General features: G+C 38.3%; 8 protein-coding genes across 21 annotated transcripts; 1 reads left to right on the top strand and 7 right to left on the bottom strand.

The window, feature by feature from the left end:
* Window positions 1–29,054: 29,054 nt before the first annotated feature.
* LOC308696782 (uncharacterized protein) lies at window positions 29,055–34,724 on the bottom strand. Its single transcript, XM_081375683.1, has 6 exons — window positions 34,649–34,724; window positions 34,263–34,386; window positions 32,971–33,079; window positions 30,249–30,382; window positions 29,950–30,025; window positions 29,055–29,180 (listed from the first exon to the last, which is right to left on the bottom strand). Exons 1-6 carry the CDS (start codon window positions 34,690–34,692, stop codon window positions 29,095–29,097), a joined length of 573 nt encoding a protein of 190 aa, XP_081231809.1. The 5' UTR covers window positions 34,693–34,724; the 3' UTR covers window positions 29,055–29,094.
* A 1,941-nt stretch (window positions 34,725–36,665) lies between these two features.
* Window positions 36,666–38,144, bottom strand: LOC308697333 (nuclear GTPase SLIP-GC-like; the record flags this gene model as incomplete). Its single annotated transcript, XM_081376514.1, has 5 exons — window positions 36,666–36,714; window positions 36,853–37,031; window positions 37,176–37,370; window positions 37,532–37,747; window positions 37,875–38,144. The coding sequence occupies 5 exons, from the start codon at window positions 38,142–38,144 to the stop codon at window positions 36,666–36,668; spliced, it is 909 nt and encodes a 302-aa protein (XP_081232640.1).
* Window positions 38,145–66,208: 28,064 nt separating this feature from the next.
* On the bottom strand, window positions 66,209–68,478 carry cks1b (CDC28 protein kinase regulatory subunit 1B). Of its 2 annotated transcripts, none has more exons than XM_081377510.1 (4): window positions 68,417–68,478; window positions 67,988–68,061; window positions 67,573–67,700; window positions 66,209–67,484 (listed from the first exon to the last, which is right to left on the bottom strand). In XM_081377510.1, the coding sequence occupies exons 2-4, from the start codon at window positions 68,044–68,046 to the stop codon at window positions 67,432–67,434; spliced, it is 240 nt and encodes a 79-aa protein (XP_081233636.1). In that variant the 5' UTR covers window positions 68,047–68,061; window positions 68,417–68,478; the 3' UTR covers window positions 66,209–67,431. The 2 variants fall into 2 exon arrangements, with proteins under 2 accessions (XP_081233636.1, XP_081233637.1); XM_081377511.1 differs by having other exon boundaries at window positions 66,244–67,484; window positions 68,320–68,451.
* A 1,475-nt stretch (window positions 68,479–69,953) lies between these two features.
* znf687b (zinc finger protein 687b) lies at window positions 69,954–80,504 on the top strand. 4 transcript variants are annotated; one of them, XM_081377506.1, is made up of 11 exons: window positions 69,954–70,025; window positions 71,331–71,366; window positions 71,464–73,768; window positions 73,859–74,160; window positions 75,068–75,252; window positions 75,387–75,563; window positions 75,692–75,854; window positions 76,197–76,541; window positions 78,389–78,501; window positions 78,592–78,694; window positions 78,766–80,504. In XM_081377506.1, the coding sequence occupies exons 3-11, from the start codon at window positions 71,485–71,487 to the stop codon at window positions 79,351–79,353; spliced, it is 4,260 nt and encodes a 1,419-aa protein (XP_081233632.1). In that variant the 5' UTR covers window positions 69,954–70,025; window positions 71,331–71,366; window positions 71,464–71,484; the 3' UTR covers window positions 79,354–80,504. The 4 variants fall into 4 exon arrangements, with proteins under 4 accessions (XP_081233632.1, XP_081233633.1, XP_081233635.1 ...); XM_081377509.1 differs by having other exon boundaries at window positions 69,969–70,025; window positions 71,444–73,768; XM_081377508.1 differs by lacking the exon at window positions 69,954–70,025 and adding an exon at window positions 70,397–70,503.
* A 625-nt stretch (window positions 80,505–81,129) lies between these two features.
* On the bottom strand, window positions 81,130–87,307 carry aqp10b (aquaporin 10b). The gene is made up of 6 exons (XM_081376618.1): window positions 86,670–87,307; window positions 83,417–83,543; window positions 83,206–83,343; window positions 82,980–83,098; window positions 82,395–82,612; window positions 81,130–81,395 (listed from the first exon to the last, which is right to left on the bottom strand). Exons 1-6 carry the CDS (start codon window positions 86,754–86,756, stop codon window positions 81,152–81,154), a joined length of 933 nt encoding a protein of 310 aa, XP_081232744.1. The 5' UTR covers window positions 86,757–87,307; the 3' UTR covers window positions 81,130–81,151.
* A 1,647-nt stretch (window positions 87,308–88,954) lies between these two features.
* On the bottom strand, window positions 88,955–96,219 carry hax1 (HCLS1 associated protein X-1). The gene is made up of 7 exons (XM_081376435.1): window positions 96,023–96,219; window positions 94,837–95,096; window positions 91,627–91,847; window positions 91,006–91,069; window positions 89,920–90,041; window positions 89,654–89,774; window positions 88,955–89,456 (listed from the first exon to the last, which is right to left on the bottom strand). Exons 1-7 carry the CDS (start codon window positions 96,091–96,093, stop codon window positions 89,392–89,394), a joined length of 924 nt encoding a protein of 307 aa, XP_081232561.1. The 5' UTR covers window positions 96,094–96,219; the 3' UTR covers window positions 88,955–89,391.
* Window positions 96,220–97,295: 1,076 nt separating this feature from the next.
* On the bottom strand, window positions 97,296–123,641 carry ubap2l (ubiquitin associated protein 2-like). 6 transcript variants are annotated; one of them, XM_081377491.1, is made up of 31 exons: window positions 123,606–123,623; window positions 122,886–123,026; window positions 121,718–121,855; window positions 119,597–119,674; window positions 118,328–118,438; window positions 117,759–117,933; window positions 117,026–117,121; window positions 115,799–115,844; window positions 111,990–112,034; window positions 111,544–111,650; window positions 111,333–111,392; window positions 111,193–111,245; window positions 111,027–111,112; window positions 110,100–110,280; window positions 109,610–109,811; window positions 109,193–109,515; window positions 108,821–108,999; window positions 108,599–108,719; window positions 108,469–108,508; window positions 106,342–106,534; window positions 106,199–106,262; window positions 105,585–105,903; window positions 105,149–105,237; window positions 104,993–105,046; window positions 104,812–104,893; window positions 104,463–104,683; window positions 103,924–104,029; window positions 102,581–102,727; window positions 99,838–99,905; window positions 99,540–99,734; window positions 97,296–98,783 (listed from the first exon to the last, which is right to left on the bottom strand). In XM_081377491.1, exons 3-31 carry the CDS (start codon window positions 121,811–121,813, stop codon window positions 98,688–98,690), a joined length of 3,633 nt encoding a protein of 1,210 aa, XP_081233617.1. In that variant the 5' UTR covers window positions 121,814–121,855; window positions 122,886–123,026; window positions 123,606–123,623; the 3' UTR covers window positions 97,296–98,687. The 6 variants fall into 6 exon arrangements, with proteins under 6 accessions (XP_081233617.1, XP_081233618.1, XP_081233616.1 ...); XM_081377492.1 differs by lacking the exon at window positions 122,886–123,026 and having other exon boundaries at window positions 123,606–123,641; XM_081377490.1 differs by lacking the exon at window positions 122,886–123,026 and having other exon boundaries at window positions 123,424–123,623.
* Window positions 123,642–124,826: 1,185 nt separating this feature from the next.
* tuft1b (tuftelin 1b) lies at window positions 124,827–143,963 on the bottom strand. Of its 5 annotated transcripts, none has more exons than XM_081376921.1 (11): window positions 143,872–143,963; window positions 133,384–133,460; window positions 132,272–132,392; window positions 132,130–132,195; window positions 131,835–131,915; window positions 129,336–129,446; window positions 129,016–129,236; window positions 128,558–128,663; window positions 126,916–126,999; window positions 126,739–126,830; window positions 124,827–125,641 (listed from the first exon to the last, which is right to left on the bottom strand). In XM_081376921.1, exons 3-11 carry the CDS (start codon window positions 132,302–132,304, stop codon window positions 125,569–125,571), a joined length of 867 nt encoding a protein of 288 aa, XP_081233047.1. In that variant the 5' UTR covers window positions 132,305–132,392; window positions 133,384–133,460; window positions 143,872–143,963; the 3' UTR covers window positions 124,827–125,568. The 5 variants fall into 5 exon arrangements, with proteins under 5 accessions (XP_081233047.1, XP_081233044.1, XP_081233043.1 ...); XM_081376918.1 differs by having other exon boundaries at window positions 131,826–131,915; window positions 143,872–143,958; XM_081376917.1 differs by lacking the exon at window positions 143,872–143,963 and adding an exon at window positions 142,930–143,128 and having other exon boundaries at window positions 131,826–131,915.
* Between the last annotated feature and the right edge of the window lie 216 nt (window positions 143,964–144,179).

Genomic DNA, 144,179 nt, shown 5'->3' with positions numbered 1-144,179 from the left:
TAAAAATAACGTGTAACATATTTCCAGTAAGTGTTTTCTTTAGTTTTACAACAAATATTTTATTTCACGAGTTCACACTTACATTTAATTAGAGGAGGTAAAGTTTAATGCATATTTGGCGTGCTGTCTGGGGGAGGGCTCCGAGCTTGGAGTTAAGCCCGAACCCAGAGTACTCTCCCATGTAAATGGTTAGGACTAGAAGGGTGGAGAAGGGGTGGTGGAGGGATGCTGCTAGACTGTCAATGAATTGAGATGAGACTGCTGAATATATATATACACCTCTTGTCGTTGATGGCTGAGTGCTCTCCGATCGTGCTAATTATCTGAACGTGCTCCTCCCGAACTTTGTTAATAAAACATAATTTCTTTACTCAAATTATTTTTTTTCTATACGTTTGTTTGGTGGAAAATAGTTAAGTTAAAAACGCGGCGCTCCCATTGAAAACAATTGAAAAAACACGCCAGCCGCGAGTAAAAACGCTTTGGTGGACACACGGCCTAAGTGTGAACATAGCCTAACATAGGCCGTGTGTCCACCAAAGCGTTTTTACTCGCGGCTGGCGTGTTTTTTCAATTGTTTTCAATGGGAGCGCCGCGTTTTTAAAACGCCATGAGCGTAACGAGGCGCTGAGCGTCTTTTTCACGCTGAAGCGCTGAGCGTTCTGCGTTTTTTACTGGTCGCCGAGAGTTGAAGAATGTTCAACTTTTGGTAAAACGCAGCGCTCATCACTGTCACTTTTTACCCAACCGTCCAATCACAGTGGAGGAGGGGCGGGACTAATACCACACCGACCAACCGCGTCCGCCACATGATTCTGCTTGTACAACGTCAACAGATGACAACAACAAGCATAATAACGGAACAAAATCAAGAGCCAGATAAAATACATTACATTGTATTGACATTTTAATATAGAATCAACACAGAAACAAAATATGTGTGAAATGAGATACTACACTCTAAAAAATGCTGGGTTGTTTTTTAACCCAGAATGCTGGGTCAAGTCTGTTGGGTAATTTTGTTGGGTTATTTTATCACATTTTAAACACCTTTGGGTAGTTTTAATTTTCCAGTTTTTGGGTTAAACCTGCTGGGTCGCAACGCTGGGTTGTTTCACGAGCTTCCCGCCTTGGAGATGTTTAAATTCGCTCCCAAGCTGTCATTTTGAGAGGACAAAGGGGCAAAGCAGCTGGGTGCAACTGTTTTAAGGTAAGTTTATATAATGTTTTATTTTATTCTTTATTAATAATTAGATTGAATTAGCACAATTATAACTTTTTTCGCACCAATAATTCTTAAACTTATATAGTCAGACTAAAATTGGTGATGCAACTTGTACGACAAACAGTTATTACCTCAGAATCAGATATTGACTCGCATAGTCATTTTAATGTGAGACGACAGATTAATACAGTTAATGATTCTGTATCACACGGAACTATGAAATATGTGAATATCTGTGAAAACAGAGGAAAGAGTCGTTTCTGTCACTGACAAGCGAATTGAACAAAGTGAGTCGAGTCACTCAAAACAAAACAATTGAGTAATATGACTCGCTGCTCTTAGGTAAAACGCCTGCAATTGTCCTTACCGACATGTAAAAGACATAAAAAGTAGCCTACGTAAATGTCGTGGGACCGCAGGTATAAAAGAAACTACCATCCGGTTCAATAAACCGGTTCACACTTCCAAGTTTGAAACAAAATGATTCCCGGAAATGAATCGACTTATCAGCACCGCGAACACTTTCAAAGTGCGTGCGTGCATCAGTGCCATGGGTTGGACCAGTGAGGTGATTTGGTGTGGTACAAAAAGTATTTTTTACATAGGCTACATAAATTCGTTTTTGGTAAGTGATGTAATTTAAAATTTCGTTTTTTTTCCTAGTTAGAAAACCATATGGATATGAACTCTTCTCTTCGAGTGGCAGTTACCCAGTCTTATCGACAAGTTTAACGGTAAGTTCATGTTTATTATACACTTTTGCTGCTTTTACATCTATAATTGACTGCCTGTGATAATCAACTCAACCTCGCGGAACTTAACGCATATAAATTTGATCCGTGCTTAAATATAGGTTGGCTGCCAACTTCTGAATTTAGCAATTTATACCCAAGCTTGTGGTTCGATTCCGATCTTGATTCAATGTCGATTAATTTGGATAAATATCAGTACATGTTCATTTTTTAATGAACCTACTATTCAAACCTATTATAGTATGGCCCTACTATTCTTTTTATTTTTTTCAACTTTAGTTAGTGTGTTGTGTTGCTGTTTGAGCATAAAAAAGATCTGTAAGGTTACAAAAATCAGTCACTCCAAAGGGAGATAGCCTATTTTATGTAACAGAATTTTAAAGGGGGGGTGAAATGCTCATTTTCACTCAATCTCCTGTTAATCTTGAGTACCTATAGAGTAATATTGCATCCTTCATATCTCCAAAAAGTATTTTGTTTTATTAAATTTTTAACATAAAGATAGGCTGTACCGAGTCTTTCCGGAAAAAAACGAGCGGCTGGGGGCGGGCCGTGTGGGCGAAGCTTAGCTGTGCTAACGCGCCAAGCTAGTGACAACACACAGAGACATTTGTTCAACAAACAGTTTTACTCACTGTCCGGTTGCAACGCACGACCGCGAATTTTTATCATTGTGACTGCTCGATCCTTAAGCATTAGACGATCTGCAAATCCGTAGATCTGGGCTTTGTTTATAAAACAATCATCGTCGAAATGCAGGGAACAACAGTCTTTACACAACTCCGTTTATGCTCAGGAAAACAAACTCCATCCACGGGTTCCTTAACGCTGGGTTCTTTGGGAATCTGTGCAGGGTTGTCTTGCCCTGGCAACCAAAAACACACTTCTTTGGTGACATTGACTTCCCAAAAGCCGGGCAGGGCGCTTTGATGGCGAACTGCTTTCACTCTCTTGCTCTAGTCTACGAGTGCGCGCGCGGCCGCAATCTTACCGGAGAAGTGCCCTTAGGACCCATATAAGGAAATTCCGCCCTATCTTACGTAAGACAGAGCCATACTCGAAAAAAACTTTCCGAAACTTGTGACAAACCGGAAGGAGTATTTTTGGAACAAAAATACTCCTTCAAACGTACAACTTAGTTTTTGAAACTTTGTCCATGTTTAGCATGGGAATCCAACTCTTTACCAGTGTAAAAAACTCAGTATGCATGAAATAGCATTTCACCCCCCCTTTAAGGATTGCAATTAATTTAGAAAAATTGAATCAGTCTTTGGAAAATATTCCACAAGGTGATGTTTGTTGTTTTAAATCAGGTGTCTCCAACCCTGCTCCTGGAGGGCTACAGTCCTGCAGATTTCAGCTCCAACCCCAATCAAACACACCTGGACCAGCTAATCAAGCTGTTCAGGGTTGCTTGATAATTACAGGCAGGTGTGTTGGAACAGGGTTGGACCTAAAGTCTGCAGGACAGTAGCCCTCCAGGAGCAGGGTTGGAGACCCCTGCATTACGCAAGGGGTACATCCAGCCATTGATATGTATATGTATGTGAGTATATGTATGTATGCTGTGCGTCTTGTAGTCTCTGTAAATGATAGAATGTTCTAGTTGTTGACAAATAAGATGGATAAATATTAACATAAGACCATGTTTATAATAGTTTTAAATAAAATCTCTCATCTGTTTTAAAGGTATTTGGCAACAGGCGATTCTTTCCGGTCTATTGCCTTTGGCTTCAGGGTAGGTGCCAGTACCGTGGCTGGAATAGTGAGCCAGGTGTGTGAGGCAATCTGGAACTGTCTACTGTCTGATTGCATGCCTGTGCCTGATGCAGCAGAGTGGAGAGGGATAGCTGCTGAGTTCCAACATCTTTCGGCTTTCCCCAACTGCCTTGGAGCAATGGATGGGAAGCATGTAGTCATCGAAGCCCCTCCATCCAGCGGGTCCCTATACTACAACTACAAAGGGACATTTTCAATAGTTCTCTTTGCAGTTGTTGATGCCAGGTATCGCTTCAGGCTTGTAGACATCAGCGCTTATGGTAGAAACAGTGATGGAGGAACACTGGCTGCCTCTGCCTTTGGATCTGCCCTACGCCAGAGCAGCCTGAGGATACCTGAAGACTCTTCCCTCCCTGGAGCAGAGCATCTTGGAGCCATGCCATATGTATTCCTCGCAGATGAAGCATTCCCGCTGTGCCGTAACATCCTAAGAGTGGCTGTCCATTCGCGAAGTGCTGAAATATAACCTTATATGGAATCGTATTCTGAACGTTTAACCTAATAATTGTCATCTGTTGTGGATTAGCAATCAAGACAAGTATATATAAAGCACCTACAGGCGGAGGCACTGACAAAATGGCTGAGAAAAAAAAAAACACACGAAAAGATACCTTTCAAAAAGATGAAATTAATGTCCTTTTAGAGGAGATAGAGCGAAACAAAGATGTAATTTTTAACAGATTTAAAGGATTTCTTTTATTTATTTATTCATTTAATTTTGATTAAAATTACTAGATTCAATTATTTCTATTTTTCTTGTTTGTTTGTTTGTTTTCTGACCTTTTTAATTATTTAATTTATAAATTAATTTAACCAACAACAAAAAAGAGTAATAAAGTGTACAATAAAGTACAATCAAAACCTTATATTATAATCACATACATTTGAATAAAGTTAAAGGTGTAATCTGCCGGTTGTCCTGCAGGTGTCCTCATAAATCTGTCTTCTTACGATGCACTTGAGGATGTACGATTACTCCAGAGCACTCATAGATCTACGAAGATTTTCAAGTGCTACTTAAGCTACGATGTTTTTGGAAAACAGGCCGTAATATTAAGATCAGTCGTACGATCGTTTTTACGATCAACTTAGTCTTACGATGCTTTTGGGAAACGCAGCCCTGGTCTCATTGTTAATACATAAGTATTAATACGTAATTTTCAAAGGTAGAAAACATACTTTTTGTACGTTTGTATATTATTAAAACTTTATTGCAGACACAGGTCCATATAACACATCATACAAAGTAGATACAAAATATACATAAAAATTCCATATTAGCCTATAGGATATACAGGCTATTGCACCAATGTCGTCTTAACCTAGAAGTGTATCTATAAGAGCTTTTTAGAGGACTGAGTAGGGCTTCAACTATATGGTTCACTGACTTGTCCAGGCGACACATAAAACTAAACATCAATTGTTTTAAGAGTGCCTTCCAGGTTGGCACTCTAGTAGACACAAACAAATGACTGGCACTATGCCACCTAGGGATGAAGCAGCAGCCTCATGGCATCATTGTATGTTACCTTAAGCCTCTGCATACTCTTTTTCTTATAATTAGACCACAATTGAGCAGTATATAGCGATGTGATGTAAGTTCTAAACAGAGAGCACTTCACAGAGTCAGAGCACATAGAAAACCTCCTTATAAGCATATTAGCTTGAGAATAAATTTTACAGTGCTGACGGTATAGGTCTTTGTCATCCGTCCAATCATTGGATATGACATGATCTAAATATTTAAGTTCCTCACACAGAGCAAGAGGGCTATCTGACAAATAAAAGGTCGGAAAAGGTGATTTCCTGTCCTCATCGCTTCTAACTATCATTATGTGGATTTTCTTAGCGTTATACTTTATGTCATAATCAAGGCCATACTGAGCACACCTTCAGCATCTGCTGCAGCCCAGCACTATATGGACAGAGCAGAACCAGGTTGTCTGCATACATAAGATGATTAACAATACTGTTGCCCACAAGACAGCCAGTTTTTAACAGCTGGTTTGATAATTCATCCATATCAACATTAAATAAAATAGGAGACATAATTCCTCCTTGTCACACTCCATTGCTAACATGGAATGGAGCAGATACAACATTGTCCCATTTAACCAGAAACGCTTAATGGGCATACCAAAACACGAAAATTCTCACAAAAAATTTAGGGGCACCTCTGTCTAGCAATTTTACAAACAATCGTTCATGTTTAATTCTATCAAATGCCTTCAATAAAACACAGGAATATAGATGTATTCAGGCTTGTGTACCTGAACACAATCTCTTTAAGAGCATAGATACACAGGTCAGTTCCATGCTTTCTTTTGAACCCAAACTGATTGTCAGTAGTAAGGACATACAATTCTAGCTTTGTTAACAGTATTCTCTCCAGTACTTTAGACAAGATACTGGCTAATGCAGTAGGTCAATAGGTAGTATGCTGAAACGTATGATATGGACATATCTGCAACATTTAAACATAAAATTATTACGATTTTACAGCTACAAAACGTTTTATTTTTTAAAACTATTTACAAATCTTTCATATCATAAAGGTATCTGTATAATTTCCCTTTTACCATTTTATAGATAAATGTACTCCAAAACCTAAATATACCCATTTTATACAGAATATAAAAAGGATAAAATGTAACGGACAGATAAGTGGAAAGAAATGGCAGTTTTATTAACAATATAGCATTACAAGATATTTTGAGCCACTAATCCTACTCCTACCCCTAAACCTACCCAAAACCATTTCTTAAAACTACGTAGGCTACAGTTATGAAGATGGGGGGGGATTGTTCCCATCTTAAAATGAGGGGCCACAATATATATAGGCTAGGGATGTTAATTTTGGGTTTTCCCCCTGAATTATTAGAATTAAATTAGAATGGATAAGTGTCTATGAACCATTAAAAATACCAAAAAAATTTTTTCAGTTTTACATGTGAAAATAGATCATTAAGATTCAAACATCGTCACATCACGCACATGCAACGTTTCAGTTCAAGGAGAAAAACAGAATATCTATGTATACGTATATAAAAGGAATAAATATAAACGAAATATATTTAATTTAAATATAGATTAACAAAACAAAAGAAAAAACTGCAACAAGTAGTAGCCTATGCTTGCTGAGTTTCGGTTCATTTTTGTGACACGCACAACTTCAGGGAAAAGCAAACTGAGACGGCAGACAGCGCATCCTGCTTTTCTTTATTTTACAAAAGCGCAATATTTTGTTTTTATTGTGAGTGTACACAGATAAAAATAGACCCTTTACAGTTTCGAATGATGTCTTACTCTTATCTTAAATTAAAGGTATAGCGGAGGATTTTCTTTTTCCGGGTGGATCATCAAGACTATTGGTCCTCCTAAGTGTCAATCATTCTGGTGATATGTTTATGTAAGGCCGTCGTACGTGCTCGTGCACACGATTCACACGATGGCGTGTGCTCAAGACACAGGTTGGGCTTCCCACTGATGCCTCGGTTGCGAAGTTTCTACTTGACAGGTAAAGTTTGGCATGCTATTTTTAGAAATCCATTTAAAATCACTGCTAGTAAAAGTTAATGTAAGCTATGATTAGCGCGTGCATGCTCTCTCGTGCACACTTTTAATAGGCGTTCCCTCTCGGGAGCAGGTAGAGTGTTGCGCATGTGCATTTTTTCAAAAAGTGGAGAGGGCGGTTCTTCTCTAAAATTCGGGAAAATCCTCCGCTATACCTTTAATACACCAAAACACAACATAAATTCACAAAAGACATCAATTTTATTCGCTTGATGTAATCCAAATCTTTAGAAACCATATGTTTGCACTTTGCAAGAAACAGATCCAAATTCAGCCCTTTATCCAGCGATCTTCATCTGCATTCTCAGCAGTGACCGTAAACATCAAATCCCGCGCTCGTGATGAATTCAAATTCAAAAATTGCGCCCTCAAGAAGTGGTAGGCTACGACTATGACAAGCCGTTTTAAGTCAAGTCAAGTCATCTTCATTTATATAGCGCTTTTAACAATGTAGATTGTTTCAAAGCAGCTTTACAGAGATAAGCGTATAATTTAAGGTAACAGAGATTGTTTTGGCTTTATAGCAGAGTTAAGTTATTTTCCAGCTAAAGTTAGTTTTGATTGATTCGCTTCCGTCACAACGATCATTTGTTATTAAATTAGGGGCCGCTAAGACGACACCATTCTCTCTACACAGACTTTAAACGCGAACCTGTGAGAAACGCTGATGCGCATTTCACATGCGCATTTAGAATGGATTCTATAGTTATGTGCGTTTGAAAATATGCAGGTTTGGAATTCCCTACAAGCCAAGCCTAAACAAAGTACTTGTCTTTCATCAACATCTATTCTGTGTGATAATATTAGATCTAGAGTATGATTACGACGATGAGTAGGTCCTGACACGTGTTGTCTAACTCTAATTGAATTTACAATGTCTTTAAAGGGGCATTCCACCCATTTCAACATTGTTTTTTATTTAAAGTGGGTCATATATGTAGTCGAAATGTAAAATAAATTTTGAATTTGGTGCCTTCGTGACCGAGAAAAGACAAAAAATAACTTCAGGACGCATTTGTATGAAAGACAACAACTCCCACAATGCACCACACTGCACAGCTCCGCAAGCCACTCCCACTAATCCAGAAAGCGCATATCTGCCTATAAGTGAAATCACTCTTCCGTCTACAAGGCTAGCTACCACCAGAGCTTGAAATTCATTTCACACAAAATGTCTAGTTAGTTGGCGAACTCATTAGTGCATTACTCCTCGTTTGTATTTCTTTCGAAAAGGTGAATTATTGCATGGTACCTGGATGTTCAGTCAGAACATATGCGGTGCGAAACTAGGATAGTTCTCAACACAAACGTCCGTGTCCTCGTCTGATTCAGAGATTTCGTCCGGGAGAAATTGTCATCGTTGAAATTCTTTGCCGCAGACGGACTCTATCTCTGTGTTCGTAGCGGTTCGTAGTTGCATAGTGAGATCACTGGCGCCACCAGTCCGCCCTAACTCGAGCCAGTCCGGGCTCCTCGTCCGCGGCAGGCAGGTCTTCTGCCTCGGCTGCTCTTCGCTATAATGCGGCTTGTAAAGGTAGCCACAAACACCTGATTCAAGCATCAGACTTCCGAAATCCTCTTCTTCTAGGCTATATCATATTGAGCACTCTCCTCCGCTATTGTCATAACTGTACATCTGTCTCCACAGCGCCTGTTAGCTTAGCTTCAAACAAGATGGAGGATATTGCTTTCAGTTTCAGAGAGTAAAGTCCCACCCACTGATCTGTAATAGGTCTGTAGCGTGTGCGGTTCCCGCCCCCTGGGAAAGATGAGGAACGAGTGTCTGTAGTCTCAACAGAAATCCCCCCCTCTTACACTTCCTCCTACAATGACGCAAAATGATGATTTTTGCATCATTGTAGGAGGAAGTGTAAGAGGTAAATAACGGATTTCTCCCGTCTCAGGGGAAAATGAGAGAGTGTTGCACGACCATTCAATAGTATGACTGGGTTTCTAACAATGCTAAGCTTAATGCAAATGGGTGAAGTGTCCCTTAAAATGCCAATCCCAATGCATCTTTTTCATTATCGATGTGTATTTATTTAACATTTAATCCTTAAAACCTACTAATATCTATTTTCATGCTACTAGTACTTATTTTTGAGATAGTAGTATCTTTTCCATTAAGTACTACTTATTCATTAGCTACTAGTGCTTATTATTTAGGTGCCTATATTTGTTAGATACTAGTGCTTATTCTTTAGGTACTAGTACCTTTTTAAAGATACTAGTACTTATTCATTAGATGAATTCATTCATTTTTTTTATCAGACACTGTCGTAGAAATTTTAAACTGTATATTAAACTAACCATGTTTCTAACATCTAACCTTATTTAACATCTAACATTTGAACAGGATATACTGTACGAAACCAATGGAAAAACTTGTTACTGAGTGTGTGTGCGTGTGAGTGTATAAATAACATAGTTTGGTAAATGAAACTAGACAGTCTGTTAGAATCTTGTGATTAACAAATGAAGTCATCATTAAAACAAAGTTTGCTTTACCTAGTAACAGAGGGGTTTGCATAGGAAGAACCAATCAAATAGTGGGGAAATTATGTAATGCAGTATGACATTTGTGGCACTGCCACTCTGAGCTCGATTGCTGATGTCTGAGGTAAAACACGCCCCCCTCATTAGCATACAGACAAATAAATGTATAAATAAATAAATGTAGAAATAAATAAATGTGGAAATAAATAAATGTAGAAATAAATAAATGTGAAAATAAATAAATGTAGACATAAAAACATATATACATAAATAAATGTGGAAATAAATAAAAGTGGAAATAAATAAATGTATAAATAAAATAAAATAATAAATGTGTGAAAAAATACAATTATACATAAATAAGGAAATAAAAAACTTTTTTACATTTATTTGTATATTTATTTATGAATTTATTTATGTATTTTTGCCTTTTACACTTCTTTGTATATTTATTTATGTATTTATTTATTTATAATAAAGTCAGCTTTGGCATTCCATAAACTTGAAGTGTGTGCAGTATTGTATTTATGTGCTTCAAATACAATAAAGTAATATTTATACTTAATGGCACAGCTTAAGAATTTTACATTTACTGACATGACATCCCAGTATACCAGTAAATAACTTATCCGGAGACCATCAGTGAGACACTGGGGACAGATTAGTCTACATGTTCATTGAATGTTGGAACTACTATGGACTAGATCTGAACCCAGGTCGCTGTGACACAAGCGCACTTGCTTTACCAGTTGCACCACGCAGATATATATGCCTCATGTAAAACTGGGGTTAACTTACTTTGTGTTCTTTCTTGCTGTTACAAGTAGCCTACTATAAGCAAACAGATTTTTCAATCAATGACAACACATATTATATGGATTTAAAGACTGCGAATCGCCATGAAAACTTGGTCCACTTTTAAGGCATAGAGAGAGAGAGAGAGAGAGAGAGAGAGAGAGAGAGAGAGAGATGTACTGTATCTCCTTGTCAACGCCGCTCCTCAAAAGTTACTCAGCAAAATTTTGGTGGTAGAATTTTTCTGCTGCCTCAGGAGAGTCAAAATAGTGCTCAGTGTTGTTGTAAGACACGCGAAGTCTGGCCGGGTAAATCATGCCAAAACGAACACCGCGTTTATAAAACAGGCCCTTGATGTTGTTGAACGCAGCTCTCCTGTTATCCATCGAAACGCAAAAGTCCTCATAGAACTTGATTCTGTGTCCCTTGAAAGTAATTTCCTTTGACGATTTCGCGAATTTGAGCACAGCCTCCTTCTCCACGTAACGATGAAATCTCACTATAATCGGACGGGGATTTTTTCGATTCCATAAAAACTAGAGGTCAACCGATTCATCGGTTTTGCCGATTAATCGGCACCGATAGTTGATTGGTGGAACTATCGGTATCGGCAAAAAAATACATACCGATAGTTTTTCCTGTATGCGTCCGTTTGCTGGAGCGGCTGAGAAGCGCGTGCTGTCATTCATTACACAGTAAGAGAGAGCTGAGAAGGGTCTGCTGGCATCATGCAGTACAAGAGCGGCCTCTAGAGGTGTAATAAAAACTATCACTGATGCCTCGTGTTGTTTATTTCGACACGTGATGCTGCGTGCTGCACTGTGAGCACACGCTGCGTGGAGAGCGCAGACATCAGACACGCGTTTAAACACCGACAGACAGCTAAAATGTAGGTATACATAACATTTTGTCATATCATTATAAAGTGATTAATTTGTTGACTAAATGCTGCATTAGTAGAGAAAGAACAGCAAAACAGTATGTTTGTTTGCCTTCAAGGCTGAGAGGATGCTAACATTAGTAGTACCTCAAGCAGTTAAAGGGACACTTCACCCATTTGCATTAAGCTTTGTATTGTTAGAAACCCAGTCATATATTATAATAAATGTGGATTTTTCGTTCATTTTTCCCTGAGATGGGAGAAATAAGGATTTAAGTGTTTTACTTCCTGCTTATTATGACGTAAAAATCATCATTTTGCGTCATAATAAGCAGGAAGTCACATTTCATTGAAAAGTGTAGAGACTACAAACACTAGCTCCTCATTATTCCAGGGGGCGGGACCCGCTCACGCTACAGGCCTATTACAGATCAGAGTGAGATATTACAGTTTTGGTGAGACTTCACTTTCTGAAACTAAAAGCAATATCCTCCATCTTGTTTGGAAGCTAAGCTAACAGGCACTGTGGAGCCAGCTGTGAAGATATGACAATAGCGGAGGGTACTCAATATGATGTAGAAGAAGAGGATTTCGGAAGTCTGATGCTCGAATCAGGTGTTTGTGGCCATCTTTACGAGCCGCATAGCGAAAAGCAGCCGAGGCAGAAGACCTGAAGACCTTTCATACAAATGCGTCCTGAAGTTACTTTCTTTCTTTCCTCAGTCAAGAAGGCACCAAATTCAAAATTTATTTTACATTTCGACTACATATATGACCCACTTTCAATAAAGATCAGTGTTCCCATGGGTGAAATGCTCCTTTAAAACACTGACAAAAATAAACGTAAGTCCGACCCGAATGTTTAATGTCACAATTGTTACCATCTATTTGCATTAGTTTATATCCAGCTGGTCACTTTTATGCATTAAATATGCAGAGAAGTTGCATATTTAAAGCTAGAGATGTAAGATAGCAAACTGAAGTTCATACAGCCGAGAGAAACATATAAACAAATCAGAAAAGCATTCGATTTCGGTTATTTTTTCATCATCACTTTACACTTTACACTACAATAACTTTTTGTTATTTTGATTAGATAATCATCAAGTTTATAAAATAGAAGCAAAAGTGTGAGACTATACATGTAATATTTATATCATTTTAATGCTCTGGCGTTGTAGATATTTAAAGTTGGCCATCTTTAAGCATGACTGTTTGGATTTATATGAAATGATAACACTTACAATAAAATTAATAACTGCTGTATAAGGATTGTTCATTGTTTGTTTGTTAATTAACATGTACTATTTTTTAAATTAAGGTTTTTATTTGTTAACCATAGTTAATGCACTATCAAACTAATATGAATGATCAAGGTGCAATTTGTTTTTATCCAGTATCAATTTTAAAAACTATCGGTTGATTAATTGGTTATCGGCAAGTATGGCCCAACCTAATCGTTATCGGTAAATCCACTATCGGTCGACCTCTAATAAAAACTGTTGTATCTGTGTTTTACGGTGGGATTCTCAATGGAATTTGTCTGAGATCCTCCGGTGTAGAAAGTGTTCCCTTTTAGCAGCACATGGACTCTGCCAGTTACCCCTGTCATTCAGTGAGAAATGGACTATTCCAAAACTTTCCACCGGAGTTCGCAAAGTGACGGAGAAGAAAGTTGACGGATGATAATGGGAAAGGAGATCGGCTGAATATTGTATATAGTTTGTAGAGTGGAGTATAGTGTATTAGCCCAAAACGGAGGAGTTTTATAGATTGTGCGTGTGCGTGCATTACAGTAAGTAATCACATAATTACTGAACAGTCTCAACGAACGCTAATCCGACTGTATCTGTGTTCTCATTTAATGTTGTTTACTTAATTATATTCGGCTGCTTTGACATTACTGCCATTCCATGTATATTTATGTCATTCGTTGTGAGTATTAGTTATATTTATTCCTTATAAACCGTAATGCACGTTGTATCTCAGGTCGCGCTCATAGTTGTTTACCTCTCGGTTTGACGGCACATGCAGCGGTAGCCATGCTCGCATGCACAGCTCGTGCACAGCGTTAGCACACTGTATTTTGTTCTGTAAACTCAAGTATTTCATCATAGAAATTGTATTGTGTTATATTTTACCTTTATTCGTCAGTAATTTACCAAATAAGCTTTATTCATAAGTTTTGTTTATATATTCATATCTGTATTTTGTATTCACAGAACCACACATCTATGCACCTTTAATAAAACAACGATTTGGAATATAACCTGAGTGAGACATTGTTCTGACCGGACAACCTGTAGCCTTCAGCCAAACCTGAACTAGCAGCTAGAGTGAATACTCACAAGATTTTTCATGGTCCTTCGAGCCGGATTGGTGAATTGCTACAGAGATGTCTCATCCCGAGAGAGAAACGCCTGTCGTGCGTCCACAAAGACAGATCAACCCACCGACTCATTTAGCGGACTACGAGCTTGGTGAGCCATTGTCACATCGTCAGCCACTCCCAGACTTCAGCCATAGCAGGGTCCAGTCACCAAGTATGGTAGGACGGACCCAATCGACTTCTCCTATCAGTCAAGAGTTAGATTATGATAAGTGGACATTGAGAGATGAATGGCAAAGTGAAAGATCCGATGGGCGAGAAGAAGCAGAGCTTACAGCCATGCTGCAGGTGATGAAACGCGAGAACGCCGACTTGCGGCAACAAACCAGCCAGCTTCCAGAGATTATTTCAGCATTACAGGAGATGCGACAACAGAATGCCATGTTACATCAGGAACTTCAAAGTCTTAAGGCAGAAAGGGGAGCCCCCTCCAGGCCAGTGACTTTACCAGTGCTATCTCCAGGTCCCTTTTCTCCAGTGGTGAGCCCTGAGACTCCACAACGGTTCCGTCCTACTCCAGCCCCACGGACAAACCCACCAACTCCACCTACGGCCATGAGAGAACTGTGCCCAGCTAAAATGGATGAGCATCCTGGATTAGCTGAGGATTTCAGAAACATGGACATTTCCTCCTCAATACATGATAGAGTACCATCACAAGTGCGTTACAGTGACCCACCTCAACCCAGGTACTCTCGTTCCTCCCAACATATTCCAGCTTATCAGTCAGAGTTTGAGACCCCAGCATATGAGCGTATGCCACCTCCGCAACCAGGCTACAGACTCCATCTCCATCCGCCTCCATCAATGCAGGAGAAAATGTACAGAGGCCCTTCTCCAACCATTCCCTTCCTAACATCCCCTGATCCTAGAGAGTTTTCCAGACTGAGAATAGCATTGGAGAACATTTTGCCTGAGGATGCAACAGAGCGATTCAAGTATCAGATCCTCACTGACCATCTTAAGTTGGAAGAAGCCCTACTTGTGGCAGACTCATACAGTAACTCAAGCTTTCCTTTCACAAACACCATGAGAGCCCTCAATAAAATGTATGGCCAGCCCCATCAGCTAGCCTTACAACGCATTGCAGAACTAATGGATGGACCAAACATTCGCAGTGGAGATGTGAAAACTTTTCGCATGTTCGGTCTCCAAGTGCGTTCCTTGGTCAGTATGTTGGAACAGCTGGGTCAGAAAGGCAACGTCGAGTTGGAGTGCGGATCACATGTGTCCAGACTGATGAGCAAACTGCCACATGATCTCAGGTCCGGTTTCAAGAGGTATACACATCCTCTTCATGTCACTATCCCCACATTATTGGACTTTGCGGACTGGCTTGAGTACGAGCTACAAGTTCAGGATGATCACACTGACTATACCAGTCAGTCTAGAGTTTCGACAGTGCAGAGGAGGGAGCTGAGGAGAGACTCTAGACAGCCCCGCAAACCCACTACCATCCTCCTTGGTACAGAGAAACCAAAGGCCAGCTCAGCATCACCAGTTTATCCACCCAAACCAACTGCTGCTAAGAGAGAAGGGGTGAATGTTTACTGTCCATACTGCGACAACAACAGACATTTCCTGAATGGCTGCGAGAACTTTAAGTTACTTGACAAAGAGCAGAAGGTGAATTGGATTAAAGGCCAAAATAGATGCTGGCGCTGTGGGCGTGGTCATCATGCTGCCAATTGCACACTGAAAGCCCTCTGTCCATCTTGTAACAGAAAACACTTGCTGGCCTTACATGATGTAAATGACCAGAGCAGAGCCACAGAAGAAACAGTTCCAGCCAGTGCAGTATTGTATGTGGATCGTCCAACCTGTGACAATAAAATTCTGCTGAAGGTGGCTAAAGTTCTGCTCCGAAATGGCAACAAATCCATGGAGGCATATGCAATTCTCGATGATGGGTCAGAGCGGACCATCATCTTACATGAAGCTGTGCAGAAGTTAAATCTGAAAGGACAGCCAGAGGACTTGGTTCTCCGTACAGTCAGGCAAGATACACAGACCATTAACGGGGCGGCTGTGACCTTCACTGTATCTTCAGTGGCTAACCCTCGTAAGGCTTTCAGCATACGGAACGCATTTACAGCCAGCAGCCTGGGTTTAGCAGAGCATACGCATCCCGTCAAGGTACTCCAGAAGAAGTACAAGCACCTTGCAGGCCTGCCACTAAAGCACCTTCACAAAGTGAAACCAGTAGTTCTTATTGGTTCTGACTGCCCTCATCTCATCACACCCATAGAACCAGTCAGACTGGGTCCACCTGGTGGCCCTGCTGCTGTGAGAACACGCCTAGGATGGACACTACAAGGCCCAGCACAAGAACTAACCAGCAGTCTTTCCCCACAGCAATGTCTTTTCACTAGCTTACAGCCCAGTAACGACCTTTATGCGAATGTGGAGAAACTGTGGAAAATGGACATTCTTCCATATCGAAATGAAAAGGTACTGACAAGGTCTAGACAAGACCAAGAGTCCATCCAACTTCTCCAGGACAAAACCGTGAGAGTGGATGTTAACAGGATCCAGCGCTATGCAACCCCTCTTCTACGTGCCAAAGGTATGCCATGTCTACATGCACCAAAGGAAGCTGTCCTGCCACAATTAAGGGGAATAGAGAATCGTCTGAACAAGAATCCCGAACAAGCAGCAGCCTACCAAGAGGAGATAGTCAGGTTACAGCAAGCTGGATACATCACGAAACTCACTCCTAAGCAGGTGGACTGTTCCAAAGAGAGCTGGTACATTCCACATCATTTGGTGGAGCATAATGGGAAGAAAAGGGTTGTCTTCAACTGTTCGTTTGTTTACCAAGGCCACAATCTGAACAAGTACTTACTCCCTGGTCCAACACTCAGTCCTTCTCTTCTGTCAGTTCTTCTGCGATTCCGCGAACATTCCATCGCTATTAGTAGTGACATTCGTGGGATGTTCCACCAAGTGCGCCTTTTACCGGAGGACAAACCACTACTGAGATTCGTTTGGAGAAATCTTCAAAGTGACAAGGCACCAGACGTGTATGAATGGCAAGTACTTCCATTCGGAACCACGTGCAGTCCTTGCTGCACAACATACGCGTTACAGAAGCACGTTCTGGATCACAGTGAGTCTGAAGACACGCAGTTCTCAGTAGAGAAATCATTTTATGTTGACAACTGCCTTCAGAGCTTCACCTCAAGTGAGAGAGCGAAAGGTCATGTAGACAGACTCCGCAGCCTCTTAAGTTCTGGAGGCTTTGACCTGAGACAGTGGGCAAGCAATGATCCATCAGTCATCAGCCACCTGCCAGCTGATGCTCAATCTCAAAGTAGCATCCAGTGGCTCAGCGAAGGTCATCAAGATGCACAAGAGTCAACTCTTGGGTTACACTGGAATTGCTCATCAGATACTCTCTCCTATAAGCAGCGGCAGACAGACCACCCACTTCCAACTATGCGGAGCATATACCATATCCTCGCTAGACAGTATGACCCCATAGGTTATATTGTGCCATTCACAACCCGGGCCAAGGTGATCGTACAGCAGTTATGGGACAAGAAAAGAGAGTGGGATGATCCCCGTCTGCCTGAGAACCTGTTGAATTTGTGGAAAGCATGGGAGAGTGAGCTGGATGGTTTACAGCACATTGTTTTGCCAAGGTCTTACTGCAGTAAAGAACTGGATCAGCCTACCAGCATGAGGCAGATCCACATTTTCTGCGACGCTTCAGAACGAGCCTACGGTTCTGTGGCCTACTTACGAACTGAAAATCCTGAAGGTAGTGTGGAAGTTTCCTTTGTAACAGGTAGATCTCGGGTAGCACCGAAAAAGCAGCAAACCATTCCACGGCTGGAGTTATGTGCAGCACTCACAGGTGCACAACTCGCAAAAGTTCTGAAGACAGAGCTAACTTTGCCCATCCATAGTGTTACTCTGTGGTCTGACTCCACAACTGTCCTTACCTGGCTGCTGTCACAATCATGTCGTTTTAAAGTTTTCGTAGGCACTAGAGTGGCAGAAATCCAAGAACTCACAGAGTCTGATAACTGGAGATACGTGCCATCAAAGGAGAACCCCGCAGATGACATCACAAAAGGAAAACTGATCTGTGACATAGGCCAGGAAAGCAGATGGAATAAGGGGCCAAAATTCCTCAGACAGACAATTGACCATTGGCCAGAGATGCCACCACTTACGACCATTGATCAGGACAGTGAACTGAGAAAGCCGATTTTCATTGGTCTGTCAATCTCCACTCCACCTCCTCCCGATCCACAGAAATACCATACGCTTTCAGAGCTACTGAAGGCTTACATCCAGTATGTCAACGGGGCGGCCACTGATATCCCAACAGCAGATGACCACAAAGAGGCAGAACTTACAGTACTTCGTCAGAGCCAAACTGACTCATTTCCAGATGAACTGTTCCTCCTAAGAGCAGGTAAATCCTTACCAAAAAATAGTCGCTTGCTGTGCTTAGCTCCAGAATTTGATGAGGACACCCAACTCATACGTGTTGGCGGTCGCCTCCGTCGATTCAGCCAGCTAGAGGAAGATACGATACATCCTATTGTCCTTGACTCCTCTCATCCGACTACCAAACTGGTAATCAAGGACTATGATAATCGACTACATCACCCAGGACCAGATAGGGTGTTTGCTGAACTTCGCCGAAAATACTGGGTGATACGGGGACGGGCTGCAGTCAGAAACCACCAACGACAATGTTCAGAATGTCAGAGATGGCGGGGACAACCACATCCACCAAAAATGGCGGACCTCCCACCTGCCAGATTGAGGATCCATCAACCTGTCTTCTACTCAACAGGTGTGGATTGCTTTGGACCTTACACTATAAAGGTGGGACGCAGGAATGAAAAAAGATGGGGAATCATCTTCAAATGCATGACTTCTCGTGCAGTCCACATTGACATACTCACCAGCATCAACACAGATTCCTTCTTGATGGCTTTACGACGATTCATCTCCAGACGTGGTAAACCCTTTGAGCTTCTGTCAGACCAAGGCACCAATTTTAAGGGAGGAGAAAGGGAACTGAAAGAGTCATTCATTGCCCTTCATCCTGAGCTTCAAGCCCAACTCGCTAGCCAACAAATAAGATTCATCTTTAATCCACCCAGTTCACCCCATTTCGGTGGATGTTGGGGGAGAGAAATCCGTTCTCTAAAGGCTGCACTTCACGTCACCATTGGCAGCCAGACAGTTACAGAAGAAGTGCTGAGAACTGTCTTCATAGAAATAGAAGGAATTCTCAACTCCAAACCCATTGGCTACACCTCTTCGGACATCTCGGATCCAGATCCAGTAACTCCTAACATCTTGCTGATGGGGCGGCGAGATGCCTCATTACCGCAAGTGGTATACCAAGACTCTGAACTCCTGAGCCGAAAGAGATGGAGACATAGCCAGCTCTTGGCTGACCACTTTTGGAAGCACTTTATTCGGCATTACCTACCCAACCTCCAGATCAGACAGAAATGGAAGAATGAAGAAGCTGACATGCAGGTCGGGGACATAGTCATGATCGTGGACCAACAACTGCCCCGCGCTCTTTGGCCTGTTGGGAGAATTGTTCAGGTCTTTCCTGGGTTGGACAAGAGAATCAGATCTGCGGAAATACAGGTTAACGGCAAAACTTACACCCGACCTGTAGCCAAGATTATTTGTCTGCCCTCTCTTCCCGACTAGCTTTAACTTAATGTAGCAAAGACACTTAAAGTCGGCAAATTCACACTGTGAATTTGGGGGCGGCTGTAGAAAGTGTTCCCTTTTAGCAGCACATGGACTCTGCCAGTTACCCCTGTCATTCAGTGAGAAATGGACTATTCCAAAACTTTCCACCGGAGTTCGCAAAGTGACGGAGAAGAAAGTTGACAGATGATAATGGGAAAGGAGATCGGCTGAATATTGTATATAGTTTGTAGAGTGGAGTATAGTGTATTAGCCCAAAACGGAGGAGTTTTATAGATTGTGCGTGTGCGTGCATTACAGTAAGTAATCACATAATTACTGAACAGTCTCAACGAACGCTAATCCGACTGTATCTGTGTTTACATTTAATGTTGTTTACTTAATTATATTCGGCTGCTTTGACATTACTGCCATTCCATGTATATTTATGTCATTCGTTGTGAGTATTAGTTATATTTATTCCTTATAAACCGTAATGCACGTTGTATCTCAGGTCGCGCATATGCGCTCATAGTTGTTTACCTCTCGGTTTGACGGCACATGCAGCGGTAGCCATGCTCGCATGCACAGCTCGTGCACAGCGTTAGCACACTGTATTTTGTTCTGTAAACTCAAGTATTTCATCATAGAAATTGTATTGTGTTATATTTTACCTTTATTCGTCAGTAATTTACCAAATAAGCTTTATTCATATTGTTCTTGAGTTTTGTTTATATATTCATATCTGTATTTTGTATTCACAGAACCACACATCTATGCACCTTTAATAAAACAACGATTTGGAATATAACCTGAGTGAGACATTGTTCTGACCGGACAACCTGTAGCCTTCAGCCAAACCTGAACTAGCAGCTAGAGTGAATACTCACAAGATTTTTCATCCGGGCTTGCTTCTTGGGAGAGATTCCCTGAGAACTGCTCGGGAAGACTGGTTGTTATTAAAGCATTTAAAGGACATTTGCAGGTCTCTTTGTCGATTTTTTCCTGCACAGGAAGCTAGTTTCAGGAAGCAAGTTAGTTAGAAAACTCGGCCAGTTGTCGACTGAAGACGCAAGAGCTAGAGTATAAAGGTATTGGGTGTTGATTTGTAGACGCCCCAGTTTAAGGTATTGGGTGTCAATTGGAGACGCCCCATATAAAAGATTGGTGTCGATTGGAGACGCCACCGATAGTAAGATCAATTGGGTGTCGATTGGAGACGCCCCAGAATAGTTAGGTTTAGGGGAAAATATACCACAGCCAGCGAGACGGACTGGGAAGCACTAGCCAGGCTCCCAGACACCATGCAAGCGCGACCAACGGGACCACAGATGTACCCGGGTTGGGGCAGCCAGGTGGAACACAGGGACTCGGCTCAGGAGGGACTGAGGCAGCCCGAAGCAGAGTCTCAGTGTGTTGTCCCACTCTTACCTGGCTCCAGGGTGGGGCAGAGGGTGCATGGGAAGGCTTGGTGGCATCCCCGAGCTGCACACTGCTGCCCACTGGCAATGGAAGAGGGGGAAAGAATTGGCAAGGCTAGATCGGGGAATAAGCAAAGGGGCTCCACCTCTTTCGAGGTAACGGAGTCTCGACCGTAAAGTGGCGATGGTCATGTTCCCCCAATGAGAACATCGAGTCATACACTGTCAGAATGCTGACGTCATTAGCAGAATGCTAGCGTGTTATGGGCAACAACAACTCAACCTGTAAGAAATCGAAAAGAAATAAGTACTCGTTCATTCAACTTTCGACCTATAACCCATGTTGAACTTGCAAAACCTACTATCAAATCTGAGATTTCTCAACGGCAATCGGGTGAAAGAGACACATTTAGCCATCTAGCCCCATTGACTCCCATTCAGTCTGCACTCGCCCGCGATCACCTCCAGTGGAATTCTAATGGAACTGCAACCAAGATCTATACAATGGGGCTAATAGGAAGTGCCAAGGCTCTCCGTAGACGGGCTCTGGTTCAGATTAACATTTGAGGGCATTGTATTCATAATGTCAAAATAAAACCGACGTAATGTTACTTGAAGGCATTATAGCCTACTATTCCTGCCAAACTATGTGAATGTTTCTCACTAGATCTCGCAGCGATGTTATTACTTCTGTGGCGAATTCAAATGCTTTCTTTACGGGATCTCTTAGTTATTAGCGCTGTGTAGTAACAGTGTCGCTTGATCAAGATCGGCTCGCGCTGCACTGGTCCAAACTGATAAACGGTCCGTCAACCACACAATAACGAGCAGTTTCATTCCGGTTGCATTACGTTTGCCATTTGATGTTGGGCAATGTTGTGGTCGCCCCGGCGTCTCTACATTTTGAGAGACGCTCAACGCTATGGGGCGCCGTTTGTAAAGCGGCTCACGCTGAAAATAACAGCAACATTTTGTCACATTTAGCTTCAAACAATGTTCAAAAAACTGGTATGAATTTTTGACGGTCACTTTTTACCACATTTACAACAATATTTGTCAACTTAGAGATATTTTAAATAGTTAAATCTAAATATTAAATGTTACACCTAAATGTTAAATGTTAAATATAAATGCTAAATATAAATCTAAATGTTAAATCTAAATCTAAACATTAAATCTAAATGTTAAATCTAAATCTAAATGTTAAATCTAAATCTAAATCTAAATGATGTATCTAAATCTAAATTTTGAATCTAAATCTAAATGTTAAACCTAAATCTAAATGTTAAATCTAAATCTAAATGTTAAATCTAAATCTAAATGTTAAATCTAAATGTTTCGGGTGAAACTAAATATTTAACTAATATGCAAATTCAAAATGCCGGTAGCAGGAAGTGCCAAAATAAAAGCTTGAGGTGGTCAGTGTGTGTTTATAGCATGGTTTATAGTGTCAAATAACGAATAAAAACCATCTCATTCGAGGAAATGGACTCTTGGACATGGATTATCGTGATAATAACTACCTAAAATAATAAACACGTTTGGAGAAACTGTATTTGAAGAGTAGGCTAGTGTAACTTTTATGAAAAGTGCGGAACTTATAACCTGTAGCCATAATAGCCAGCCACTAGGGGGCTCACTTTGACTGAATGTCATGTCATTACTCTCATCACGAAACTCTACAGTTTCTCCAAACGTGTTTATTATTTTAGGTAGTTATTATCTTTATATTATAGTTATTATTATGAGATGATTTTTATTCGTTATTTGACACTATAAAGTAAACCATGCTATAAACACAGACTGACCACCTCGAGCTTTTATTTTGGCACTTCCGGTTACCGGCATTTTGAATTTGCATATTAGTTAAATATTTAGTTTCACCCAAAACATTTAGATTCAACATTTAGATTTAGATTTAGATTTAACATTTAGATTTAACATTTAGATTTAGATTTAATATTTAGATTTAACATTTAACATTTAGATTTAGATTTATATTTAACATTTAGGTGTAACATTTAATATTTAGATTTAACTATTTAAAATATCTCTAAGTTGACAAATATTGTTGTAAATGTGGTAAAAAGTGACCGTCAAAAATTCATACCAGTTTTTTAAACATTGTTTAAAGCTAAATGTGACAAAATATTGCTGTTATTTTCAGCGTGAGCTGCTTTACAAACGGCGCCCCATACAACGCGCCTACATTTGAAATGACGAAATTTTGGTCGGCAGGAAAAATGGTCCAACGAACCGTTCGGTTTGAAAACCGTGGTTGGCTGGCTGCTGTCAGCGACTACTGAGGGGGGCCCCTTGAGGGGGATCCCGATAACAGTGTCATTGCACTTTACCTCTCTTACCCCTTTTCCACCAAGGCAGAGATGGTGCTGGTTCGGAGCCAGAGCCTAGTTTCAAATCGGTTCTTTGTTTTTCCACCGCCAAAGCACCAGCTCCGAACCAGTAAAACTGGTTCTTAAGTAGCACCAAATCATTGCAGGGTCTAGAACGGAGCCAAGAAAGAACCGCTTGCGTCTCTTTGCTGGGGGCGGGGTTACCGTGACCAACAAGACGAATAGAAACTTGTGACCGCCATTTTTAAATAGCAGCTAGTCGAGCTAATAGCAGCTCGATTATAATATCCGTCTATGTAAGTTACGGCGAGCTGCACAAACGCGTTGGATTCCGATGTATTTTTGCAAACCCATGAGCATCCATAGTATTGCAACGTCCGTTATTGTTGATGGCTTGTTCGAGATGCATCGGAGCGGCGAGGACCGATCGGAGCTGCGGGAGTGTTTGGAGAGCATACGACTCCTTGTGCTTTTAGATCGCTATCGCAGTGCTTTGATATCATGCGGCGATCGATCTGCGAGAAGCCGATGCATCTCGAGAACAAGCCTGGCGTGTTTGTGTTTGGCGCTACCGCACTAGCGGTTGCTGGGCAACATGAGACGTATACAGTGACGTAAGATCTGGCTCTGTTGTGGCTCTCTAGCCAGTGGAAAGGCAAACCGGTTCTTAGTAAGCTCGTCAGTCGAACCAACTCTGAACCAGCTTTGGCTCTGGCTCTGAACCAGCACCCGGTTCTTGTTGGTGGAAAAGGGGTAATTGACTATCAAAGGGGCGCTCACACAGTTTGTCGTTGCATTTTATTCTTAACTAGTCGTTGTCTTGGGGCCCCAGGTCAGCTCGGGGCCCCAAGCAATTGCTTGGTTTGCTTGCCTTGTCGCGACAGGCCTGGAAGATTGTCATATAAACCTATAGTATGACTTCAGGGTGAATAAATCATGGGCTAATTTTCATTTTTGGGTGAACTAACCCTGAAATGTATTGTCCCAACACAACACTAAATGAAATGGAGAATATCAGGGTGCTTCTCATTTCTTATTTGTGCATCCTCGTTACCTTTCTTCGCTTTTCTCAGCTCCTCCCCCTGTAAGATACGAGGGAAGGCTGCAAGGAAAGAAAATAAGGACAGAGGAATCGAATGAAAGCTTTTTTATACATTGGAAAACTTGATCACTCGAGCGTCACTTCATAGCGTCATCAGCAGCGCTCAAAGCATCTAACCTTATGTTGTTGATGTTTGTTTATTTAAGAAATTCATAATAAAAAATAATAATAAAGGATACCCTGTTGTAATATGTGAGATGTGTGGTTTATATAAACTGCAAAGGTAAAGTATAAATTAAAATGATTGTGATAGGAGGAGAATTATTATGTGTATCACGTTTTAGTCGATAAAACTCTTCCGCATATAGGATACACCGTGTATCCTCTATCATAACTCCTCAGAAAGCCTCCTCACTCCTCGATCCTCGCCTCCTCGTGGTGCAATTAGAGAATTGAGATGTCCTTCAAGATATCTGAGCTCGATCAGTTTCCGGGTCATAGGATGGAGGACATAGGAGACGAGGAGGGATATTGAGAAGCACCCCAGGTTGTGCATGACAGGTCCAAGAAACCAAAAAAATAAAGTGTCCAAAAGTCCTCCTGTTTCCTTCACAAGTTGGTGTGTGTAGTGTAAAATGTATGTATATGTAAGGCCTTTTATTCTACTACCTGGGTAGTATTTAGCATATCTTCTTTTCATAACATTAAGCAAAGATAATCATGTGCATTTGATCTGATATAACTGGAGTACAAGGTTATGAGGTGCATTATGCGAATGCTGCGTTTTCGATCTAGATTTAAATTGGGAATGTTCGTCTGTACAGACTTAGCTTTTGAGTGCGGACTTACGATTAAACAGACTTAAAACATTACGATATCAAATTAAACACTCAGAGAAAATTTGTCTTTAGTGAATTTTGTTTTACTGAATTATTATCTCTTTAATTACTAAATCCTGAGCTTTAGTCTGCCAAGAAAATATGAATAGGGAAAAAGTGAAAGCACATGTCAAGAAGTTTAAGACGCACCTAACACGTGTTAACAAAGAAACACATGAGTTTGCCTATTATTTGCATCTCTCTTTTGCATCTCTTTTGAAGCTCTGTGTTTGAACTTGCATGCAAATCATGACATGAGTCATATCATACGGACTACTTATGGATTACTCATCCAATAGTGTCAAGTGCAGTCAAATCGATAATGCAGAATTACTGAATATCAAGTGTCTTTTTAACCCCAATAAGCAAGCAAAAAGCGACAGTGCCAAGGAACCCAATTTCCATCATGTGACAGAAAAGGAGGAAAAAAACTTGTCGAGAAACCAGGCTCAATCAGGAGGCCAGTTCTCCTTTGGCCAAATTAATGAATATGGTGTGATTTATGATTCCAGGCAGCAACACGTGTCAGATTTTGACTGATTTTCAAGAGTTGTAGTCTGTTCAGCAGTTTGAAACAGGAAGGTGGAACTGTCGTTTAGCCTGTATAGATGAGTGGCTTTTCAATGACTGTAAGCATGATGAAACTATGTTGGATGGCATGGCTCATTCATAGCTGGCCTTAGGGGTCTGTAGAGCACTTGTTTGGTTGTCGAGGTCTTCACTGCAGATCTGTCCATAGGGCTCATCTAATTGTCATGGTTTGAACTGACATTTAATGCCTGTGTTGTGGTGGTTTCTGGGTCCACCATCTGGATATGGACTGGATCCGGCTGACTACGGTAACCTCGGGATAAGGATGAGACAGATAAACTAATAGAAGTAGATGCCATTCCTCTTTTAATGCAACACGCAGTGGGTGTTATGGGAAGTGTTCCTGAATTCCAGTTGACCTAATCAATACAGTCTAACAATCTCTTAAGGGATTTCAAAAAATGTGACAGTATGTTATGCTAGGTTAAGAGAAGGGTCTTTAATCCAGATTTAAATTAACAGAGTGTGTCTGCCTTCCGAACAAGAATATGAAGACTGTTTCAGAGTTTGGGTGCTAAATAGGTAAATTGATTGATCATTAATTATGATGTAATTTAGAGATAATTTAAGATGGAAAAACATTGTTTAATATGGGTTTATCAAAAGTTTATCAAATAGCACACCCAGGTTAACAGAGCATGTGTTGAGTTTTTTGGTCCAATAATTAAAATCTGTTTGTTTTTTCTAAATAAAGTGATAGGAAATAACTAGTCATCCAGTTTTATATATCAACTATGCTATTTGTTTTGTGATTTGGTATGTTTCATCTGGCCTTGAAGAGGAGTATCGTCCGTGTATGTTTTGTTGTTGACTCACAGGATGCAAATATTTTAATCAGGAAATACAAGATTGGAATATTGTTTGCATTTCTCTTTTGCATATTATCTTTAAAAGCTTTGCATTTGTCTTTTGCACATTTAAAAGCTTTGCATTTGTCTTTTGTTTGCATATATATCACAATAATTAAATGCACTTTAATCTTAATGTTTTTCTAATATTAAAAACCAAGCAGAAATTAAAATCTAAAAATATAATTTGTCTGTAAAAGAGAGTATTTTAAAGTCAATTAAATATATAATTTATGCAGAAAATGACATTAGTCATGTCAATTATAAATTGTGTATTATGTTCACAAAAGCTCAATGAATAAAAGATAACAATAAAACTACAATTCAGACATCAATGTTGTATATACGGTCATATTGATTACTTTTATTAATCCATTAGTTTTTTTTTTTTTTTTTTTTTTTTTGATAGATCAGCGTGGGAGTTGGGTTTTAGCTTTCTGTCTGATATTATTGTGGAGTGGTTGTCTCATGGTAATATTTTGACTTTTTATTTAAAACCCCACCCCAACAGTGTCCAGGTGTGCGGTGTTTCCAGTGCATTTGTTATCAGGGCATTTGTTATCCCTTATGTGTATTTATAAAACAGATGGTTACGGTCCTTGATTATGATTTGCCTGGGACGTTGTAAAATACACTTGTGTAAAAACACACCTGTGACCTAATTGTATTGTAGCACAAATTGCGCTGCTTTGTCTGTGTGTTTCTGTATCTGTGTGATACTTGACATTGACAACTATTCTGCTAAACTACTTTGTTTGGTGGAAGGATTATTATTTGTTGTTAATAAAGTAACTTTTTGTTGTTGTGTGTTTATTTTGCCAGCTATATGTGTCACAGTCACCAGTCACCAGCTCAGTGCCCGTCAGCTACATTTCCCAGCATCCCTCCTGGTCCCAACCTGCACTTAGTCAGCCATCACCACACCTGCTGCAGATCATCAGTAGAATCCTGATGCCCTGCACTCCCTCATCAACACACCCTTTATATACCCGTTTCACCCTCATGTCAGGGTCTGTTCTCATCAGTTCCTCATAGAGACTACCTACCTGAGATTGTTACTTCAGTATTCCAGATCCAGTTTACCTGCACAGAACCAAACATCAGTAAGCCACCATTTGCATTTCCCTATTGACATCCACTTGCTGTTGCCTGGTTCCTGCTGTCACCTCCACCCTAAAGGATTAAAACAACATGAGGGTGAGTATATGATGACAGAATTTTCATTTTAAAGTGGAGTATCCTTTTAACAGTTTAACCATTTGACAATGAATGTTTAAAGAGATCAGTGACAGTTGTGAGGACCAATGATATTTATATATCATTAATGGCAAAGCTTGTGCTTGAATGTTATGGGTGGATGGATCAAAGCCAATATCACTGTAATAATGATTCATGTACAATATTATATTTAAGTACATTTTGTGCTTTCTGAGAACAACATTAAAGACATTTTACATTTATATTTGTAAGCAATCATTATAAATAAACAGTATATGTTTTTATTATTTATTGATAATTAAATCAAAATAGAAATTTCAATTAGATATTTTTTTAATGATTTAATACAAGAAGATTATAGTCCAAAACACTTAAAGATTACACCGACTGAACATTCCTAACCTAAAAAGCATCAGTAGGTTTTAATTTATACAGCACTTTGCATCCCTTGTTTATATATTTAACAACACATTTGCAATTTTACAAGTTACAAAAAAGAAAAAAAAGCCACATTTATTTATTCAAATGAAATAACTCCAGCGGATGTTTCTTTTTCTGTTGTTACCTGGTCACCACAGCTCTTTCTGTTTGAATTGAGTGCTGTGAATGAGGCGAGCTCTGTCTGTGAATGCTGTTTCAGCATTTCTTCTCATGCTCAGGTCAGTGGAAGGCGAAATGGCTGACAGTTGTTCATCACAAATGCTAACAGATTTAGTATTAAAAATGAAATGAATTTACTTTCATGCTAAATAAGATGAAGAAATTTCAAAGATGTACATGATATAAAAATAAAACTAAATTATTTACACTAACAATAGGCATATAAAAAAACAGAGCAGTTTTGTACTATTGCAAAAAAAAAAAAAAAAAAAAAAAAACCTTGTTTCATTCCCATCTCAACAAATCACCCATAAATTTTCTAGAAAATTGGACAGCTGCACCAAGCTTTTAAGTGGGATTTCCATTTCTTGCTGTAAACTGTCACAATAAAAAAAAATCAATAACTCAATACATGGTTTGTGTATCGTGCAGTTTTCACCCTAAAATAAAACACAATTATGATAAAAGTAAACCATTTAAAAAACTAATACCAACACATTAATATAAGTAAAGCAATACGATCTAATGTAAAACTAATGAAAACATTTACTGAAATGTGTTACATGTGTTCTTCTGTTCATTCTGCTCCTTGTTGCTCAGTGACCTCAGTTTTTGACAGTTGCTCTGCAAATCTCTCCAGCTGTTCGATCTCTCTTGAGACATCTAAAGACAGATGTTACAGATTAGGGAGTGGTAGTTGAGATTAATTAGTCAAGACTTCACATTACATAGGATTGTTTAAACTCTTGTTTCTGTGGTAAAATAGGATGACATTCTCTCTTACCCATCAATTTGATATTGCTGTTTTTGACATAAGCTGTCAATTCCCAAACTATTTTTTATTTTATTTTATTTTTTATTTAAAGGTGATGTGACAGAAGTAAACATGCCTCTGACACAACTTTTTTGAAGTTTGTTGCAGCCAAAATTAAAAAAAAAAAATATTTACAAAATACAATTTTGTTGGTCAATGAAAACATTGGACATCTTTTTTTTTTTTTTTAGTTCAAAAAAGGTTAAAGAGAATTAACAAATCACAGATTCTTGATTCTTGAACTTTTCTGGAAATTGGGTTGTACAAGCAGATGATTTACCAATATGACACATGTGATACAGAGATATTCAGAGTGTTCCTTATAGTCCTGATCACCCATCCCTGCATGGGCACATTTTGTATGTCTCCCATATTTAAAACACCTGATTCAGATCATCAGTTCATTAACAAAAAGCTCCATGAACTGAACTGAGCATGTTAGACCTAAAAAATGTGCAGACCAGACAATGCCTTAGTGTAGGAGGTCTCTTATTTATGTACTAACCAGGCTCGATCCTGCTTAGCCTCAGTGTGTTATGTAATCCAAAATGAGCTTGGTACATTACTAAATCATTGATTGAATATTTTGTAATGTGATTTAATAAAAAGCTTACTTACCTAACAGAGTGGTTTTGTAATGAAAGGGTTCCATTGATCTTTTCAGCTCAGTATCAAAGGTATCCTTTATGTATAGCTTTACAAAGAAACATGAGAAGTTTGGGGTAAGATATGGCAAGAAACTTATTACTTATTTTATATTTTTATGTTTTTGTAGATTTTCTGTTTTTGTTTTTAAACTGGAAATTGAGCAAAAATTGCTCAATATTTTAGATGTTTTAATTGTAATTAATGTAATTTGTGCATTATGTTGGTTGGTTCAGAAAGCATCTGCAGCAACATAATTGCATAATGAATACCTTTAAAGTTTTGAATATGTCAAGGAACTCAGTTTTGGCATCGTTGAACATCTTGACTTTTAAAGATTCAATTTTGTCTGTCAGAATGTCCTGCATTTTCTCCAAGGCTCCTTTTCCTTTTACTCTTGTGACTTCTGAAATAAGTATTAGTATTCATCTTTAACATGGAGACATGCAAACACTACAGTAAAAAAATCTCTTTGCTATGCAGGTTGTGATATGATTAATAAGCATGGTAACATGTTTTTCCATTATTTAAGCTCATCAAAATAATTTAACGTTAATTTCAACTTGATTAAGTCGGTTTAATATAATTTAAGTTGAAATTACATACAGCCAATTTGATTATACTTAAAAATGTAATGCAGCAACTGATCTATTTTTTACAGTATACTGTTGCAAATAATATGTGAATAGTTACAATGTCTCTCAGTGCCAAGACAATTCATGTTTTTATTAAATTAGATGGTCCCACTTTATATTAAGTGGCGTTAAGTACTATGCACTTACATCAAAAAATAAGTACAATGTACTTATTGTGTTCATGTTGTATTGTAAAACACTTTTGCTGCTATTGAGGTGTGATACGGGTAAGGTTAGGGACAGGTGTGGTGGATTGGGTAGGTTTAAGGTGTAAGGGAAGGGTCAACTGTAATTACAAATGTAATTACATAAATTAATTACAGCTGTAATTACATGCAGGAATTTTTTAAAATGTAAGTACAATGTAAAAACATGTAGTTACACAATAAGTACATTGTATCAAATTATTAATATAAATGTAAGTACATGTAAGTACATAGTACTTAAAGCCACTTAATATAAAGTGGGACCAATTAGATTATTAAATATGAAACAAATCTTTACACAACTCCATTGCAGTGTGAATATTTTTTCCAGTAAGCCCAGATTAAAGCATTTTCTTTCTTTTTTGAAATAATCATTCAGTTTGTGTTGATTATAATAATAATAATGACAATAATAAATATAGCTGCAAGCAGCAATTACCGGGGCCAAGCAGAATAAGACGACAAGACATTTCGACATGTCTGAAAGTGTCAGACCAACTGCAACAATGAGCAATTAAAGACATTTAAAGAGGATTTTAGGCAAAATGCCTGAAAAATCATAGACACAAGAATTAAAAATATGATTTAATGGATTATCACTTTCGACCAATAGGTGGCGCAGTTAACAAAACTGATGTAATGTGGTCAGAGTGAAGTGACAATGACACATACAAAGTTTGGTGTCAATATGTCAAGGCATTGCAGAGATAAAGCCTGAATAAAGCTTTTAGCATCATGCCTCAAATTTGCTGCTGCGCTATATGAAAACGGTTTCGTCAATTGACACGAAATCCATAACTTTTAGTCGGCACAGTCTGGAGATGATACGATTCGATTTTGGTGAAAATCGGACAAACGGTGTGGGAGGAGTTTGAAAAAGTAGATGTTGAATGAAAATAGCATTTTATCTCACAAAACTGTATTGAAGTCAATGGGAATTTCATGTTTTGTTCTATTATAGCGCCACCAAGAGGCTCAGTCCCACAATTTTTTTTACGTGTCCTCAGAGTGAGCCCATACATATGTGTGTCAGTTTTGGTGAAAATATCTCAATTTGCTTTAGAGTTATAGACATTTATATGAAAAAACACGTAAAAAATGACTGACACATGACTTTGATTGAATTTTAATACCCCTAAACATCAATATTTTCGCATTTGGGCATTAGCGTCTAGCTATCGACCTATGTTTCCAAACTTCTGACGGTGGTTTCGTCTCGATCGGACAAACGGTTTCGAAGATATAGCCAAATGTTTTTTAAGCGCTAAATCACAAGCGCAAAATTCAAAATGGCCGACAGTCAAAATGGCCGATATGGTAAAATTGGATATCAATCGACTCGGCATGTCGCCCTGAATCTAACGAGACCAATTTTATGATTTTTGGACAAACTGTTCAGAAGTTATAAGCAAAAATAGCCATTATTCATATCTCCGGACCAGTAGGTGGCGCTGCGACGAAACGCAGCAGGTTGCCTCAGGTCATGCTTGTGAGTGCATATACCAAGTTTGGTCTGAATACGATAAACCGTTGCGGAGATACAGCCTTACGACTGTTTTTGCTAGCGCTATATAAAATTTATTTGTGGGTTTATTGAAAACGGTTTGACGAATCAATTTGAATTCCATAACTTTTTGTCAGCACTACCTGAAGATTATCTGGTTCAATTTTCGTGCAAATCGGACAAACCGTCTAGGACGAGTTCGAAAAAGTAGCTTTTTCAGCATATTCAAAATGTCGGGCATATTTATATGCCGGGAAATGACGTCATAGGGTGCAATCGAATTGGCATGAGCTCAGGAATCAGAGGAAAAAATAATTTTGTTGATTGACCTTACGGTTCAAAAGTTATTAGCAAAATAAAAGTGAAACTTTGGACAGGTGGTGGCGCTAGAGGGAATGACTTAGAAACACCAAAATTGGTGTATTTAATGTTGGGACTGTCCTCTATCAGAATGTCAAACCAAAACAACTTTCCCGCAATCGGTTCTATGGGCTGCCATAGACTCCCAGTCGGAAAAATGAAGAATAATAATAAGAACGGGAACAGATACAATAGGTGCCTCCGCACCTTCGGTGCTTGGCCCCTAATAATGGTCTCTATTTCATACAACATATATTAGGCTTCTGACTGGAAAGAAATGCTGACTTACCTTCATAGCCAGCAGACATTTTTTTCTGAATCATTGCTGAGATTGATGAATACATTTCCTTCTTCTTATCAACCACCTTTCTACTTAATGATGCTTTCAGTTTGTTTTCCTTTTTAAGAGGGTCAGAATAAAAAAAAGAACATTAAATCATTTGTGACAGCTGTAGATATGTTAATATAATGTGTTATGCTCAATTGAGAGGTAACTTTTCCATTAATATCTCTTTACATGGTTTACAACTTTTCTACTAAAACAGCTTTTTGAATTTTCAGCACTATTATCTCATATTTGCGTTTAAAATTGTTTAATTTGCCAATTCTTACACCTTATGTGTATATATATATATATATATATATATACACATAAGGTGTAGTGTATATATATATATATATATATATATACACATAAGGTGTAAGAATTGGCAAATTAAACAATTTTAAACGCAAATATGAGATAATAGTGCTGAAAATTCAAAAAGCTGTTTTAGTAGAAAAGTTGTATATATATATATATATATATATATATATATATATATATATATATATGAAGAGTTCAGATGCAAAAGCCTCTAAATGCCATCTGAGATTTTCTTACAGAATGATCATTTTTATCAAGCTCGTATAATTAAGTTCAGTAATTTCACTTAAATGACAATTAATAGGTCATTTTCATTGACATTTAAGTGAAATTACTGAATTTAAATATACAAGCTTGATAACAATGATCATTCTAGAAGAAAATTTCAGATGGCACTTAGAGGCATATTCTCAAATATTTAAGAAATATTTGCATGTATATACTGTGTATATATATTTATATTATATATTATTTATATTATATATAAATATTTCATATATAAATAACAGATTTTTCTTAAATATATACATGCATGTGTGTGTATTTATATATAGAAAATAATTATACACCGTAAACACATATAATATGTAAAAACAAACTTTTATTTTGGATGCGATTAATCGCGATTAATCGTTTGACAGCCCTAATATATATATATATATATATATATATATATATATATATATATATATATATATATATATATGTATGTATGTATGTATGTATGTATGTATATATAAATATAAATATATGTGTGTGTGTGTGTGTGTGTGTGTGTGTGTGTGTGTGTGTGTGTGTGTGTGTGTGTGTGTGTGTGTGTGTGTGTGTGTGTGTGTGTGTGTGTGTGTTTGTGTGTGTGTGTGTAGACAACACGTTTGATTGTTTTAAATTCATTAAATCTGAAAGCGATTTGCAGAATAACTGAAGGTACGTACCCGTGTTATGATGAAGTTCTGAATGTGATGTAACAAAGAAGATCTGCAGGATGTTTTGTCCCTTTGGATGATACTGACTCCATCAAGGTGTGCTTGCAATGATTTCTCTGTTTTGGCATTGACACTGGACCGACAGAAAAAAGTAGAGAGTAAATAATGGTAAATGTTCATCTTCCATGGATCATTACCAGAATTAGACAAATAAAATAATAATAATAATAATAATAATAATAGATAGATAGATAGATAGATAGATAGATAGATAGATAGATAGATAGATAGATAGATAGATAGATAGATAGATAGATAGATAGATAGATAGATAGATAGATATAGTACAAAGGAAATAATATTAAGCACACTCTCATAGCTTCAGCAAGACTTACGGAGGAAAAATATCATTAAATTTCTCATTCAGGCTTTCCTGCATGTGTGTGGCCAAACACTTGTTGAGATCTTGGATGCCCCTTTTTTTTGACCAATAGCGTCCTCTATTCTTGCATAAAGCTTTAAGTATTTTATAAAATCCTCTGTTATCTCTTGCATCCTGAGTTAAAACACAAAAGCAGTAACTGCAGCAATGACGTCAAAGATATAAATTGAAAAGGAATGTCAAATGTGATTAAAATATAAATGCAATATTTTGACAAAAACTAATTTAAAAGTAATCATACTTACAGGTTTTATCAGTTTTGTCTGTGCAGTAGCAACAGATAATCTCACTGACTTTTCTACACCCTCTGAGAGACACTTGTCCAGACTCTCATGAAATTTGTCAAACAGACAATCAATCTCTTTTAGTGCCTCCGTTAGATTGTTCTTCAGGTCTTCAAGGACTTTTGTGTCAACCTTTAAAAACATCCATAAAAATGAGACAATACTTGCTGACTACTTTCTGTGAAGCATGTGCATTTTAAGTATATAAGCAATTCTTACTCGTACCGTTTCTTGGTTTGTTTTCGGTGAGAAAAACTGGATCAAGGACAGCACTCCCTTTGCAGCATTGACATAATCTCTAGTCTGTTTTCGGTTTATGCTCTTGTTAATATTCTTCAGAACTTCCAGCAGCTTTGGTATTTCTGTATAGACAATTTCCAAAATGTATTTTATTTTCAAAGAATAAAGAATATTGAAAACTCAAAGTATCTTGAACTGCACATTTTGAATGTTTCCTTTTCAAAAGACACACTTTTTCAGGTCTTGGAGTCTCTACTAATAAACTGGTGACCTGATTCAGGTGTGTTTAATCAAGGAGACATACAGTGCTTCTTAAATGGAAGGTTGCATCCTTCCTAGTCCAGTCCTTCTTGACTAGAGTGCTTTTCAGCATTTAACGATATTATGAGACAGTCAGGTAATTCTGCACAGCTATGCCATAAGGGTTTCTGCCACCAAAAATAGCACAACATATTATTATAAATGACTTTAAGAAAATTATGGAAAAATTCTTTATAAAAAAATCTGACTTTCTATTAATGCATAACTGTAAATGTCTCTCAGTGGTTTACATGGACAGTTAACCATTATGTGATTAATTTACAATAAAAAAAAAGAAAACATCATCTCCTTAATCATTTTGTGTATTGCTTTACATAATTAAATTGGACACGCACGTTTGTAAATTGGTATGTGTGCAAATAATTGAGGGTGACTGGAGGACGTGGAGGATATACTTGATGCATTCTTCAAAATACTCTCAATGAAGGATATAATACAAAGGCTGCTTTCCAAAGACCCTTCATATTTAAATGGCCTTTGATGGTGCTTAAAGATGTGGCAGCAGAGAAATGCAACCTTCCATTTGAGAAGCACCCATGCAAAATGTGCAGTGTTGGGGAGGTTCCAGGAACAGGGTTGAGAACCACTGAAATACATTAATGGCAAAGCAACCACACTTCTCACTTTCCTTTGGTTATACATTACCTGTTTCAGTATGATCCGAATTTGGATTTTGTTTGAAAAATGCCTTGGAGCTTACAGTAAAAACATCAGTGCTGAATTTCTCCATCAGTTTCTTTAAAATAATAATAATAATAATGAAAATTGTGAGGATCACAATAAACATAAAATGAGAACAAATAACAGTATCAAAGCTATTACTTTGGTTCCAGGATTCAAACTTTCCAACTTTGTTTTTACTATTTTCTTAGTGGAGACGTTTCTGAGACGTATGCACTCTGGTGTTGGATCCTGAGAAATAATAATAATTAAAAAATTATTTATTTAAAGTGTACAAGAATTATAGTGGTATGCAGAGGCTTTGTCACAACATGTTACATAACATCTTGGTATCATGCCTAGCTATATAGCTGTTATATTCATGGTAACAACTGACAAAATACAAAAACAACAAAAAATTGTGAACTAAACAAGTTTAGCTAAAAAGTATAGTTTCTTTTAAATTTACCAAACCTTGCTTCCTGGAATTTGTTCTTTAGTCAGCCGTGAGGATCTAAAAAATAAATAGATAAATTAAATGTCAAACAAGATAATTGATGCATAAAATTGAAATAACTTATCATTAAATAACAGGATGTATGATCTTGTGTTGTTGTTGTTTTGTTTTTGTTCCATAATTTATAGTTCTAACCTCATATAGGCTCCTGGATTGATATCATCAGTCTTTGTACAGATGAAGTTGATGCTTTCGCATTCTCCTCCTGGTCCCAGGTCCTGAATGCAGTGCTTTAAAATCCCCCAGGGGTCTTTATCAGTGATTGCTCGATTTATATCACTTACAATCCACACAGAAAAGCACGCACTTAGTTTCTATGGGATTAGAAATATAAAATTTCACTACACAAGGATAGCTCATACTAGTAGCATAATAAATTATGTATTTCTATACATTTCAAGAAGCACACATATTCTACTGTTAGGATATTGTTGAATAAGACTGAGTGTATTATTTACAGATTTCCACATGTCATCTCTATTTGTATTGCTGTCTCCAGTCCCAGGAAGATCAATAAGAGCAATGTGCTCCAAAAGTTCACGACAATTAGGAACCTTGATTGTCACACTCTTCACAAGTGGCCAGTACCAGCCGCCAGGACTTGCCACGCTGTATTGTATATAACAAGCAATTTCATTGGCAAAGTCGGAACTCTGTTAAAAGAATAAGTAATGCTGATTTAAATATGCTTCAATTAAATGAAAATTCTGAACATCATGTTTGCAGTTATTTCGCATTAACAAGTAAATATTTTGAAATATTCAGATGTGAGGTGAGTTATTAGAAATATTCAGCCTAAAACATTAAAACATACTTCACTATTTGAGATGGTTTTGTGAGGGTTGGACAAAAAGTTGCTGATTTCAGCAAATTTCTCATCACTTTTGAGTGTTTCTAATGTTTTCTTGTCTGCATCAGCTCCATACAGTGCAGTGATCTTTTCTTTAGCAGTTTCAAACATTTCATCGTCCCTGTCCTCACTTTTATCTGACAAAACAGTGAAAAGATCTTGGAGCATATTGTCCCACTCCTGCAAACACAAAGCATCCAATAAAATTAAATAAAACATTTTGTTCTTAATTCCAATCATTTTGAATGTTTAAGTCTTAAAATAAGATTATAATACTGAAGTACTAGATAATACTGAATACTAAAACCTCTTTAGAGAAGAGTTCCATCTCTGCTTTGTAGTTGGAGTCATCCAGATTGGCTTCCACCTGCGTAACAACCGCTGTACAGGCACCTGAACTTCCAGGTGGCAGTAGATCCTCTTTTCCCAGGACTGCATTTAATAAGGAGCTCTTTCCATTTCCTGATTTTCCAAAAATCCCTATGGTTGCCTTCCTTTTGTCTTTATCTATCTGATCCATTTCTGAAATGGCATCTCTGTGTATTGTACAGATGAAACAGAGGATCTGAGGATTCATGCTTCTCAAAAAAATCAAGTTATATATAATCATATCATAAGACTGTGTCTTAATAAGCACTTACACTATGTAGGACTTTAATTCAGTCATGGGGTGGTCTATGTTCTGTATGGCTTGAATTTTATTTTTTACATTTTCCATCATCTGCTTAGTTTTCACCATGATGTCCATATCTGTGTCCAATGCAATAGCTAATTAGGGGATGATATTTAAAGTAAACTGCATGATACATTTGATAAAAACTGGTTTGTTCTATATTTCACATCTTTTTTAATTATTATTGACTTACCTGTACCTGTTGTCAGTGGTGAGTTTGCAGAGGCAAAGTTTGATTTTGAAAAAAATCAAAAGAGAGAATAAATACTTACTGAATAACAACATGTAAAGCTGTGACACATCAATGAAGTTTTGAATAGAAGAGATTACATACCAGGGCTATCCATTGTGGAATTAATAGTTATAACCTTGAAGAAAGAAAGAACAAATTTCAGGTAAAAGACATGTTTTAGAATTTTGTTTTTTAGCAGTTTTTTTATTTATTTATTTTTAAAAAGGGCACCTGACCGCAAAGCAATTACTCCAGCTATTTTAATTGTATATCCATAAGCTATGCAAGATGTAAAATTGAAAGAATGAATGAAATAAACAATGCTTTTTGGGGCCCTAATGTGCTGGAAAATAACTACTAATTTAAAAAAAATCTAAGGTTTCTTTACATTCTTAGCTTTAAGTGTCAGTTATCACTAATAATTTGTTTTATTTCTATTTTTAAGACACAATTAAGCAAAAACAAACAACACTCAAAAAAATAACTCTTTGAATGAACATAAAAAAATCATGGAAATGATTTCCACATGATTAACTTGCTTCATTTCAGCATTATGCAATTCTGTTATTCCAGTTTAATATACTTATGTTGGGTCAACTTAATTTATTAAGGTTGATTCAACTTATTTACTATGTTTGGACACAGCTTAATTTAATAGTGTCAGCCCAACTAATTTGCAGTGTTTTGGACCAACTCATTTGACTTAATTTGCATTCAACTTATGTGTTTGTTATTTTCATTCATCCATTAATATTTCATTTATTTTAGTAACACATAATTAAATTGATAGACTATAGCTAGCTATTTGCTAGCAGTAGCACATATTAGCATCTTAAATGCTAAGATTTACATGCTCCTTCAACCAAAGCAATTAAAAGTAATTAATTCAGTCCACAGCCAAACAAAATACTCCACACTTCTCCACAATGGTAACCCACTGTAATTTAAATGGTTCTAATAATTCCAATGTAATTGAACATTAAACACAATTACACACTATCAAGTCTTCCCCTTTTCTCATTTTCTCAAAAAAACATAAAATAACACTTAATTTTAACATTTATTCTCTCTTAATTCAACCATATGCAAAGAATGCTGGGAACTAACAAGCACTGCCCAGTTTCAGTTAATGCAACACAAATCATTCATGTAATCCAACACAAACGGATTAAGTAAACTTAAATTTTACATATTAAGCAGATTGAACAAAATCAAATTAAGTTAGGGCAAAATGGCAGTTGGCGTCGCACTATACTGCCACCCTCTGGATGTAAGAATTTTTTACTTAACATAAATGGTTTGTGTTTAGACAACACATTAGGATTTTGTACTGTTAAGTTGAGACATAATTACGTGGACCTTAATAGAAAAAAACATTTCAAGTCAACAAACACAATTATTATAAGTAAACTAAATATAAATATATTATGTAAAGTGCACAACCTTACTAGTTCATTTTTTTGAGTGAAACAAAAAGACAGGTATTTGCCTCATATATATACAATATGTAGGGGAGAGCGGGGCACAACCTAACGCTTTTTGACTTTCTCAGTTTGTGTAAATCTACTTATGGTTCAGAGTATTTATTTTTTCCCACATTAATTTCCCACATGTCTAGTACAATTATGTTTTTGTTTTATTAATACAGTATATACTTTTTTCTTGATATACCCCGAAAGAATGGAAGTGAAATGGGACAACATGCCCCATAGGTGGGGTACATTGTAACATGTGTGGGGCACATTGTAACATGACATATGGCATCTTAAAATGTTATCTGATCTAATAAAAAAATATATACAAAACAAACTAAAATCATTTCTACATAAAATACAATTAAAAAACTTTTTCATATAAAATAATGGCAATTTTTAATAATTAAATAGAAACTCATTTTTGAGTTTTGACTACGAACACATGAAAACACAGCTATACAACATAGTTCAAAACAAATAAATAATTAGTAATTTCGTAACATTGACTCTCAGTCTTTATTCACCTTTTTCTCACGTTTTCTCAATAAAATTAATAAAAGTATAGAATATAATAGCATATTTCTAATAGGGGCACATTGTAACGCAGTGTTACAACATGCCCTCGCCTGCACTACTGGGATTTAAACCCTGCTAGTGTCTTCTGCTAGTTAGCGAAGCATTAAAGAACTATCTCAACTGTTAAATAACATCTTGGAGATTAAAATAATATCAGATTTGTCTTATTTTAAATAAACACAAAAAATAGAGATGAAAAATTAACTTAAGAAATTTACTTTTGCTATGGTTTAATAAATGTCTATAGATATCTTCCACAAAAAAAAAATATTTTGGCGGATTTTTTTTGCAACTAGTAAATAAACAAAGTTCCGTCATCCAAGCATGTGCGGAAGTATTTAAAACAAGCGTGTTACAACTAACCCCGCGTTAGGTTGTGCCCCGCGCTCCCCTATTTGATGAACTCTTAAAGCCTATCTTCGTTAAAAATAAAAAAAAAAAGGTTAAATATTATTATTTTTAATGACATTCATGTGCAATTGGGAGAGTAATATAATAACCACAGCGTGTTTAACACACAAACGATAAGTTCAGTTAAATTAAGTGAAATTAACAGTTTTGTTTTGATAGCTGGTAGCCGTCGAAGTTTATAGGTTTAATCCATCTGCCATGTTTTTTTGTTTGTTTGTGTTTGGTTTTTTTTTTTGCATCTTTTATCCACACTTCACTTTATGTTAATTTATTTAAGTGTAGACGAAGCTTCCATGCAGGAATATGGCAAAGGAAGTGCATTTAAACTCGCTTACGCGTGCATGCGAAGGGGAGTGCGATTTGTCCGGGGAATCGGAACTATTTCAGTTGGCTACAACACCGGCACACCCTGGCACACCTGTGGCTACGCCTACAAGAAAAGATCCTGCAATGCGTCAGGAAATAGAAATTAACACAAAAAGCCTGCCTAGTGCTACCTTACACAACACTGACTTGGACTTGGGCTCGCTCTGGACAAATTCTTTCTACGCACACCGCAAAGGTCACAATATGACATCACACTCTGCGAGTATGTTTTTAAAAAACATAATTTAACATATATCACTTTTTAATAGCCGACTTAAAGTGCTTATTACAAATAATTTATCAAAAATTAATAAATGTAAATGAACAAAAATTTGCGTTGCATTTACGATCCTGTGAAACCACCCCTACTTCCCGCGCTCCAGCTGTTGTTGCAACAATTGTTGCAGTACACAAATAAAACTGATTACTTGTGATTTTAGGTTGCGTTTTTGGTGTAGGACTATTTTCTGGTTCTTTTGTCAGACACAGGCCTATAGTGAGAAAACGCCTATTACATGATATGTAGCTAGCCTAATGGTTAAACAATTGCAAAAAAGTTTTTAATTTTACAATTTCAAAGAATTGTTTAACATTATGTAGCCTATCTAATCCTTCCAAGTTGGCCTATACGCATACACAGAACAGATTGAAATCTTTTCATATTAATAGTAGGCTAGGCCTAAACCGCTTAATAAACGCGATTGGAAAACACACTTTACTTAAAAATACTTACGAATAGCCTACTCCCAAAATCATAAATAGCCTACAGTAGGTTAAACCATAAAGCAAAATTAAACAAAACAGTTCATCATAATCAACCTTGGCTACTTACTGTGCAAAGAAATCACAGGCTCAGTGCTGCTGCCTGCTGACACACGCATTTATATAACATGAAAAGAGGAGGAGACAGTGATGGGCGAGTTCCAAAAACTGTTTTATGAAGTCTCAAAACCTTTACAATTTTTTGTTTCGAATCAGGTTCGGATGAGGACTAATCATTAGATGAGTTAATTTAATTTCATAGATTTTACTTTTCAATAAAACATTTGCAATAGGTTTGTAAAAGGTGTTGTCCGTGAGTTTTGGCTGCATTTAGCCTACGCTTCGAAACAATTTTGCGAAGCAATTGGTTCAATTGATTTCAAGCTTTAAGAAGTTTCTCTCATAACTAGTTGGCACTACCTTGAACAGAACAGGACAGTGTCATGCAGCTTTCTCAATTTATTATTTATTGTAGAGGAAAAAAGCTAAATACACCACTCATTCCATGTCATTTGGGAATTCTGTGGATCAGAATGTACTATCACAGATAAGGTAGGCGTTATCTGTGATAGTAGGCTACATCTTCGTACTCTATATTCGTCTTTGTGTCAAGCGTCAAGTGTAAGGCTTGGATCTGAAGTGCTGCTTTCCTCTTCCTGCTGCTTATTGAGATCTGTGTGCTCTTCTCTCGGATTAAAGAAAGTGACCCAAAGAGCTACAGAATGCTTCCCTGCAGACAGTCAGTGTAAGTGAGATGCCAACATGCACTTGCCCTAATCTTACGCACATATCTGAGTTTTTTTTTTTTTTAATTAATGCCCTTGCTGTTTGCGAAGGTAATTCAATGGTAATACATTATTACTTTTTTAAATTGTATATGCATCTCATTACTAACTCTCTATAATTTAATTTGGCAGTTTCACACACACACACACACACACACACACACACACAATGTGTGTGCTACACAATAACGGTTGAATAAAACTGACAGACTTCTTTTTGGTATTCACAAAACGCAGTTTATTGTCAATAATAGTCCTAAATATTTATAACTTTCCACACACTCCACCTTCACACCTTTAATGAACGTAACTGGGAAGAATGAGCTTCAGTTCTGAAATCAATTGTCATATCTTTGGTCGATACATTCAGCTGCAGAAAATTAAGCATCACCACGCCATTTTACAAAGTCATCAACAACTGGACCATGACAAGTAAATTTTTTTTCGAAGTTGTAAAGACTCTCTGATCCATTTTCTCTTTCCCGGGTATGTTTTTCTGATATGTTGACGCTTGACAGGAACTCCGCTTCCACAACGACAACGTATATTTCTGGTTATTGTGAAAAAGGTCTATTCACGTGGGTCATAATTTTATGGTCGGAAAATATGGAAATCCCTATAAATGCGGGAAAATCACATCCCTTGTCTCTAAAAAATTTTATGACAAACAATAAATTGTCCCAACTGAAACACATTTAAAAACTACAATTATCCACCTGGGACCCAAAAATAGACTTTTGTCCACTGTAGTGGACATTATATTTTATTGAATTTCTCTGATATCATACATGTCACATGACACAACCTGGGTGTCTTGTAAAGAGCACATTCAGGACTTTTCAAAGATGACCAAATGTTTGGAGGTTGCATGAAAACAACTTCTTGGTCTTTAAACATGTCTGACATTAATTTAGTGATCAAATGTAGCACTCTTATGGAAATATGATAATATATTGTAATTATAATTTAAATTGGACTACTTTTCAAATTGTATTTCATAAAACAACATCTCAGGAAAATGTTAAGGGGTTTCAAATAAAAAAATACTCTCTGTTACAGAACAGGGCATTGATTTCAAACGTGTCCATTAGAGGACATCAGGGGCCGGTTGCATAAACCTCTAATAGTCTTACAAGTTAGACATCAATTTATTTTCTATAAGACTGTTCATAACTTTTTTAAATCAGTTACAGAAAAACGTAGATTAGCCTAATTTGATACCGAAAACCAAGACTGACTGCCCCAGACTAACTGCTTCTGGGTCATACTGGAACTTAAGACACTGTCTTAACATAATGGCTATGTTTATGCAACCAGGACTTACATCATGTTTATCAGGCATTTTGTGAGACACAACAAGTGAACATGAAAATAAATAATACATCAATATTCCTATGAAATATTACATATTATTATTAAAATGTTGCCAATTATTACTCCAATTATCACACTTCTTTTTTCATTAAATGTTGCTCCAAGAACACATTAATGTGCAAATTAGATAGTGTATAGATACATTGCATTGAATGGGAATATTAATTTATGGACATTTTACCCACATATTGCATAAAGTAAAATGGTGTATCAATTCATTCCGTTATTTCTTTCATAACATAGTTGAGAATAATCTTTATACACATTTTGGTTGAAAAAATCCTGAAACCCCAAAATTTATTGGTGATTGAAAAAATAAATCCCATTGTTTTTGCCTATACATAATTTCATGTCATTTTATTTTTTAAACAACTTAGTCCTGGTGTCTATGGAGGGCATTTTCTGCCAAATTTAAATAAATAAATTAAATGCTTAAAATGAAAATTAAAACCAGATTAACGATTTCATTACAGAAAACAGTACGCAAAATATGTGACAAAATTGAGAATGAAATTAAATGATTTCATTTTCACAGCATTATCCCTGTCAAATTGAAAAATAAAATGCAATTGGTGATTTCACATTTCACTTTTCACTAAAGTTTCGAGGCAAGACTGCCAATATTAAAATGAAAAGCCAAACGTGAAAAAGAAACTACAAATACAGTTTTTACAATGCTCTTTAGTAATGCTCACGCAATAATAGTGACACAATTCAAACACAAATGTAAATTTTCGTTATCATTTTAATTCCTCTTTTATTTCACAGTTTGCATTTTCGTTTTCATTTTCAAAGACAACCTGTATGCAAATTCTATGTTAATGAGTGGGTGTGGCTTATTCTATTAACGGCGCGACACGCCATCTGTAAAGCGAAGTCGTCGACGGCCCGTGTGCATGAGTTGAATGTGTGAAACGAAATTATTTAAATAATCGAGTCGACGAGATGTGGCGAAATCTGTCAGGGAGCTTTTGCGGGAAGCTGCCGCAGCATTAGAACATGGAAACATCCAGCCTGACCATGTTAGTTATGATGTTAGACTCAGGCTAGACAATCGACGATGAGGTTCATTCATGTATTAGGCTGTTTTGGAAATTCAACTATTTGGGTGTACAGAAGTCTTAGTAACACAATTTCTTCAACAATTATAGCCAGACATTAATACCCACTAGCTTTAACCGAGAACCTCAGCCAATGTTTCATATTCGCGTCGTGCCTAACAACGCCCTTCAGCCGTGACTTATTCAGATACAGCACTAGCCTGTATCTGTCCGCTGTTTAACTGTTAGCCTACGTGTCTTTTGGTTATTTTAAGTTTGTGTACAAAAAGAATCACAATGCTTATTTTCATTTCCAGTAACAACTTCTGGATGAGATCGAGAAGCGAGTGTACCTGCAAGTAGGCTACACTGTAAAAAAAAAATCTGTAAAAAAACGGTATTATTCCGGCAGCTGGGGCGCCAGAAAATTACCGTAAAATAACGGCAAAAAACAATCTCGTTAAAATACAGTAATTTTCCATAATTAAATAACAGATTATATCTTTAATATTACATTAAATCTTATGTAATTATTGGGATTTTTAATGTTTTAGAAAGTCATATACACCTTTAAAACAATTAAATACTGTAAATTTAAGGTTTTATAAAATTATTTTATATAATAATGCTGTCTATCTACAGTAATTTTCTTTTAATATAGTTTTTATGTGTAAAATAACAATGAAATTATGTATAAAAAATGCACACAAGTACATATATTCAAATACAAATGTTTGTAAATTTACAGTTTTATTTTTTATTTGTACAGATCCAATTTCACATCTCTAATTAAGTTCTTAATAATAGCAAATGTACAGTCAATTTCTTTTAAATTAACTAAATGTATGAGTACAAATTACCTGCATATTTACAGTATTAGTAATTGAACAAACACTAAACATCAAGATAAGTGATTGATTGGAAATAGAAGCTTAGTATATAATTTAGAACATGTAAAAATATCCACAATAAAAAGCAATTACCGTATACCTTTACAGTATAACTTATTTTAACATTTACAATTACATTTTATCCAAAGTGACTAACCAATTAAGATAATAATTAAAGATAATAAAAAGCAACAAGTGCAGTGACAAGTCCCAGTTAGTCTAGCACAGTACACATAGAAAGGTGTTTTTTTTTTTTTTTTTTTACAAAGATTTAGTATTATTGGGTGAAGTGTTTATGAAAAAGATGGATCTTTAGCAGTTTCTTGAAAATGTGTTGAGTTGCGCCGGTCATTCCACCACCAGGAAACAGTCCAGGTAAATGTCAGTGAAAGTGATTTTGTGTCTCTTTGGGATGATGGCACAAGGCGCCGTTCACTTGCAGAGCACTGTGAAGCTTCTGGAGGACACGTAGATCTGAAGCAGTGAGTTTAGGCATAGGGCTACCTTTAAAGACAACTCTTGCTGCAGCATCTGGATCAGTTGCAGAGGTTTGACTGACACTGGAAGAGCTGCCAGGAGAGCATTACAATAGCCCAGTCTGGATATAACAAGAGAGTTGTGTAGCTCCGATAGGAAGGGTCTGATCCTCCTAATGATAAGGCAAATCAGCAGGATCACAGCAAGTATGTTTTGGCTGAAAGCTGAACCATAAGCAGTTCTGTCTTGGCAAGGCTGATTTAAAGGTGAAGGTCATTCATCCAGCAAGAATTTTCCATCAGGTAGGCTGAGATGCGAGCAGCAACCGTCAGATCATCTAGCTGGATTAAAAGATATGTGTCATTAAGATAGTAGTGATAGGAAAAGTCATGTTTCTAAATGACAGAGCCCCACTAAGCAAAATGATGTCCGAAAGACTTCCTTTCAATGTCTTTGTTACAAAAATCAGACGTTGAAATGCCGTCCACTGAGGAGCCAGAATGAAAGTTATGACGTCTTTTTTTGACGTGTTCTGCACGTCCGATATAGACGTTCATCGAACCTTCGTACAAGGTTAAAACTAGTTAAAATGTGGCCATTGTGGACATATTTCAACATCATTTATGGTCTCATTTAGACATAATTACTTTGATTATTGCTGTCAGATGATCTTAGTGAGAATTAACAGAGGTTTAGATGTTGATATTCGTTTAATTTGAAGTGTCACCATTGTGGCGATCCGTGTTTGCTTTAGTTGGGCTCTTGGTCCCCGTTCCTTTTACTTTAACTTTTCTTTGGCTGCTGTAACAGTGTGTTTGTGTAACGCAATTGTTGTGGCAGAGAAAGCCTAGAAAAAGTTTGAGGTGTTATCAGTTCAATGTTGATGATGACATAATTATCACAAAAATGGGCCTTTAATATTGTGTTTAAAGTTTTGTGTTTATATTTGCCATTAATAACCAACAACCTTGTGGAACTGCATTATTGGTGCCAAAAACATTAAAATGATCACTTATTTGAAGGTGTATAAAAAGCATGTGCACATGATGTTTTGAGCAAGAGTATCATACAGTCACACACAGACATCAAGATTGTGCATATGATTTCCAACAATGGTGACAATTTAAAAAAAAGCTTCATGCTGCAATGCATGATGGGTAGCTTTCATAGTACAAAACTCATCCTTAATTCCCAAGCTTTTTTTGGTTGTCACCGTTGTTGTGATTCATATCCAAAGTCTTGATGTCTGTGTGTGACTGTATGATACTCTTGCTCAAAACATAATGTGCACATGCTTTTTATACACCTTCAAATAAATACACCTTCACCAATAATGCAGTTCCAAAAGGTTGTTGGTTATTAATGGCAAATATAAACACAAAACTTTAAACACAATATTAAAGGCCCATTTTGTGATAATTATGTCATCATCAACATTGAACTGATAACACCTCATACTTTTTCTAGGCTTTCTCTGCCACAACAATTGTGTTACACAAACACACTGTTACAGCAGCCAAAGAAAAGCTCAAATAAAAGGAACGGGGACCAAGAGCCCAACTAAAGCAAACACGGATCGCCACAATGGTGACACTTCAAATTAAACGAATATCAACATCTAAACCTCTGTTAATTCTCAGTAAGATCATAAGACAGCAATAGTCAAAGTAATTATGTCTAAATGAGACCATAAATGATGTTGAAATATGTCCACAATGGCCACATCTGAACTAGTTTTAACCTTGTACGAAGGTTCGATGAACGTCTATATAGGACGTGCAGAACACGTCAAAAAAAGACGTCATAACTTTCATTCTGGCTCCTCAGTGGACGGCATTTCAACGTCTGATTTTTGTAACAAAGACATTGAAAAGAAGTCTTTCGGACATCATTTTGCTTAGTGGGTAGTTAAAAAATTTAAAAAAAGAAAGAAAGATGGGTGGAATCTAACACAATCGTAATCTTGCTGTAGCAAATCCAAACCTTGTGCATACTTTTAGTGCAATCATATGGAATCAGAAGACTGTTATGAACATATGGAATCAGAACCGTTATGATTTTTATGTTTTAATGAATTCTTCCCATACCTTGTTTGCCATGATCATCTGCTTTCCACGTGACCTGAAATCACACACACACACACACACACACACACACACACACACACACACACACACACACACACACACACACACACACACACACACACACAAGTTATTTTAAAACTCAGTATTAGATTTACACATGTCAGAATATGTTCCATTGGGACAATGCAAAAACTCAAATGACTATGATCTTGAAGCTGAGCTGGAAAGGCTAACAGTAATATTTTGAGCTGCCATGTGATTTTAGCTAAGTTACATTTATAGAAAGTAATGTTAAATGAATATGATTTACTGTGACCAAGCTGCACACCTAGGTCCTAGGGGTTCATCATGTTGTATTCATATTCTAGTATTCCTGTATCATCAACAAGTACGTTAAGTTACAGTATTTCGATTTCTTAACGGTCTTAATAAAGTTAGTCATGTTAACTATTACGAAATAAACAAAAGAAACACGGTAGGCCTATTTTTAGTAAAACTGCACAGCAAAAACTCCAGTGTTAAATTAACACTCCTGGGAGTGTATATGAGTCCACACTCAAGAGTGTAAAGTGTTAAAATATGAGTGTTAAATTAACACTCAAGAGTGTTAAAGTTAATGAGCTAATTAAGTGATTAATTTAGTAATGATTGATCATTATTGAAGACACCTGATGTTAACAAGCAGAATCACTGAAGGAGAAAATCACAAATTGTAAGCCACCGTTATGGTGATGGGTGTTTGCTTTAGTCGGGCTCTTGACCCTTATACATTTACTTTAGATTTTGTTTGGCTGTTGTATTTTATAACTGCCCGATGAACAAAGAGAAAAAGTGATCTGATGGTGTTGGTTATATTATGACAATCATCATTTGAACTTGATCACTGAACTCATTAAGATCCTTATTTCTGACTTAGATTTATGTTGTTGATTACAGCATAACTGTGAATCTGCATAAATATCCAGAATTTTAGATATAATACAAAGGATTTCTTAAAAGTTGTTTTAAAATAAAAAATAAAAAATCTTTCTTTTAGGTACACACAGACGTCAAGATTCAGTCTATGCATCTCAACAATGGTGACGAGCAGAATATTCAATTAGGAAAAGTAAATTACACAGACAATTCAGATCATAATTTATTCATACCGCAATGCATGATGGGAGCCATTAATGAGTTGTGATTGGTGGCAGCGACTGCAACATGCTTTATTATTGTCACCATTGTTGAGATTCACAGGCTGATTATTGATGTCTGTGTTTCTAAATAAATTCATTTGAAAGTCTTTTGATCAGAACAATGGTTATGAAATATTTTTGGATTATATGAAAAATACTGAAAATCATGTGCTGTAGAATCACAGAGCTGCTGTAACTAACAAGTTAAGCCATCTCAATAAGTTTTGTTTTACAGATCACAACATGATTATGTCAAAACATAACCAACACCATCAGATCACATTGTCTCTTTGTTCATCTGACTGTTATAAATCAATAACAGCAGACAAGCAAAATTTAAAGTAAACATATAAGTGTCAAGAGCCCAACTAAAGCAAACACCCATCACCTTAATGGTAACTTACAATTAGTGATTTCCTCCTTCAGTGATTCTGCTTGTTAACATCAGGTGTCTTCAATAATGCTCAATCATCACTAAATTAATCACTTAATTATCTCATTAACTTTAACACTCTTGAGTGTTAATTTAACACTCATATTTTAACACTTTACACTTTTGAGTGTGGACTCATACACTCCCAGGAGTGTTAATTTAACACTGGAGTTTTTGCTGTGTGTGGCTATTAGAATGGTAAAAAAATAAGCTAAAAACGTGTTTACTACAATTTTATTATAATAAAATAAAGTATGTTTTTTAAGAGAAAAGTTTTCAGCTTCCAGACAGTGTTTCAAAATATCCCGCCATTTATTGGTTTAATGTTACTGACTATCAACGAAGATTTTATACACAATTATGGACTTTAATATGAATAACAATTCAACTAAAGATTGTTTTAGGTCTTTAAGTTAACAAGTAGAGATGTGGGTTGGGTTCAACTGATCTTTCTTAACACAGATCGATAATTAAAAAACGCATGCTGCATTTTCAGTGTTTTGCCCTGACCCAGTTATAACTGAACATCATTTAAGAATGCTAACGTTAGCATGGAAATTGTCTAACCACTTAACACAAATGTAATATAAAACATCGTACACACATGTAGTATGGGACTCTTACCTCAGCCGTTGATCGGTCGGGATGAGGTCCGCTGTGACGACGAACCAGGCTCACTGAAAAAGGGCGCATTATTTCTGGACTGACTGACAGACTACAAACAACTAATATGTGTTCAGCGCTCCTGCTCACGGCTGGCTGCTTCTGTCGAATACGATTATAGCTTTGAACCACTGTGATCACAATCCACCGGTACTTCACTCACGAGCGTAGACTGAAACTTCAAATCTCCCGCTTGCCCTTGACACAGATCGACGACAGAGACAGATCTGTAGCTAACTGTTGTGGGCGGGACTAGCAGCAACGAACCGTAATGGCGGATAATTTGAATCTGCGCGCGCGCGCGCGGGCACACACACACACACACACATACAAACGCACACAAAGCCACGCAGATTTGGAAAAACGATTCATAAAAGACATAAAATATAAGCCTAAATGAAATTTTCGGGCAAATAGCCTACAAATGATGATCAAAATGAACATCTATTTGCAAGACAAAATTAAAAGACTATAAATAATTAAATAGGCTTGCCTAATGTGTGTACAAATCTTAAAACTCACTTTAACCCCCACATGCTTAATAATCTTTAAGGAAAACATGTTTAGTGACTGCTGATTTCTGCAGTTATACCTTATTTTCTTTGTTTTCTAATTCCACAGAAATAATCTGTAAAATATTACTTAATTTTTTATGTAAAATTACACATAACCCTATTAAATTACAGAGAATTTCCTTTAAAAAACGTAAAATTAATGTAAAACCAAAATAAAAGCAATTACCTGTAAATTTAATAGTGGACCTTTAAATTACAACAAATATCTGTAAAATAACAGGTATTCACTGTATAATGACAAAACGACAAAATTCTGTTAAAAAATACAGACCGTTTCCTGTAAATTTACAGTTTTTTTTTACAGTGTAGATATAGCATTTTCCTTCAGGTCAGTCCTATATTCATAATAAAAAATCAGTTTGAATGTCCGGTGTGATATCTTGTACTTTTAACAGTTAATTGCACCCGACGTCACTGCGCAGTGTATTCTGGGACGTAAACAATAGGGCGCCGCCATTTTGTGAGGCCACATCGGGCGAGACGTTTATATACTGTCTATGCTTAAAACAACCACTTACTACACGAAAACAATGTTGAAAAGTCGATTAAAAGAACGTCTCGGTTACGTATGGTAACCCTCGTTCCCTGAGTCCAGGGAACGGAGACGCCTCGTCGGGGGAGTTCCCCTGACGAATTGGGATCACACTAGGGAGACCAATTGCCTTCGAGTGAATTAAAACGAGCCAATGAACATTGGCATGCAACATTTGCATTCCGCAGCCCGCCTACCAGCGCGGGTATAAAGCCCGGAAGCAAACATTGCATCATCGCTTTTCGCTGAGGAGCCGAACAGTGTCCAGCCCTCCGCGAAGGTACAGCAACATGGCGACGGGACGAGGCGTCTCCGTTCCCTGGACTCAGGTAACGAGGGTTACCATACGTAACCGAGACGTTCCCTTTCGTCAGCAGGGAACTCCGACGCCTCGTCGGGGGAGTTCCCCTGACGAATTGGGATCCCTACCAAAACGCCATGGTGCTGGCCCCTTCCAGCGCCCAGCTAAGCTACAGCCCTGCAGCAGTTTCCAGAAATTTTGCGGGAGCTAGCTAGGGAATCACACTGCTGTTCCACAAGACCCAATCAGTGGATATTGGATAACACTGGGAAAGCGTGCCCGTCCCCAAGGAAAATAATAATGGGGGGGAACGCTGCGGAAGCTGAGGCAGCCTAGAGGAAGGCCCTCAAATACACACATGTACTAACCACGTAGGGTAGTGAAACATATGGCAGTCCTTGAAGGTAGTCCCAGTCCGGAGGAGTGTGGAGCGTACTCAACAGGGACGACAGAATGAGTCTGTCAAGGGGAAGACACGGCTGAACTGCACGTGGCAATCATGGGTCACCGCAGGGACCACTGGAAAAGCACCCAGTCTACTAGCAACTCCTTACTGAAGGTAGCAGACCTGGTGCCGGGCGGTCCGCAACGCCTGGCACCGGAGGGGTGATGGAGGAACTCACGAGGTTAGCCGTTTGTTGGGTAACCAACGGAGCAAAAAGACGCACGTATCCGCTCACGGAATGGCGTCGCAAGCCGACACACCTATTCCCTCTAATTACTGGCCGTAGCGAGTACTCGGGAGGAAACCGGTTCCACACGTAGGCTATAAAACCTAGCGAACGTGTTCGGTGTCGCCCAGCCCGCAGCTCTACAAATGTCTGTTAGCGAGGCGCCTTGTGCCAGAGCCCAAGAAGCGGCAACACTCCTAGTGGAATGAGCCCGCAACCTGGGAGGGCAGGGCTCACCCTGGGACTCATAAGCCCTGGTGATAGCATCCACTATCCAGTGGGCTAACCTCTGCTTGGAGACAGCCTTCCCCTTCTGCTGGCCTCCGTAACAACAAAGAGCTGATCTGAGGTCCTAAAGCTTTGCGTTCTGTCTATATAAACCCAGAGGGCCCGGACGGGACAGAGAAAAGCTAGGGCTGGGTCTGCCTCCTCCTGGGGCAGCGCTTGCAGGTTCACTACCTGGTCCGCGAAGGGAGTGGTAGGAACCTTGGGCACATATCCGAGCCTGGGTCTCAATATAACCTGAGAAAGGCCAGGCCCGAACTCTAGGCACGATTCGTCGACCGAAAATGCCTGCAGATCCCCCACCCTCTTGAAGGAAGCCAATGCTAACAGGAGTGCTGTCTTAATGGACAGGATTTTAAGCTCGACTGTCAGCAAAGGCTCAAAAGGAGGACTTTGGAGCGCTTTAAGCACTAAAGTTAAGTCCCAAGAGGGTACAGGGTGCAAGTCGCGAGGTGGATTTAGCCTCCTAGCACCCTTGAGGAATCTGATGACCAGGTCGTGCTTCCCCACGGACTTACCTTCAACTACATCGTGATGTGCGGCTATTGCGGCAACATACACTCTGAGGGTAGAGGGAGACAGCCTTCAACCCCTGTTGTTGGAAGGAGAGCACGACTCTGCTCGGGCAAGTTCGTGGGTTCTCCCCGTGGGAAGAACACCAGCCGACGAACAGGTTCCACTTCAGAGCGTAGAGGCGCCTCGTAGAGGGGGCTCTAGCTGAAGAGATGGTATCTACCACTGCCTGTGGCAGGCCATCTAGAACCTCCGCATCCCGTCCAGGGACCAGACATGGAGTTTCCAGAGGTCTGGACACGGGTGCCATAGAGTGCCCCGTCTCTGAGAAAGAAGGTCGTTCCTCAGAGGAATCGGCCAAGGAGGGGCTGTCGCGAGGAGCATGAGTTCTGGGAACCAAGTCCGGGTTGGCCAATACGGGGCTACCAAAAGGACCTGCTCCTCGTCCTCCCTGACCTTGCACAGTGTCTGTGCAAGAAGGCTCACTGGGGGGAACGCATATTTGCGTAAGTCCCGGGGCCAGCTGAGTGCCAGGGCACCCGTGCCGAGAGTTCCTTCGGTCAGGGAGTAATACCACTGGCAATGGGTCGTGTCCGGAGAGGCAAACAGGTCTACCTGTGCGGCTCCGAAGATTCGCCAAATCAGCTGGACCACCTGGGGATGGAGTCGCCATTCTCCCAGAAGGGAAGGCTGACGTGAAAGCTCGTCGGCCACACAATTGAATTCCCCTGGGACATGAACGGCACGAAGCGACCTCAGATGCTTCTGACTCCATTGGAGGAGGTGGGAGGCGAGTCGCGACATACGACGGGAGCGCAGACCACCTTGTCGGTTGATGTACGCAACGGTCGCAGTGCTGTCCGTACGGACCAGTACGTGCTTGTGTCTGAGAAACCCCTTGAGGCGACACAAGGCCAAGCGTACTGCTTGCAACTCTAGGCAGTTGATGTGCCAATGCAGCTGGGGCCCCGTCCACAGACCCGAGACTGCATGCCCTTTGTACGTGGCCCCCCAACCCTTGGCAGAAGCATCTGTGAACACCACAGCATGCCTGGAAATCTTGGACTAGGGGCACTCCGGCCCGTAGAAACCCAGGATCCGACCAAGGGGTGAAGGTTTGGCGACAGTGCGGGGTGACTTTGACCCGGAACGTGCCGCTCTGCCACGCCCACCTCGGGACTCGATCGTGAAGCCAGTGCCGGAGCGGTCTCATATGCAACAAGCCGAGCGGCGTTACTGCGGCTGCGGCTGCCATATGCCCCAGGAGCCTCTGAAACTGTTTCAGTGGGACCGCTGTCCTGCCTCGAAAGGACTTGAGACAGGTGAGCACTGACTGGACGCGCTCCTCTGTGAGGCGCGCAGTCTGAGCGACCGAGTCCAGTTTCACACCGAGATAAGAGATCCTCTGCACGGGGCAGAGTTTGCTCTTCTCCCAGTTGACCTGAAGCCCCAACTGACTGAGGTGACGGAGCACCATGTCCCTGTGATCGCACAACACATCTCGCGAGTGAGCAAGAATGAGCCAGTCGTTGAGATAGTTGAGAATGCGAACGCCTTGTTCTCTCATGGGAACAATGGCCACCTCCGCGACTTTCGTGAAGACACGGGGCGACAGGGCCAGCCCGAAGGGTAGGACCTTGTACTGATATGCTCGACCCTCGAAAGCAAACCAAAGAAATGGTCTGTGTCGAGGAAGAATCGAGACATGAAAGTACGCGTCCTTCAGGTCGATCGCTGCAAACCAATCCCGGGGACGGATGCATTCGAAAATGCGTTTCTGCGTGAGCATCTTGAACGGGAGCTTGTGCAGGGCCCGATTCAATACTCGCAGATCCAGGATTGGCCGTAACCCACCGCCTTTCTTGGGTACAATGAAGTAAGGGCTGTAAAACCCTGACCTCATATCGGCTGGAGGGACCGGCTCGAACACGTCCTTCGCCAGCAGGGCGTCGATCTCTTTCCGCAAGATAGGAGCATCCACTGGACGCACATGGGTAAAGTGGATGCCCTTGAACTTGGGAGGCCGGTGTGCAAACTGAGTTGCATAGCCGAGCCGAAAGGTGTGGATGAGCCAGTGCGAAAGCCTCGGGAGCGCTAGCCAGGCTCCGAGAAACTGCCGCAACGAGCCCACCCGCACCGCCGGCGTACCCGCGGAGGGGCAGCGAGGCGGAAGGCAGAGACACGGCTCCGATGGCATTGTAGCGGCCGAGAGCGGGGTCTGGGTGTGTACTTGGACAACACCTACCTGCCTCCACCGGGGGACAGACGGCAGAGAAGACCCTAGAGTGTTCTGCTGCGGGCTGTCGCCTGGCGAGAGAAGGGGAGGAGACGAGGAGCGAGGCCCAAGGGCGGCTGCTGGTCTCCGTACCTTCCCGCCCAGCAGCAGACAGGAGTGACGTGACCGGGGTGGCGCCACTGCTATCTGAGAGCTGGGGAGAGGGGAACGAGAGCGGCGCAGCTCGGGGGCGGCGCACACTGCCATTCTGACCCTCTCAGACGGAGGAGACTGGTCTTATTTTACTGCCAGTCTCGACCGTGAGGGGAAACGAGGAGCGAGGCCCGGGGGCATCGAGTCCTGGTTTCCGCCTCACCCAGCGAGAGACGAGAGTGACGAGGCCGAAGCCCTCACTGCCATCTGAGCGCTGGGGCCCGTGAGCGACTTAGAGGAAGTGGACTGCTCAAACTTTGGGTACCACTGACTGGATGACCAGCGGTGGAACAGAAACAAAATTCTCCACCCGGCCCTCTCCCGGGGGAAGGAGTGGTGATGACACGCACTCCCGAAGAGCAGAATGTCACATACTCTGGTCGCTTCTCTCAGAGTTATTTCCCTTCCTTTTGCTAGGGGGAAACAACTCTGAGCGGGCTGGTTTTGAGGCGCTCCTGGACCACAAGTGTGGACATCGTCTGACCGAGGGCCAGCGTTAGGACTAATCACGGTCAGTCACTAAGCGCAGCTCCACCCCGAGTCAGAACTACCCACGTGCAGTGAAAGTGCAGGGGTAGTGAAAGAGGAAAAACTTCTGCAGATTTAGGCATGTTTGGCTTGCCATATTGGCACCAAAAAGCTTCCATACTGCCAAAATTTTTCACACACATCCAGGCACTTTAGAATAGCCCAGGAAAGTGTGGCTGTCAAGTCTGAATCTTCAGCATGAGAACACACCATTATAGAAGGAACTCAGCATTATTTTCAGAGTATAACAGCCCTCTCTCCGATGTAGCAATCGACATCTGCCCTCCCCTGGGGCCCCGAATGAAATGCTTGGTCCCTCATGAGAAAGACCAGAATCCCATCCGAAAGCCTCGACGGCACACGGCATGCTGAGCGGCTCAAGCCTTTACGAGAAAGGGGAGACGAACAACGTGCCGACGTGGTTATGCACTCATGAGAGAACATAACCACCCACAAACACAGTCTCAACACACTGATTAGGCATGTGAAACAGTGATCATGGCCGTCAACCAGGCATGCAAGACAGTGAACGTGGCCATCGCCTTGATGACACACGGCACGCTGAGCGCTCAAGCCTGCAGGCAAGGCGAACAACGTGCCGACGTGGTCATGCTCTCATAAGAAAGCATAAACCACCCACGAACACAGTCTCAGCATGTTTGCGATGCGCTAGAGGAGTAGGAAGCTCGTGAGGATCTTTCACCTGGCGAGACATTCCGTACTGTAACCCTCAGACCACCAAATGCTCATTAACCAAAGTAGTCCTCTTTTTAGAAAAGGAACTAAATTGGGGAACAAGCAAATGGGACTCAACCTCGTAGAGGCACACGAGTCTCGGCCGCGCATCTAGAGCGCCGAATGACGCGCGCTGAGTTGCCGTGACAACCCGCGCTGTCAGCCGGCGCTCGACGGCACACGGCACATTGAACGGCTCGATCCTTTAAAAAGGGGAGACGAACAACGTGCCGACGTGGTCATGCACTCATGAGAGAGCATGAACCACCCACGAACGCAGCTTCAACACACCGATTAGGCATGTGAAACAGCGGTCGTGGCCGTCAATGAGGACAGGAAACGATCGCATCCAGAAACACACGAGTGAAACGTCATCCTGAAAAGGACGCGATCTTCACTCGTGTTGCTCTTTCAGGAAGAAAGTACTCTCTTTATTGTGCTGAAGCACACAGGGATCCAACGCGGCGACACAGCGGGGAAACTGCAAGCCCGCTGTGCGCACTCACCGTTTACCAGCTGTGAAAACAGCTTTTGAATTAACAGTGTAGACGCAGCCGGCAGACAGGAATCGCGTGGTCGCTGAAGCGCCGTCTCACCAACACAGAAAGATCCCCTCCTGAAACAGCAGACTCGTAGAGCGTAAGAAAGATACAATCTTAAGCTCATTCACTCAAAGAGGACACAAATGGTCGGCTCCGAAGCAATAAGCGATGATGCAATGTTTGCTTCCGGGCTTTATACCCGCGCTGGTAGGCGGGCTGCGGAATGCAAATGTTGCATGCCAATGTTCATTGGCTCGTTTTAATTCACTCGAAGGCAATTGGTCTCCCTAGCGTGATCCCAATTCGTCAGGGGAACTCCCCCGACGAGGCGTCGGAGTTCCCTGCTGACGAAAGGGAACGAAATGTACTATACAAAGACAAACTTCTACCTGACGCAAGAAAACGGTACATGGAAAAGATGTAATTGATCGGAAATATGGATCCGTATGAGGCCGGCAAGAGAATAACGTTACTCGAGACCCTGACGATTTAACTCAGATGACATTTTCAGATATTTTTTTTTATATTTAGTCTGTGGTGTGAGTGCATATTTCGAGGCTCAGTTTTGTAATTATAAATCTATGGAAGCCCACGTTCAGTTCACAAACGGCTGGGTCCATGACTTGGAAGCCTAAAAACCGCTGAGTTGTGAAAACCCTCGTTCGTACAAAGGTGCGTATCCCTGTATGATGAAAGCATAGATGCCAGTGACCTGTCTGCTGTCCTGCGACAGGCACATGAATGCTGTAAGTGTGACTGACGAGCAGGCAGCAGCTGTAGAAGAATACACCAGGCAACAACATCTGTCATCTGCGTGGTATGATTATAGAAGCGGAAGAATTACAGCGTCAAAATCCCAAAATGCATGCTGTATATAAAATTTGTAACATGAAATTCAGTGTAGTTCAACACAAGATGCACAAGAAACTTGAAATGTTTTATTAAAGTTTTTAATTATCAAATTGTCATCTATTTTCATCTTAAGTATTTAATGTACAAATAGTATACCATGTTCATTCTAAGGAATGTACACACACACACACAAAACAAACATGTTCAATCTCAGGAAGGTACCACACATTTCACACACACACCAAATAAAAACCAAAAATTTATTTTTACCATTCAACATGCACACTTTTCTGTTTCATCTGGCCTTACAACCCTTGTATACGTGCTAACTAGAAAACAGCAAACATTGACTATCCTATCAAGAAGGGTAAATTCTTCATCCTTACAGGGAAGCAACAAACTAAATGGTATTGTGTTATGTAATAGTGTGTACTTATTGTGCAAGCTACCTATTACCCTTTCAACATGTATCCTAAGGTGTGCTATAACATGTGTCTTCCACATTTAACACTAAATCGCCAGGCAACAGTTTGTTAAGAAGCATAACAGTAGTAATCATTGACAACAAAATTGCAAAACATGGAAGTCCTGTTTAATATTGAATCTTCTCTGTATTTTCTTTGAAAAACTCTTCATCCATATTCAACTTGTTTAACTCAGACTTAAACAACATATTTTCCTGCAAAAGACAGGTTAGTTCTGCACTGCTTTGCTCACAGAACTGAGCAAAGAAACAGTTTGTCTGTTTCTGTCTGTTCTCTATCTATTCCTCTTCCACGGATCCTGCATCTGCTTGATCCCCATGCTCTTCTTCTGCCTCTGCTTGGACTCCATCTCTTTCATCTTCGTTTATGTTGTTTTGTTCATTTTGGCCTCCTCCCTCAGATTCACTTAAATTATGTCTACGTTGTCTGCGGCCATGCCGATCTGACACTGTGGCTGTTGACTTCAAAGTGACCGATGTGCAGGGTTGGAGCCCAGTCTGGATGAGACTCATCCATCTCATATGCTGGTTTACCTTTGGGGAGACAAAAGTATCCATATTAAAACAAATTATTGCAAGCAACAATGGGAATACTATACACTCATATACTATATTAGCTAGGGAACAATATACAATAACACATACACACGCACATATATATGAAGAGTTCAGATGCATAAGTCTCTAAGTGCCATCTGAAATTTTCTTCTAAAATTATTATTTTTATCAAGCTTGTATAAGTTCAGTAATTTCACGAAATGACAATAGGTCATTTTCATTGCCATTTAAGTGAAATTACTGAACTTAAATATACAAGCTTGACACACACTTTACACTTCAGTTCCAGTTGAACTCATGTGGAAAACATACTTAGTGTTATAAAGAGAATTTCTCGTGCTTCAGTCACAGTGATCAAAAATAACTCTCTAGTTCAGGCTGGGTTACTCCTCGGAATATCTGAGTGGCTCAGCTGAGTGCTTTGTTTTGATCACATTCATTCAGCGCACTTTATTAGCCTAAATTAGCTTGCTCACTGCCGCAAAGTCGACAGAATAGTGCCAAGTTGGAAAATGCAGATTAACATATGTCTACTACTCTCGGGAAAAAACACACACAATCATTTACTAAGTGAAATTTATACACTTACCCGAATGAAATGCCTGGAACACACTTTCAATGATCTTAGGATGTTTGCGAATGTATGTCCGTGCGTCTTATGGCGGATATCCAGGCCATCCATCTCCGCTTCGTCACATCGTACACATGACTCCATTCATTCTGTTTCCAGGCCGCGTCGATCGTGTGACTGTGAACGAACATTACACCCAAAAACAACTAAAACTTCCTCGGCGCCTCGGCGCGCGAGTGGCCTCACAAAATGGCGATTTTCCAATCAGCCACCGCGGCGCTAGAGCCGTGACGTCACGTCGCCAAGCCCCATAGACATAAAAGGCTTGTTCGACTTCATGCAGCTCTGCGCAGACCGATCGGCGGCTGACTTGAAGCAGTGCATGCCGGTTAGAAATTTTGTCCGACTTGATACAGCGCCGACGCCACGTGACTGTGACGTATGCCATCAAAGTACCGCGAGAGCAATTCGAGAGTAGCCGGAGAACTCAGCCAGCGCAGCTTCTCAAGAGCGGCTGCACTGGGCTGCACGTGGGCTGATGACGACACAGCTGTTCCACGATTGGCCGGATTCACCGCATGACAACGATCACGTGTGTTTCGTGTTTATTTCGAACACCTTTAGTTCCTCTAAAGCTCTCAAATCAGTTTATTATAACAGTGAACACTCTTTTCATGTCGTTGTCATGCTATATTGTGTCATGTTTATCAAATTAAAACTGCTTAAAAAACGTAGACTCCACTTCATTGATAGTTACGGTGACCGGGAGGGGACATGTTCGGTTCACTTATTTTTGTTGTGGCCACAACATATAAACTCGTGGGAACGTGATATTAAGTCGTGGGAACGTCATATTAGGCTTGTTTGAGATGCGCCTCGCCTCGCCTGAAATGTAGGCGAGAGTAGGCGGCTGCAGTGAGGGGAGGAGTGAAAAAAGCGCAGGCAAGCCGGACAGATCTCTCTTCTCGCAGTGGATCTGACACCTGTGAGATCAAAGGCGGATATCGCGGGATTCACTGGATTCACGCTCGTTCACAGTGTTGCTAATAAACTGGATCATGGATGGAATTTAAGTTCTGTTGCTTTTATATGAAAATAAATATAATGAACAAGACACCCAAAGTAGCCTACTTATATAATACATGTTTATCAGTCTTTTTTCTTTAATACAGACGTGTTTTTTTTTTTCTTTCTTTTTTTACATAAAAATTACATTGCATAACCCATAGAGATCGCACTGAGATAGTTTGGGAATATTATCACATAACGTATACACATAAAACATGATAGCCTATCAGAGTTTTAAAATCAAACATTTTAAAAGAGAACAATACATCACGGTTGTTTAAACCAATGAACATTAAGCTGTGTCGTCAGCAAGTCGTTTCCCATCATGCTTTTGATCAGCGCAGTCGGTGGAGAGCAACTGCGCCCGACTGCAGAATCCGACACGTGCGCCTTGCGCTCGCGAGAGATTTTTGACATACGTCAGCATGACATCAGAGCAAGGCGGACCGCACTCGGACACATTTCTAACCGGCATGCATCTCGCGCTGATCACCGGTGATCGATTCTGCGCAGATTTTGCTCATCTCAAACAAGCCTATTAAGTCGTGGCCACGAGATCATTTTGTTGAGGTAACGACATCATTATGTCGTGGCCACGCGATGCAAAGTCGTGGCCTCAAGATCATATGTTGAGGGAACGATATATTTTTCTCGTGGCCACGAGATAATTTTGTTGAGGTAACGACATCATTATGTCGTGGCCACGCGTTGAGGGAGCCACAGCGGCCAATACTGTAACCGTACCATAGACTGGGCTACAGCAGAGATGGAGATGACAGAAGAAATAACATTTTACTTTAAATTAGGAATGTCATATAAAGATATAGTGCGGTCTTTGGCATTAAGACATGCGTACGTTATAAGTGAAAGACACATGAAGCGCATTCTTAGACTTTGTCGCACGCATATTTAGGGACCGTCTCAAAATTACATGCGACATTGGCATAAACATTTCTAACTTCAATAGCATTTGAAGACAATGACTTACAGTCATAAAACCAACTGTACACTGTTCACCCAGGTCTCATGTATGATGCACACCTTTTAGATTTTTGATATTTATGACAATAAACTGCTGAATCATATGCAAATATTGTAGGCCTATTTCACTACTGCCACATACCTGACACCTAGATGAACAATGTACAGTTGGTTTTATGACTGTAAGTCATTGTCTTCAAATGCTATTGAGCTTTAAATGTGGTCATATTCTGTATATGATCCCACACAGTAGTGAAATACATATCATTATTTGCATATGATTTAGCAGTTTACTGTCATACATATCAAAAATATTAAAGGTGTGCATCATACATGAGACCTATATGAACAATGTACAGTTGGTTTTATGACTGTAAGTCACTGTCTTCAAATGCTATTGAGCTTTAAATATTGTCATATTCTGTATATGATCCCATACAGTAGTGAAATACATAGCAATATTTGCATATGATTTAGCAGTTTATGTCATAAATATCAAAAATATTAAAGGTGTGCATCATACATGAGACCTATATGAACAATATACAGTTGGTTTTATAAGTCATTGTCTTCAAATGATATTGAGCTTTAAATATTGTCATATTTTGTGTATGATCCCATACAGTAGAGATGTGAAATAGGCCTACAATATTTGCATATGATTCAGCAGTTTATTGTCATAAATATCAAAAATCTAAAAGGTGTGCATCATACATGAGACCTGGGTGAACAATGTACAATTGGTTTTATGACTGTAAGTCATTGTCTTCAAATGCTATTGAAGTTAGAAACGTTTATGCCAATGTCGCATGTAATTTTGAGACGGTCCCTAAATATGCGTGCGACAAAAAAAAAGTCTAAGAATGCGCTTATCTTTATAACGTACCCATGTCTTAATGCCAAAGACCGCACTATATCTTTATATGACATTCCTAATTTAAAGTAAAATGTTATTTATTCTGTCGTCTCCATCTCTGCTGTAGCCCAGTCTATGGTACGGTTACAGTATTGGCCGCTGTGGCTCCCTCAACGCGTGGCCACGACATAATGATGTCGTTACCTCAACAAAATGATCTCGTGGCCACGAGAAAAATATATCGTTCCCTCAACATATGATCTCGAGGCCACGACTTTGCATCGCGTGGCCACGACATAATGATGTCGTTACCTCAACAAAATGATCTCGTGGCCACGACTTAATATGACGTTCCCACGACTTAATATCACGTTCCCACGAGTTTATATGTTGTGGCCACAACAAAAATAAGTGAACCGAACATGTCCCCTCCCGGTCACCGTACACACACACACACACACACAGAGAATAGGCTTGTTTGAGATTAGCAAAATCTGCGCAGAACCGATCACCGGTGATCAGCGCGAGATGCATGCCGGTTAGAAATGTGTCCGAGTGCGGTCCGCCTTGCTCTGATGTCATGCTGACGTATGTCAAAAATCTCTCGCGAGCGCAAGGCACACCTGTCGGATTCTGCAGTCGAGCGCAGTTGCTCTCCACCGACTGCGCTGATCAGAAGCATGATGGGAAACGACTTGCTGACGACACAGCTTAATGTTCATTGGTTTAAACAACCGTGATGTATTGTCCTCTTTTAAAATGTTTGATTTTAAAACTCTGATATCATGTTTTATGTGTATACGTTATGTGTGAATATTCCCAAACTATCTAACAGTGCGATCTCTATGGGTTATGCAATTTAATTTTTATAAAAAATAAATAAATAAAAACACGTATGTCTGTATTAAAGAAAAAAATATTGATAAACATGTATTTGGAATGGAATTAAATAACAAGTACTTTGGGTGTCTTGTTCATTTTATTTATTTTCATATAAAAGCAACATAAATTGAATTACATCCAGTTTATTAGCAACACTGTGCACGAGCGTGAATCCCGCGATATCCATCTTTGATCTCGCAGGTGTCAGATCCACTACGAGAAGAGAGATCTGTCCGGCTTGCCTGCGCTTTTTTCACTCCTCCCCTCACTGCAGCCGCCTACTCTCGACTACATTTCAGGCGAGGCAAGGCGCATCTCAAACAAGCCTAAAGTCAAACACAACCATGGACATGCAAACAATACACCTTTCACTCATACACATGCACACATCATTCACAAATATTAATAAATCACTCACACAGATTAATAATGTACAATAGTCAACCCACCTGATTGACAGGTTTGAGTTTTGTGTCAATTCAATTATTACTGTTTTTTTTCTTGTTATTCTTTTGTTAAAAAGGAAAGATCTAACTTGTTGTTAAGGATGTGTTCATGTTCCATAAAGGGGATGCCAGTTTGAAGAATGCCATTTGGTGGCATAGGAACCATTATACTTGAATTGTGAATTGTTTAATATCTTTTAATGGTCTACTGCAATGTTTAAGGCATATTTATTTTTCATGCTTTAATGTTGGCCTAATTTCAGTTACATTTACATTTTAGGCTATCTAGTTTGAAATTTTATTTCTTTATTAGATTTTTAACCACTCAGCTGTATGTGTAAATGCATATTTAAAAAAATGTTGCAAATAAAACCATAGTCCACAACTTTTGTAGTTTTAACTTATTTTAATATATAAATTCAGTGAAATCATCAAACGTTTGTATGACTTGCCGTGACTTGTGACCCAAGCTACGACTTGACTTGACTTGCTTGACATAAAGCAGTGACTTGACTTTCACAAAATTGACTTGGACTTGCTTGAGACTTGAAGGTTAAGACTTAAGACTTACTTGTGACTTGCACATGTGTGACTTACTCCCACCTCTGGTAGTAGCACTGGCTTTATCTGATGATGGACATCTCATGATATTTATTTTAGCACAACTGGGCTGTATTAGGCTATTGATTCCCGTGATTTTGCTTATAAATTTTGATTCAGCCATTAGCCTACCTTCGTGATCACGCAAAGAGGTCTGCCGTGGCGGTCCGTCCGTACAGAGTTCGCGTAAATATTTTTTATTAAACAATGACAGACAACAAAAATGTGTGCTTGTGTGAGTTTGTGTGAACAAGAAAAACAAAAACCAGGGGCAGGTGATCCATGAAACAGACAGGACTGGTGATCCCATAACAATCCTAGAGGTCCAGCATTGTTCTCACAAGCCGCTTCACTCAAGACAATAACACCTAATGAAAAGTTAGTATATCCCAAAAAATTTAAATAAAAGTTGCTATAAAGGTAGTAGTGATTCATTACCGAACTCTTACTGTCACAACTGATGAAGTCGCACTAGCAGGCTGTGGATGGCTGAAAATTGGTTGAAACAACCAACATAAAATATAAATAATTAAGCTGTGCATTTACAAATGAAGACCAGTATAAGCATCGCAAAGGGCCTCTGATACAATATAGACAGTTGACAATTCAAAAGAGGTCGATATTTCAGCAACTTAACTCTGGAACAACTCGACGCGCAGCAATGTACGTGAATGGTGTCCAACGCCAAAACGACAGTGTTTGGAACTATTCCGATCTTCAAATCCCGGAAGTAGGCGGTTAAAAGCGCCGCCATTATTTACAACGCAGGTCTATGGGAGTGTCGCAACTCTTTCTCTCTATGGCTCTGGCAGCAGGTAATGCTTGTCACAAAACAGAAACAATCTTAAAGGTGAGGCATGTAATTTGCTGTTTTTAATATATTATCAGTCAAATGTTATACATATTGTGAGAGCTTTTTGAATAAATCAAAAATCGGTTCAGCTGCTTTCTAGTGATGTTGAAACAGATATTTGTAGAAACAGTAGTTATTTTTCAGGGAAATTTATTTTAGCTAAGCAGTAACCTTTTCACTATTGATTGACCTTTCAGGGCCACCAATAAATTCATAAAGTAAAGCAGAATCATGACAACATAGGCTTGATAAGTAGTAATAATAAATATGTGCAGTAGGAAATTGTGCACAACTCTCAATTAAAGGAATAGTTCACCCAAAAATGAAAACTGTCATTTACTCAACCTTATAAGACTTTGATCATCTTCGGACACAAATGAAGATATTTTAAAATGAAATCTAAGAGATTTCTGTTCCCCCATTTGCCATCTACATAACTACAACTTTGACGCTTCAAAAAGTTCATAAAGACATCGTAAATCTAATCCATATGAATTGAGAGGTTTAGTCCAAATTTTCTAAAGAGAGACGATAGCTTTAAATAATAGATTATATTTAGGCTTTTATTCACATATAAACATTGATCAGTGAACATATACAGAAGCTCAACCGAACTTGCTTAATGTGCAAGAACAAACTTCATTGGTTCTTGTGGAAGCTCAAACGTGTCTTATTTATTCTCGCACGTCAAGCGAACATGCTTGAGCCTCTGTTTACCATAACTGATGTGAGTTGATGAATGTTTATATGTGAATAAAAGCCTAAATTAAATCTGTTCATCATATAAAGTGATTGTCTCTTCAGAAAATGTGGACTAAACTGCTCAATTCATTTGGATTAGTTTTACGACCTCTTTATAAACTTTTTGAAGTGTCAAAGTAGTAGTTGAGTAGCTGTCAAAGGAGGGACAGAAAGCTCTCAGATTCACCAAAAAGATCTTCATTTGTGTTCCGAAGATGAAAAACAAACATTTACAGTGAGTAAATGATGACAGATAATTCAATTTTTTGTTGAACTGACCCTTTAAGGCAGAGATTAAGCACAGTAATAGTCTGACCCACAGAATAGTGTACAATGAATGCAGAAGCAGCACAAATGATATCGACACCATCTGATCTGGGGTGCATCTCTCAGAGATCTTCAGACTGTGTCCATGCTACAGAATTCCGGTGGTTTTGGGGTCAGTGGGATTGGACAGTGGGCAGAGGACGTCTGAAGAGCAAGATATGTGGTTCTATAAAGAAAAGAAGTCAAAATCATGAACACACAGTGAAACAGTAATATCTGAGCATGTTCTTGACACCTACTACACACACACATACCAGGCTGATGGATCATGTAATGCACCCATCCTTGACTCTGCTGAACCCCCAGGTTCCTCCATTCGGTCTCCGACATGAGATGGGTCTTGGGAACTCTTTTAGCAATATCCTTAGGAAGCATGACATGCCTAAAATGAATGGAAAACAACATATTACACTTTACCCTCATTATGTCTGTAGATGTCATTTTAATAGCTCAGAAAAGTAGTGCTTGCATATCATGTTTATACTTTTACTAAACTTATGAAAACTAATTTTCAACTGTTGTTTAACGTTTAATTTCTTCTATTTTTTGGCTAAGCACTGGAACACTATTGTTATTATTATTATTTGTACATGTAGCCTACATCACTGTGGTCTCTGGAACACTGGAAACATAAAAAACATTATTTGGCGGAAAACAATATTTGCCTACCTGTACTCGAATTTCTCGTCGTCATATTTGTCAGAGTAATAAATCTGCTTGTGGGACATGGCGTGATGTTGTTTCTGGATAATAAACAGATGGAATAACTGACAAGTCGTAAACTTTACATCGTGTATGTGCAGTCAACTAATACTTTTTAAATTTAAAGGACAACAGTAGATACCAGTTTTATTTCTCAATAAATGTAAAGATTTTATTCAAACAGGAATCAGATTTTTCCTACAGTGCGGCACCGCTGCTAGCTGCTCATACCACTCTAGCTAATGAACACAACAGCAAATCCAACATTTATCATGAACTATTATATTCGTAAAACTTACTGTTTCTTCTTTCTTGAAAATGTAATAATTTTGGCGTTTACTTCATCAAATAATACTTTCGTTTGTGCGTGAAAGCTATTTTTTTTTCCAAACTTACGTTTCACTCACTGGCGCTTGAACTTCCCTCTCAGTGAATTCGAATCCCGCCCATAAGCGTTCGAATGTTTACAAGTCATTTCTTATTGGTCAAGATGTAAAGACGTCACTAAGACGTCGGTGAGTGATTACGTTTCGCAAATAAAAGTCTCTATGGTCACTTTCAGTTTTCTGGCTAAATGTATTTGATTTCATTGTTGGAAATGTTGATGAAAATTGTGATGACTAAAGGATGTCTAAATTTCATTAAATTAAAAAATGTTATTAAATTATTTATTTTTATTTATTTTTTTATTTATTTTATGAAGTGAAGCATTATATTTAGTCAATACTGCCCTCGAAGAAACAAAAAGCTATTAGAATTTTGCAAGCATGTACACTCTTTAAGCTAAAGTATTCATATAATACTGTTTATACCTCCCCCTAGCATTTGAAATATATTGTATTATATTTATATACAATACAATATTGTTTGTTTTGATATTTATTCACTACAAATAAAAATAAAAATAATAATAACCCTAAAAAAACTTTCAGTTTTCTGCACGGCTCATCACATGGTTCTGACGTGTTTCTGACCTCTTAATTTAATTATTTTTCCTTATACCATGTTTTGTTGTACATATTTGCTATTTCTTTATACAGTTGCTATAACGACAACCAATATATATATATATATATATATATATATATATATATATATATATATATATATATATATATATATATATATATATATATATATATATATATATATATATTATTCCGAATGCTGGAAGAGGTAATGTGCCAGTGATTGTGCATGCCGCCAATGTTCTCTAGATGGCAGTAAAACCTAGTCTATGAAAACATCAGACGAGATAAATGTAGCTCTGTTTATTGCTGCTTTTCGAGTAATTGCTTTTGCTGTGTATATTTATGCATTTCAATACACTTGGTCCCAAGATTAGGAATAATAAGATTTTAAGATTTTTCATCAAATAACAGGACTGGCGATTTACAAATTAAAGATTTATGTTATTATGTATAATGTACCCATGAATTTGTATCTGTCTATTTACGCAGGAGTCAAACATATTCATAATAACGATTATAATAACAGTTTGACTGTCTTTCATATTGGTTGCCAATCTATTGATTAAATAGTTTATTATTATCTGAGATATGAAATGGCAACAACATTTCTAAAGCATCTAGGAAAAGAAACTGGGCTGTTTTCTATTCAACAATAATATACTATACGATACTATGATAAACATGAAGCCTCTGCGCTTTGGGGGATGAAAAAACGCAATCCTTCTAATAAAGGCCTAAACCAAATCAACCTAAAGACAGTGAAACATGAGATCCTGGAAGGATGTAAATACACATCGTCTATACATCAATAAAATGCGATTATAATGCTCATGATTTTTGAGTTTAATATAAAAAGCTAAATCTCACCAGACCTATTCATGCGAACATAACAATATAACGAAATAAGACCGAAAATCATTTTCCTGTCCATTATTATCACTGTTATCTGCCAAGACCTGACCGTACTCGATCGATGACGGGAAGTTAAGGCGCTTCATCTGGAGCGAGGATAGTCGGGAATCTCAAAAAAACAGGTAAACAAAATCACTGTCCGTGCATGAAAATACACAATACAAAAATAATACACACGTACATAAAAATGCATGATCCTAAAGATATATTGTGGCATCCATGTGAGGTTATTTATAAACAGGTAAATGTTGCAGTGCACATGCAGTGGCCTGCGCTTAAATGACCCTCGCGACGGGGCAGCACGGACCCCGCCGTCATGACAGAACAAACCCCAAAATACACCTCGTATATCTGTTTATCATCCCACGAGCTCTTTATTTATCAATATATCAACAGCAAAACCACAACTAAGGGACAAAATGTGACAAAAGCCCTTTAATCGTACCATTAGCGATTCAATTTCGGTCCACATTTGTAGTTAGCCAGGTCAGATGCAGGGTTTAGCCGTTCTCAGGCAATTGTGTTTGTTTTGTTTATACCAAATCGATCGCTGTAACGTGCTTAATGGTTACTGGATCATTGTCTTTCTTTATTGGCTAAGTATGTATTTATGCAATGTTTTTATTGAATATAATAGGGCTTGTTTGGATTCTCTTGTTGATACCATAGCAGCTGTAGCGTGCTAAACAGCTCTGTTACCTGAACATGATCCATTGTTAAGCAAAGAACAAATGAGTGTTGGATCATATGATATTAAAAAAAGAAAAATATATATATATATTATATTACATAAGTGAATATGTCTTCCAGTTCAGACATCAATGCTTAGTTTATACAGAACCATTACGTGGCTGTTAGCCAAAGCTAACAAAAGCCGTTCGATGTCATTTTGCTGTAGCGCGATGTATTTATATATTTGTTGTTGTTGTAAATAATGGACTATTACTAAAACAGAAGAATGCATGTGGCTAAAATCATTATCAATTTTACCTTAGTGGTGCCTCAACACGAAGCCGTTTCTTACAAATAGCTGGATTACTTTAAATGTTTTAATAAACTATGTTTGAGCACAACAGCCTTTTTATACGAAAATCACCTTATGAAAACAGATGACTTGCTATGAGATATTGTTTAAAATATAACACATTACACTTTGCCTGTATGAAAGACCCCATTAAATCACACTGTGATTTGAACAATATTAAATAATACTGGGTCTTTATTTCCTTTTTAAATAGAAAATAATGTCAACACAGACTTAATGGGATAGTTCACCCCAAAATTAATATTATGTCATAATTTACCCTCATGTCGTTCCAAACATGTATGACCTTCTTCAGTGAAGCACAAAAGAAGATATTTTGCAGAATGTTGGCAACCAAACTGTTTTGGTGACCATTGACTTCCATTATTTATATGTTCCACAGAAGACAGAAAGTCATACAGTTTGGAACAACATGAGGGTGAGTAAATGATGACAGAATTGTAATTTTTGATTAACTATCTCTTTAATGCAATTCTTATTACACACTTTTTTCAGACATTTTATTTGTGTTCTAGGATTGAGTCCACTGACCCGGCATGGGGGACATGAAAACCCCCGATTTCGATGACCTATTGGCAGCATTTGACATTCCTGACATTGATGCCAAAGAGGCTATCCAGTCAGCTCCAGATGAGGTGGAGGGGCATCAAGGAGCAGGCGGAGGATCACTCATAAAGTCTGGGGATGCTTCAGTAGGTGGAAGTTCAGCCATAAGATCACCCAGCCCATCATCAGATTCTCAGAGTGACCCTTCTATTGTTAGCGTGATTGTGAAGAACCGTGTTCGCCCTGAGCCCTTTGATGGTGGTGACAATTCTGTACCAGACCCACTCAACCATAATGGTTTTGTGTCATCCGGTGGGTCAGTACAAATGTCGCAAACCCGTTGCCAGTCGAATGGGGAGCAGTGGCCCATATGCAGCTCAAAGACGATTCCAGAGGCCGCAGGATCTGTCCTTGGATCTTCCGGCAGTTCCAAACAGGGCAGCAACATCTTCAATAAGTTGAAGCCCTTAATGGCACAAGGTGCTGGAGACTCTGTTGGAAGGGCCCGGAAAATGCAGCTTCTGCAACAGCAGCATATGCAGCAGGAGATGAACATAGAAGGTGCAGACAAGGCAAAAGCCCCTGCAATTCCTAGTGGGGCAAGTGGAGCAGCATCTCCTTTCTTTCCCCCACCTAAACCACTTCTTTCCACTCCCTCCACAGCTTCATCCTCCTCACCGTCATCCTCCTCTCCCTCAGTTGGTTCCAGAGTTTCTGGGGCTGTGGCATCTTCTCCCCTCGCTACATCTCTAACAGAGCCGTTTAACGGAACACCACGTCTTAGTTCGTCTGCATTCAGACGCGTAGATTCGGATGAAGAGGACTCGGATCCTGATTCTGGAGGATCTCTAGTCATCCACGAGAGTCCGGACTCACCCACCCCTCCGAAACTGTCACGTAGGCTGAGGTCACCTCCAGAAAATTCACAGTCTCCTTCTCTCCCTCCCTCGACGTCCATATCACCTAGCGCTTACCCCAAACCAGGTGACATCCCCTTGGCTTCACCTGCTTCACCTCGAGCTCAACAAAACTGGCTTTCCACACCAGTCCAAACAGGAACTGGAAAGAGTTTACCCCAAGAGGAGCGAAACCCAGAGCATGTGATTGAAGAACGAGACTCACCAGAGAGCCCTGAGCCTGAGATGCCCAAGTCCTCCATGCCAACGTCTGCAGTTACCAAAAGATCATGCAGCCCAGCGGTGGCATCTTCATCACCATCTTCTGCCCTTCGAGAACCCAAGGAAGAAGAAGAGGAGATGGAAGTAGACAAAGGGTCTACAGAGAATGGAAAAGATGTGGCTAATGTGGATGGTAAGGACAGTGGGAAAAGGGATGGAGAGAAATTGGAGGTAGATACTGCGCAGTCACTCCCAGCGGACACTGGCTCATCACCAAGCACTGGTGGCAAAGCTGTAGCTGGCAGCAATGTTCCCTCCAGACCACTTAAAGTCCGCATAAAGACCATTAAGACATCTACAGGAGGCATCACCCGCACAGTTACCCGAGTAGCCGGTAAGGGAGGTGCTGCCAATGCAGGCAAAGATGGAAGTAAATCCCAAACGGGAAATCGAGCCAGCACTGCGAAAGGCGGCAGAAAAAATGACACCACTGCTGGTCAAGTGGTAAAAAGCTCAACCTTACCAGTATCCACTCTAGAAGCCAGTAGTGCCATGTTAGCAGCTGCCAGCAAGGTCCAAAACAAAATGACAGTGCAATCCGATAAAATGAAAGTTTCTGCCACAGCAGTGAGCATCACGAAAGCCACCACTTTACCAGTCGCTCCAGCTGTCGGTGGAATAAGCGTGCGCCCTACAGTCGCTAAAACCGCCAATGGAGGTACCGTGCCATGTAAACCAGCATCTATCGTCAACAGCACCGGTGCTGTTATATCCCGTAGCCAGTCCAGCCTGGTTGAGGCTTTCAACAAGATCCTGAATAGCAAGAACCTGCTGCCCAGCTACCGCCCGGACCTCTCGACCCCCCCACCCCCTGAATGGGGTCTTCCTTTGCCTGCTGCTGGCTACCGATGCTTGGAGTGCGGAGACTCTTTCGCTTTGGAGCGCAGCCTGGCACGACACTACGACCGGCGCTCTTTGAGAATAGAAGTGACATGTAATCACTGCGCGAAGCGGCTGGCTTTCTTCAATAAGTGCAGTCTGCTGCTACATGCTCGGGAGCACAAGGAACGAGGCCTGGTCATGCAGTGCTCACATTTGGTTATGAGACCAGTTACAGTGGAGCAGATGATTGGCCAGCAAGACACTACTCCCATTGGTAAGTTATGAATAATACTGTAATTTTGTCAAGATTTGAATAGGACTTGTTCAGCTTAATTCTGAACAATAAATGTTCTCGTTCCTTTAGGTATGCTCTCTCCATCGCTGTCCTCTCCACCTCTGTCGTCCTCCGCCACCCCAACAGGGGCGACCCCTCTACCGTCCACTTCCAGTCCATTGAAGGATTCCCCCTCTCCAGGCACGGCTTCAACCCAGCCCAGCCCTGCCCGTCGCGGACCCCAGAGTCCCCAAGCCCTGATGCCGCTGCCCTGCAAGAAAGGCGAGGCCTTGCAATATCACAACTTCAAGTGTCCTGAATGCCAAGCCCAGTTTTCAAGCAAGGCTGAATTAGTGACCCATTTCCAGCAAATCAGAGCTACTCCTAACTCGGTAAGTTGCAAAATTGTAAACATATTGTAAACACAATGATCTTCTTTCTGATGGGTATGAAAAAATCTGTGTGTTTTTTACATGCTCTACCAGCATTTCTACTTCACCACAAAATTTTGCAACATATTTTGGTATCTGTTAGAAATACATTTTATATATTATATAATTTTAAATAATATAGAAAATGTGTGTCTGTGTATACATATATATATATATATATATATATATATATATATATATATATATATATATATTTGTAAAAAGTAAATAACATTTATTTCTGACAGATAATAAATGACTGAGTGTGTGTGTGTTTGTGTATATATATATATATATATATATATATATATATATATATATATATATATATATATATATATATATATAAATTATTGCTGTCAATCAATTTAAAAAAGCAGTTTTTTTCTGTAATCTCACCTAACATTAAAGTTTTTTTAATATATGTTATGCTGTAATACTTTCATATTGAATCTGCAAAATAGTGTAGAAACAACAAGACGGTTCATTTAAAATATTTGTTTAACCCTTTAGAACCTGAAGCTAAAATAGGTTGTTTTCACACATTTTGTTTTTTTACTGTAAAATTGTGAAACAATGTGCAAGTGCAAGGTTTTTTTCAGAAAACAAATGGCTTTCGATAAAAGACCAGGACTAAAAAAGAATAATATATTTAGAGTAATATGATAATAAGGATCATTGACATATTTTTGCATTTAGTCTGACTGTAAATTTTTGCATAAAAAATGCTATGCATTTTTTGTTTATTTTTGATGAAATGTGAATTACATAAGAATGTAAGCTATAAGTTGTATAAACTAGATAAAATGACTTTATTTACTAACTCCTTTATATTTCCCCTGCTGTGTTTTTTTTTTTTTTATTTCAGACTTGTATGCTTTGCTCTCCCCCCATGATGCTGCCTAACTGGTGCAGTGTGTCGGCCCATCAGCGGATCCATAAGCACCGCGCACCCCATGTGTGCCCAGAGTGTGGTGGCACTGCCCGCCAGGCCACGTTTCAAACCCACCTGGAAGAGTCTTGCCTGCACTTTGCCAGGCGCATCGGCTACAGGTTCCTGGCTTTCAGTTTCCTATCAGTGTTTTGTAAGATTGCAGGCAGTTTCCTTGTGAGTTTTCCTGCAAAGAAATAAAAAGAAGTTGCCTACTTATACTTCCACATGCTCAAATCTACTTCCTTTATTCCAGGTGCTCCAGTTGTCAAGTTGTGTTCGGAGGTTTGAATTCTATCAAGTCCCACATTCAGACAGCTCACTGTGAGGTGTTTCATAAGTGCCCCAATTGCCCGATGGCCTTCAAATCTGCGCAGAGCGCCCAGGGGCACATCACTTCCCAGCATCCCGCCCTCACAGCTGCACAGGCCAAGTAGGTTGAACCATCACCCACAGCTTTTCATGAACAGTGCCATGGATGTGCAATATTTTGATATTAAAAATAAATTCCTTAAAGATATGAACTCTGATCCTCATTATATTCTTATACTCGTTCTACAGGATGATCTACAAGTGTGTCATGTGTGACACTGTGTTCACCCAGAAACCTTTGCTCTACATGCATTTTGACACTCATCTGGCCAAACAGAAGGTGCATGTGTTCAAATGCCCAGACTGCACTAAACTTTATGCCCAGAAAGGCTCCATGATGGAACACATTAAGGTAGTTATCTTAACAATAATAATTCAAATATTAATAATAAGCCTATGATCTAGTTTATTATTAAACAAGCCATTTAAGTATATTAATTGATTTAGTTTTAAATTAATGAATTGTCATTTTGCCTTTTGTGTTACCCATTCTTTTCACTTCCCCTAAAGTATGTGGTGTCAGCAAAGGCATACAGTAAAACTCTTGGTTTGGCTTTTACTGAGTGATTTCCGTCTATCACCTTGTCTAAAGCTCATACCAAGTACAAAAGCCACCTCAATGTGAATTGTCTTATTTTCCTGTCGGTCTCACTCATGCTTTTGACCAGAGCTGCCTTTCATTATTTCCCCTTAGACGGCTCATAGAGGCCTGTCCGTCAAAGCAGAGACTCCGCCCACCACCTCATCTCCTGTCTCGGCTCCTGCCAACAACTCCACCACTAAACCCAAACCAGCTGAAAACAATTCAGATGAGTTGAGCCAGGGACAGGGAGAGGGAGAGGAGGAAGAGGAGGGGGAAGAAGAGGAGGGAGAGCAGGAAGGGGAGGAGAGAGAAGAGGAAGAAGAGGAGGAGAATGAGGAGGAAGATCAGCCGAGTTCTCCAGAGAGTGGGAATATGGAGTGGAGGTGCAGGGAGTGCAAGAAACGCTTTGCTGAGAGAGAGGATTACATCGACCACATGAAGAACGACCACGACACGGTTGGTGCTCTGGAAAACATACGATTGCAAGAAGCAATCACAAGAAAACGCAAGCACAGAAGTTATTATATATTTTAGCTAAGAGATATATTCTATAATAAATAAGTGATTCTAATATATATTTCTGTGCACGCATTTGTAATTGATGCAAAAATATAATTGATAGCATTTACAAATTTTCAATTTACAAAGAAAATTCTAAATGTCATTATTTTCCCCAGTAGTTTTTAATTTACTTTTCTACAAAAATGTGCACATAAAAGTTTGGGTCAGTAAGATTTTGAAGTCTCTCGTGCTCACCAAGGCTGCAAATCTAGTAAAAACATCAATATTTTTACATATTTGTACAATTAAAAATAATTGTTTTCTATTTCAGTATTTTTTAAATTGTTATTTTTTCCTGTGATGCACAGCTGAATTTTCAGCATCATTAAGGCCTGTTCACACCGGGTCGACGTTTAACGCCTCGTGACTAAACAAAGGGCGCCAATGTGAGTGTGCACACCGACGCGAAAAACGCCACGGCGTAAAAGCGTCATTTTTTTAAAAACGCCTCGGGTTCGTTTTTTTGGTTTGACGCACCGCGTCAAAAACTATCCAACCAATGAGATTGGCGCTTTTGCTCACGTGTCTGGAGCTTCTGAAGTTACAGTAAAACACAACTTGGTGGCGCTCAAACACAAAACGGTCTTGCCGAGCACACATACGCAACGGCGAAGAAGATATACGCCGAGTAGCGTCTAAACACTAGCCTGACTACGTCCGACTTCGTACTTCCGCTCAATTTCATTTCGCTTCTGTACTTAGTCTGAGACAGCTTCAGAGCTTTCTGTTTGCCACCGGTCTGGAAACAGCCGGGCCAATCAACGAACAGAGGGCGGGCTGAGAGCCGTGACGTACACGCTGATTGTACCGTGGATGCGTAGATTTACTTCACATAATCTGCAAAAGTCTTTCACAGCCATGTTCACTCCGGTATTTCGCTCGATGGTTTTGTTTTCGCATCATACATGTGTTTACAGTGAAAGTTAAATGCGGCTGAGCATGCGCATAACACACGCCATAACCAAACGTTATGTGATTGGCTTACGGGTAACCAATGATTTTAAACTTCAGACAAGCGCCCCCTAGCAAGAGAGAAAACACTTCTCTGTTATGCCATTCCAGACTCTGTCTACGAAGCAAAGTGAAGTAGCAGAATCTGGTATTACCAGGCTATCTAAACACTGCCGGGAAGAAATAAGACGAGGAAGATGCAAGGCAAGATGAATGTAGAGCTACTGGTCTCGTTGGTGTTGGAACATAAAGAACTATATGACAAACGCGACAGCGACTACAAAAATCTTGATAAAAGAGAACTGTTATGGAGTGGTATTAAGCGCCATCTAATGTCAGGGAATGAATTTGCATGTTTACTCGGCTCATCGTCAGCGAAAATCGCTTGGGTGTGAACACAAAAAACGCGTTGAAAAACGCTGGCGAATAACGCGCGCCGATATTCGTCCCAGTGTGTACAGCCCTTTACTCCAGTCTTCAGTGTCACATGATCCTTCAGAAATCATTCTAATATGCTAACTGCGGAGGATTCTTTGTGAAAAGAAAGTTCATAAGCATTTATTTGAAAGCATATAAAACAGTATTTTTTTAACAATGTCTTTACTGTCCATTTTGATCAATTTAATGCGTCCTTGCTGAATAAAAGTATACATTTATTTAAAAAATCTTGCTGACCCCAAACATATTTTCAATATTTACTATATATATACACAATGTGTTTACTTTAAATAAAAAAGGCAATTCTTCAAATTTGTTTTATGCCTGCCTTGTGTTTTGATTTCTTCCTCTAGTTAATGAAGAAGTTCCCCTGCAGATTGTGTGAGCGTTCGTTCAGTTCAGCCAACAGCCTTCGGCGTCATGTCAGAATAATACATGAGGGCGTCAAGAGAGTCTTCCATTGCCCGTGAGTCATATATGTATCGACCACCAATTTATTTGAATCTTTCATTTCCTTCCTAAAAGGATTCCTTTTTGATTATGTTGTTCTCTTCAGGCACTGCTCAGAGGGCAAGCGTACATTCAGTAGTCGTCTGATTTTGGAGAAGCACATTCGGGTCAGACATGGCATTAGAGCGCGACAGACAACAGACAGACAGGTCAGTTTGGACACTCTTTAGAGTATGTTATATTTAATTATCCACACATTCATTTTAATTTCCTCTCTCAGAGCGCTCCAAACACCAGAAAGCGTTCACTTCCAGGTGACGGGGCGGGAAGTTCATCTGAGCTTGACAATGAGGGCGGAGCTCCAGCTGGAGGGGGCGGCACCGATACGGACGACGTCGCAGGAGAGGACGCCTCGGGTCCAGCGAAGAGAACTCGAGCGTCTGAAAACCGACCGGTCGAGCAGGAGGAAGACGACGGCACATTCCGTTGCACGCCCTGCGGCTTCACCACCCAGGATTGGGAAGAGTTCCAGCGCCACATTCCCGTCCACTGTGATGCGGAGAACGCGTCTCAGCAGTGCCTGCAATGCGGAGCCTGTTTTGCCTCGGCCGGCTCTCTCAGCCGACACAAATTCATCACGCACCGCTTGCGCCAAGGTCAGCAGGACAGTCGCGGTGGAAACACATCGCCTGGCGCGTCTCCGCAGGACGGTTCGCCGTCCTCGCCTAAAGCGGGCGAGGAGGGGGAGGGAGGGGTGAGCTGCAGGGTGTGCGGCCGGCGCTTCGACAAAACCTCGGACCTTAACACACACTTCCGCACGCATGGCATGGCCTTCATCACGGCACACAGGACCGACAAGCCCTTGTAGAATAAGTCAAACGGAAAAAGAAAAAGGAAAAGCCATTACAAAACAGGACACGGTTTTGAACCAGCCAATAAGACGAGTTTAAAAATAATGCATATAATTTGGAAAATGTAACCTGTCGTTATGATTGTAATGTGATCTGTCTTCCGAAATACAAAGATATAAAGTTATTTCCCCCTTTCCTCCAATTGCTCCCTGTTTGTAACATCCTCAGCCTTTTGAATAAATTTACACAAGGTCAGATTGCATCTCAGACAGGCTTTGTATTGCTTGAAAACTACTTTACATTTCCAGCAATTCGGCGTCTGCTGGGTTTCGCTGAGCTGAGCGTCAATCCACAAAAGCATTAAAGCAAAAAGGGTGCTAGTGAAGGTTTTTTTTTAACAAATAAAGGAAAACACTGACTTTAAAATGTAATGATATTGTACAGACATTGTAGTACTGATATTTATTTATATTGAAGCATTCATCAGTCTTTTGATAATCATTGAGAACTTAAAATAAGTGAGTGGAAAAAGTTTCATTTGTGCAAGAACACGTATATGAGGTCAAAGATGAATTGTAAAGTTTAAATAGTCAAAAAAGGTCAATATAAGTAAACATGCAAACATTTCAGCCACAGATACACTTGAGCACATTTTCCATTTGTATAAATGCAGTACATCAGTTTGATATGGGTGTTACATTTGAAAATGTGAATAAGTTCAGTCTGTATTTTTCTTTTTTTTCTTTTTTTTTAGCTGAAAGGTGATATTGAAATGCTACTAGTGACATTTTGTGTTCGGGACCTGATGTAATTTTTACGACTTCATCTGATTGAAAAAAATCGACACTGAGTTTGAAGGATTGCTTGTGTGTTTTATGGCAAATTATGTACAAATATGAATGTTGTTTGTGTATTTTTTTTTCTTTGATAAGAGTCTTTTCTATCAGAAAGTTCTGTGCTTGTCGAAAACCACATTTCTTAAAAATAATATTGTGATTGTGTGAATCATCTGTGTGAGTGTGACTTTCTCCAGTAATAGATGTATACATCCCATACATAGACAGTCTATAGACAGCCATCTTATTCTGTGATGACCTGCCTGTTTCACTGCCGTACATCTGTGTCAGTTCTATTTCTAAATAAAACAGTAAATTGGTACGGTACAGATGATGGTGTCCTTAATGATTCATGTCCCTGTGCATGCTGGGAAACACTAATAATAGTAAAATGCACAGAGTTTAATATCAACATTAGCAAAATCTTTAAATGCAATGCAATTAATGATGACAATACATATAAAATAAATAATTTTTGTAGGTAGAAAATTAATAGATAGCACTTTACTATAAGGTCTCGATTTTGAATGCATTAATCATTGTTCATGTTAGTTCACAGTGCATTAATGTTAGATTATTGTTAAAATGATTCATCTCAACATTAACCAACACAATTTTTTTATTGTAAAGCTTTACCACTTTAGAACTGGAATTGAGTATATTTCGATTTTTGCTAACGAAAGAAAATATAAAGTACTCTTTTACAATTCAGCATTGAATAGATATTGTGCTGCACTGTTTTAAAAAGTAACGTTTTTAAGACATCAGCGAGCCTTCAGGTTTTTACAACACCATTGTTGATATATTTGATTATAAACCTACAAAAAAAATAAAAAATTACTAGACAAGATGCTGAAGACCACAATAAGATCATGTAGTTCATAAAACTTTGCCTGACAATTATTGTGCTTCCCAATTTTTTACCATATAAATAGTAACAAATCAGATTCCATCACGCTTTTGACCGATTCTTTTCACTTTATCTTATATCCGCTGAGGTTATGGAAAAGATCCTTTCCTTGCTGTTTTCTTTAATGGTGTCAGACTTGGACTGCACACCCTCTAACTCCAGAGTTTGCTGGTCTTTCGCTGTCAGGCCTTCAGGATCCATTGGCTCTGAGTCTGGATGATGTACTCCAATCAGCAGCTCATAAAGTAATGAACCCAGAAGAGCACCAACGCATGTTACAACCAACGGCACCCACCACCATCCATGCCCGGCCCTGACAACAAATAGTCTCATGTTAGTGTCCAAAAGTGTTTTTATTATTATTATTATTATTATTATTATCTGTAAATATATATACACACCACTGTTCAAAAGTTTGGGGACTATACTATTTTTTTTATAAAAGGAGCTATATAATATTACTTTTATCCAGCAAAAATGCATTAAATTGATCAAAAGTGACAGTAAAGACATTTATAATATTATAAAAGATTTCTATTTCTATTTTCAAAGTCCTGTCACGAAACTCCAGATGGCAGAGACTGATAGGTCCTTAACTCAATTGGCTTGCAATCACATCGTTCTTTATAGAAAACGGCTGATTGGTTCCTTCTGTATGGCAGCCAACTTTCGAATACTTGGTCAGCGTTTTCTGTAGAAGTGCAGCGTGCTTTCAGAAACCCTCCACCTTCCCCAGCTCCACCTGTATAAATCTGCTACGGGTAATTAATGTGTGCTATATTGTATGCTGCATCTCCTGCAGGATCATGTCTTGTATGTATTAGCAAGTCAATTGCTTATCATAGTGCTATTCTTTTGAACTTTCTATTTATCAAAGAATCCTGAAAATAATGTATCACGGTTTCCACAAAAATATTAAGCTGCACAACTGTTTTCAACATTGATAATAATAAGAAATGTTTCTTGAGCACTAAATAAGCATATTGGAATAATTTCTGAAGGATCATGTGACACTGAAAACTGGAATAATTGCTGCTGAAAATTTTGATTTGCCATCACAGGAACTATTTACATGTTAAATCATATTAAAAAAGATTTTTATTTCACAACATTACTGTTTTTACAGAGTTTTTGATCAAATAAATGCAGCCTATGTGAGCATAAGAGACTTTCAAAAACATTAACAAAAGTTACCGACACCAAATTTTTGAACAGTGGTGTAAAATACAGTATAAATAACAAACAAAGAAAATATTTGAGTGCATAATTAACTGATCAGAAGCCTTTGACATTGTGTGTATGTTACACTGACCTGAACACCTCGTCTCCCCAGCCTGCTATGTAAGAGAAGAGTCTTGGTCCGATGTCTCGTGCCGGGTTGATGGCATATCCACTGTTAGATCCCATTGAAATGCCGATCACCAGGACAACTGCTCCCACCAGGACAGGCTCCAGACCAGGAGGTGCTGGTGTGTTATGAGGGTCTCCCAATGCAAGAACACATGCTAGAAGAGCGGCTGTGCCAATTATCTGCAGGACAAGCACACGTTTTTTAAGAAATCTTTTTAAAGCATTGCGAATGACTTAATATTTTCTTATTTTGTAAAGGAAACTAACATGTACAAATTTCTCAAGCAAGGCATAGGTGTTATTTTGTCATTGACATACAAAATGCAGAAAATGTCATAAAAACCCTACATTCAACAAGTCACCGAATAAAGGTTCCAAAAAGTTTATATTCTTTATCATGTTTGAGGGAATATTTGCTTTTTTTTATGCAGTCTTACCCTTGAACCTTAGTTTAACGCATATAGTTACCTTAAATTCCACAGCACTTTAGTGGGTAAGTACACTGTAAGCACATTGATATAAAACATCCGTTTTATATGTGACTGACCTGGTCTACCACTCCCCCCCATAGACTCAGGTAGTCTGCTGGGTAAGTGGAGAAGATACCAGCTGTGGCAGTGGCACCACTAACTGTCAGATGCCCTCCAGTGAAATCCATTATGGCATCTAAACAAAATACATACTGTATGAATAAGTGCCTTCATTTGGATGTACTTACTGTACAGTATTTTTTATATAGAGATGACATATAGGCCAAGTCAACATGCACTCACCATAGTACTGAAGAGCAACAGTTGCTGCAGCCAGAAATGCACCTAAAAGCTGTGACCACACATAGAAAGGAAAACGAGTCCAGGAGAATCTGCCCAGGACACACAGGCTGAGGGAAACAGCTGGATTCAGGTGAGCTCCTAAAACGGATGAGAAATATTTTATTTTACAAGAACATAATTAATATACATAGCTGTACTGGAGAGTTTATACCTGAGACCCCTTTTGCGATGTAGATTCCAAATGTGGTGCCCAGTGCAAATCCCAGGTTGATTGACAGATAGTCGCCCTTAGTGTTTTGAGAGGTCGTCACCTGGGCAACTGAGCCACACCCAAAAAGCTGGAGTGTAGAGACAGTAACATCAATAAATTTTTTTATCTGGTGTGAACGTGTACTCCAACATGATGTCTATAATTTAAAGCTTTATGGCACAATGAGATTGTTGGCCATTATGGTGACTGCAGTTCCTGAGAAGAGGCAAAAGATTATTCAAAGTCTTCAAAGTTTGACCTCTAGAATATTGCTGAAATTCTTTGCACATGTGCTACTGAAGAGATGTAATGTACACAAGGCAGTATAGACATTTCAGTAGATAACAGGATATTAATAAGCACCTTTTTATAAGTGCTTTACCATTTACATAACACTTTACAGTAAGATCTCTTTCATTGGTAAACTGTTAACATGAATTAGCAAGGAAAAACACTTTCCTTGAATTTATTAATCTTAGTTAATATGAATTTCAATGTCATCATTAAAATCAAAAGTTGTATCTGTTAATATTATTTAATGGACCAGACAGTAACATGTGTCGGCCCAGATCCGGCCCGCATCTGGTAGGCTACACGTGGATTCCACACGGCCCGATGTGGGCCGGATCTGGGCCGACACGTTGCTGTCTGGGCCTGAGCTAACATTAGTTAACAAAAATACAACTATTCGTTGTTAGTTTATGTTACAGTGTTTTTTTTTTTTGTTTATTCGATAATCGATTTGGTACTATTTTCACAAGATGTAAAAACTCTGTACAAAAATCCAAACTGATCACACTTGTAACAGTCATTCTTTCAAAACCTGATCTCTTGCTTTCATTCTAGTTTGACTTATTTTCATTTTACATAACTATTGTTTCAAAACACAAATATATAATGAGAACATTTGGTTTAATCACCGAAACATAACAGTATGATCCTTCAATTTAGTACTTTCAACAATCAGTCCATTCAGCAACAAAATGCAAGAGCATGTTTAAATCACTTTACTGCTGAATTAATTACAGTAACGGCTACAGATTAGAAAATACACTTACATCATAACATTATGTAATTACATTATGTAATCGAATCCATAATGTTTGTAATAGTATATATAAATGTGCGTGCACATTGAACACTGTGGTTATCATCTAAGATAAATCGCTTATGTAAAAACATTTAATTACATTTGGTTACCTATATTGGAAATTGCAGATATCTATAGGTTTACCAAATGATTCAGTGAACCATTACATTCAACTGGATTCAATAATAGACAAATGTATCAAACTGAACGAGAAGAGATCCAAATCAAAAGTTTGATAGTAAAAGCTTCATGAAATGCAGTTGCTGTGAATGAAACATTTATTTTGTGAGAAAAGGATACTTTGTGGTTTTGTGGATTGTACTAACACAAATGAAAATATGCTAAAATGTTTGAAAAATTGCACTTTTGGAGAACTGTTGTGATATTAGCACTAGGAGTTTTGAAAATGTACCAGTTGCTTGTGAAAATTGCACCAAAGCAATTAAAAGAACTAACAGAGATTAATAAATAATGTAGCAAATGTTATTGTCATTGTTAGTCAATGTTAGTTAATTGAACCTTACTGTAAAGTATTACCAAAGAAAATCAAATTTTAGAAAAGATACAAGTACACTGTAATTGTTTATGAAAATTTACTAGCAATCTCTTTTTTTAATGGCAAGTAACACACTGATTAAACATGAAATTTTGAAATACTGAAATAGTATTTTCTTATAAAATGTACAAAATGTAAAATGTAAATCATTTTTTTACAGGGTTAATGGCACATATTTCCATATTAACCCTTGTGTTATGTTGCGGGTCAATTTGACCCGTTTAGATTTTCTAGTTGTTGGAAATACTGGTTAACCTATGTTTTTTTTTCTTGATATTTTGTGACTTTTTCTCATTTATCATCATGAACATGCATGCAAAGTTTCAACATGCTGGTGTTTTTTGACATATACAAACAAAATTACTGTTCCTTTCGTGATGTTCGCGGGTCAATTTGACCCGCATATTTTAACGCTCTAAGGCAACTGTACGGACCCAAAATAATAACATTTCTTGGTTATATTTTGTTATTTTCTTTTTTTACTACCTTATGAAGCTAAAAAAAATTGTTTTACACACTTATTTCAATACAGAAAAATATTTTGTCAGCCACAGATGGTAAAAATTACCTATCATTTATTTTTTCAAGCTACCTGAAATAACATTAAACCTTTTTTTTTTCTTGATATTTTGTGACTTTTTCTCATTTATCATCATGAACATGCATGCAAAGTTTCAACATGCTGGTGTTTTTTGACATACACAAACAAAATAAATGTTCCTTTCGTGATGTTCGCGGGTCAATTTGACCCGCATATTTTAACGCTCTAAGGCAACTGTACGGACCCAAAATAATAACATTTCTTGGTTATATTTTGTTATTTTATTTTTGATCATGAATATGCATGCAAAGTTTCAACATACTGGTGTTTTTTTTTTTTTTTTGACAAATACAAACAAAATTACTATTACGTTTGTGATGTCCATCATAGGCAGATATTCAAAAGCAACTGTACAGACACAAAATAAAAACATTTATTTTATGTATGTCAGGGCATCAACTCCAGTTCTAAAGTGTAAGTGTATCTAAAAGTGCTCTAACCCAAACCATACACACTTGAAAAAGCTAAATCATGGTGTTCAGAATTAATTGCAAATTACAAATGAACATCTTTGACAGACACAGATAGTAAAATAAGCTCTCATTATATATTCAAGATATCTGAAATATCTTGAGACTTCGACATAGACAGCAGGAAAAATTAGCTCAGATTAACTGATTAATTGTTCAGTTATGATGTTCTAAGCAAAAAAAAAAAAAAAGTAAAAAAAATGTATATGCAAATATATATAAATATAACGTATATTCAAATTTTAAATAGTTTTAAAAAATGGTTATAAAACTTTTTCATTAAATCATATCTTCAGATATATATTTTTTGGAATATTTGACAAATGCTGATATTAAAAGTTTACAGTTTGAACCTGAATCTTTGTTGTTTTTCATAGTGTGATTTTTGAGGAATTGTATTGAATCCAATGCGGGTAAATTTGACCCGGACCATAAGGGGAGTGCACAGAATTCCAACATAACACGAGGGTTAAAAATACAGAAGATTACAGACTTACTATCAAAACATAGACTCCGAAAAATTCAGCCAGACATTCTCTGATCAAGCTGCTCTTGATTCGGCATCTCCTCAGCAGACGATCCATTATGTTGCCCTCTGTACTTTCTGTACGTTTACAAGAAGAGTAAATGCAGGCCGGGAGATTGGGGATTCCAGACAGAGGATTCTCAGGGCTCCATCGAGAAGGTCCCAGTCAGCGCCTTAGAGAACGCATGGTCTTCTGTTTGGATAATTATCACACCACATAGGTAAACTCAGACTATCTGTTGTGGTTGGTGTGTTTTATGTGCGCATCAGGGGAAGGAATGACAATTACATGTAGTACATTGCCCTTTTGTAATAAAACGACGAGTAGTTTATTGTTAACTTTTATCTGTGATGCACTGCTGGCTTATACAAGGCTCAGATATATGCATAAATCATCTACTCTGTTTATTTTGAAAGAAAAGGTTCTATTTTTTGCCAATTCATGCAAAATACCTCTCCTTTTCTATAGTCAGAGTGCAATAGGGCAATACAGAAGATGCAGCTGAACCAGTTATGCAGGGGTTTCCAATTCTGCTCCTGGAGGACCAGCGTCCTATATATTTTAGCTCCAACACCATTGCCTGGAAGTGTCTAGTGAGTCTGAAGACCTTGATTCGCTGGTTTCAGGTGTGTTTAATAAGGATTGGGGCTCAAATCTGCAGGACGTTGGTCCTCCAGGAGCAGGTTTGGATAACCCCGCATTTATCCATTAACCAATATCTAACCATTTTTTATGTTGTCTCATAACATAAGCACATACAATTTTTTGTTTTTTATCTCTTGATAAATTTGTTCTCAGGCCACATTTCCCCAGTGTTTTCCTTAATGAACTAGTTTTCTAGTCAATTAAGCAAAGCTACACGTCTGACGTGTAAATGTTTGACCCTGATGTCCATGATTGCCTCCAATAGTTAATGTGTCCGTGCAGCTGTTCTCAGTGTTCCCTTTATATATGTACTAGTCTTGACAATGGACAAAAAAAAAGCAAACTCAGTTTTGAGGTAAACTTATATCTGTCTTAGCTTCTAGTTAAGAGGAGATAATCATTAGATAACTGAGTATAAAGTCAATCTCCATAAAGCTGATGTCACTTGTGTTTCATCTGTTATTAGATAAAGATCAAATTGGGTGCAAGGCTAACCAATGCTCACAATTATGGTTGTGATATGCACCATAACCAGTAGTGTACCAGGCTTGGTGTTCATCTGTGAGATTTTTCTCTTTATTGTTAAGACACTATAAATACCTGTTAAAAATGAAAAATGTTTAGTGAACTATTGTTTACTTTTCTTATTAGCTCATGTTGTCAGCATTGCTCTAAATGCCACAGACTGGCAGTTTAGAAAATCTCTAGACTGGTAAGTCTGTGGCAGAACTGGTGAGCCTGTTGTGAAACAAGACTGCCAGATTCTAAATGAAACACCTTGTGTTGCTAAACATACTACATACTGGTACATCATATACTGGAAAGACACTGACCACAGGAACCTGAAACAGTTGCACAATAATATATATATAGTTTTTTCCAGATTTGTTTGCTACATTATTTTTACAAATACTTATTTTAAAGTCACCCTGTAGACAATAATTGTATCCCTTAAAACTCACATTTGATCACCAAAATTACATATCTAAAAGTTTTTTCCTTTTCCTAAAAAATCTTAAAATAGCTTGAATGTAACTCAACACCCTTGCCTCATTTAGTATATGCTAATTAGCCCCGCCTCCACTCACTCACACCAGCTCAGAGATCCACTCGTTGACATAATTGGTTACAGGTAGTTTGTGACGTCAGAAACACCAGCGATTTCAAACCGCGTTTTTGAGACTGTCTTTAGATCACTGCAGTTTTAAGGAGAAAATACTCAGCAGTGGTGTTGACATGAATTTGCACATGGTTGTTCTTAAAGCATATTAAAAACAACACATAGACATATAAACAACATTAAAAGCTGGATTTTCACCACAAGAACATTGAGTTCTGTAATAAAATACAAAGTCTCTGAATAGGTTACATCCAGGTTCACATTCTACAAGAAACCATTACATTTGAAGGATTTTAACAAGCCGCAAAAATACAGCTGAACGAAGCTGAACTAGTTTTTAACCCTTTTGCATCAGTGTAACTATTGTTAGCCTAGAGAGATTATTATTATTTATCAATATTGACCTGTTCTCTTAAATTAGTGAGCAATTGACCAACTTGAGACTGCGAAGCATCTCACCTTCCGCACAAAAGAAGAAAAACAAGGCAAATCACTTTTTTTCCTTTATTTCACTCTGAGTGATAACTCCATTAAAAATAAAATGTTATTTATAAATATTATACTGTGGCCCATCAGCTGCAGTCTCACAAAATCCAATGGATCTTCTTTACCAACAAACAAAAAATGTGTATCGGTCCTTTTCAGAGCACTGTGGCTTCAACAACTGCCACTGCCCCAAAGTTCAGGATATTGATATAATTATTTATACATCCTTAATTGAAATTATATTCAAAAGAAAGAAGTAGCCAAAGTTATCAGGGTCGTTTCGTGGCAGAAAATAATTGTTGTTTACTCATATCATCAAGACTGGATCTCCACATATACATTGAAGAATTCAATCAGACATAAGAATAATTATCATTGTAGCTTGCAGTTGATAGGTTTGCTGAGAAAGAGATTGTCCTTTGGTTTGTGTCCAGAGCCCTTTCAGCCTCGAAAGCCTCTGAAGAACTTCGAAAACACTGAGAAATCATCCTGCATGTCAGAACCGCCTGAAAGATGGAGAAAATACATCACTGGGTGATTCAAGAATCAAAATCTTCTTGTAAAAGCTTGAGGTTTTAACACTGTTAATATACTAGATTAACCAGAATGCGTTTTAAATACTCTAAATTCTACTATGTTTATGTTAAATACAATTTTTATCTTTTACCTTTGTGACCACACATGGGGAAAAGAAATGGCTAACCTGACATGAGAGGACCAGACTGATCTTGCGGCCCATCTTGGACACCAGAACCCCCTGAGATGGTCACTGTAGTCTCTTCATTACCTTCACCGTCTCTGACTGTTCGCCTTTCTTCTACTGTCTACACACACACACACACACAATCTCTATTATTACTTGTTTGACACCATCTGGACATGTGTGTCATATTTTGAGCCCTGCTGTACATTATTACGATATTTGTAATCAGAAATACTTCTGAGGATCAAATTATACAGAACACTCACTCCATCTTGTCTGACCACCTTGGTGACGCTGATAGACTTAAAGAATGACCTCGTCTTTGGCTGTGAAGGTGCTGGAGTCAAGATCTGATCCAGCCCGCCTGAAGACACCTGCGAGTCCAGATCTGAGGGTGGAACCAGAAGACAAAAGGTTTTTGTAAACCAAAGACAGTTTATAGGAGTTGCATCAATGATATCAGGCAAGAAATTAGGGAATCAAGGCCTATTCATTCAAAGGTTGAATTGTCAGTAGGGTAAACAAGGATAACCACGGCTTTTTTTTCACGGCAAGTCAGCTTTTTTTTATTTAGCACTTCACAGTAATTCAGCTTCAGTGTTGATTCGGTTCCGTTCAATAAGTGTAAAGTTCATCATTTATGAAATGAGTTCTATTCGGCTATTGATACTTTGCAGTCACGTGATATCTGGCGGGCAACAAACGCGGTTAGTGCATCCAATCGCACAACAACTATCTGGCATGTCATGTACACCTCAAAACACCAACTTTTGTATATTAAAACTGGCAACGTCCTGGCAAGATCCTTGATTAGTTTACTGGTTTTCGTTGCTAGAGAATGACGTTCTTGCCCGCCAGCCAGTACTACTGACGTCACGTGCAAAGTATCAATAAGCTCCTCTACAGAAAACAATAGTCATTATTCAGCTCGAGTCAGTTCAATGTTGATTCATTCAGATCAATAACAGTGTCAAATTTGCACAATTCGTCAATTATGAAATGAAACTGATTCAGCAATAAAGAAGCTCTAATGTCATCATCCAGCTCAATTCAGTTATGTATTCATCCGATAGTGTCAGCGCAGTCAAATCAATAATATTATTGAATATGAAGTGTCTTTTAAACCCCTTTGCATTTTCTTTTTTTCCAACTATTAAGTCTGAATTTTCAAACTGCAGTGATCTACCACTCTTTTATTTGAAGTTTTGCATGTCGAACAATAGATTAAAGTGTCTAAACTTCTCCATGAATAACAATTTTTAAAATTTTACTTGAATAATTGGGGATGGTTCATTTTGGGGATGAACATTACTGTCTGTACTTGCATTTAAATCATAAAAAAAGATCATTACCTCCATCCTCTTTTTTCTCGTTCTCCTTCGGTCTTAATTGACTATCTTTCCAAAGATCATGAAACTAAAAAATAAATGAACACAATCAGATGAGAATACAGTATAGAAGACTCTGAAACAGTGACGGTGTCCAAACCTGCTCCTGAATGGCCACTATCCTTCAGGACACTGGCCTGGAAGTTTCTAGTATGCCTAGTAAGACTTTGGCTGCATCCGAAATCGCATACATCCCTACTATATAGTAGGTGAAAAACAGTATGTGACAAAAGAAGTCAAAAAAAGCAGGCAAAAAGTCCCCGGCTGACCTACTACTTAAGTGCGAGAATCTTAAGTGTGCATATAATGGACACTTTACTATCCCATGAGGCCACATCATGACAATAAATGTAGTACACACCGGATAACATTCATACAACACATTTACATAGAATGTACTTTTTAGTGGTCGTGAAGTGATTACTAATACAAAATGAGTACCTACTCAAGAGAGTATGGGATTTCGGACGCAGCCTATGATTGGCTGGTTCAGGTGTGTTTAATTGGGGTTGAAGCTAAACCCTGCAGGACAGAGCTGGATTGGACACCCTTGCTCTAAAAGTCCACCGGATCACTTTGATTCACCTTTGAGAAGGGGCTCCACTGGGGAAAGGGGCTGCTGGGACCTTGCGGAGATGAGGAATCCTTGTCCTTTGGTGCCACAGAGGGGGGAGGGAGGGGTGGATTGTAGGGTGAGCTCTCAGGAGACTTCAACATGAAATCTCTGAACGGGTTACCACTTCCTGTCCCACTCCTGCCTTTCTCGACACCTTCCTGAGGAGGCGGAGCTTCTATTGATGGGACATCTGTTGGGCAGGGGAAGCGGAGAGCAGCAGGAGTTAGCAACATATATTAAAAATGCATTGCTATCACTATAGAGTTTTTGATTTTTTTTTTTTTACAAGCTTTTAAAATGGAAAAGATTTGAGTTACAGTGGGACAGAAGCCTGAGCTCTTCTCTATAATTTGGAGCCCTTTTAATATTTTAAGCACTGTTATTTAGTATAATTTAAATACTATTAAATTTCATAAATATATCGTTTTTTTAGTTATTTAGTACATCAATTAAACTAAATGGAAAAAAAGGAATGTTCCCTCTGCAACAAGCTGAAATAAAACAAGATTTTGAATATTTTATTGATTTACGTTAATGTTCATTTTATTTCAAGTAATGAAAATGTTTGTTTGATGGTTTTACTTTTAGTTAACTATAATAACCCTCACTTTAAAGGTGCATGTGCATTGTGCAATATTTAGGAGGATCTGAAGACAGAAATGCAATATTATATACATAATTATGTTTTCAGTGGTGTATAAAGACCTTACATAATGAACCGTTATGTTTTTATTACCTTAGAACGAGCCATTTCTATCTACATACACCGCGGGTCCCCTTACATTGAAATAGCCATTTTGCGCCGACATGTTTCTACAGTGGCCCTAAACAGACAAACACTTTTCGTCACTATGTTGTTCTTCGTGCAAAGAAGCAAGTTAAAGTCAGCGAATAAAACACTGACACAATGATGAACAAGTAACAATAATATTTAATATATAATAATAACAATAATATTCAACATGTTTAATATTTACGATCAGAAATCCTGATGTGTGGGGGGAACCCCGAGGACAAACGCGCACACGTTCTGGAGATTATCACGTGAAACGAAACAATATCCAATCAGAAAGTGAGATGATGGAAGACGGTCATTCTCTCACACACACACACACGCACACATGCAGGAAGCTGAGTGTTATAAGGGTTCAGTGAGGGATTAAATAGGCTAACGTTTTCTAAAGAGACAATAAATACAATAAAGAATAAATAAAGACAATAAAGAATGCATATATTTCTGTATAAAAGGTTATATATAATGGTGGGTACAATGTTTTTTTGTTTGTTTTTTTAATGTGAAATTGAAAATCATTCCAAACACTATCATCATAATTTCTTCCTGCATATCATCCGACACGCTTATTCTGAAGTCTCGCGAGATTTTGCGAGATTTCCTGTGTTCACAGTCGAGAATCTGGTTGAAAATCTGTTTGTGTGTGGTGTGCTGTCTTTGTCACATCATGGCACACCACACACTATAGGAGCAAAATGCTTAAATCTAGGATTTTTTGTCCTCATGTTTGTGGTCTATCACATTTGTAAAATCTTATTAGATGTAAAAAATCTTTTGGTGTGTACCCAGCATAAGCCGTTCATTTACACGACAATGGTGTTTTGGGGGCCTGAAAACGAAAACTTTAGTAAATGGGTTTTGAAAACGAAACCATTATTATAACCACTAGCGTAGCTAGCGAAAGCGGTCATATAGGGATTGTCAAAGTTTTTTTTTTTTTTTTTTTCGTCACCTACTGAATTTTCCGTCAACGATACCAGGGACACCGAAGCACCGGGGAACATGAAATTTTGTGGGCATGTAGCCCCACTAGACTTTTACGGAAAAATTTCGTTTGGTCCCCAGGGGCCACTCCCCCCCCCGAGCTGGGCCCCCCCAAACCCCAAAAATGCAGTTTTTCCTACATAACTACCTGAACCGTGGCACCGAGGATGAAGAAATTTTTATGGTATGTTGGTCTTAAGGGCCCACATCAACCTAGCCCATAATCACTCATTTGTGATATACGCCACTCCCATAAAAAATTAAAATGCAATATTATTCTACTTTAATCGTCCCTATCTTCAGTTGAGATGTTCAGAACTGCACCATATTTCATGTGTATGATTAACTTGACATCCTCTGGGGGTATGCTAAGTTTCGTAGAATTTCATCCATGGGGGGGTATAAAATAAATTCATTTATGTGCACATTTAGTGACTGTACACTCATCGGCCTGTAGATGGTGGTGTTGAGCGAAGGGTTGCTGGTTTAGGATGATACTGTCACACACACACATGCAGGAATACAAACAAACGCAAGCATGCACACACACTGACATCCACACGCACAGACACACACCCATGCACACACATACAAATCCACATGCACAGACACACACACACAAACACACACGCGCACACACATGTACGCAGGCACACATACACGCACAGACACACACACACACACAGCCACACACATACACAAACACACACACACATACACACAGACATGCACATACTACTACTTTTTTTAGGTATATACATAAACACGCAATACAGCCAAATTACTCCACGTCATTTATTTTTGTGGAAAGCCAGTGCAGGCCTGAGCGGCGGTCATATTTTGTACCGCCCTGCGGTACATCTAGTTGTCTCCATGTAAACATGAATTTGTGAAAACGGTGACGTCATACGCATGCATATTACGTCTTCAGTCTATATCGGTGTGTAGTGTTTCTTGACAAAGTGACATCGCCACCTACTGGCCTGGAAGCATAATACAGCATTTTTAGTAGTTTTCACGGATCCTTGTGAGCGGGATCGTTTTTGTCTGTATGCGAAAAACGCAAAGGAAAAACTTTTCCGTTTTAAGTACATCGTTGTTGTGTAAACCTACTCTTAGAGTGTATAACTATGTTTGCCTAACACATTGTGTTTTATCTGTGTGTATTACATGTATAGAGCTTATTAATTTTGTGATTTATACAGTATAGGTATATCTATTTACTTTCTCATTTGATATTACTGAGATGACTACTTGAAATGTATTCAACCATCATCTAATCAGCTTATAAAATCTAAATTAAATCATGCAAGATGTACAGATGCAAAGAAAAATACTTTGCACAAAACAGGGAAAAGAAATCACTGCAAATAAACAAACTTGAGGAACAGAGCAAACGTACCTCTATGTCCAAAGCCATGGCGCTCATCAAATCGACCTAGACCAGCAAAGATCTCCTCCATGTCCCTGAAGATCTGGCCGAACAGCTGAGGTTCCTCGAAGCGCATCCCGCCGGGCCCAACGCTGAAACCAAATCTGAAGGCATCATCTAACGGGTCCCGACGTGGCCTATTAAAGTCATCGTAGTGAAATCCACTGTCATGGTCTTCATCTTCATCATCATCATCATCTTCATGAATCATCCCATCAAAGAAGGGGTCCCTGATCAAAACACAAATTAGCAAACCAATCTGAACTAAACAATGTCACTGTAGTGTATTAATCAGGATCAGTGCAGGAAAAATAAATACACCAGGCCAACAAGGTCTATATTTGCATTCAGAACTAATACTTCATACACATGTGAAAAACAATCTTTACATTTTTCATAAAACATTAAACGTTTATTAAATTAATAAAGAAAGAAAGATGTGTAAACTCAAAGTGACAGGAAACATATATATATATATATATATATATATATATATATATATATATATATATATATATAAAGTGCATTAGATACCAGATACAGTGTATTTATATTTTTATAATAGGATATTAAAAAAATCTGTTAATTTGTCATCTGAGGCTGGATTTCTCATTCTTCATTATTAATATTTTTCACATTTTATAATAATAAAAAATCTATGATACAATTAAGAAATGTATTCATATGTGTATTACTAAGTTTTAGCACCATCCCACTGTTATTTATGTGTCAAAGTAAAACTGAAAGAGAGTGTGTGTATTAACTTTTGTTCCATATGGCTTCACGTATTTTAGCAATTTGTCACGGACGGACAAAACAGCACAAATATGTATTATAAAATAATTTATATCTGTGCGGACAAACGAAAAATACTTTAAAATAGCACAGTGCTCTATAAAGTTTATTTGTATAAAACAGTCACCAAGCGTTTATTTCTGTTGACACCAATTAGCCTAACGTTACCCTACAGAAACATCCATACATTAAAGCAATATGAGTTGAGAAATATTGTGAAGCATGTTACTTTATAACACTGTACACAATGTTATTGCTTATATCTTATTAGTATTAGTTTGTTATAATAATATATGACAAAATAGCTGTTAAGAACCAACTGTCAGGTACATTTCCACATTGAACTGTTAGGCAGACTCACCTGCGGCCATCACCACGATAATGACCACCGGGAACCCCGAAAAACCCACGAAACAGATCAAATACGCTCATTTAAGGACGAAGTATCCAGTGATCCTTCACAAATGGAACCATAACAAAGTTGCATCAGAGATCCAGGACACCGAGGAAATCCTACGAGATCTTTCCACCGGAAAACAGATTTCAAAATAAAAGTCCGTACATTGCATTAACGGATGCCTTCTACGTCATTATCGACGAATAAAACAAGCTATGTAATACCTTTTCAAACTTTAAATGAACTAAAAGTAACACTTAATAAAGATTAAATAAAATAAATATCCAGTAGCATTATAATGCGTTGAGAAATAAGTTCATGTCAGCTTTTTATCGTTTACGTCAGTTTAAACATTCATGAGGAGATAAATCTAGGATTTATATATCCAAGATTTAGGATATAAGTTTAGGATATAAGTTTAGAAGTTTTATAAATCTTCACCACTAGTTACTTTAATAAATAAAACTCTGAACTTTATTAAAGTTCACTAGCATATAAAATAATAATTCCACTTCACTAGCATGGACGTTTATTTATGTATACAATGATGTGAAATGTGAAGCCAATTTATTAACTTGACTACAATGTGTGGCAATAATCTTTATCGGTAATCCATTGATAAACCCATTTTTTTTGAGGGGCAGAAAAAAGCTGCTTATTTCAGATGAGACCTACAACAACCTCAAATTTCTCTGAATATTTGGAATTAAGCAAATTAGCTCTCAACAGCTGCTACAATCAAATCACAAAACCAAACCCCCAACTAGCATTTTAATCATACCTCTTGCAAGACACAGGTTTCATGTATGGCAACAATTTGGCTTTAATATCACAAGATGCAAGTTAGAAATTCTCTAAACCTTTTTCTATGCAAAGAATGAACTGAGGAACCTATAAACTTGACATTTTAAAACGGGCTGCATCAACTGTACACCTCATATTGAGTTTAAAAGATCATTTGTTGGCTACTTTCCTACATTTCTTTTTTGTAAAGCAACAAATGTTTAAACTTATTAAAACTAGAACACAGAAGCAGACTGCAGTTAAAAGGCACACAAACATAGTTTTCTTAAAAAAGACATTCACATCCAAAAATGATGAAAATGTCTTTTTCTTGTTTATTTACTTAATATTTATATATTTTTTTACAAAATAAAAAACATTATGAAACAAAACAAAAATGCTAACAAGTCTGTGTAAGGATTCGAGAGGGGAGAAAAGAAGCCATCAAACAGACTACAGTACTTGTGTTTATATATATATGTATATATATGTACAAGACAAGTTTATCCATTTAAATCTTTTTAAAACGCACAGTACAAAAAGAAAGTCACTGACAAAAAAAAAACAAAAAAAAAACCCATAGTACAATTCTGTCCATCAGCACTTTCCTAATAATCATATTACTAAAAGAATTTATTTGGGGACAGAAGTTGGGGCGTTTCAGGAGGAGAATGACTGCAGGTATGACAGAAGGACAAAGGCTATGGAAAGACACAGGGTGGCCAAAAAAAGAAAAAGTGACCTCAATCCCAAAATAAATGAGAAACTTCACGCTTATGGCAAAACGCTGAGGTCAAAAACCATGCCTTAACGTAATCCAATCTCCCTGCAACATGAAGGGTGGTAAAGAGGACCAAAAAAAAAAAAAAAAGTTTGCAGAAAATAAGTCTTAAGTTAAGGTGACCAGTGCACTTCTCACATCTGGAGAGGAGTACAATAAGGCTCCAATAAAAGGAATACACATTGAAGCCTATTCTATAAGTAGAACATTCATATACTGGCCACCCTGATGATGCAATTCATTCATTCACACACACACACACACACACACACACACACACACAAAATAAAGCCAAACTCACACACATGCACATACACACGCAGTACAGAACCAAAGCCTGTGAACTCACCTATACATTTTTTTTTTCATATATCTATTTATATTTGGTAAAAAATAAACTTCACAACTGCACTAGCCGATTTAGAGTGATATCTTCCTTTTTTTTCCCAAAATAAAATTTGGTAAAAACTCATTGAAGGGGGAGAAACAGAGGAGGTGCAAGTACATCTGGATTGCAGGTGCTGATCAAGCAAGCAGCAGAAAAGGAAAGAAATAACAAACGATGTGAGGAAAACAAAACAATCCTGCCTTCTCTCCCTCTATCAAACCCCTCTCTTTTTATTATATCCATCAGTAAAAGGAAAAAGAAAGGGGAAAAAGAACTAAACATTTGTCCTTTTAGAAAACAGATCTATGTTACATATTCCAGAAAAAAGGAGGGGGAGGGGATATTCTGGGCTTTTATGCATTTTGAACAATACAAACTCCTAATACTCAACACTCCGATCATGAAGGCCTAAGTAACTATCAATATATTGGCGATATCACGCTCCCCGTTAAGACTTCTCCCCCGTGCCCCCTCCTCAAGCGGCGCCTTACAGTGCTATCTCTCTCTCGGGACAGTGCCACCAGTGGAATGGGGTTGGTACTGCAGGGTGACCGTGCGGAGAGAGGAGAGGGAGCGCCGTGGAGGACAAAGAAAAGGGGGAGGTATCTGGGGAGAAAAAAAAGGTTCCACTAATCCAGCCTTTGGAACACCAGACGGGACAGGACAGGACAGGGGGGTTAATTGCCTCCCCAGTTGTAGCTGTTGTATGCCGACTTGTTGATCTGCGATTTCTGCTGAATGGAGGCGTTCTGACTGCGCTGTCCAGAGCCACCCTGAAAGAAGAAACAATCAAATTGAAATAAAATGAATTTCAAATAGTAAAAATTAGACATTTATATTTAAAAACACATTCTTTTAATAGACTTCCTACCCATAAGGATTTAAAAACAGCCATAAACATTACAAAAAGGTTTGAATTGGGGGGTGGGGGGAAATATAACAACTAATATTATATATTATAACAATATAATATTAATATAATACCTTTTGTTATTTAAATTGATTTAATAATAAATTGCATTTAAATAAAAGGTATTGTATTTAATAATAATAATAATAATAATAAAAAAATAATAATAAAATAAATAAATAAATAAAAACAATAAATAAATTGCTATTATTTCCACCCTTTTAAATCAAAGTGTTTATGATAAAGAACACATTTTATTCAAATGTTTTCGTTATAAATACAATTTGACTAAGACATGGCAGAAAAAAATATATATATTATAGAATACATTTTTAAAAACAAAAGTACTCCGAAGTCAAACACGACAAGCTTTGATTTGGAAGGAGAAAATAATAGGTATAATAAATCTAAAAATACTACTACTAATAGTAATAAAAATTAAACAATTTTTAAAAAGTATTCAAACTCAAACAACATGAAAAGCTTTGATTTGGAAGGGGAAAATAAAAATAAATCTATAAAAATATATTTTTTTAAAAGCATAAAAAAATAAAATAAAAAAAGATTTTTATTTCCTGAGCCTGATGGGTAAACACATGGCAGCGCGGCTCAAGCTCACCTGTCCGTCCTGCTGCAGGTGGTGGTGGAGCATCTGAGAGTGTGGCTGCTGATGGGGGGTCAGGATGTGCATGTAAGGGGCCGGAGCGTACCCCGCTGCAGCCGGAGGGTTGATGGGGCCGCCACTCCCAAGTGCTGAGGGCAAACTGAAGGAAGCACTGGGGGTTCCTGTGTGGAAACCCTGCTTCTCAAAAGACTGGAGGACAGAACAAGACACTTTAGCATTTGTGAAACCACATGCTTGGCACCTCAATTTAGTTTAAAAGTTAATCGAATTAAAATCTGACGAGGGTGCTCACCTGTGTCTTTGTGTAAACAGACCCTGAAATATCAGGGACTCCCGTGTTGCTTGATGTCACCGAAACTCCTAAAGTCAAAACACATGAAATGGTGATCACTGAAACTAGCAAAACATCAGGACTCATCGTTTCAAAGCAGCTTTATAGAAAATGCATGTGTATTGTGAAAAGAGCTACACAAAATGTGAATTGTACCTGAGATAGTTAACTAAGTCACTATAATTCTGACTTGCATATCATTGGAGAAACAAGTGTAAAAATAATCAAATTCAGCAAGTGAGGAATGCTAAAATGTGACATTTGCATCCCTTAACTGCTTATAGGTGGACAGCAGTGTAAAAACTGCTCATTATCTGTGGAACCACATTCTGTCATAGATCGGTACAGGTTCAAGGCTAACAGATTGAGGCGCAAAACTGCAAATAAAATGAAAATCCACACATACAACATGTAATGTCATGTTGTGCATGAAGCACAAAATGGTACATAACCATCAAAATACTAAGAACTTAAAAGGGTATTACTGTTACTTTTGGTACCCTAGCGGTTAACCAAAACTGCATGCATCTTGCGGAAGAACATTGTAGCCGGAACTACTTCTCATTCAACAGATTTTATTTCCATGAATGATTGACCTGAAGAATGAAAGCTGTATCATATACATGGACATATTTGAGCAGTATCAGGCTGCAGTTTTAATAGTGAGTGAAAAGATTGTAGGTGTTTTATCTGTAAAAAAAAAAAAAACTATATATATCAAGTGCCTTTTCATAAATATGGCTGTTTTCCAGGACTTACATTTCAAAAAGTCAAATTAAAGTACTTTAAGCACCTTGTACGAACCCTGTGTGTATGACAAGTCACAGGTACTGGGCTACTCCACAGTGGTTGTAATCCCAGCAGGTCTAAAATAGTCCCAATATAAAACACTTATAGGCATATCGTAGGGATTCAGTTAAGACAAAAACACAGTTTGGAAGATGAAGTCATGTACTCGCCAATCATACAAATTTTGGTACATTCTGAACAAAAAAAAAGAAAGAAACATTGAAAAATACAGCGGCAGAAGCAATGGATTTGAAAGTTACAATTTGTAAGGGGTTCTAACATTAGGGACTTTCGCACCAGATGAATCTTTTCATAGTTCCTATAACTAATGGTGGAAGTATCTGCTTTTTGGCTTGTTTGCAATGCAGAAACTGAGAACTGCCTTTTGGGGGAACTAAATTATCTCCTACTTCAGATGAGGGTCTAACCCAGCACAACATGAACTACCAGTGACGCAAGTGAACGTTATTGGACAAACGAATGCAAAAAACAGGCACCCACCAGTTTATAACCTATTCATGAACATGGAAAACAGCGATAGATGGACCGACGTCCAAAAGTCCAAAAGGAAATCCAACACAACTTTGAAGGGACCAAGCAAAACATGATGTATTTCTGCTCAGCTAGCGACATTGGGCATCAACCCCACAGCCAACTCTAATACTTTTTCGAATACAGTTTACTTTATCTAATAGCGTAAAAGTTAGGACTGTTAAACAGGCTCAGCGATGTCAAAATAAATGCCTGCCCACCAACAAAATTAATGTCCCGCACAACAACCAGAGCGGCAGGACACAAGTCTGTCAGAGTTCCTACTGGGGGAACGAATGCAACCAGAAATAATGTTCTAGGGGAATATTTAGTTCCAGGGGGATCACCCTGGTGGCTAGTTAATTAGGGTTAATTTTAATGGACAAATAATAGGGGCTTTCACACAAACTAAAATAAAATGACTCTTCAGTAATTCAGTGACTAACTAAAACATTTAAGGACGGTGAGAACAATTCCCTTGAGCATAAAATAACATCAGTATTTTTAGTACATTTGAAAACAATGTTTGACAGTAAAGCTCATCTTTGGTCTCATGATTTAGAGCAATTCTGTAGTAAAGTACTTGAACAAAGCCAACAAAACAAAGTTATATCTTTATATTAAATTTTTTTATTCACAAATATCCCCATTAATAGTTTCAAAATGACTTATCTTAGTTTAATTTAACCAAAGCATGTTGTTGACCATTATGCAATAAAAAAAAAACCTTGTGCACACACAGCTTTCATAAAAAACAACCTGAAAAAGAACATTGCCAACAAGTGTAAACACAAATGTAGGTCAATAAAGCTGACAAAATGTTCACAAGATTAAAAAAAACCTATTAACAAAATATAATGCATAAAGCATTTTCTGTGATAAATAAATAAATAAATAAATAAATAAATAAATAAATAGAGACCACCTCTGCTCTCATTAGAACTGATATTTTACCTTGTTTAACAAGAAACAGTAGTCCATTTCAGAGAAACAACTTTCTGATATTTAATAAATATCTTCAAATACCAAAAAAGGCAGCTCAAACAAATCCACTAATCTGATCGAAAGCATTTTTGGGCAGTTGGCTTCTTGCGTCGAAACCCTTTTTGAATGTGTTAAAGAAAAGACTGTCACTGATGTTGAACAACCCTGATGTTCAACCTAAAGGAAGTGTGAATTCAGTGTCCTCCACCCTGTACAGAACTTCCTAGGTTCAACAGAGTTTCCTGATCTCCTTCCATTGGAGACGAGGAGGCATGTGACGGCTTCATCAAGCTCGACCAGGAGTAAGTTAGGAGCAAATGAGGGGAGAGAGAGAGAGCTTAAGAAAGAAAAGGGAGGAGGAACAAGGAAATTGGGGGGTTTAGCGTGAGGCTGCACTCACCCACTCCGGGCCCGGTGACAGAGCTGGCGGGCTTGTTTTGCGCAGAAGCAGCGGCGGCGGCAGCAGCGGCTGCGGCAACGGCAGTGCCGTAGCCGCCCTTACAGAAATCCCCGCTCCCTGCCGAAGCCTGGCCCAAATCCTCATAGCCTGCAAACGGTCAGACACACACAGCCACAGCCCCACAGCATTAGACACACACCAGGCAGGGCCAGAGGGAAGGAGGAGAGAAGGGGACGGGGCACAGGGATGCAGCAAGCTGGGGGAGGGGCCTAATCGGAAAGGAGTACTGGTGGTGTTAACAACATTTAAGAGGAGATATGAAAGCGATGGACAATTTACAACCAAAGGAATGGAAATGGAGAAATAAGAATGGGGCAAAAAAAGAGAACATTAGGAATGACTAAGATGAAGCTGGAAGATATATTCATTAAGGAAAAAGTTAATTTCAAGAAAAGATGTAAGGAAAGACATTATGAAGAACTTGAAAAGAATGAAGAAACAATAACGACAAGAAGAATCTAAAGTACGACAAAATATTTTAAAAGATGGATGTGTTAGATTGAGGGAGAGCGTAAGAGCAAAGGAATGGGAGGGTACAACAAAACAGTGCTCAAAAGTGGTGGATGGTCAAAAGCAAGCAGCGTGTGGAAAGCATGTGTGAACCCAACACCCTAAATCAAGCGACCTCCCTCCCACCTCATTCTCCTTACATCACTGGTTCCACAGAAACCCACCCACTGGCGGCACTTTGAAGTGCTTAAGACTATTTGTGGGCAAACCCTGAATAGTTTAAATGCCTCAGTTGGGCCTCACTAGTTGTACAGATTCTCAAGTAGATGATTGCTCTTAAAATGTTCAAAAATGGCCATATTCTTGAAGCTGCAGATTGATTTCAGTCCACGACACTCCAAGTCAAGTTGTATGATGCTCAATTGTTAAAACTACCCCACAAGTAGGATCAATGTTTAAAGCTTAGCGACACAAAACAAAACTCCATGCAGAACACTTGTGATTGCGAAGGTCATCTGGTTTTGCAAAACCAAACAAGAAGCAGTACTATGGATTGCACCTTTAATAAGATAAATTGTCTCATGCTTGAACTTCACAGACAAGAAAAGAATCAAACTTGGCCAATGTAGGGTTTAGAGGTGACTGAGAAAGTTTAGTTAAACATGGCTTAAACTCAGCCATGAGGAACAAGATGGTATTGAGACCTACTAGTCAGTAGAGTTTTTCGCAAACTGGTAAAATTAATTCTCTGCAGATTCTGTTGTAAGAACATCATTCCATCTGAATGTTTTTCTGCATTTTAAATGTTGCATGAAAGTAAGAAAATGCATTACCAGTGCTATATCCATGTGATCCATAACCGCTAGCCTGCTGGAAGGCTGTAGCTGACGCATTGACACCGACATTCACACCATGCTGTTTGGAGGAGGTAGGAGCCACCTGGGAGGAACATTCAGAAACGGTCCTTAAAAGTCACAATTAAACTCAAGAGATGGGTCTCTTCCCTACCAGTTCAGAAGTTGTTGACTGGATTGAGATGTGCACTCAAAAATAAATGCTTGCAGTCAATTGTGGAGGGGCAAGGGTTTAAGCAGACTAAATGATTGGTAAAATTAAATCCTGCATATAAACAGAAATTTGTCGTTTTCACTGGAAGATCCAGTTATACTAGTGAAACAAATAAATCAGAGGTGGCATAAACATTTACATTTCAATGTAAATGTGTTTATGCCACCAACAAAGATATACTTTAATATTAGGGACTGAGATGGATCAGAGCAGGCATATGACACATTGTGTTTTTACACTGAATTTTGAGCAGGCACAGAGCAGCTTTAACTTGGCTGTGTAAAGATGCCTTAAGAGCTTTTACCGGAAACATGGCAGGGCCGTACTGGAAGGTGTTGGGCAGACCGGGCACACCAGTGTAATAGGGCAGGCTGGTGTAGCTGTATCCTGGTGGAAGGGCTGGGTTGAGGAAGGGCTGTTGGGCAGTGTGGTGTGTTTGTGTCTGGGTCTGCTGAGGCTGGGCCAGCGTTGTGGCAGGGGCAGGAGATGAGGCGTCACCACGGCCGAACTTTGACAGGTCGCCAGCTAAGAGAAAGATTTCAGACACTGTTTCAGATAATGAAGCTTTGGGCTCAAAACTTCTGGGTTCCCTGTCCAGACGCTGAACAAAATGCATAAACCAAATGTAAAAACAAAATAAATCTGCATCTTACCAGAATAAGGGTTGCTCGTCAAACCGCCTTCCCTGCCAGTCAATGCTGTGGTTGGAGTGGCAAATGGGATGCTGTAGTAGTCCTACATAAGGCAAAAATAATGACCACTTCATTTCATAAACCCATTTCTGTTGATTTCATGTCAAATATTTCAGCTTATCAAACAGGAACAAGTCCTCACCAGTGGTATCCTGGTCTGCAACATCTGCAAGTCATCGTAGCCATAAACTTGAGGCTGCAAGACATAAGAGGTTTGTGAGCGAAAACAAGATACCACATATGTCAAAGCATGCAGCAGCAAAAAACAAACAAACAAAAAACCAGGCCAAACACTCACTGGGTATGGGTGAAGCAGGCCAGGAGCCATAATGTAAGGGTTGGGCAGCAGTGGCGGCACTCCAGGAGGCAGGTTTGGAGGTGCTTTCCCTGTTGAAGCAGCAGCATACAATTAAAAGATGTAGAAATGGTTTTATCCAGTTATTTCAAGCATTTCACAAATTTACATATCTCTGAGATAATGAAAGGGATGTTGTACAAGTCGAAAATGACATGATGAATGATCATGTATCAATTTATTCCTAGCAATCAAAGATGTTTTTTTTCCATCCAAACAAAAGTGAATGAAAAAAAAAAGAAAAAAGAAATAATTCTAAGAAGTCTTTCTGAAGGATCCTTACTTGACATAATCATAGGAAGAGGACTTTTATGCAATGGTATAGGCCTATACAATGTGTCATTTTTGATCCAAAACACTAATAAACAGCAATTCTTACCTGAGGCAGCCGTACTGCGAGACAACGAGGCAGATGAAGGTGCCAAAGTGGCAGAGGCAGCAGATGAAGATGCAGCAGCCAAAGGGGGGACCATTGAAGCCACACCAGCAACACTGTTCAATCCCATGGTCAGACTGCTGACGGGGCCCAGGGCGGACTGCGCTGAGACCGAACTGACAGATGAAGAGGGGGCAACAGGGACGCTGTGGGAGATGGGGGCTGCTGAAGTAGCTGAAGAGGGTGGGGGAACTGAAGATGGAGCCACAGATACCGAGGAGAAGGATGAGTGCAAGCTGGAATCAGCATCCACACTTGGGTGCTGAGATGAAGTTGAAGGAAGTGATCAAGAGAGATAATTTAATACAAATAAATAAAAGATTCACAAATAGCCATTTGTTTAAATAAATCAACAAATCATATAAAGAATAAATCAACAGAACTTCATTTTAAATGACATTTCAGGGGAAAATAAATGATATAGTACACAGGTGAGTCATGAAAAACAAGCCCAAGGAAATTTAAATAAATTGAAATTTTTAGGGACAATACGGATTTCGCATTGACTTTGCTCTATGCTTACATATAAAAAAAAGTGCATTTAATTGCAAACTCACCAGCAGACTTGAGTTTGAAGTGCGAACTGAAGGTGCCAAACTGTTTTGCTGTGTAGGGTGGGAGCTGATGGGAAACATACAGTATTATTGGTATCTCTGATCCATACATACTAAATTGAAGCAACAACAACAAAATGGCTTACTTATTGTGTTGAGGGGCCAGTGAGCTGGAAGAAGCATCTTCGTGCCCGAGAGCACTGAGAGGCGTCTGATTGGATGTAGTCAGCAGGGAAGGAGGACCTGATGAGGGGTCAGCCAATGAGGTTATGTTGGAAACTGATGGTGGGACGACTGATTCGGACACCGGTTTCATGGACACTGCAGAGCCTGCTGCAGCTGGCAGGGATAATAACAGTACCTATCAGCATCCACACCAATGGATGATAATGTTCTAATGTACACAGTTACGCTTTCAGCTGCTTCAAATGGAGCTCTCTAAGGTGGGATGGATTCTGATTGGCTGTCAATGTTTTTTTTTTATCATTTATCGGCTGGGGGGGGATAATCATAAAAAAATGGATTCCACAGATATTTGACTCTGTACCGTTATATCTGTGATGTGCACTTTCCTACTGTCACAGAATTAGAATGATTAACAACTATTTTAAGGTGTCTGTATTAGTGTAATTATATAATGAAGTACCGAGTAATTAACTACATGTACTTACTATAGGGTTAGGGTGTGGTTTTGGTTAGTTGCATGTAATTATACACAATCTACAGTAATTACATGTAACGTGAAACTAAGACACTAATCATACAGGGTAACGCTTTTTTACAGTTAACATTAGGGGTGTGCACGATACCAGAAAATATCAGTAGTCATTTAGTCTATTTTGTCGATAAATGATGATCAGACAATTTTGCTGAGTGTGTTATTGTGCTGGTACTTTGGCAGGTTTAGGACTGCCGTGGACAACTGACTCCCAAAGCTCCAATAAGTTTAAACTGATTTTTTAACTTTCATCTACGTTTTTACCATAAGGGGAATTTTTATTGAGTAGCGCAATGGAATGGAAAAATGCATTTTCATGTGAACGGGCATACGTTGGCATAGTATGCCTGTTGGGCATACGTGTATATGTATATGTATATGTATATGTATATGTATATGTATATATACGTATGCCCACTAGGGCTGTCACTTTTTATTCGATATTCGAATATGCATTCGAACATGACGTGAAATATCCGAAACCGAACTATAAATAAACTATCCAGTTTTTAAAGTGCCATGTTTTGCGCATTTTTTACAGTCTATGATTAGACCGTTTCCTTTTTATTTTATTGTTTGCCATCTCATCCAGTAGCGGCCACTCTAAACCTATTGTAGCGTAGGCCCATGACCAAATCAAGCGAATAATAGCCAATAGCCAGCTTGTTTTGAAAATGGAAGATAACGACAAGACAAATGAGTCCGCGCTGTAATTCCTGCCTATTACACACACACGACCCACAGAAAAGACGCGTGTCAGTATCGAGTTCTCTTTCGGGCTTGAACAAACCAGAACACACAAATTATGCCAAATGTCCGTTTTGTCGAGTGTCCTCATAAGAGCAGTCTTAAATAATTGAAAAAGTCTTAAATGAACGTAGAGATTTGTGAGAAAATACGACGCGTGTCAGATCGTGTCTCTGTCCACAGCGGCTGTTCTTAAAGTGTCATTAATGTTAATCAAATAACAAAGGTAAGAGAGTACATTACTCACTCAGACCCGGTGCCAGGAGGATTATTATACCGGTAGCCTAATCATGAATGCACTCCGCTATCTTTTAACACATCTCCGGCGAACGGCTTTTTCACGCAAAAGAAAAACTCTTCATGAAGCTCTTCAGTGAAATTCAGCGACCATGTGGTGTTTCCTGATGGATCGAGGTTGTTCGTTAACATCATTTTACATTTTACTTGTAGATATTCGAATACATTTCTTGATATTCGATATCCGTTCGAATTTGATTTTTCTCAAAAGTGACAGCCCTAATGCCCACAGATATACTATATACTCATTTTTTTTATAATGCCCTGCGGGCATGCCTAAATGGGCATACGTGTTGGTCTAGCCTAAACCAAAAAGGCTACTTCATGCAGTGTATGCACTCCAAGTATGTTTTTGTAAAGTAAGGGACATACTTGATAATGTCAGATCGTTAAAACCACAATTACAATATTATCGTAGAAAACAATGTTAACTACGGGTTTGCGATGTATATAATCTTCCTTGATGTTAATGGCCCTTTACTTTGAAACCATTTGTTAAAGCTTGTCATACCTTCCAGAGATTGTGACGTCTGTATCGAACTGAACCCATTCTGTGGGCAGAAAAAAAAAAAGGTTTGCTTAGACGAAGCATAATTTTCACAAGACTTATGGTGGTACATTGATAGACAACTCTGTCTCACCTTTGCCTGCATGTCTTTCTGTGGTGAGGAGGACACAGAAGGAGGGTAGCGCCGTGTCTGGCTGGCTCTTGGCTCATATAGCTCCATCTGATTAGGGTTGGACAGGGCTGTTGCTTGCTCACTGTGGACAAACCGGATAACCAATCAATAGTCAGGCTGTGATTGTGTTACTGCATCATTCAAGAGTCTCAGTTGTTGGATATAGTGATGTGAGATACCCACTTGCTAGCACTTGTGTATAGGCTGTTCTGGCCTTGGTTGCCTGGTGTCGTCGTGGCGACAGCTGCCGAGGTATCATACTCAGGAAGCACCGGTTCAGAGCCGAACTGTAATGCTCCAAACTGAAGGTTGAGCCCGGATATATCCGCAGATCCTGGCATCTCCACCGCTTGGGCTGGAATCTGTAAATCACAACAACAATTGAGTAAAAAGGACTGATGAACGCTATAAGGCGAATCTGATCAATGTCATTATTCCAACTGAATAAGGCAATTAAAACAAAAACAAATATATTTCTTAAACAATAAATCGACAGCCAAATTTCATAATCATGACAGCCCTAGCTGAGACCAGAAAGAACTGTAGAATCGTGACCTTGGTGGTGATGGAAGCCCTCTTCTTCTGCTGTTTGAGTTTGTGCTGCTGCAGGGGGAGGGGGCTGGACGCCTGCAGGTCGGCTGGGCTGGAAGAGTTCTGCTGACCTGGGGAAGGTCCCGAGGGCTTGGAGACAGGGGTGGTGATGGCCTGGGGCAGAGAAGATGACTGGGTGGACTGAGGGAGCAGAGCTGAGGTGGTAGAAGTGGGCGTGGCTTTGTTCTGCAAGAAGGCATCCATCATGGAGGAGGAAGTGGAGGTGGGCTGGTAGGGCTGCCGTTTGGTGAAGGGATTGTGCACAGGCTCTGTTTGAGGTTTTATATCTGACAGCACAGAGAAAAAAAAAAAAAAAAATAAGACTTCACAGAGAGGGCTAAACAATCATAGAAGCAATTCAAACCATGTTGGCCCTCTTACCGTATTGCCCCAGTGTAGTGGGGCTGGTATCCCAGGTAGAAGGAACAGCATTGGGCGGTCCACTTTGTGAGTGCTGGGCTGCAAGCTGGGCCAAAGCCTGGGCCGTCTTAAACTGCTCCAGGAATTGAGAACCAGTCGTGGAGCCTCCAGTGGTGCCTTTTGTATCACCAACATCACCGAAACCCTTACCAAGCATGCTCACCTGAGGAAAGGACAAAAAGCAATTAAAAAGTGTCTAAAGTTCTGGATGCCTCTAGCTACTTTAGGTAGGATATAGTTTATTAAAAAACTAAATTCCAATTCTGGACGCTGACTGGTCAATACAGAAATTATGGGTAAAAAAAAACAAAAAAAGCTTAAAATATGCCCCCCAAAAAAATAAAGCACTTTGACCCTTAATAAAAAAGGAAAAACAACTGACACCAATTGCCGCAAAATGCACATTTTATTAACAGCTAAGACAGGACAGAGCATTTATCATCTGGCTTACCATGCTGTGCTGGCTGTAAGGAGCACTGGAGGAGGACTGGGACAGTGATGCTGTCTGCTTTGAGTTGCTAAACACCAGAGACTGCGACAGAGATGGCGGCTGTGGGCCTTCAAGCGAAGCAGGCTCTGCCTCTGAAGAAGAGGAGGGAGGCGTCTTCCCCAGCAACACCGCCAAATCAATCCTGAACGTCAAACATGCTTACATCAATAAGGTTATCTTAATGCTATGACTGCAGCAGATCATCAGGAAAATGTACACATCTGTGAAAGCATATCAGTGTGGTTTTGAGTGTTGAAATTGCATTCCTAAAGCTGAAATTTACTCTTTCAAATGGTGTGACAAATTACAGACCCCAAACTTTTGAACACTAAATGTATTTTTGTTTAAAGAAATGAATACTTGGACTAGGATGCAAGGATCCATTAATTGATCAAGAAGTGACAGAGCAGACATTTACATTGTTGTTACAAAAGATAAAATAAATGCTGTTCTTTTGAACTTTCTATTCAAAGAATCTGAAAAATGTACGGTTTCCACAAAAACATTAAGCAGCACAACAGTTAACAAATTTTTCTTGAGCACCAAATCAGCACTTTAAAATGATTTCTGAAAGATCATGTGACACTGAAGACTGAGCTGTATTTTTAGCAGCCATTACTCCAGTCACATGAATTAAATACATTTCAAAATATTTCAATTTTAAATTGTAATTATTTCACAATATTGCTGTTAATACTGTATTTATCAAAAATGTAGCCTCTGTGCGAAAAAGTGACTTAAAAAAATATACTGTCCCTTAACTTGAACAGCAGTGTAGGCAGATAAATAACAGGCCAAAATAATTTTATAAGGTAACTGAAAGGTTCACAGATGCCGTTGATAGATCAATTAAATCTTTAAGGTTTCCTTAAAAAGCCACCAGCATACCTCTGTCCAGCTGTAATGGTGACATTCTCCTGTGGAATGGGCATGGACGCCACACTGGAGGCAGTGAATATCTTGGTCTCTGACAGCTAGACAGAGGAGACCAAGAATTAGATTTACTCAGTCTTAAAATGGAAAGAAGGTTTTTGGTCTCTGTTGAAATACTCACATCCTCATTCCAGTCCTCCGTGCCCCACTCTTCCGTGGCAGTTCTCCAAGCACCTGTTACACAGACACTCAGCTCACTTACAATGACAACAGGTGAACAAATCCTTTACAAAATAGTCTGTGCAAGCCATTAAGACTCACCAGGGGCGGAGTCAAACTTGCGAGGATAGTTTGTTCCCTCTCCACCTGTAAACTCAAGCCCTGCGGAAACAAAGTTGTGTCAGAATAGCAACTCAGTCCATTAAAAAAAGCATTTGTAATAGAATGTTCAGTGTACTTCAGCCTGAATGCATGCCAACACTGATGGAAACTGGATGAGGGGTTTACAAGAGACACTTAAAGCATTACTCACGGTTTCCATCCTCAGGTTCCAGGTTGCCTGTGTTACTCCAAGTGCTTCCACTTGTGTAGCTCTCCTCTGTTTGAGCTGGCTCAGTGTAGTCCGCTGGGTTGAACGTACTAAAAAACAAGTTAAAATAGTTTTTGAGCAAACATTGAAGTCATTTCTTGCTTCCCTCATTCACTCAGTGCCCATCAGTAAATAAAGTGAAAAATCACTCCAACAATTCCACTATGACCTAAAAAAAACCACTGCTTTGTCGTAATGTGCTGATTGCAATTATACCAAAGAAACAAATGGGCTTTCCAATCATTCTCAAACTCTGAAACCAACCCGGTGGAAGCTAAACATATGAAGCTCAAATTCAGATGCATTCTTCAGTAACCAACTAATCGCTAATAAACCCTTTGATCCTACACAAACAAAAACCAACACGCTAATAAATTTATTTAACTCACCTCTCATCTCCTGACAAATCATATCTGGGGCCCTTATCAATCTGGCTTTAGGGAGAAACAACAAGGAGAATTACAAGCATCTCAACACAGGCAGAAAGACGAGGGTGCATGGTGTGAACAGTGTGCTTGTGTGTGTGCACGAGAGAGCGCGATGGCAACCGTCATGCTTGCGTCCATTACCGGTCAAACCACCACACCTGCTCTATAGGCGTAAAAGCTTTAGAATGAAACACCTAAGCTAGTGGAGTGTGACTTACAAACTCATACAAGGCTAAACTTGTACTTGGAGGTCCAGAATTGAAAACCAAACATGCAAACTCCAAACGCACACTTCAAACCAAACAAGCGAAAGGCACCAGTTAAGAAGCCTGAAGGAAACCATCAAAGAGTGACCACAAATGGCCTTGACAGAATCAGAAAATCAGTCCAGGGCATGACATGGCGTAGATGGGATATCAGCACTTCTAGACTACAGGATATTGCAGTTTCACTATGTAAATTAAAAAAATATATATACATAGCCAAACTAAGATGCTAAAGTTGACATTGAAATTCAGAGATTTTTAAAAAGCATGAAAGACACATTGAACACATTCAACACTCGATGCCACTTAAGATATTAAAATGCATCTTGTTTGCTTTTAGGGCTGGGCAACACATAAAAATAAAATCTGCATCTTCACATATATAGAGAAAAATTTAACTACTGACAAAAATAACTAAATTGTAAATTTATTATTTAAACATTATATTGCAAAAAAAACTACCATCAATACTAAAACTATTTATAGTTAAATCAACCATATCTGCTCAACCATTTGTTCAACGTGGCTTCTCAGTGGAGCATGAGGGTTTTATTCGGGAAAACTTGTGTGGTGGCCATTTAGTGACTAACTAACAAATGCAGATACATTACCGTTCAAAAATTTAGGGTTGTAAAAGTTAAATGTTACTACGGTTCTATAGTTACTATTGTTACTTTTTGTTAAGTTTAAATACAGTAGGTAGAAGAACATAAAAGCTGTTGTTTGGTAAGAGGAAAGCATAGCTTCCCTATGGTACCCTTACTGTGCGTTCACACCGGCGAGAGCGTCAAAATGGCCGGAAGTCATTCATTTTCAATGCGAGTCATTCATTTTCAATGCGAACAAAATACACACCACATAAATGGCTTTTAATTGGTTTATTTAGTTTGCAAACATGTCACTATAATTGTGAAGTTCTTTCCAATCAATCAATTTCTTACTTTCACATTTAAAAGATTCCATGAGTTTAACATATACCCTTCTCGGTCAGTCTGCAAAAATAATGATCAACATGCTTGTTTGCTTTGCGGCCCCTTTAAACGAAGTTTAAAAAATAAAAATAAAAAAAGACCAAGCATTTGATCTACGTCAGAGCGTCCCCGAATCTTTCTAAGGCGTCGTTGGCAGGGCGGCAAGAGCAAATTTTGCCACTCGCACGGGCGGCGTAAACGCAGTTACTGATGTCCTGATTGGGAAACGTACCATATTGTGCTCAAAGTAAGGTCCCTTTTTTTGTATATTCACAGAGTGGCTATAGAAATCGTATTTCATTGTTTTAGAAGTTTATACTAATGTTTGTTAATATTTTGTTTGTAGAAGGACTCCTTTTACTGTAGGTAAAATTTGTAACTCTTCAGTTGTAACATTTGCTACCGCATGGAATTCGGTGGAAATAGAATGGACTCGGTGCCAATCATTGTATCTTATTGCCTTTTTCTGCTTGTTTCTGGAATTGCTGTATGAATTATTGAATCTGGTTTGGACACTTACCAGTGTTGAACTAATTTACATCTACATCGTCTACAAGGTTTCTTCTTTCACCTATGGACAGTGTCATAAGCATCACAACATTCCAGGCTCATATCATAACCATTAATTTTATATTTGTATTTATAAATAGATAGATTTAGGTCATTTGTACATTTACAATATGTGACTTTGCTTTGGGTTTATTATTGTGCATTTCGTTGTTGTTGTTTTTTTATTTCCATAATATATCTCAAGAAAATCAGTTCTTGTCTATTGTTTTCTTGACCTCAACTAGTTGTGATAAGTTGGTATGAAGATCCCTCCCAAAAAGACTTTCAGATTTATAGTAAACTTTTACCCAAATAAGTACGAGTTTGTTATAGGGTCTGTCATTTTTTTTTCAGCTTGAAGTCTCATTGCTCATCAAGTATTCATTTGATTAAATCAAGTAAAAACAATAATGTTATGAAATATTAATTTTAAATTAACTTTAATAAAATTGAAATGCAATTTATTGCAGTGATGCAAAGCTGATTTTCAGCATTATTACTCCAGTCTTCAGCGTCACATGATAATTCAGAAATCATTCTAAGATGCTGAATTTCTGCTCAAGAAACATTTCTTCTTAACAATATTGAAAACAGCTGTGTTCAATATTTTTGTGGAAACTACAATACATTTTTTCAGGATTCCTTGATGGATAGAAAAAAAAAATTAACATTACAAATGTCTTAATTAAATTAATGCATCCTTGCTAAATAAGAGTCTTAATTTCTTTGATACCTTACTGACCCCAAACTTTTGAACGGTATTGTAATACTCCCCTAAGGTAATTCCCTCAATATAATTGGTTTTCGCTACATGTTTAATGGAAGTGATGGTGAAAATAAGAAAATGTGAGGGCTTAGCAGAGCTTCACTTCCACATCATGTAACAACCTTGTCCATTTTCTCTCCAAACCATAGACATTCCATATCCAGAGGTGGCGTTTTGCATAAACGTGAATATAATTAAAAAATTTCAAAGGTTGACCTTTCTACCGCCCACCCTAGTTGCCATGAATCCATTTAATGAACGCTGTAAATCAACAAGCCTAAAAGGGCATAGCACCAAAAAGCAGCAAATAAACCCACAATAGCTCTTAAGCCTCGTTCAGACTGTCAGTCCAAATCAGTTTGTGCATATCCGATTGAAATACCTAGCAAGTGTTAACGGCGAATAATCACATGAAACGAGATTTTTACAAGTATGTTTCGAGGTACATTTATGTGGTTTTTGGAAATTTCTGGAAATCCGCTTCAGTCTGACTGCTATGATCGGATTTTGCATGGTTTACGTGACTTGCATTGCAAAGTGAAGGACGAGCAAAAAGCGACAATATAACGGAGACATTTTAAGACCGGTGGCGACAACAGCATTTAAGAAATGAACGTTTCTGTCACTGCCTCATAAGACACAGCAGTCCAGTGCGGCGGCGGCACATCATCATGATGCAAATTAGACAACAACTGTATTGCAAATCCCTCCATGTTGCAGTTGTTGTTTTTGGCATATACCTACTAACGCAATCTCATTGCCATAGAAACCAATGCTGATATTCCAAAAAAATAAATAAAGTGGCATTGGACACACAAATCGGATCCGAACAATTGTGATACAAAACGTGGACAATAAATAATTTTAGATCAGATTCCAATCAAATACACATACAATCGGATTTGGAGTGACAGTGTGAACATAGCCTTACTTACCTGGTTAAACTTCTGCATGGAAAACACATTAAAAACTTTAAGGTTTACAGACTATAAATGCACATACAGTCTCAAGATAAGCACACCAGCAGGCTTTATGCTGAACCCAGAACAGCACTTTATGATGAAAACTTGTGCCATACCTTTAACAGTTGAAGCAAAAGTTTGTCAATTTTACTAGCTAGCTGAACACCATCCGCGTTTCCCAGAACTTGTCATTCTGGGGGATCATTAGTGTTCATGCAAAAAGAGGAATGACCTGGATGGAGGCACACAAACTTACCCCATGCCCTGGGCTGAAAACCTCCCTCCTCGTCTTCCAGCTCCACCTACAGGAAAGGAAGATAGTCAAACCAAAACACATCACCCTATTTAATTGTTAATCACTACTAGGGCTGGGCGATATGGCCAAAATAATTATCACAATAAAAAATTTCATATCAGTCAAAAACGATAATTATCACAATTAAAAAAGTCAAATCTTCATTTCTTTCAAGTTTAAAGGCAGATTTTTGCTTTGTTTTAAACTACTCTTTATAGTCAGAACATGACAAACGCTTCACGATTTTACTTTTCCTGTCACTTTTCCTTAAAATAAATATAATTAAATTTCTTCATTTCTGGATGTGCTAATGGTTGCTATTGTTTCAAGTCATGAAACAGGTTTGTGTTGCCTGACTTTGATGACATATCTTTGCAGGGCAGGCTGCAATATTAATTTCATATTTTGCCTCTTAGAAATGCACTTTTGACAGTAGTTTGTGTTAAGATGTTGTAAATGTATGTTCATTAACATCTGTAAAAATTAACAACCTAATTTTTATATGGTAAAATAAATTAGTTATTAAAATCATGCTACTTCCATAGTAGCATACATTTAGATCATGATAACCAGTTAAAACCACACATAGCACCTCAATACCATGCTAAAATGATCATGATAACCAGTTAAAACCACACATAGCACCTCAATACCATGCTAAAATGATCATGATAACCAGTTAAAACCACACATAGCACCTCAATACCATGCTAAAATGATCATGATAACCAGTTAAAACCACACATAGCACCTCAATACCATGCTAAAATGTAGCTATATGGTTTCTATGGTATTTGTATGAAAAACAGTAGCCTAAATACATTTAGTATGGCGATTTGTAGATTGAAAAGCCTTCCGACTGTATCGCCGCGCAGCTTTAAACTAGTTTAAATCAGAGACATTTGTGCTCTTCGCTGAATTCAAGTGCTTCTCACAGCGCTGTTTAGTGGTCGGGTGACAGACGCATCTACTATAGTAAGCTCGTGCTGCACTGCCGTTTGAACTTTGAGCTGAGAGGATAAATGGTCCGTGTGGTGCAGCTCAAATGAGTGGCTCCATTTCATTACACTTTTGGTGCATTAAACATTATATCAAACTTTTTTTCGTACCCATTATTGTTTTATCAAGAAAAATTGTATAGCAATAATTAACGTTTTAGCCCTAATCACAACCAATAGTAGTACTTGCCTCTTCCTCTGCCCCTTCCCCGACGGCCTCGCTCCATTCCTCTGCCAGCAACTCCACCTGCCTTGGCCCCATCTAACCCATTTTCCTGTCCACGGACTAAAGAGAGGGAACAAAGGTTGAAATGAGTTCAGAAATATACAAGAGAGAGAATAAATGTAAATACAGTCCCTTTAAGTCTCCATTAGTTCTTTTAAAACACACTCCTAAAAAGACAACTTGCAAGTTTGAGCTTTCCAAATGTCTCAATGCATATAAATCCATTTTGCTTGGACTCTATCCTTGATTTTTTTTTATTGCACTTAAATACTTTAAAATATTTATAAAATATATACAAATATTTCTGATTTACATGTTTTTTTTTTTTTTTTCAAGTTTTGTAAAATGCCTTTAAAAGTCTTGAGTCAATCAAGTATATGAGCCTTATGTTGCTCTTAATCTCAGACTGAGGCTGAGAGAGAGTATCCGGTAGCAGCTCAAACTTTACTGTGGCACACACTATCCCTTCAGCACTATAGAGAGAGCAGTGATGGGTTTGTGGTGTGCTGCGGTCTGTCCTGACTCCTGAGACAGAGAAAAGGCTGACTACAGACTAATAAATGACAGTAAATGTTGCATCATTTAACAAAATGCCTTGTTTAATAAGAAAATAGTGTCATGAAGTCTTTCAGACTTTATAAAATAAAATAAAAAGGGAGTGTCACCAAGTAGCAGCATAAGCGTTCTCTCCACTCACACTCTCGTCCGCGACTGGCTCCACGGCCCCTCCGCGGGGCCCCTCCTCTGCGACGTGCCACATCTCTTTCTCCTCCTCTATCTCTATTCTCCTTTCCTTCGTCTCCTCCCTCTGTCTGTGTGCTTTCCTTCTGACCTGAAACTCCTTTTTTCTTCCCAACCATCTCCCAAGAGTCCTGCAAAGCAAAAGGCAAATTTAACATAGGAAACTTGAGGAAATGAAAAAGAGAGATTTGAGAAATGTGACACTTTGAATCCAGTCTAAATAATAAAAAAATTTGATGGTCAGTTTAAGGGGTCCTTTCACACTCGCTTAATGTGAAAGCTGTCATGCGGACCCAGGAGCACACCGGGGTACCCAACCAGAGACAACCTGTAGGAGGTGGTCTGAGTTCAGAAGCACTGGAACTGTGGCGCGATTCAGGTGAATGTGAAAGCACATGCGTTTTAGCTGATGACGACTTCATTAGTCAAACTAAATTTATGACAACGATGATGATTTTTTTCTTCGTCTCTTTTTTTTGTAACCAAACAAACTTTTCCAACCTCTAAACTCAAGCCTGAACTCACCGTGTCAGGGCTGCCCTCCAACAAGATGTTGATGGCTCTGTTGACGTCTCCATTGCAGTCGTGAAGCGCTATCATGGACTCATCCTGATCCTTTCCTGTGATGTCAACCAGCTGGAAAAAAAGAAAAGGAGCAATAAGCAGCATGTAAACTCTAGTGATGGGGAAAAAGATAAAAGCATAACAATTTTTAGTGTGGGGATATTTTATAGATACATGGATGCCAAGTAAAAAGGACTTTTTAAAGACTGAATTTCGGCTTGGAATTGCGAGTATAGTGCATAATTTTACCACAAGATCTGCACTTAAAATGCAGGAAATAATTTGAAATCTTTCATTCAGACTGTAATTTCACAAACAGCACAAGTAAATCTGTGCTTTCTCTTTTAGACACGTACCGTGAGTGTAAACGAAGCACCTTCTCGTATATTTCTGAACACGGACTGCTCGGATAATGCCAAGTAAAATGTTAACTCGACATGCAAATACCATCACACTGTATATGCACTTCCAGTCCTTCGTTGCATGCTGTGATGATTAGAATCTGTCTATATAATGGCATATCTACACTGCCAGAGTCCTTGTTCATTATCCATCAGACGAATATGAAGATGTGAAATAATCTTATTAGATGAAAACATGCATTTAAAGATTTTTTTGGTAAGTTTTCCTTTAGGGGATATTTGCAGTTAAAAAAAAAGTTAATAAATCACAATGTGTTATTGCGATTTGTAAACATTTTGCAATATGCTGAGTATTGTAATATGTATTGTGGCTTAAGAATGGTGATGTATCATAACGTGGGGCCTCTGGGGATTCCCATCCCTAATAATCTCCACATGGGTGTATGACTTAGCCTATGTATTTTGAAGGCAAAAAGAAAACAGAAGTGTCTGAGAGGACTGATGGAAACACTGAGTGAACTATGAAGTGTCTGAGCCTTATGTTGCTCTCCAACTCAGAGTGAGACTGAGAGAGAGTATCCGGTAGCAGCTCAAACTTTACTTTTGCACATATGGTCCCCGTCAGAGCTATAATGAAAGCAGTGAGGGAACTTGTGTGTGCAAGTGCATGAAAATGAAAGTGCAGGTACAAGCGCATCAGAAATAGCCCAAGGAAAAACTAATTAGAAGCTACGGTCAAGCCATTTCCACCCAGAAAATATTGTAAGGCCTTTTTGTGTATTGTAGGGACCATTTGAAACTGGGATGGGGGTAAAGCAGAACCTGCCAATATTTTCCTGTGAGCCAAACTGTTGAGATCCCTACTCACCTGTTTGACCTTCTCCTCAAAGTCTGCATCATTATGGTCCGAGATCATCTGCGCGAGTCGGATCTGCTCAGCAGTGGCCTGAAGAAACAAAAAGGAGAAAATAGTTTAGTCTGATGGATGATTTAATGACTAATTGCAAAACATTCAGCAATAATTATAAGTTCAAACTGTCAATAATACATAATTCCCTTTCATCTCAACACTTTTAAAAAAAATGTCATACCATCAAAATTACTGTATAATGGTTATTGGTTAGCTTGTATTTTTTGCACTCGTTTACGGATCAAATATGATCTCTTTAAAATCAGCTGGTTTCTTGTATATATTCCAAAATGATCAATCATAAAACTGTGTTACTTTAGGCTTCAGTGTCATATTGCCATCAAAGACGTTTTTTAAAGAAAATGCAGCTTCTGTTCTTGGGCAGGCGAATTTTTATACTTTGGATATTGATTTGGCAATCTTTTACAATCACATCATAACAGTCAAACTGTATAACAATCCAATGCTTGAAGTGAGCTAGAATGCAGCTAAAGAGAAATAGGTCAGGCATAGCATTTGCTTGGGCATAGATTTGTGATTTATTCCTAGAGCCCTTACAGTAGTCAGCATTTGAAGTGGATTAAAACCTTAAAAGTTATTAGGGCTGGGCGATATGGCCAAAAAACAAATCATATCTCGGTATTTTTTGGCTAAATGGCGATATAAAATAAATATCTCTGTACTTTCTACATTTTTCTATTTGGATAAAGAAAATCTGTATTTATTTTAAAAAATACAAAAATAAAAAACATTTATTTCACATCCTGCCCAATGATATCCTACAAACAATGTTGATATTGAAGGATATGGAAACAAATATAGTGAATGTAATGTAGGCTATGCAATATATTATGTGCAAAAAGGTGGTTAAAATCACATTACTATGTAAAAATAATGCTTTTGTTTTTAAATTGACTAAAGGCTAAACTAAAAATGAAGATAAAAACAAAAGCACAAACTAATTATATTAGCCTGCATTTGATTACCCCATTATAATGGTCGCTTTCATAAAAATATACTTGTAGGTTTAAAATTCTCCAACAACAAATATTTTAGCAATATGTATATTTTAGTCAGAATTATTGCGCTACTATTCTATTGTGTTCTGTCTCGCATGCGCGCGGCAGCGCTCATTCACGGAAACTTGAATTGTAGATTAAAAAATTCGGAGATTCACTTGCAGAACGCTCGTCCTCTCCTGACAGTGAAATGGACATTTGGACTTTCTAACATTTACAGATGGAGAATATACCTGTGAAATGTAAGTTAAACACTGAGAAAAACACCACATCACAAACGCATTAAACAGCGCAAGTATTTATCTGTCAGTCAGCAACAGTATCTGTCAGAGCAAGCTGCTTAAAACTTAACTATATCTTACCAGTTATTTTGAAGCCCTTTATATAAGCTTGTGTCATGTTTAGGACAAATTATACCATCTACTTTAACTGCAGGAGCTCACACTGGTCCTCAGCTATTTTTCAGATGTGCTCGTATCGAACTACTGTATCGATATAAATGGTATTGCCTCATTCCATTTTGTTTAAAAAAATATATATCGATATTTCGTACAAATTCGATATACCGCCAAGCCCTAAACGTTATAAATGACCTTAGAACAATACCCATTCTTGTCTTAGGACAACTTTGAACTTTTTTGATCCACTTCAAGTGTTAACTACTTTAGTACCTTAAAATCTCTCAAAACACTATGAACCGTTTATCACATTTTCAAAATTTAATACACATATACGATGCTATGCTTTGTGTTATATTACCTTGGCAGTAAATGATAAGAAAAATAAATGAATTAACGCTGCTGCGAGAGTGTTTCTCATACAACAGCTATGGGAGTGATGGCAAATTTTAAATCTTTGCCTTTTCTGAATGCCGTAATCAATCTCTCGATAATCTTTCCTATTTCAAAAGTCGTCAAACGCGATCAGATTTGTTTTTCTTTTGCAATTGGAGCAAATGGAAATACAAAAATTTAGAAGTTTACCCAACAATGACGACTTCCGCTTCTGAGAACCCCAGAAATGAGAAAATATCAATAGAAAGTAATGCGAGTAATCTTACCTGGGGCCTCTGCTTGTGCTGTGACTGGCTCTGTGTCTGACCCTGCGTCTGCTCCCAGTTGCCCCGGGCCCGGCTTCCGCCCACTGAAGTCATCATTTACAGTATATACAAATAACAGTATTTACAATGGAATAACGCCTTTAAAAGAGAAACAGATTGAAGATGTTATTAACAGCTCGCTAAAAATTGAAACAACATTCCTAAAACCATCACATGGTCTAAGCAAACCATCTTAACATAAAACATGGATGCAAACAAACACGATACACCTTGTGTGGCCATTTTGATTAGCCAAAACTGGAAGTAAACAACGTCACATGTCTGACCTGACGCTCTACCCATAAAACGACGGCACAACTTTACCAAAACACCGACACAAATTCAATTCCGGGAATTTCATATTGCGCAATTATTACACGTGAAAACAAAACGGTGTTTACAAGTCAAGCAGCAACAGGTCAATTATGAACGCGCTTCCGGTGCTCAATATCCTCATTTTATCGATATTTAAAAACCACGAAGGGTGGGGGGGGACTCCACACGCCAGATATTTCGACAAAATAAAACCAAAATTAATCCACCTGGTGCAAGTTATGCAATATTACATGCATGGTTATAACAAACAGCACAGCAGCTCTGCGCATGAGGAAATGCAGGGCATGTGGTGGCCGAAAGAAACTGCGCACTTTATAACGCGCACAGAATCAACCAGCGTGACAGAAACACGCGGGACCAGCCGCGGGAAAACAGACGGACGACGTGCGTGAACGGACAAAGCTCAAGAAAAACCAACTTAACGGCCTTTGAACAGGGCGAGGATATATCTGTCACACTGAAAGTATGTTGGAGACGTGAAAACAATCACACAGCCCATGGGTAAAGGTGTAGGCACATTGTCAACATCAAAGATGTTCTTTTTTTTTTCACAATACACCATATAACTTAGTACATAAAAAAATCAAATACATAATTTGCTAGACATAACATGGAAATTGTTTAAGAATAAAGGCACTTAAAGCCATTTGTTTCCATTCAAAGGCGCATAAAATCGCCTTGTGCATTTAAAAAAGTAGCCAAGCAAGCTGTACAATAGGCATCCAACAGGTAAGTTAACCTACATTACCCGTGGTGCTTAAATCGACATCCTGGGAATCCTATATTGACTTACCGGTCAAGGAGTAAGCAAATTGTAATCTATTAAACTTAGTTAATAAAAAAAATCTTCAGAGATGAAGGGCTATGATTGGTCCAGGCGATGGGCCTTGGAAAAGCAACTCGGTATAAACTCAAACAAGCAGATCCAACGATCCTATATGAACACACACATACACACGGTTTTAATAGTCTTAAAGGGTTATTTATACGTCAAATAATACATACATGCTCTGCATAATGGGTGGCTTCCGCTCTGACCGCGTATAATAACCTCATGGCCGGTTATCGGGCATCATTATGCTGCCCAAAAATAAACTTTGCCGGTGGTTAATCAACTAACGTTATTTAGTTTATCAATGTAAATGAAAGACTGGGCAAATCGTCCGTTAGATTAATCGACACGATAGTAATTTGCGTTTGTTTTAACTGGAAGGCACACGCCCCCCGGGGTGAGGCGTACTCTCGTCAGTTCACATGTGCACTCGACACCGAGGCTTCACCGAGGCCTACAGGCCCCAAATGATGAAAAAATTAACAGGCGAGGTACTAACCAAAGACCAGGCTGGATGTCAGAAATGTGAAGATAACGCCGACCGAGGAAGGCTTTAATATCGACCTCCTAATCAGGAGGAAACAAAACACGAACTCTTTCGCGTCCTAAATCGATTCCCCAATGCCGACAACAAGGCCGAACCGACTCGCGCAGACAATAAGCGAAAGACTCAAAATTTACCTGTTTCTTTTCCACACTGACACCCGGATCACCGCGTCACGTGGTTTATCACAGCCACTGCGGCTTCACTCGCAGAGCCCAACCACGTGACGACTACGTAAGAGTGCATATATAACAACTTAAACACAATTATGTAATTTGTTACCCTTTAGTTGATGTCGGTTATGTTATTATGTGTCTTTGAGTCTATATCACAAATACATGTAGGCCTATGGCATACAAATTCCATGAATAAGTTATAGCCTACAATAGACATTGAACCTTATTTATTTATTTAATAAACATTAAATAGACACTTAAAATTAAAATTAAAATGGTACAGGGTTGCAAATTTAACTGTAGGTCAGTAGGTTAACTAGTTTGTCACCATTTACTTAAACATTTCCCCCAGTTTTACAGACAAGGCTTAAGCATAGTCCCAACTGTTTTAACCTGAAGCAGTTTATATGTCAGTGCCATTGTTTTTTATAAAAGCTACTTAAATGTCTTAATTTAACTAAGGCTTAATCTAAGCCCTGTCTGTGAAACCAGGCCATAATGTGTTTAAAACAAGCTAATTGTAACACTAGGTTACATTTAGATACATGGTTTACTAACTAATGCTTTTTAAAATGGGACATCAAAAGGTAGCCTACTGTGTTAAAATGTGCCCTAAAACTATTTACCCATGCAATAAAGTATTTGTATACATGAAAGTGTTTGTTGTACATCTAAAATGTTTAGTTGTACATCCCTCAATCATCATTGTATTGTATTGCATTATTGACCCTCTCAAATAAAACTACAGAGATTTGATGTTAAAACTTTGTATTCATAGTGGCTTTACAGGGTTAACGAGCTTTGTTTATTTTTAGCTTCATTTCGTATTTCATTTGAAAGACAGTGACATTTGTTTTAGTGTAACCGTAGTTCACAGTCCCATCGGTAGATGTCACTAGTGGTCCGCGCTGAATGTTCACGAGCTCCAGAAAAGGAAGAGCAGACACCTTTCTTTAACTATGGCAGACACCCACCTCTTATTAACGGGCTGCTTCAGTAATTTCAGCCGACAAAAATATTAATACAATTAGTAATTGCTACCAAAGAATCTCACTGTATGTTTTAAAAATTAATTTCCATTTAAAACACACAAAATTTCTTCAAGTAGCCGACTAAACAAAATGGAGTCGCTCAATTTTACTTTTATAAAAGTAAAAAGTAACACACAGTCTTACACATGTTGCAAGCAGTCTTAAATACGTTTTATTTATTAGCCCTTAAGATAAATACATGTACCAGCTAAATATAATACCAGAGAAATGTGCATAGTAGAACAATTCCATCTACAGCTACACACTTTTTCACATTTAACGAGAGATGGATGGAAGAGTCTAGTACTGAATACAGTAACAAAAAATAGTTCTTCAGAACACAATACAATTACAGTTCCCAATGGGAAAAGACTATGCAAAGTAGTTAAATTCAGAACTGTATATCAGTATATAGTATGTACATACAGTTAGATAAGTAGCACAGAAATATTGTTTGTGTTTTATTATATATGGGAGAAATTTTGGCTTCATCAGATTACTCAAATTGGCTGTCAGCAACAATATTATACAATGGCTGCATTATCAGATTGTAACATGATGAAACAGACATAGTGGCAGATCATTAGGAAATATGAATTTCACCACTTATAAGATCTAATACAATTGATAAAGTAGCTTGAGGAATGAAAATGTAGTGTATGATCTACAAATCCAATATACATGTGACATTACAATTAAAGCGAGACAGAACAGTCCTATATACAAAGTATTGTATTACTTATTTACAAAATCATTGCTAGATATGTACTAAACTGATGGATGTTGCATAAATGTTGGGAGAGAAGGAATGCTTGTTGCCATTTCCACAATGCGTCTCTCACTCACAGTCTCCCTCTCATCGATCAGTAATCTTCATCTTTTTCTCATGTTGTTTAAGACTTGATCTCGACTACTTTGATGAATGGCAGTGACCTGTTTCCTGGGCTTGTTGGCGTCAGAGGTTTGCTATAATACAAAAATGGTAAATACTTTTTTGAATATATAGTCATAGTCAGAATTATCGGCATCCTTGGTAAATATGATAAAAGAAGGCTGTGAAAAATCTGCATTGTTTATCCTTTTAATCTTTCATTAAAAAAATAAATAAAAAAAATCTAACCTTTCATTGAAGTAAAACTAAGAAGTGTGTGTGTGTGGGGGGGGGGGGGTCACATTTTGAAATGTCTGTTGTTTTTTTCTATTACACATTGGCCAAAATTATTGGTACCCCTAGAAATTCTTATGAGTAAAATATATTTAAGGTATATTCATTTACCGTTTTTTACCACACCAGGGTGACTAGAAAGATTAAATTACCCAGACATGACTTCCTGTTTCAGGACAATAATTGAGAAGTTCCTATCATCAGGAAATGTTACGAATCTGCCTGGAAGAGGACGTGTGTCTATAATGTCTTAATGCATGGCGAGAAGGATAATTTGAGTGGCCAAAGACTCTCCAAGGATCAGAAATGAGTTGAGTCTTGGGGTCAGAAAGCCTAAAAAAATATCAAACAGCACCACAAGTTGTTTGGAAGGGTTTCAAGAAAAATCCTTTTGACAGCATCTATTAAAAAATCGTATAATGGGCCATGGTTGGGTCTTTGATCAGGACAATGATCCAAAACAAACATCAAAATCCACACAAAAATGGGTCACTTAGCATGAAAGTAAGGTTCTGCCATGACCATCCCATTCCCCTGACCTGAACCTAGAAAACTGAAGAGGAGAAGCACCAACATGGATCTGGGAATCTGAAGGATCTGGAGAGATCTGTATGGAGGAATGATCTCTGATCTTGTCAGGTGTTCTCCAAACTCATTAGGCATGGAGGAGGAGAAGACTCAAGAGCTGTTATCTTGGCAAATGAGGTTGCAAAAAGTATTGAATAAAAGGGTACCATTATTTGTGGCCAATGAGTATTATAGAAAACATTTATTTCATAATGAGATTTCCCTCCCATTTCCAATTGCTTTACTTAGATTCAATCTTAGATTTTAATCCACTTTACACACACACTCACTTTTTTTTTCTTTACATGTGTACATTATAAGAAAGAAATACCTGTAGACAACCTTGGACCCCATGTCTGAGTTATATGGTTTAGGCTCTTGACTGCCCATATAAAAATCCATCCGGTCATGCATCTCTCTATTCTGTAGGTCACATTTGATGTTACAGTCACACAGTGAAAGGCAGGGAAAAAATAAAGAGGTTCTCTGAAAGAACACAGACACTGACCTCAGCTTCAAGGAAAGACACCCTCTCTTTAAGGTCGGCGATCAGTCGGTCTCTTTGCTCCATTACGGTTCGTGAATTTTGCACCTGTTAACATGTACAGTATGGACATATAAATAAATGAATGCAAGCACTAATCACGCTCAAACTGATTTTAAATGTATTCAAGGATTTAGTTAATCAGGAGTCATTATTGAAATAAAAAGTGCATAATCTACAGACATTAAATGGAGCTGGATTAATGAAGCAGAATGCTTTTCTTGCTTTTATTTCATTGTTCATGGGCGAAGCCATTATGTGTAACATGAGATCTAAAGTGCACCGAGGCTGATCAGCACGGAAATGACGGCATCTTTTATTTATGACTGAGGTTGATTTTCACTTCTCATCTCTGAGCAAACACTATAAAACACAACCTGTTTATCACCAATAGAGGATCTTCCTATTTTTTTCTTCCTTTTTTGATCTTTATGAGCATATTTCTTTAATAGCCAATATGACTACCATTTTTACAGTATATATATATATATATATATATATATATATATATATATATATATATATATATATATATATATGCACACATAAATACAGTATATAGTATACACACACAGGGTTTCTGCAGGTTTTATGAAGGTGAATTTAAGATGTTAAGACATTAAGACAAATTAAAGATAAAACATAAACGTAATGTCTAAACATAAACATCTATAGGGAGAAACAATGAGTAGTATTAGCAACATTTCAGAGTTTGAAAATACAACTTTCAACATTTATCCTTTTTTTTTTATTAATTTCACAGATAAAAAGCACCTTGAATCGCTTCCAGCCAATAGAATATTGAAATAACTCTTATTGTTATTTGATCATAATACAAAAAAGTGGTTCTTTCTCAGAATTTGTCTCGTTTTCCAGTACAATTGTCTAAAGATTCTTAAATCAAGATACATTTACTTGAGATGCAAATGTAAATATAGTCTTTAAAAATTTTACAAAATGAAGTGCGTTTATGATTAAAACAAGACCAAATATCTGTCAATGAGTTATGAAAAATTCCCTTTGAATTAAGTCGATTTTTCTGAGCCCATTGCCAAATATTTGTACTTGTTTTAATCATAAATCTTTTTCAAGACTATCTTTACATTTGAATCTCAAGTACAAATATCTGCCAATGGGCTCAGAAAAATCAACCTAATTCAAAGGGAATTTTGACAGACATTTGTTCTTGTTTTAATCAAACTCACTTAATTCTGTTAAATTTTTCAAGACTATATTTACATTTGCATCTCAAGTAAATGTATCAAAGATGTTTAGATATTTGTACTGGAAAACAGGACAAAGATTTTTTTTTTTTTTTTGCAGTGCATGCAACATTTCATGCCATGACTTTATGAAATGAAGACTTTCTGCTCTGATTTAAGAACTTTTTAAGGCCTTAATTTGTGTAAGGGTGAATACGATTTTTTAAGACCCGCAGAAACCCTGATTTAAAATCCAGTCCTCCCCCAAAATGTTCTTTCATTGAATATCCTGTTTCACTTCAAAATACATCAGATTACATAAATAAAATGGTTTGCAAATGCCATTTAATGATTTGTCTCTGATTGGGTGTTTCTCCAAATATCCCATGCACAGGAATTATTACCTGTTCAATCATGTTTCTGATTTTCCTTTGTTGACTTTTGAGCATGTCATCCAAATTATGGTTTTTATTTTTCAGAGTTGCCAGCTCCTTTTTCAGTTGCTCAGACCTGCAGTGCAGAAAACCTGTATGTTTCATGTGTACACACTCACAATGACACTTTTAGTAACACATGTGTGTAACAAAGAAATAACTGCATTTGCAACACAGGGTGAGTCTACTTTCAACGCACAAGAATGAGTCACAGCAAGTCGAATTTCATGTGAGAGGCGTGACATTGAAGGATAGTTTCTATGGCAGCACAAATGCAACTAATAGTTCTAATTAGGCCAGTTTATTGCTTACTAAATTGCAGGTGGAGAATATTTAACGTAGCCAAGGAAACAGTTAAACATATGAGAACAATGCATTATGTATAGAAGAACAGCAGCCATTTGGGTCGCCATAAAAATAGGGCTCACATGTCCTCACTGTCCATTTTCTTCAGTCCTCGCAGTTTCTCGAGTTCAGCCTCACTGGCAGCCAATTTTTCTCGTAGTGTGGCATTTTCCAGCTCCAAACCACCCATACGCTTCTGCATCTCTTCCGCATTTTTGCTCTGTTCCTCTGCCTTGGTTTCTGCCTTCTGCATGTGAGAGTTATGATCCTCTAGAAACCGCCGCTGAAATTCAATGTTTTCTGCCTAATGTAGATTTCAAAATATAAGGTGCTTACTTTAGGAAAGGCAAACCAATATATCACAGTTATATTCATTTGCCTGGCATTTAATTATATTTCTGACCTGTAGTTTCGCTTTCTCCTCCTGGTGTCTCTTCTCCATCTCTTGCAGACGAGTGTACATATGTTTGGTGACTTCTTTTAAGGCTATACAGTTTTTATCATCCTCCTGATCCTGTGCAAACATAAGAAATCATGTTAAAATTGCACCTATATTTAATATATTCATTTTGCACTGTCAACCTTACAAAAAAGTACCATGCTATTACAGTAAAATATACCAGGGAAAAGGCATGGCAATATGAACTTTTGGAACCTTTATCGTAATTTTAATACCATGAATACTTTGTATTACCTTAAAAAAAGAATTGAATACCATAATATATAAATATGGTGATCAAATAAAATAGATTAAAAAAAAGTGTAGCATCATTTGCAGCTGCACTTAGTTTCATATTTTGTATATTATTTTAGTATATTATTTATATGCTTAATATACTATTTAGATTATAGTAATAATAAATAAGGCAAAATATGCCCTTTAACAAAGTCTTGATTTTGTTTTCTGGCGTCTACTAGAATAGGTTTTCATGCTTGAATGTTCAAAAAAACATTATTTTTCACATATTTTACAATATTGCAGCACCTCTCTTCCCAGTCTGTCAGTAACGCACTAGTTGCATCCCAAATGGCGCACTATTCACATATACACTTTGTACTCAACCATGTATGAATTTTATAAGGTTATTTTGTCATTCAACATCGGAGTCTGATGCCCCTCCCCCTCCGCTACGTAATTAAATCTACGACAGTGTCCAACATTCCACGCTTAGTTTTTTCGGTTAATTAAGTACATCATCCGAGTATTTAAAGTGCACTTTTTCTATTTGGAATTTTCAGTGTGAACACACTACTCACACTATTTATACTACAAAACATCATAGAATAGTGCACAAGTACACAAATTGGGACGCACCTTCTGTTTAGTAATAAACTCGGACACACTTGGGTGGACTACTTGACACAGACTCGGATAATAAGAAACAACATAAAATTAAGATAAGACATTAATAAACATCTCCCAGTCAAACTCAATTGGTTAAGGACTTGGACTAGACAAGGTGGACTCTGACCCAACACTACAAAAAGCGCAATGTACTCTGATTGGTAAGCTGGACTGGTGTGTTGTGATTGGTCAACTGCTTTGAGAAGTTTCAACACTCAACTAACACAACTCAATCAGACGACGATGATCAAGGTCTGTTGAGCAGCTGTCTTGTATTTGTATCAGGCGAGATTGGGCAAAAAGTCCACTTGAAAAATTGCTCAATTCCCAAATGATTAATAGTGTAATTAAAAGGAAAGGTGATGTAACACGTGTAAACATGCCTCTGTCCTAACTTTTTTGGAGTGTGTTGCAGCCATTAAAATAAAAATTTGTTTATATTTAACGAATAACAGATTCTTGATTTTACTGCATTTTACAAAATGTGCCAACTTTGCTGTGAAATGGGGTTGCAAATGGAATATTATGAAGTGTACGTTCCCAGAAGAAAACTCAAGACTGCAATCGAGGCGTTTCAGGGAGTTTAGTTACAGTGCTTACTGATGCATACTTTGTGCTTTGTAACTTTGCAGACATTTTTTAATGCTCAAACAGCAACATAACACACTAAAGAAAGATGGAATTTTAAAAAAAGCATAATAGGTCCTCTTTAAATAAAATAAGTAAAAATATCCTCTGTGCGCATGGTGTGTGGATATTATAACTTACATAGGATATTCTTTTAGAATGTTCTTTATACTTAATATATTCTTTTAATTCTTTCTCTACCTTGTAGAAAACACAAGTATTAATTAGTTTTAGAATTATATATTTTATGATAATAATATTATTATTATCATAAATATTATAATAAAATAAAATAGTCTGTGCATGGGAGGCGCTGTAGGTGTGTAAAAGGCAGAATGACAGGTTGTTTACTGAGCAGCCACAAGTTTGGCAATTGCTGCTCCCAAAGGCATCATGTCAAGGGTGTGACTTTTCACAGGCAGAAGCAAAAAGTTAATGTGTGTACGCTCCCAAATCTCAGAACTTCACGGCACATCTACATGAAAACAATTATTTATCGATGTACGTCATCGTATCCTCATTAAAAGGGCTGAACTGTCTCTGTTCCTTCGTCTACATTAACTTTATTATTTGGGAGTCCGTACAGGAGAACAGGATTCCCATTTTCCATCCATTTTCAAACAGGGAGGTTATTCAATTTAGTTTGAAAGTTTTTAGGTACTCGAGACTGAAGGATAAATACCCTTAATGGAGGAAAGGGGCTATTTTTTACCCATAATACAGCATTAAATTCTGTCCAAAACAACTGAAATGTGATACACTGAGTGGACTGAATGTTTTCGTTCTCTTTCTATAGGAGTGTCTCTGTTTGTTTGCTTTTGTAAGGAGCCTATACATTCTTGCGGTATAGGTGTGTATTTATAATGGTGCGTATTTATAATGGTGCAAATGAATAATCTTTGTATATGACAAATAGTTTACCTGACTTACAGAGTGAGATCCGTTCAAAAACCCATTGGAGCCATTGGCTTTGCTAACAAGCACGTCAACTTTAAAGCCATTAGATGGAATCTAGGGCACAAAACAGATTATTTTACAAATGAGACCACTCAGCCAAGTAATTTGAAGAAATCTGCAAAGCATTTCAAAGCCGATGGGAAAAAACACCAGAAATACAGTGTAGCAACTAAGGAAATAATGGATACCTACTTGAAATATCTAATACTGTGCATGTATACTGATTTTGTGAGATCCTTCAGAACAGGTAAAAATGTCAATTTTGTACCTTATTGTTGTTATTGTTTTGTCTGGCTGCCATTTGCTCCCTCAGAGTCTTCAAGCAGTATCTCACCTGAAGACAAACACACAGAGATTATGAACACATACTCGTTTTTCATGGTTAATGAGCGGGCGGTGACAACACTGACCTCTTGCACCTGTGGAACCTCATCGGTCAACATCTTGACACGTTTCTGCTTCCTGCCAACAGCTGATCCTCTGCTGCGTATTGTGTCCGGTGTGAATTATTTGACACTTCAATTACAATAACTGGAACAGCAAACAAAGACATCAGCACATTCGTTTTGTGCAGAGACTTGCTTTCTAAACCCAGGGAGTCTGGCAGGATTCTGAAGGATGTTTTTGAGTAGGTGTATAATTGGGTGTTTCTTTTTGAATGTGCACTTTTGACCCTGTGGACCTTTATTTGTTGCTTCTGAACTATCAAATGTAAATTTTGTACTCACATTATGCATTCTTTGATGGAAATGACAATGAATTTTTTGGGAATAAAACAGCTGAACCATTTGCCTTGCTAAGGATATCATCATATTTAGTATGTAATGTATCCTTAAGTCAAACAATTATGTTGTATTATAATATTATACATTTTGACATAATTAAAAAAATTACTAATTTATTGGAAATGATGCAAAATAAAAGTATTTTGCTTACTGATGATATTTACCTTAATTTGTCATTGTTGTCTTTATACAACCAGTAATGCACATACAACACATACATAGTGCTGTTCAAAATTTTTTTTTATGTTTTTCAAATAAGTATCTTATGCTCACCAAAGCTGCATTTATTTGATAAAAAATACAGTACATAAACAGTAATATTGTGAAATATTATTACGATTTGAAATAACCATTTTCTATTTTAATATATTTTAAAATGTAATTTATTCCTATGATGCAAAACTGAATTTTCAGCATCATTACTCCTTCAGCGAGCATTCTAATGTGTTCTAGAAATAAGAAACATTTTTATTATTATCAACATTGAAAACAATTGTGCTGCTTAATATTCTGGTGGAAAAAGTGATATTTTCTTCAGGATTTTTTTTGATGAAAGTTCAAAAGAACAGCATTTATTCATCATTTATTCATCAATTTAATGCAACCTTGATGAATAAAATAATACACTTCTTAAAATAAAAAAAGTACTATAGACTATTGAAATGTTTTAAGATTATTTCAATCTTAGTTTCAAAAATTTAATATACTTATCTAAATATGAGAGGAAATGTGTGTACCTGTAAGATCTTCTACGAAGTCTTGGCGATCAAATTCTGGATGTAGTTTTGCAGTGCCAGTGACGCTTGCAATCTTTCTAAGTGGAAACAAAAAAGAGACAAGAATTACATATGGTGTGCAGGATAGATAATTAGAGAAAACGAGACAAGTTTTTAATAGACACTGGAACAAACTGGCAATTAGACACAATAAAAGCCCAATTATACTTATGTAATTTCCACAGAAAACAGCATAATGCATAATGAGCATAATGCATAATGAGCATAATGGGAACATGTATACCTTTATTTCTATGACAAATCAAAATCCTTCTTTAAGGCTATGTGAATGAAAGATGGAGAAGTGAAAGCTCAAAAAAAAGAAAAAAAAAACTCATTACATTACATAATTCAGGAGTTAATCTAGAGATTTAAAGATGATGTAATGTTTTCTGTGATAAATCGCTTTATGATATCCTAGCTTAATATGTAGAGACAAGTATAAGTACGCTATAAGTGGGTGGATTTCCCTGAAAAAGTGTAAACACAATGACTGTGTTGCTATTAAAATGTTGATGAATTTATCGGATCATCCAAACCAGCCCGACACAGCGGCAATGGCTCAACCTAACAGTCAGTGTTTGAAAATAGTCATTTGTGCAATTCTCAGTACAATTGCTTGGGTTGGCTTGGTTAGTTGGGGTTTATAAGGCACTTAATATTCAGTAATATTATTGATTTGACTGCACTGACACTATCGGATGAGAACAAAACATAGCTGACTCTAAATTGAATATTAGATGAAGTTTGCATCACTGATCGTTATTTTCTTGTTTATCACTGTGAATCTGCTTTGACGCAATCTGTATTGTAATGAAGCACTAAATAAATAAAGGTGACATGACAAACTGGTTTCCCTTTCAAAATGACAAAACCCATTTATAAATCATGACAAAGCATTTACAATCGCAAACAAAGTTCTACTAACCTATTCAACCTGTGGTTTACTATAAATCGACTTGTTCCTTCAGACAACCGAGTAACATCCGCTTCATACACCAGAGAGGAAGTGATTACACCTAACCGAGATGTCAACATGTCTATGCAGGAGAACAGGAGAAGAAAAGATTTTGATCCTCTGGGATCGGACCACAGACAGTGGAAAGAGATATTGAATAAGAGTGAGATCACTCGCACAGGCTGCTGATTCACCCCATTGCCAGTTACACCAGATACCAGTGAAGGGTGGAGGCACGATAGAGAGCGTCTGTGTCAACAGATGGTGAGCCTTCTATGGAAGTCAACTATAAGAGGTGTAGGTGGCTTTACCTGGTTAGTATGAGCTGCCTCAGAGTTTAATGCTAATGGTTCTTAAAGAGATAAGAACACAGTTTGTGGATTAGCGTCTATGTGCCATGATTATGCTAGTGTGTCACCCCAGTGTGTGAAATACCACAAATGTTAAACACACAACATGAATGCAATAACACACTACAGGACAAAGTAAATGATCTGCTGGTCAGGTAAATCAAAGATATATCTGATAGAACTAGCTAACAGCATTTCATTAAAACAAACGTAAAAAAAAAAGGTGCCCTAGAATGTGTTGAAATAATATTTTCATTTTGTCTCTGATATCTACATAGAGATTTCTACTTTAAATAAATGCTGTTCTTTTGAATCAAAGAATTAGATTGATCAAAGAATCCTGAAAAAAAAAAAATAATCACAAATTCCAAAAAAATATTAAGCAGCACAACTGTGAGCACCAAAATGAGCACCAAATCAGAATATTGGAATTATTTTTTAAGGATATTAGAATGATTTCTGAAGGATCATGTGACACTGAAGAGTAATGGTGCTGAAAAATGTTTGAGATTTTTTGAAGCTTTGCATCACAGGAATAAATTACATTTAAAAAAAAAATTTAAATAGAACAAGTTATTTCAAATTGTAAAGAATTTCACACTGTTTTACTGGATTTTTAATCAAATACATGCAGTCTTGGTAAACATATACTTCTTTCAAAAGCATTACCAATTATTTATAATATACACTTTTATTTGCCATTTTATTGTAAAAAAAATATTTAAAATGACATAAATGTGTCAAGAAGTCTGCTACACTTTACTACACACTACATAAATAAAAAAAATGTTTGTTTAGAAAACAAAAGCTTTGCTATGGAAGCTTGTTTCCGCCACAGAATAAAACATTTTAAAGGATAATTGCGACTTTTTATCTCACAATTGCGAGTTTACATCTCGCAATTCTGACTTTATTTCTCAGAATTGCGAGATATAAAGTCAGGATTGCGTGAAATAAAGTCACAATTGCGTGTTATAAAGTCAGAATTGCGAGATATAAAGTCAGAATTGCGTGAAATAAAGTCGTAATTGCGTGTTATAAACTCAGATTGCGAGATATAAAGTCAGAATTGCGTGAAATAAAGTCGCAATTGTGTGAAATAAAGTCGCAATTGCGTGTTATAAAGTCGCAATTGCGTGTTATAAAGTCAGAATTGCGAGATATAAAGTCAGAATTGCGTGTTATAAAGTCAGAATTCTGACTTTTTTTTCCTCGCAATTGCGACTTTATATCACGCAATCCTGACTTTATATCTCGCAATTCTGACATCTTTTCTCAGAATTGTGAGATATAAACTCACAATTGTGAGATATAAACTCACAATTGTGAGATATAAACTCACAATTGTGAGATATAAACTCACAATTGTGAGATATAAAGTCCAATTCTAAGGGGAAAAAAGACAGACTTTTTTTTTTTTAACTACAGAATAGTTTATATCTCACAATTCTGACTTTATAACACGCAATTGCGACTTTATATCGTGCAATTCTGACTTTATATCTCCCAATTGCGACTTTATTTCTCAGAATTGCAACTTTATTTCTCAGAATTGCGACTTTATATCTCGCAATTACGACTTTATATCTCGCAATTGCGACTTTATTTCTCAGAATTGCGACTTTATTTCTCACAATTCTGACTTCATTTCTCGCAATTCTGAGAAAAAAAGTCAAAATTCTGACTTGATCGCAATTGTGAGAAAAAGGGGCATTTGCTTTGGGAGAAAAAAAAGTATCTGATAAACAATAAAATGTTTATGGTTTATTTTTTACATTTATAAAAAATAAGTGATTTACTTTTACTTTGCTCCCATACAATTTAAGAGCCTACACAACACTTTAACCACTTACGTAAGTTTTGCAGTGTACCGTTCTTATCATGAATCATGATTAATTTTTGAGTCACCTGCCTTGATTTTCTAGGACTTTCATTTCTGTCATATGTAAACCAGCCTGTTTTCACCTGTCTTCTATATTTCTGTGTACACACACACACACACACACACACACGTTGCAGCACACGTGTGCATATAAAGTGCATATTGAGCTGAAAATCATCATCCCTGTGATGTTTTATCCTTGCAGGCAGAGCGAAGGGGACGTGCGCAAGAGAAAGAACAACAGCCTCGGGGGGGAATCTGCAAACTGACACACCAAGCACAGCAATTTAGAAATAGAACACGCTAATGTGGCAACAAAAAAAAAAAAAAAACATTCAGCCCGACAATCAACAGAAAAAAGTGCATTCTGGGGTTTTAAAGGAGTTTTAAAGGAGCGCAGCCACACCCTGTGAACTTCACGACCAAGACTTAATGTTCTCTTATTGAGCTCTCACACCCTTCACATTAACTCGCATCGGTCATGCAGCACTTTGCATTTACCGCCATAATTACCTTAATTGTTTGTAGCCTAATGTTTTTTTCTTGGTGCCATTAGATTGATGTCCTTTTATGAATGGTTTATACATTGAGACACACCAGACAGGCTCCTATTTGCATATATAAGCAGTTTCAGGTATTTGACCTGAAATTGCTGCAATGCAGAATTGCCCAGCTTCTACCCTATAGTCTACATTCACTGACAGCTCATTTAAAAAAAAAAAAAAAGTAATTCACAAAATAACCATTCCGAAGGGTGAAGAAAACAGAATGAACTTTCAAACAGACTCTTTGTACTGAATCCAACCTCCAGGCTTCATTCCACAGCGTGTACGATAGACTTCAAAGCATTAAATCAGTCCGGAGGTGTCTCATTACCTGAGCCAGGACAGAGAAAGCACTTGTAGTTTGCTTTGGAAAACCTGGCCAGGCTAGGTTAAAACTGCCTAAGTGCCTGGAACTTGTTTACTGTAAATGCATGGATGCTTTAAGTGATAAAAGAACTATACACAAGTGATCTGAACACAAGGTCAAGTATGAATGGAGAGTATAATGTGAGCCTGTCGGAAATATAATTATGACTACTGCAAAGAACTCAAAAGATCTAAGACGAGATGCCTCTCATTTTTTACACTTTTCATTTCGATCTTTGCATACAGAAGATAATTCGGTCTTATGTGCTGTTTCAAGTTCTAATCATGAGGAATTTGCTAGAAGCGTACTGTATGCAATTGCTGTTCATTTTTGTACAAGCATGTCTGGCACATCTGCTTGAGAGACTTAACAGTTAACAGACCAGAAACAGATTGATGGTACTAAAAAAAGTCTGAGAGTAGTGCTGGGCGGTTTACCGGTTCATACCGAATACCGGTGTTTATTTTTGTTACGATGTGAATTTTTAATAAACCGCAATACCGGTGTATGTCGCTTTAATCGGAACGCGGCGCTGCGCGACACAGTCTCACCCCTGGGCCGGTGACACACTGGATGCGTGGCGTGAGCGTGGCGTTTCTGTTGCGTGTCAGCTGCGTGGCGGCTGCGTCGCGTTTTCCATGTCTTTGCACACCAGAAGCGTGTCTGACGCGGCGCTGCTGCTGCTAGGTGACATATTGGTGACATGGGGAGAGAGTTGTGGAAGGCCTATACTTCATGTTAAACATAAATATATAGCAGCAAAGACAACGTCGGCAGTGTTGACGGCAATATAGACTATAGAACATTTCGTTCTGTATTGACAGGTGCAGTATTTGAAAATCGATAATATTTTTTTAAATTGCATTTATATTTGCATTTATGTCAAACCCTAGACACTTTCAAACATCAAAATGACATTTATTAATATGTATTCGTGTCAAAATGTCATATAAACATCTTTTCCTATTCAATTTTGCCTGGAAACGCTTCCAAGACGCTTGCGTGTCGCGTGAAAAATAGGCGTCGGTTCTATTTCTAGCAGGCACGCGTTTTCCGCGCGGCTCGAGCCGCGCCTGAGACGCGCGTGTCACGCACGCAGTGTGCAAGCTCTAACCTGTTAACATGGGAGCCGAAATAAAAACGGACACGCCACGCAGCTGAGACGCTTACGCCACGCATCCAGTGTGTCACCGGCCTTACAGCTGCGACAAGGTTTTATTCCGTCCTCCACGCGGTGCGTCAAAATAGACTAGGCGCCTATATTTAGCGAAGCGGCGCGGAGAAGCTTCGATCTGAAACACAAGCATTGACTAGAATGGGCACGAGACGTGTGGGGGTGAGAGTGTCTTTTTTCTCGCGGCGCGCGTGTTTTTATACTGTATTAACGTATCTGAAGTGAACTGACGGTCTTTAGAAAAGTTTCTTTGTTATTACGATTGAATCTTTCTTTATCTTTCCTGATAAAGCAGTGTTTATGAGCGTTGCTGCTTTGTGTACAGCCGTTACCGGGGAAACCACTGTTTCTGCCGCTCCAAAAGCGCGTCCTGCTGGCACCTCTTTGTAAACAGCCTTGCAAACCTGTATTATTAATATTAGTGTGGATTTTTTCTATAATATTCACTCATGACAATAAAATAGGGCATTATAAGTAAATCTACTGCAGTATTTCCTCTCTCACTCAGTAGAAAATGTGGTTAACACCCATCATGCTTGAAAAAAAAAAAAAACGGTAAAAACCGTGAAACCGGTATAATTTAGAACCGTGATGTTGATTTTTGGTCAAACCGCCCAGCACTATCTGAGAGCACACTAAAAATCTGGGAATCGAAATTAATTTAAGGGTACGTTTACACGAAAATGATTTACTAAAAACTGACAAGTTTTCCTTTGCATTTTTCGCGTACAGACGACATTGTCAATGAACCTTGTTCACACAAATCCGCGAAAGCGACTAAAAATGCTGTATTATTCTTCCAGGCCAGTAGTTGGCGATGTCACTTTGTAAAGAAATACTATGCAGAGATAATAATAGTATTGTTTTCAAAAAGTTTGCATTGTCAGGCCCCCAATCGTTAACACAACAACGATATGCTTAAAATGGAAACGTTTTTTCTTTGGGTTTTCCGCAAACAGACATTGTCAAAACGATACCCATTCACACGGATCCGCAAATACGACTAAAAACGCTGTATTCTGCTGCCAGGCCATTAGATGGCGATGAAACACTATAGATTGAACACGTAATTAGCATGTGCATGGCGTCATCGTCTTCAGAGTTTCGTGTTTTTGTTGTTTACAGGCAGGGGCGTAGTTTGTGGGGGGGTTGGGGGGAGATAACCCCCCCAATATTTAAATCTATGCATTACAACCCCCCCGATATTTATACCATGATCACATGAAAAATATGCAGACCCAAACTTCAACCCCCCCAATGTTCAAACCAAATCTACGCCCTTGTTTACAGGTACCCAAAACGCCGTTGTCGTGTAAATGAACGCCCAAAAAGCATAACAAGTTTTACATTCTTAGTTGAAACCGGTGTTGTGTAAACAGTCCCTTAAACTCACCACCAGCCGTAACATGGAACAAAGCTAGACAAAGGAACAATGAAACATGAGGGCTATTTATACACCAAGAATAATGAGCAACAAGAAACACCTGAACCTAATGAAACAATGAACCAATCAAAAAGTGACACAAGGAACAAAGAACCAATGAAAACAAGACACATAACAAACCAGGAACATGACTGATAATATATATATATATATATATATATTTTTTTAAATGCTAAATATATAGAAGTCTCAAACCTTTGGAACCCAATTGTATAAAGATAAAGATGTAGGGCTGCCCCCGACTAAAGATTTTTCTGGTCGACTAGTAGTTGTTAATTTAAGCGAATAGTCGGCTAACAGCACATTTTTGTGACACTCTTCATCAAAGAAGTGCACGGAAACCGAGACGAAGAAAACGCATTCTGTTTGTTATCTTTATTTTACAAAAGCAAAAGTTTTGTTGTTGAGTGAAAGTTTCGAATTATGTATGACTCTTATTTCTATGACCAAAAATGACGCCGTATTTTAAGTTCTTTTGGACTTGAACACTTGGACAAACTAACATTAGGCTACTATACTTGCATATTTCAAAAGATAAGCCATATTTGAGATCGGTGAATGATAGACGAACATTTGGATTTCCTGCTCGACAAATGGACCAGCCGTGTTAATGATCAGTCCGTCACGGACTGCGTGACTTCGCCACTTCTTTTGGAGGTTTTTTTTCTACAACTACACGACTAATTAAAATTTGGTCGACCAAGCCTCGTTTAGTTGACTAATGTTTAGTTGTCTAGTGGGGCAGCCCTACATAAATCCTTCAGAAGTGGTTGGTATAATTAAAGGTTTGACAAGTTAAACTATTAGATTTCACTTAGCAAACATGTACAGACACACGCACATATCCATACACCCTTCAGGTGCGGAACAGGAGTTTGCAGAAGGTGCTGAGTGCACATTCATCCATTCAGTAAAAACCAGGAATATCTGCTGATCTCAGTGGACCCCCAATAGCAGCCTTCTGCAAACAAGTGGAAATGCAGTCAGCCCGATTACACTTGTACTTACTTCTGCATCATGCCGTCATCTCCTGCTGATATGAATCTCGTTAAGCCTTCTTATATGCAAAACTTGTTCAGTCTTGTTAAATCAGAATGTTTATATTGCTGTTGTTGTTGTTGCACAACTTTATTGCTGGTAATGACAGACTTGTTCATGTATTGACACTGATCCAAAAACAACAAAAGCTGAACATTTAAGTGGAGACGCAAATGATTTTGTTTCATTTCCCTGCAGCTTTCTGTCAATGCCCAAGGCTGACAAGTCTGCCCTAAGGTCTTGTGCTGAAAATTCCTTTCTATATTTACATATTTCCAAAGTATCAAAGGTTTAGAGTATCAGAATGGTGCAACAAAAATGCAAATCAAAATCGCCACGGTTATACTGTAGAAATCTCATTTTTTGTACTATAATACTCCAATATTTTCAAGAAGAATCAATCACAAAGATTACGAACATCATGAAGGTGAGCTATTTTTTAGTGAACTAGCCTATATATTCTGAATCATTCTATGAAATTGCCTACCACAAGCTGTACTTCACTGAATAGTACCTCAAACCATACAAATGCAATGTAAAAAACAAAAAACAGATTTGTTCATTGTAAGATTGGCAAATGTTTTGGCCACTTGCCTTTGACAGAGACCTGCCAAATTTCCACATACGTGACATATTAATAGATAAATAGAGACATATTCTCCTTGCATGTGAATTTGTATTGACATTAAGATGACTGCTAGATTTCACACACACACATGCATCTTATTTTGAAAGGCTACATGCCATGCATCATCGAAGGCATAGAAAGATGCTCAAAAAAACATATAGGTGAGACTATCAACAATCTCATTTATCATTTTGATCGAGGGGGAATGACCTCATCTCGCCCCCAAGAGCCACTGTGAATCATTTGTGCCAAGACATTATCTCACAGAAGAGGACTCAGTGAGTCAGCAAAGCACATAAACTTAGATAATAGTCAGAATGGGTCAAATTTCTAAGCTGAAATCAGTCATCTTAAACTGTTATCTTTTAATGTGAAATTATGCATAAATGTTGGTGCTCTGTACAACAACCTGTAGAATTTGCTAGAAGGAAATCTGCTTTTGATATTCAAATTGTTTCAAATATATATTTACATATTTTACCTAAAGCTTTAAGCAAATGTAGCCTAAATTTGTATTCATAAAGCATTGCACTGTCAAACATAGTAAAGTGTGTTTGAAATGGTTTGCATAGAGATGGGCATTAAGAGCCAATGAGTCAGCATGTGATATTGCCCACACAGACAGCATCTGATATGATACAGTATCACCAAACCATATCAGAACAGAAAGTCGGTCATAAAGTTAAGTGCTTAGTAGTTGGTGCACTAAAAATCACAGACATATAATCACTGAATATAGCCTACACTCAACAACACAACAGTAAACACATGTTATGAATATAATTACATGGGGAACTCGCTGTCCTATCGCTACACTTATTGGTTAGGATGGAACGCAGAGAAGCCACAAACATTTTTGTGTGACACTCTAAAAATGTAATGTTGAGTGTTATAAAAACTTTTTACCAGAAATAATTCGATACCACTAGTAAGTCACAGCGTTGAAATAAACTATTACAACCGAACTCGTTACTCTCACGACTGAAAAGCTTCAGTCATCGGAATTTCCCAATTGATTGAGAAAGTAATATAACATTTAATACAATTCTTTAAAATCTCCATATGTAATAGTTTAGTATAGCGTTCAACAATACACATAAATATGAAAAAAGGCGACTTACCTTGCCGAAGCCTGTCAGACTGTCCGCTCTACTCTGCATGTGTTGTATTGTGTGTGTTCTCACATGAGAAAGCTGTGTTGTGTTCCTGTATAAGGCAGTGTGAGTGACATCAGAGGACCAGCCCTGATACCGTCTCTCTACAGCGCTCCCCATAGGACGACTCACACAACTACAAATGTCTCCAAGGAAGACGTTTTTTCTAGAAATAAATTAGTAAATAGTCGTAAACAAATATATGAATTGTACTTTTGAAATATGTTTAAATCATGTACATTAATGTGAGGTCAGCAGGCATATGAACAGACTAATAAAGGCACATTTATTTTACATCAACGCTCTATTGTTCTTCACACAACAAAAAGTTTGAGCTTGACTGGGCCGCTGTAACACCTTGATTCTTTTCTTTTTCAGCCATTCTGTTGTAGATTTGCTGGTGTTCTTGGGATCATTGTCTGTTGCATGACCCAATTTTGGACAAGCTTTAGCTGTCGGACACGGCTTCACGTTAGTTTGGATTTGCCAAATGTGGCACAGTGCATTATGATCAAACATCTCCATTTTGGTCTCGTCTGTCCAAAGGACATTTTTCCAGAAGTCTTGTGGTTTGTTCAGATGCAACTTGGCAAACCTAAACAGTGCTGCCATGTTCTTTTTAGAGAGAAGAAGCTTTCTCCAACCCTTCCAAACATGTCATACTTGACCCATTTAATTGTACTGCCATGTACTTTAACATTTAACATGCTATCTGAGGCCTGTATGAGATGTAGCTCTCGTTTTTTTGCATTGCACAGTCTGACATTTGGGTGAATTTGCTGGGACGTCCAGTCCTGGGAAGATTTGCAAATGTCTTGAATATTTTACACTTGTGAATAATCTTCCTCACTGTAGAATACTGGACTTTAAATTGTTTGGATTGTTTGGACATGGCCTTGTAACTCTTACCAGATTGATGGCAGCAACAATTGTTTCTCTGATCATTGCTTATGTCTTTCCTCCTTGGCATTGGGTTAACACACACCTGAATGCTCCAGACCAGCAAACTGACAAATCTTCTATACGTTTATTTGATTAGCAGCACCTGACTGCTTTTAATGGCAGCAGGAAGTGTGTACTTAGTTTTCACACATGGCTTCTCTATTTTGTCCTAGTTTTTGTTAAATAAATAATGACTCAATCTATGTCATGTGTTGTTGTTCATCTGAGGTTGTATTTACCTAATTGTAAGACCAAGGACCAGAAGGTTTTTTTTT

This window comes from Scardinius erythrophthalmus, assembly GCF_964197995.2.
Source record: "Scardinius erythrophthalmus genome assembly, chromosome: 10".
Taxonomy (NCBI): Eukaryota; Metazoa; Chordata; class Actinopteri; order Cypriniformes; family Leuciscidae; genus Scardinius; species Scardinius erythrophthalmus.
The sequence above is the reverse complement of the archived record's forward strand: the minus strand, read 5'-3'. Positions and strand labels throughout refer to the sequence as shown.

Excerpts from the sequence above, each read along its gene's own strand:
- cks1b (XM_081377510.1), bottom strand. The coding sequence starts at position 68,046 with ATGTCCCACAAGCAGATTTATTACTCTGACAAATATGACGACGAGAAA. Across the intron at positions 67,701-67,987 it reads GACGAGAAATTCGAGTACAG|GCATGTCATGCTTCCTAAGG; the intron begins GTAGGCAAATAT and ends CATTCATTTTAG. Across the intron at positions 67,485-67,572 it reads TTACATGATCCATCAGCCTG|AACCACATATCTTGCTCTTC; the intron begins GTATGTGTGTGT and ends TTTTCTTTATAG.
- tuft1b (XM_081376918.1), bottom strand. The coding sequence starts at position 132,304 with ATGTTGACCGATGAGGTTCCACAGGTGCAAGAG. Across the intron at positions 129,447-131,825 it reads GATCTCACTCTGTAAGTCAG|GATCAGGAGGATGATAAAAA; the intron begins GTAAACTATTTG and ends ATGTTTGCACAG. Across the intron at positions 129,237-129,335 it reads AGGAGAAAGCGAAACTACAG|GCAGAAAACATTGAATTTCA; the intron begins GTCAGAAATATA and ends AATCTACATTAG.
- ubap2l (XM_081377492.1), bottom strand. The coding sequence starts at position 121,813 with ATGATGACTTCAGTGGGCGGAAGCCGGGCCCGGGGCAACTGGGAGCAG. Across the intron at positions 111,393-111,543 it reads GGAACCTGAGGATGGAAACC|GGCTTGAGTTTACAGGTGGA; the intron begins GTGAGTAATGCT and ends TTGTTTCCGCAG. Across the intron at positions 105,047-105,148 it reads GCCTGCTTCACCCATACCCA|CCTCAAGTTTATGGCTACGA; the intron begins GTGAGTGTTTGG and ends TATGTCTTGCAG.
- znf687b (XM_081377507.1), top strand. The coding sequence starts at position 71,485 with ATGGGGGACATGAAAACCCCCGATTTCGATGACCTATTGGCAGCATTT. Across the intron at positions 74,161-75,067 it reads TCAGAGCTACTCCTAACTCG|ACTTGTATGCTTTGCTCTCC; the intron begins GTAAGTTGCAAA and ends TTTTTATTTCAG. Across the intron at positions 78,695-78,765 it reads GACAGACAACAGACAGACAG|AGCGCTCCAAACACCAGAAA; the intron begins GTCAGTTTGGAC and ends TTCCTCTCTCAG.
- LOC308696782 (XM_081375683.1), bottom strand. The coding sequence starts at position 34,692 with ATGCAGGAAAGCCTGAATGAGAAATTTAATGATATTTTTCCTCC. Across the intron at positions 30,026-30,248 it reads ACATATTCAAAACTTTAAAG|CTATACATAAAGGATACCTT; the intron begins GTATTCATTATG and ends TTCTTTGTAAAG. Across the intron at positions 29,181-29,949 it reads TTACAAAACCACTCTGTTAG|ATGTCTCAAGAGAGATCGAA; the intron begins GTAAGTAAGCTT and ends ATCTGTCTTTAG.
- hax1 (XM_081376435.1), bottom strand. The coding sequence starts at position 96,093 with ATGAGCGTATTTGATCTGTTTCGTGGGTTTTTCGGGGTTCCCGGTGGT. Across the intron at positions 91,070-91,626 it reads AGTGGAGCCCCTTCTCAAAG|TTTCATGATCTTTGGAAAGA; the intron begins GTGAATCAAAGT and ends TTTATTTTTTAG. Across the intron at positions 89,775-89,919 it reads AGGTGGTCAGACAAGATGGA|ACAGTAGAAGAAAGGCGAAC; the intron begins GTGAGTGTTCTG and ends GTGTGTGTGTAG.
- aqp10b (XM_081376618.1), bottom strand. The coding sequence starts at position 86,756 with ATGGATCGTCTGCTGAGGAGATGCCGAATCAAGAGCAGCTTGATCAGA. Across the intron at positions 83,344-83,416 it reads CATCGCAAAAGGGGTCTCAG|GAGCTCACCTGAATCCAGCT; the intron begins GTATAAACTCTC and ends CATCCGTTTTAG. Across the intron at positions 81,396-82,394 it reads TGGGGAGACGAGGTGTTCAG|GGCCGGGCATGGATGGTGGT; the intron begins GTCAGTGTAACA and ends ATTTGTTGTCAG.